Consider the following 144,179-nt stretch of genomic DNA (forward strand, 5'->3'; position numbering starts at 1 on the left):
GGCCGAGGCTTATTAGAAGTAACGAAATATGTGTGGAAATGTAACATTGGACTCTAAATGTTTATCAATTCAACACTGTAATTAATTATTTGAATATTGTTATTATTGGTATAAATACTGATTTTCTTATCAGTAATTCAAAACAACACTTAATACTATTGTTATATACATATGCACCTTAACGGTTCTACAATCTGTCGATATTTGTATTTTGGCATTGCGCAAGGTCATGTTTTTGTTTTACTGTTAATCAAGTCTTTACACTAAATCCATCAATTGGCTGTTTGAAAAGAGGAACGAATGATAACAAAGGGACAGTCAAACTCATAAATCTAAAACAAAGTGACAACGCCATGGCTAAAAATGAAAAAGACAAACAGACATACAATAGTACACATGACACAACATATACAACTAAAGAATAAACAATACGAACCCCACCAAAAACTCGGGGTGATCTCAGGTGCTCCGAAGGGTAAGCAGATCCTGCTCCACATGTGGCACCCGTCGTGTTGCTTATGTGATAACAAATCCGGTAAATAGTCTAATTCGGTAGGTCACACTCATTAATATTCATTAATAGTATTTAGGTCACATTCATGAAAGGGAAGGGGATTGTAGTTACGACGTAAGGAACATATCCGATATCATTTGTAAAACGGTTATTCCATAACGGTCAACCAACTCGTGATGGCGTCCGTAAAAGGACAAGGTTCACTTATGACACAAAATGGCCTAAAATATCAACTTTATCATAAAACACCACAATGGTCTCAATTTGGTTCGTTAATGGGTCTATTTCAAAAGTTTGAATGCTAAATATTTCAGTTCTTTTCATAAAGAGTATAAAATATTCTCCAAAGTAAGTCCATTTTGGACGTTTTGTTAAAATATGACGATTTTGTACATTTTTCAGACCTAAAAGCTTTAGAAACACCTTGGCCGCCACCTACGACCCAAAATGTGTTGTAACCAAAAAATTAGAATTTTGATATAGATTCCATCAATATAAAAACTTTTTAGATCGTAGATGGTTAATTATGCAAAAAACAATTTAAATTGTGGCAAAAAAAGTACCAAAATTGCCCTTTTAATACAAATTATGTTTGTTAAAGGGGTCATAGCTCCATAAATTGTAAAGGAAAGTGCCAGAAAAAATATTTTTGTCTATGTGAAATTTGTAATTATTTAGACCGATTTAAAAAACATAAAAAAAATCAGGGCCAAATTTAACCTTTCGTGATGGCGTCCGTAAAATTTACGAAGGAACGATTTCAACTTCACCATTTGGAACTCTTAGTTTAATAGCTTCCTTATGAGCAGCAACCCTCTATCAAGAAAATCATGATAGGAAATGCAAGCACGGGAATATCGTATCAATAGGGAGATATATACCCCGTACGCAGGTGCTGCTGGTATGTAGCTACTTAGAAATGGAAAGTTCATAATTGGAAAGCTGAAATCATCTCTTTTGTCGTAAAGTTTTGTTTTCAACCGACCCTCATTGTCAATTTCTAGATGTAAGTCAAGATATGAGGCCGACTTAACTGTATCTGTAGTATTTTTTTTAAACTTCATAAATATACAGCAAAAAATGATGTTTTTTTCTACATTCATGAACATTTGATAAATATGAGTTATTTCTGAATAGAAAAAAATATAATTTTTTAGGATACTTATAAAATACAGAAATTACAAATTATTTAATAAAAAAAACAGTTTGTGTTTACCTTTTAGAACAAAAAAGTTATGTCTTTCTTTCGAAAGGGAAAATACGGCCACAAATCGGAAATTGAGCAAATATTCAAAATTTTGACCTCATTTTACTCAAAAAGTAGCACATGAAGGTATATTTTTTATTAAATATTTGATTTAATCAAGTAAAAAATAATCTATATAGAAATTTTTTGATGTGTACTGATTGATATTTTAGTCTGTTATTCAGTGGTTGTAGCTTGTTGCTGTATATCATATTTGGTTTTTCTCTGTTAAGCTACATCAAATGGAAACACTATCGATATATCTCAGTCGGTGCTTTCTTTTCAATTAAATAAAGGAGATATTAATTTATGTTGTAAGAATATCAGTGAAACTATTAAACATATTCTTCCGCTGAAACAATATTTAGAACACTGCAAACTCCTTCATCCCATTTTCTGCCGCTTTGCTTACAACATTCATACAGTGCTTCAATAATAATCTGAACAGTTCTTGCGGAGGAAACAAATATGATCACTTGCTCTCTACTCTTAATCGTGTCGAGAATGAGAACTAAGTAGTGCAAAATTACAACCAACAAGTATTTTATATTTCTAATCATTAAGGATATATATAATGTTATGTTCACGAAACAAGATCTTTCTTCCCGGACACTACCGTGAATTTTCAATGATATTTGATAATTTTCCCTGTATTATTATATTTTTAGTTGACTAGTGTCAGTATACAATCGATATCTTTTCTAAACTTTCATTTTTAAATAACTTCTGTAAACTGGAGTAGTCTGTTCATTTATACTTTCTTTGAAAAAGTTGCAGTCTTTTAGGACTCACTAACCAATATATTTAACTTGCTTTTCCTTAAGGGCATACGATCCCGTATTTACATTTTGATAAAAATTTCTATATAGACTATTTTTTACCTGATTAAATAAAATATGTAAAAAAAATATACCTTCATGTGCTACATTTTGAGTAAAATGAGGTCAAAATTTTGTATATTTACTGAAATTCGGATTTGTGGCCGTATTTTCCCTTTCGAAAGAAAGACATAACTTTTTTGTTCTAAAAGGTAAACACAAATTGTTTTTTTTATTAAATAATTTGTAATTTATTTCTGTATTTTATAAGTATCCTAAAAATTTATATTTTTTTCTATTCAGAAATAACTCATATTTATCAAATGTTCATGAATGTAGAAAAAACATCATTTTTTGCTGTATATTTATGAAGTTTAAAAAAATGCACTATTTACGTTTTCATCAAAATTGGCACACATAATCTTTTCGCGTAATCAAACCAAATCGCATTTTTAAAAATAGGGGTCCATGAACTCGTTTAAAAGTTAAATAAGTTTGAATGATGAAAATGAGTCGAAAACAGAATGTGTTCCCGATAAGTCATAGTTTGACGTCGCGAAAATAACAATTTACGTTAGCAACGTCATAACCTCCCCTATAACTGTATCGTATGCCCTTAATTACTGTATTAACGAATGACCTTATATCATTTAAAAAAGAGCTAAAAAAAAAAAAAGGGGCGATACCAGAAGTAGATTCAAACTCATAAATCGAAAATAAACTGACAACGCCATGTCTGAAAAAGAAAATAGACAAACAGGCAAATAATAACTAACAATTGACTCTCATTCTATAACACGCACTTTTATAAAGATGAATTATATTAAAAAATATAACTATATTGATTTTTTTTATCCTAAAAGTATTAAATTGACATATCAGTATTATACTTCAATAGTGTAACTAACTTTTATTTTTTATTTCTTAATGAAGATTGCGTTGGTACTTTCCAAAACAAATAAAATAGTTTTTTTTGTTGTTCAAATTATAATTTAATGTTTTAGCGAGACACAGTTAATATCAATTACATGCTGAGACCAAATGCTACAGACATGATGAGGATACCTCCAAATTGGCCCCCATGTCAGTTTGTACGTAAATTGATATGACTCAATAATGGCAATTCAGACTTAATCAACTTTTCAAGTTCACATTTTAGATAAGTTAGATTCGAACATTTAACTAAACGGCCAATAAATAAAATGTAATCTATTGGATAAACAGAAAGTCACATCTTACTTTGTTAACTAAGCGTTGTCTTAGGGAATTTTTATCTACGGACAAGAGGATGAATGTTATTTAAACATTGATATACACTAATAAAATATGGATCTCATTTCAAAATAATTGATTTTGTCGAATTATTTGTAACAGATCATATATCATGTTATCGTTCATTCTTTAGATAACGTCACACGTTTCTTTTTTTTAAATTATCATTCTTTTAAATTAAATTGATAAAGTCATTTAGCTAACGGTTTACTAATTTTTGTTTTAGCAATTTACTATCGTTTAGTTTTGTCAAAATGATAGAACATGTATTACCATTTTCAGATTTTGCCTATTTTGTTTCAGGGTTGAAATATTTAATTTGCTCTGAAATGCATTTAATTTATACTAAAAAAAAAGGAAGCAACATTGAGAAACCTACATTTGTAAAAGTATGAAAGACGTGAAATCGTTCTATTAAGTAGCGAAATACCCAATAGTGTACTACATTTTATGTTGTATCGATAGTTAATTCAAACAAATATCAATCATAGATATTACAAAGGTGCACATCATCATAATCCATTATGAAATGATAAATTTAACTTGTTAAGTTGCAGTAATTGGCAGTGCTTTTATTAATATCTATATTCCAGGCCTATGTCACTTTCTTAAAAGCCATTTCTAAACGTCATAATGACCTAGGGATTAACTTTCACAGCTGTATTCAAACAGAAGAGATATACATAAAAACCCTTAAATAAATTGCGATATATATTAATTTTGGTGCAGAGTTATTAAGTTAAAAATTTAGGTTAAGTTGCCAAATAGGAAAAATTCGATTTTGGATTGTATTCTAATGTCGTTTGTAAACTACCAGGAGTTCTCCTTATTGTAAACTTTCATATCATTATAAGATAAGCTATTGATATTTTCTTTCGTGCTCTTTAATTTTTATTTTTTTCAAGTGAGTTTGGTATGGCAGTTTCACTATTAACTATTTTGTTTGTTTCAATGTCTCTGCTTACTGTTTCTGTAGCTGTAAATGAATGTGGATCGGGAGTTAATTTCTGTGATCTCGGAATGCATTTAATATGGACAAAATGCTCGCATCCTTGTAATGGAGTAAGAAAAAGGGAAACACTAATGTGCTGTCAACAAACCAAACAAATTGCTTTACATAGAAACGACTGTTTGAAAATGTGTAACAAGACATCAAAAGACATAACAGAAGAAAGACCTTGTGCACAAAGATGCGACCATGGTACTTATGACAGTAAGAAAATATGTCATTGTCAACAGGGATATGGTGGCCAATGCTGTGAAGCAGGTATACATTGTGAACCAATACATTCTCTATGTTATTTAGTAGAATGACTAATATAATATTAGGAATTGACCACAAACGTGCATATTCTTTGTATGAGATCATTACTATTATTTCACTTGAACTCCATTTGTGATGTGTAATTTCATATTTCAGAGAGAAAAACAATGTTAGACATTTGTTCATCCCCTCACTCAAAAAAAAGGGAAGTTGGATTTTTCTCTAATTTTAACTCAGTTTTGCGAAGTTATCAATCAAATATACGATAAACAGACTTAAAACTCTTATATATTCAAATTTAAAAAAAAACGAAACTTTAAACAGGAAGATGGTATAATGTCGTGTGCAGTACACAAATCTTAAGTTGTTTTTATAGTTTGTTTCGCCTGTGACAAAAGTCGTAGAAAGCGAGACATAGGGAATTCTTTTCCGGTGACGGCATTAACAATTATTAAGTTTTCAGCTTAAGCTAGTTTGATAGGAACTTCTTGTAAAATATAAATGATATTTGTATGAAGTGGTATTACTATCTGTATATATTAGTCTGTAGGACATGGTCAAGTGACCTCGAATAAATTAGACTTTTCCATTTTAAGTTTTCTGCTTATGTCAGTTTGATATGATCAACTTGGGATCGATCAATGGTATTTTTTTAAGTTTCATTATTATCAATTCATGTTAGTTTGGGTTCTGCAGCCGGTTGTACGAAAGTGTCATTAGCTTAATGATTCATTAAATCGTTAATAGGACATTAGTTAATGAGTCAATTAAAATGTGTTGCACGAAGCAATATGTTGATGCTCGTTAACTAATGAACATCTAATGACGGATACGTCATTAAACTATCATTGAATATTGGGTTTCCCCTAAATATTTCCCACAATTCTTCAAGATGTAAACATCCGTCGTCTGCTACCAGTAACAACGCCCCAACTATAGACATAGATGCTAAAAAGACACAAAGAAATCGATCCAAATATTTTGAATCGCGTCGGAAATAACATTGATCACGGAACTGGTGCAACAAAAAGATATAAATCCAGACCAAACAAGTCCAGATTTTTTTCTCTTGCTATTTTTAGAGCGTACCCGGACCAAGTTTCACCCCATTATCCCTGTGTTCTCTTTTAAATATAGATAAGTGGACCCTCTTAGATGCGTCACATACCGTTTTCCAAAAAAAATGTCTACGGTAATTTCTTCCTGAAATAAAAAACACAATTACGTGAAAAAAAATCAGTTGGTGAAAGTTGAGAGTTAATCAATGGAAATCTTTTTTTTTTCTTTTTTTTCTCTACAGAGAGAGCCTTGGTGGCTTGCTGCAGTTTGTCTCCAAGTAAATCACAAATGTACCGTATACTTTCTTTGTTAAACCTGTTACTTTTCCTAACTTCCTCATCGCGCATTTGATCTAAATGATCAAACCTTTCCCTATATACACGGTCATGTCGCTGGCGTCCGAGTTGGTCAAACAAAATATTGGCTGCTCCGACCCTCCCCATCTTTAATTGCTAATGAACGCTTAATGATGCCCCATGGGCATCATTAAATAACTTGATTTTTAATGACAGTTTAATGAACTTTTACTTCATTTGAATATTTGTACAACAGATTTAATGACGCATTAGTTAAGACGCGCTAATGACACTTTAATAAGCCGTTAAATTTATTGAAACGTTCGTACAACCGGCTGCTGGTCTCTAGGCCATGGTCTAGTGACTTGTGATATATCAATAGTATTTTGTATAACATGTATAACATTTTTTTACTCTCTGTACATATCAGTTTGACGATTTCTTTTTCTATATTTAAGACCAATGATAAAACGGAAGTAGTTGCGTTAACAAGGTCTCATTTTGAAAATTATTTTCAAAATTGGCCAAAGTTCTTAAGCTCGCGTAAAAAATGTCTAATCAAACTTGCACTATAGCACAGTCAAGAGAATGTGACGACAAATAATCCTATTAAATATGAAAGTTTTTCGCTGGACGGACGGACGAATTGGGTGCGTCGCCGTGAAAACAATATGTTCAATATAGTCTGTAAAAAATAAAGCATCCAAAATGTTTTTACAGATACTCTCAAATTAATATTTTTAAGATAACCCCAATCTTTTAGAAAAATCGAATTATTATAAAAGAATGTCCACCATGAAACGAATGGACAACAACTGTTATATTCCTGACTTGGTACAGGCATTTTCAAATGTAAAAAATGGTGGATTCAACCTGGTTTTATAGTGCCATACCTCTCACTTGTATGATAATCGCATTAAATTCCATTATATTTACAACGATGCATGAACATTACAGACATAATAGGTAAAATTAGCAAAACAGGGTACATCAGCCATCAACGTGTCAAAATCTCAATTAGAACAAAAATAAACAAATATTTAACAAAATAAGATGTTTTATAGGTATTTTACAGTTCTACAAGGCCAGTTAAGCAATATGTTTAGCAAGACTTGATATGACTTTTTTCTTTAAAAAATGTCCTGTACCAAGTCAGGAATATGGCCATAGTTATATTATAGTTCGTTTCTGTGTGTGTTACATTTTAACGTTGTGTCGTTTGTTTTCTCTTATATTTGAGTGTGAATTCACATTACTATAAGACGTGTCACGGTACTTTTCTATCCCAAATTCATGTATTTGGTTTTGATGTTATATTTGTTATTCTCATCGGATTTTGTCTAATGCTAAGTCCGTTTCTGTGTGTGTTACATTTTAATGTTGTGTCGTTCTTCTCCTCTTATATTTAATGCGTTTCCCTTAGTTTTAGTTTGTTACCCCGATTTTGTTTTTTGTCCATCGATTTACGAGTTTTTAACAGCGGTATACTACTGTTGCCTTTATTTAACCGGTATCCTTTTAAAAAAAATCTATCAAAGCATTACAAAATATATGATATTACTCAACCTAACATACAATACTTCAATATATTCGTGTATGACATCAGTACGATTGCATTTTCTTATGTTGATGTAAAAGCAGTGTAAGTATTGATTTGCGTGATAAGATGATGGTTACATTATATTTCTATAATAATCAAGTATATTCGCCACTGAAGAAACTGGATAGAACTTCCACAAAAAAAAGGAATACAACTGCAAATCAAATAAGACACATGATATTAATAAAAAATTATCCTAGAATCTTATAATTTTTTTGTTTGAAAATATGATATCCATCAATTACTTAAGACTTTAGAATGAAAATGAAGTTTAACTCTGTTACAACAATTTAAACTAATTCAGTACCGTTAAATTTCATATCATTTTAAAAATTGCTAAAAAATCTGACCGACTATACATTAGGTTCGACAGGACTTATAACTTCCCCGTAAAATATCTGTACTCTGTCAGTTGATTTATTGAGACGCTTAGTTATATAATTCTCATCTATTATATACTGCATTACAATAAATACCAATGTAAATGCTCATTTATCATAAGAATTGGAGAAACCCTTAAATTTAGATAAAATCGTGCTGTAGAAAGAATATAGAAACTGATAATAATAAACGATGATACCAATCGCTATGACAAATATAAGTGTGAAATTTAACACACAAAAAGCGAATTGTACGTTGGAAGAATAATGTCATTTTGAGGAATACGTATTAAGAGAGTGAGGTATGATGAGCATGCCTCTTCTTAATCAGCATTTATAGGATGTTTGGATTTTGTGTTCAGTAGCATAGGATTATATTTTGTAGATATCCTCATTGTTTTAAACTTTGTGAATAAATACAGTTTATTGAAATGTACAAATTGTTGGTGATTGCTCTGTGTGTTCCCTTTATTTGGTGTGTTAATGAATGTGGACCGGGAGTTAATTTCTGTGATCTCGGAATGCATTTGATATGGACAAAATGTTCGCTTCCTTGTAAGGGGATCAGACGCAGAGAAACACTAATGTGCTGTCAACAAACCAAACAAATTGCTTTACATAGAAACGATTGTTTGAAAATGTGTAACAAGACAACAAAAGACATAACAGAAGAAAGACCTTGTGCACAAAGATGCGACCATGGTACTTATGACAGTAAGAAAATATGTCATTGTCAACTGGGATATGGTGGCCAATGCTGTGAAGCAGGTATACATTGTGAACCAATACATTCTCTATGTTATTTAGTAGAATGACTAATATAATATTAGGAATTGACCACTAACGTGCATCCTCTGTGTTTGAGATCATTTCTATTTTTTCACTGGAACTCCATTTGTGATGTGTAATTTCAAATTTCAGAGAGAAAAACAATGTTCAACATTTTTCATCCCCTCATTAAAAAGAAACATTTCGGTTTCAGTGAAATAGTTTTTTTTAATTCTAACAAAGTTTTGCGAAGTCATAAAAAATAAATGAATACGAAAACAGACTTAAAACTCTTATATATTTCAAACGTTTAACATGAAGATGTAATACTGTCGTGTGCAATACACCAACATAGGGAATGCTTTTTCGACGACGGCAACAACAATTATTAAATTTTCAACTTAAGCTAGTTTGATAGGAAATTCTTGTGGTATATACTATGTGTATAAAGTCTAATTACTATATGTATATATCAGTCTGTAGGACGTGGTCAAGTGACCTTGAATAAATTAAATTTATTTTCCATTTTAAGTTTTTTGCATTTGTCAGTCTGATAGGACATACTTGGAATATATCAATGGTATTTTCAGTGTTCATATTAGTTTGACGACTTTTTTAAGGTTCTGATCCCTAGGTCATTGTCAAGAGACTTGTCAATGGTATTTTGGTATAACAAGTATAAAAAAAATTTTATCTATCAATACATATTAGCTTGACGATTTCTATATTTAAAGCCAATGGTAAAACGGAAGTAGTTGCGTTTACAGGGTCTCATTTTGAAAACTATTTTCCAAAATGACCAAAGTTCTTTAGCTCGCGTAAAAAATGTTTAATCAAACTTGCACTATAGCACAGTCAAGAGAATGTGACGACAAATAATCCTACCAAATATGAAAGTTCTTCGCTGGACGGACGGACGAATTGAGACCATTTCCATATTCCGGGTGCGTCGTCGTGACAACAATAACTTCAATATAGTTTGTAAAAAATAAAGCATCCAAAATGTTTTTACAAATACTCTCAAATTAATATTTCTGAAAATAATGGTACAACTACATATTAATCTGTGTTTTTTTCTGCTTAAGAAAGTAAAATCACAAAATACTGAACTCCGAGGAATATTCAAAACGGAAAGTCTTTATTTATATATGGATGTTATTTATTATGTAGTTGTGCGCACCTTTTTTCAAACGTAGTATTATACGTGCCAAGATCCGACGATTCAAGGAAACAGTTTTTATCGTCTTAACTGAACTTAATGAAGTACATGTATTCAAATTTGTACACGGTATTCAATTGACCATCAAATGCAAAATAGCTGTATTTACAGAGTTGTGTTTCTCATCAAACCCGTTAGATTTAGACCAGAATGAAACAATTACTTTGTTAAAAAAAGAAATTCATACAAAATTGTAGAAACCTATATTTGAAATAATTTTGAGGAATAAAAATTGACTGATTAACATTTTGAAATCCTTTGCAGATATACTAGTACTTAATTTTCATCTATATAATTGTATGTTGATTCTTGCTATTATTTTCTTCCAATGTATTTTACATCTTTGATCCTAAACACAATATTATCTTTTCCAATTTTTTTTTTAGACTTTCAGAAGTACATGCAAATGCTTTGCAGATGCTTTTTGTTCCTAGAAACAAATCCCTCTATACTTAATTTAAGAAATGATTTAGTACAAATTATTGTATTATTACATTTCTTTACTGGAAAATTTTGAACAAAATATGTGCGCTGCTAAATTTCATTATATAATATAAGTTTTAAAAATATATTATAGATATAGATGGTTTTTGATAAGTGTTTAAGGCGGAGCCTCATGAATGAATAGAGTGGTAAAACAACATAAGGATATTAAAGTCAAGATGAAAATAACTTACATACGTGTCAGAAATGTACTATTCAGTTAGAAAATATTATTTAATCAGCTGATGTTAAGTAAATGAAATTTTGCATGTATGTTTTTAAACTGCTAGTCTTTTCTTTCCAGGAATATTTTGAACAAGTACTATATTTTAAAAAAAAAAGATATCTGACGCATTCAGATGTGAGCAAAGAGTTTAAATCAAAAATGAATCTTTATGAGATCACTTTTTATTATAGTTGAAAAAATGCACGCAACAAAACGGTAAAAGGATGACAATTCTGAAAATTAAGTATATGCACCTTTCTCTAAAGAATTAAAATCTACACTGCATGCTAAATATATATACAGGTAGTTTTCAGAGATACAGAAATACATATAAGTTGCACTTTGTAAATACAGCTGCTTAACAAACCACGCCTCTTTTGGAGAGCTATATTATAATTATAAATAATTAATTTTGATTATGTACCGGTTCCCAGATATGATCTCTATGTTTCGTCTTGTAGAGATATAACTAGGGAATGTGACCAGTTTTTTATATGTTATGTACCTAGTCAGGAATATGTCAGTTGTTATCAAAAAATTTGTTGCTATATATGTTGACGTTTGTTTTTGTAGACGTTCAGTGTTTCTGTTTTTCCATTATTTGCCTCTTTGTTTTGATTTTTGATTAGGAATTGTTTCAGTTAAACCGATTCATGACTATTGAACAGCAGTATACTACTGGGGATCTTCTTTTAGACTAAAGCTCTGCTATACTATAACATTACTCTCTACTACATATATTTTTGAAAAAAGTAAAATACCAAAAATACTGAACTCCGAGGAAAATTCAATCGGAAAGTCCCTAATCACATGGCAAAATCAAATGACAAAACATTACGCATTATAGCCTTAAATAGCATAACCATTAACCTGGTAGAACTTATGATATATCATTGATATTTACCAACTCATGTTTTAAAGCCTAAGCATAAAATGCAAACAATTGTACAGTTCCGATAAAAAGTCTTATTTACCTGAAAATATTTTTGATTATCTGGATAATTTCATTTTTTCGTATGTCCGTAATGTTTTCCTTTTCTTTTCTTATTTTTGTTGTTGTTAGATTTTCAATTCCATTGATTCATCCAATCACAGAAAAACATTTGTGACATCATGCATACCGTTACAATAGTTTGAAGTGCACTTTTAAAAAAGGTCACAAACCGAAATGTTTACTGATTGTTTCAATCAAAATGTCTCTTTTTTTTTTAAATATCACTAGATCGGCAACGGTTTGATTAGAAAAAAGTGAAATCACAAAAATACTGAACTCAGAGGAGCATCCAATCGGAAAGTCCATAATCACATGGCAAAATCAAATGACAAAACACATCAAAAACGAATGGACAAGAACTGTCATACTCCTGACTTGGTACAGGCATTTTCAAATGTTAAAAAATGGTGGATTAAACCTGGTTTTAAAGCGCTAAACCTCTCACTTTGATGACAGTGTCATCAAATTTCGTTATATGTACAATGATACGTGAACTAAATAGACATAATGAATAAAATAGTCGAAATACGGATACAACAGTCATCATCGTGCAACAATTTTAAAAGGAACAATTTAACAGAACACAAAAAACATCTATCTACAAACACATTCATCGATTCGCGTGTCTGACGTCAATAATATTAGAATGTATATCTCCATATGTTCCATTTGTACAGTAACATGTAGTTCAGTATAAGCATGAGAATTGTCATATATATTTTTACTTGATTTTCAAGATTATAATAAGTCATTGTAGTGAAACTAAGACTGCTAAACCGACCTTATTTAGTTTTGGAATATCATGGAAATGATTACTTATGATTCGTGATAAAATGTACGTGCATACAAACAAAGTATAATCCCTCCACACACAAAAAGTGAAGAAGTAGTACTTGTACTGCTGTTCTTTATATAAATACCACAACGAAGCTCGCAACACATATAAAAGGGTAACATATACTTCGTGTTGAAGATTTCATAGCTATGGTTTGAGGAGTACTTACATAAATGTACTTACATTACTGTTCATTGAAAAATACTGAGGAGGGATCAACTAATAACTGATTAAAATGGGAATACAGTCGTAAATATATTCATAATTTATCCTATATTATTAGTATAAAGTACATAAACAATTGAAATATTCAGTTAAGTTCTCGGCATATGAAGTTATTTGTGAGAGAACCCTACATGATTTTTTAATGAAACTTAAAGTAAATCTATTCAATGTAACTGAATGAAATGGACACGAAGGTGGAAAAACTTGAAGAAGTACACTTGCTACCTCAACTAAAGATAATAACAGTATGCATCTCTAGAAGACAAAAACTTTTTAAGGCATCCATATTTATATGCAAGATAAGGAAAGAAAGTAATATCTTAGTATCTGAATTCATGACAGAAACTAATGTAATTGAAAGTAGATATTTTCGCATATAAACAGAGCTATCAAAATTAACGTTTCACGGGAGGAATGAATAACTCTAAATAACTCTCATCTGTCATTTTCATGAAACACTAAGCAATACTAATTCCATTTGTCTCGGTTGTAATCCTTTACATTTTGATAAAATATTAAATGCGAGTTTATCATTAGGATTTGAGAGACTCTCAATTTTTGAATTAAATTGTGCAGTAGAATGAAAAAAGTACTGATCATGATAGAAAAGAATATAAAGATATAAAATGTTACTAGTATATAATAAGAAGCAAAATTTTGAGTTAGAAGAAAAATTTAATTTTAATGAACAAATCATTAGGAGTGAATTAGAATAAGCATGCACAGAATCATGCAAGTAATCTTCTTTCATGTAATAATCTGTGTGGATTACATGTGTATGCTAATAGTATATGTTTAGACATCCTCAATTCTAAAACTTTGTGCATTTTTTATAAAACTGACTGAACACATATTCTTCTAATTTTGTTTATGAGAGATTAAGATTTAAAATCATGATTTCAATGGATTGTTATGGATCTTATATTTACAATCTGATATTACAATTTCAGGACTAAAAATATTTAAATCTTATTTTGTTTTCTTTAACCATTAGAAAACACATTGGTTATCTTAAACATAATAGATATTTATCTGAGTCGTCCAATACGGAAAAAGGAGAGATCACATTTACTGTTTACCAAATTGTTGTGAACCACAAAGGAAACGAACAGTCAAAAACACTGAACAGTTTAAGGTGATACCTAACACCTGAACTAAAATTAATTTGGCGCGTTTAATTTTCTTTAAATTTTGACAAGGTATTCAGTTTGACCCTTTGACAAAAATATAAAAATTTCAAAAACTTTGAACCAACGGTTTAATCAGAAAAATTACACTGGTTATATAGCAGTTTGACAAAAACTTATTTTGATCATTGAGAAGCTTAATATTCCCTTAACAACACAACGTCATTAAAACGTTCTGCTGATTTTACAGAGTTATCTCCCTGTAGTGTTAGGTACCACCTTAAGAAAAACATGAGTTCAAAAATATGAAAGTCCCCATCTTACTGATGCCATGTATTAACTATTCTTTCGATACCAAGTTTTAGTATTATATTATTTTCTTCCTTTTCATGTTTACGCTAAATCACCTAGACGTGTACAGATCACTAATTTAGTCTGAAAACATGACACTATCGTAAACCACCCAATTGTTTAACATTTGTCTTGTCAGGATCATAAAGTCTTAAATACGAATACAAATTTTAACATTTGGTCAATACATAGTCATTATGTTGTTGCTTTTTAAGTTGAGTATCAAATAAATGGAACGATGTCCATGAATTTTAAAAACATAAATTCAAAACGAATGCAATATAAGCAGAAAATATTAATATAATACAAATATAATATGTTACAAAGTCCAGCCAAGCAAATGCCTTCAAGAACTTTTTAGGAAATATTTGGCATGATTTGACATTAAGATAAAGCGTGATATTTCTGATTCATTTTTTTTTTAATTTTAATAATGAGCATTTGGATCATTTAGTTTTTATAATAAGTTCTACGACAGAGATTTAGAGTTTAAAAGGTTGTCTGCAATGGAAAACGGGTGTGTTGAATTAGAGCAGAAATGCAGACTCGGAACGGGCCATAAACGGAACGCTCAAACATTCTTGCTATAATTCTATAACGTCCAGAGTACATGCATTATTGAATTTAAGCTCCCCATTCCTATCGTAATTTGGATATTGAATTCAAACATCCCTCATAGCAGTGATTCTCCCTTCAGATTTGGTTCTACGGCCAGATGGGAATAGTTCCCCCCTTTTCTATCAAAATTCAAGCATTTTTGTTACTAAATTTCATATTTGCGACACATATATTCAGAACGGATACGATTTAAGCTTTTAAAAAAGTTATTGTAATGCAATGAAGTAGTTAGGTAATTTAAATTTCTAAAATTGTTTTCTCCGCTGCTTCACTATAAGGCATCTTTACTGTTTCTAGATATCGATGAATGCATGTCTTCTCCGTGTAAACATGGATCCTGCCAAGATCAGGTGAATGGTTATGCATGTGCTTGTCATGCCGGATTTACAGGAATCAATTGTGACATTGGTAATATATGCTATTTTCATAGTATAATATATATTATGAAATTTAAGAAATACATAAATCTTAAAACTGGAGAACATCCGAGGAGAATTTGTACCTTATTTTATGCACATTTGTCAATCGTTCAAGAACATACAACCTCTAAATTGCATTCCTTATAGTAAATATAACAGTAAATATTTGTGCAACTGAATCACGCATCTCATTTCCTCATATTCATGCACATTTCTGTTTTACCATGATGCTCAATTAATTTAAAAAATCATACAATACAAAGAATTGTCTCTCTGACTGAAAAAAACCTATCGCCGACAAAAAAACTCGTTTAAAAATACAGAGATCATAGATGTCTAAGTCAAATTATAAATATGTAACATTTCACGTTTTAGATATAAATGAATGTAGTTCATCTCCTTGCCACCAAGGTACTTGCCAGGATAAAATCAATGTTTATTCCTGCACATGTAACCCTGGATACACGGGCACTAACTGTGAGCTTGGTAAGTAATTAAAGTCGTAAACATTTCAATTAGACCCTTATCTAAGTTATATATGTGTTTGATTTACAGCAAAACTAAATGTTTCAAAAAGGACGGATTTCTGCATATTGGTACTATAAAATTTCAGCTACGAGACACAACATGAAACTTTTAGTGATTGCAGCAAACTGTTTACTAAAATAGTACTTCATGTATCGAGAGCAGCTACTGGTATTTTACAAGGAAAATGCGCCCACTGTCTTTTATTATAATAAAGTCCGCACCCCTTCAAACAACAGCAGGTTTTTTTATTGCCACATAAGAAGGACAATTTTAAGGGCTCAACTACAAATATATGTATGCAAAGTAGGAAATCCCAATAAGAGATAGTCATTGTTCGCTTAACGTATTAGGTTCATGAGAGCATTCATACCACATCTTGTATCTATTTGGCTAATGTTTATATGTCCTTTGAGGTTGGTACTCATCCTTGGCTTTCAAATATTAAGATATTGACCATTCCTGACCATGGTAAATCCATAAAAAAGGCTTCAGATGCAAGAAATTTATATCCTGTTGTTTTCATTTTTTTTAAACAATTGAATCCACTGCAAAAGAGAAAGGTGTTGCGTTTAAGTCTTGGGGTAACGTTTCTTAGCTGATATACAATAATTGAATACTGTATTTACAGGAAAGAATGTACGAAATAAAACAAAATATCTTTGTATGAATATATACTAATTTTTACACAAACATTGTTTACCTTTTCTAACTGATGGTATCCAGGGAAGCATTGACTGTGAAAATGCCAACAATAACGTTTGTTTCCAATCTTCTGTTTCTTAAAACAAATACGGTTTTGTTGAAATGCAATATTTCTACTTAACCTATAAATTCGATGTTGTATCTTGTTGGATGTGAAATTAATCCAATAATAAGAAGTATCTTACAAAATTCTATTAGGGATGTTTGATGTAAGGATATATATAGCTTCATTCATTGTGAGATATTCTAAAGTTGCTATCAGCAGTTCACACTCTATGCTCATACTAATTTTTATTTAGCATGACACGCAATAAATTGAAGAACTCATAAGTTTCAGAGAATTCTTTCTTACATTCAATCAAACTGTCATATAGATTCCACCACTGCATTTAGGGTGTAAAGGTATTTAACTCGAGACTGTTGAATTCTAATTTTTCGAAACGCGAGGTTTGCTGAGCTTTGTCAATATTCTTGATTCAACTGTTGAAAGTGAAGGAATATCGTTATACACGAGAGATAGTGAGGAAATCTGATTCTCTAATGATTTTAAGACGATTTCTAAACCAGTTTGTCTTTCCTTTTTAAAGAATTGTAACGATTGTTTTCTTTTCATGCGACGTCATCAGGCATGATCGCGCTTTTTTCATGACGTCACAATAGCAATTTCAGATGAAATCTATCTTAAAAATGATGCGTCATAATTAAAAATTTCCAATAATCATTTCCCGAGAACAGTTATTTCCTAAGAGAGGAGAACATTGTTTTTCACAATCATCCGTATGAAAATAGCAAAACATTTAGAGAAACAATGTTCTATCACTGCAATAGAAATAGCATACTAGTAAGTCAAAGATGTCTCAATCAAGTTTGAAATATTATTCATGTTTTAGATATAAATGAATGTAGTTCATCTCCTTGCCACCAAGGTACTTGCCAAGATAATATCAATGAATATGCCTGCAGTTGTAATCCTGGATTCACGGGCACTAACTGTGTGCTGGGTAAGTAATTGATGTCGTCAAATTTCATTTATACAATCATTTAAGTCAAATATGTCAACTTTAATTTCCTGTTGAACTTTGTATATCACTAAGTACGGATCTCGGCGTTTTGGTTCTGTAACATATCAGTTACGAGACACAACATGGAGCTTTAAGTGATGGCAGCGAACAATTTTTTACATTGTATCACAAAATTAAACAATTTCAATGATATGACAAAATTTCTATAAAATAAACCTTCTATGTATTCTATTTCATTTGTGTTTTCTACGAGACTCAACAAAACACTTAGATGATGAAACTTCTCATTTCAAAGTATTCCTTCTCAGTACTAACGTAAACGCATACTAGTTAAGGGGATACGTGTCTTAACTTGTATACTATAATTGCCTTCTGGTATTTTTAGGGAAGAATATAGAATATTCAAATCTCAAGAATGTTCTTGGACAAATGCACGTTCATTTTTATACGCCCGTCAAAATTTTGACGGGACGTTTTATGTTATACAAATGTCCGGTGTCCGTCCGTCTGTCCGTCTGTCCGGCGTCAACATGGCGCACCGTTACTTGAGAACGACTTATCCAAATTTCTTGAAACTTATTATAGTTGTTTCTTATGATGATCAATGATCTGTATACTTTTTGGTGAAAAAAAGATAAAAACTTTTTGAGTTACGGCTCTTTGTAACTAAAACAGGGGTGTGTTTTTTTCACATGTCGCACCGTATATCAAAAACTATTTCTGATTATTGCTTAAAACTTAAGAAACGTCTTAGTTATATTAATCTTAAGATCTGTATACTTTTTGGTGATGATTCAAAATTTCATTTTTGAGTTATTGAGTATTTTGTAAAAAAGGGGGAGAGGATTTTTACATGTCGCACCGTATCTCAAAAAGATTTATGATTATTGCTTAAAACTTTACACACTTCTTTGTTATATTAATCAAAAGATCTGTATACTTTTTGGTGATGATTCAAAATTTTATTTTTCAGTTATTTAGTCTTTTGTAAAAAAGGAGGAGGGTTTTTTTACATGTCGCGTCGTATCTCAAAAACAATTTATGATTATTGCTTAAAATTTCACACATTTCTTTGTTATATTAATCTTAAGATCTGTATACTTTTTTTGATTTTGATTCAAAATTTTATTTTAGTGATATTTAGTTGGTTTTTTTTAAAGAGGGTGGGGGTTTAATATGTCTCTTTGTATCTCAAAAACAATATATGGTTATTGCTTTCTCAGAAACTATTGATGATTATTGCATAAATCTTTCACATAACGACGGGCGTATCATGCGCTCATGGCGCAGCTGTTTATTAGGTTTTGGGTCTATTGTCACCTAAGAAAGAGAATGTGAACATATCAGCAATGTCGTCTGTCTCGTGTTTCTAAAAAAAAAAGAGACGGCTGATACCAAATGGACATTAGAACTTTTAAGTCGAATATAAACTGACACTGACTGCTAAGGAAACAAAAAATAAACCATGTAAACAAAACACAATATAAAAAAGACATAGCAACACGAACCTCAGAAAAACGGGGGGTAATCTCAGGTTCTTTTGATTTGAAGGGTAAGCAGATCCGGCTTCATATGAGGCAATCGTCGTGTTGCTCATTTAAGAACAAAATCAGTTACAAGTCTAATTCAGTAGGTCACATACGGGGACATGAAGCATGACTGTATATAGTTACAATTGTAACATATTCGTCGAAACAGATATTCCAAAACGGTCAACCAACTGGTGATGGCGTCCGTTAAATTTACGAATGGATTTCTACTGAACCTAAAAATACGGTATTATTATATCTTGTGGGATTATTTCAATAATAAAAAGTATCTCACAAAGTTCTGTTTGGGATGTTTGATGTAAAGATATATATAAGAACCTTCATTTTTTCCAAGATCTCCTATCATTGCTATAAGGATTTCAATCTCCATTACCATGCTCATATCTGTTTAAGCATCACACCCAATGAATTGAAGAGTAATTATGCAATACAGGAAATATTTTCTCATTCAATCAAACTGACACAATATTCTCTCACTGAAATAAAAAAATTAAAGATCCTGCATATCTAAATCAAATAAAAAAATCATTTCACGTTTTAGATATAAATGAATGCAATTCATCTCCTTGTCACCAAGGTACTTGCCAAGATAATATCAATGGATATTCCTGTACATGCAATCCTGGTTACACAGGTTCTGACTGTGAGCTGAGTAAGTAATTGGTGTCGTAGAATTTCGATTAAACCATTATCTGAGTGTAATGTGATGGTTTTGATGTTTAGCTCAACTGCATATATCATTCATACTGGTACTGTAAAATATCAGATTGGTTCTTTTTTTATAAAGTCATCATTGATAAAGTTTGTTTTGCCAATTGTTTGATAAAAAACAATTAAGAAAATACGCCTTAATCACTCCAAACTCGTCACTATTAATGATTGCGATAAAACATACATGTTTTAAAGCAACAACAAAACAAAGGAATGCCACAAGTATAAGTTATAGTTCAGAACTCAAACAGACTCGTTTATGTGAAGTACGGAACAACAAATGGCAAACATTTTCCTTTTAAACAATACTCATCGGTGACGCTCGAATAAAAAATTCAAAATGACAAGTCCAGTATAATCTGAAGAGCATTGAGGACCCAATATTCAAAAAGTTTAGAGGTAAAGATTTCAGAAAGACAATTATTACTCGTGATTTGTTTAAAAATGACATCGATAATGTAGAAGGATTATTTATTGGTAAATTCAAAATAGATTGATTGAAGACAGGCTACAAAAATCTAGATCATATATTTTTAATTTTAGACACTTTTAAAATATATTCGATATGGGTTTTATTGAATGCACTTGTATAGATGTGTAATAAAATGTAGATGTCGTTAAAAATAGTTCAAATGAGAGTTACAAGAGGTTGTATATGTTCGTCTAAAATTTATAGCTGTATATTGGTTAATTTATGTATATTTTCGTGACAAATTAACTGTTAGTTTTTAACTTGTTGGAAATGGTACAAGAGTAAGGTTGATTATTTTTAGATAATCAAACACATAAATCGTAATAAGGTGTTAAACGTTCACATAAATCGTAAATCGGTGTGAAATGGTCACATAAATTGTACTGTATCTGACGTCTTTTTTTGTGCGAAGATTTACATATAAATATTGTAAGGTATTTATTTTAACAAATCTACGACGTTCGAACAGTTGTTGGAATATACTAGGCCATTAATTTTAATAAAACGTCACAATACCCAAATTGCACCTAATATCCATATTGCACACAGTTAGCAAAATTGCAGGGAAAACCTTCCGAATTGATTTTCCTCTAAGTTCAGTATTTTTGTGATTTTACTTTTTACAAGTTTTCTTAGAGACTTAACAGTTTGAATGTGAATACTTTGACGTTATGCACGTCTTTCAGCATAGAAAAACATATTAAACTATACTTACGACGTTCACAGTATATGTAAGCAGCTGAAATATTAACTAGAAAAAGTAAAATCCACTAAAACATAACCATACTACGTCAATCAAAAGTAAAATCTTCAACATGAGCAATGAATAAAAGGTATAGGCATTCATTTCTTAAATAAAATTAATAAAAAAACATGAACTATTGTCAAATTGTTCTAAATATTTGGAAAAAATGATACCAAACATTGGTTATTTGATTTTTACGGATGTGAATTTAAGTATGGGTGCAATTCGGGTACTCCTCATGATATAATCATGAAGGGTTTGAAGGTCGGTTGAAACCGATTTCTATGATTAAACTTGAAATTAAAATTAAATTGGTGGATATATATTTATGTTTATGATACTAATATAACGAGTCCAATTTGTGAACCGACATTGGGTAAAAACAACGAATCAAAGAATTCAACTTTAGATATATAGTAATATAGACAATGGTGTTGAGTAAAAATTACAACATTCCGACCCTCTTGTTTTCCATATAATTAATATTACCAATAGTTATCAACGTCGAACCCAATACCGTTACCAATAGTAAGTGTAACCTATTACCTATTACATAATCCTTGCGTTCCGCATTTGTCAGACGCATCACCAACCAGTGTATTTGGGATTTGCTAAATTCACGGTTTATTGTCACACCCATACTTGACACTACTTAATTCATTCGTTTTCACATTTTTTTCTTATTGTAAAAATGAGAATGGAAATGGGGAATGTGCCAAAGAGACAACAACCCGACCATAGAAAAAAGCAACAGCAGAAGGTCACCAACAGGTCTTCAATGTAGCGAGAAATTCCCGCACCCGGAGGCGTCCTTCAACTGGCCCCTAAACAAATATATACTAGTTCAGTGATAATGAACGCCATACTAATTTCCAAATTGTACACAAGAAACTAAAATTAAAATAATACAAGACTAACAAAGGCCAGAGGCTTCTGACTTGGGACAGGCGCAAAAATGCGGCGGGGTTAAACATGTTTGTGAGATCTCAACCCTCCCCCTATACCTCTAGCCAATGTAGAAAAGTAAACGCATAACAATACGCACATTAAAATTCAGTTCAAGAGAAGTCTGAGTCTGATGTCAGAAGATGTAACCAAAGAAAATAAACAAAATGACAATAATATATAAATAACAACAGACTACTAGCAGTTAACTGACATGCCAGCTCCAGACGTGTAGTTATTAAATCAGTATGACCTTATAAGATGACAATAGAAATGCTATAAATCCAAACTTAAAATTGAGGTACAGATTCCAGTTTATAAGCCAACATGACGTCAAAACTACAAATAAAAGTATTCAACTTTATACATAACTTATACATGCCAATGGTGTTAATTACAGATAACACCATTCCAGGCTCTTTGGTTTTCCAAACAATTCATCCAGACACATATATATTTTAGGTACCTTCACTTCATATGGTTAAACAGACTATCATACAAAATTCGTATGTCTACAAGGTTTGGTTAGCAAAATACAGATGTTGTAAGACCTATTGAAATTTAATTTGGTACCTCTAAGTAAATTCCAATAGAAATGTACAGAGACGACTTAAAATCTCCTATTTGAAGACTGGGATGAAATGCCACACTGTGAATCTGATCCCTTTGATAATTTAACTTTGATGAAATTGAGACACATGGTTTTGTGTAAATATCCATGTTTGATTATATCGAATTATTTAGCATCTACAAGACATAAAACTAGGCTGGTACCTTCCGTTTTCCATTTTAAAACATGACTTTGTAGATGATATGCCCAATAATATTGTGTTTTGATCATCTCTATTCGCTTTAATACCACTTAAAATTAAATCAAATCGGCTGTTTATTTAGACATAAAATTGCTTAAGCCTAAAGAAAATATGGTGACAGACATTTCTGTAGTTTTGAAGTCTAAGTCCGGTGTTACTTCAAACATTACATATACTTTTATAATAGCCCAATATTTTTACAGGTATTGACGAGTGCAGTTCTAATCCGTGTGACCATGGGATATGCCAAGACCAAATAAACGGATATGTGTGTACTTGTACAAAAGGATACACAGGAAACAACTGTGAAACAGGTAAATGGTATGGCTTTAAAAATTAACAAGCTACCATTATTTACAGCTGTTTTCCCTTGTCTCCCTTTTTCAGTGACATTCCTTATAAATACTGGACATGCTCAGGACAGCCATCGTCAACTAATAGAATTAAAGGTTGTATGAATATTGACAAAACAGCCATGATTTTTTGGCTTATTTCTTTAACGTTGAACCAAATTGTTTGATTATATCAACAATATTTCCCGTATTATCCTATAGCTATTAGATGGTGACATTTTTTATTTTTATCGGGTTTTACATCCATAGCATGAGACGCTTATTTTGTCCAACAAAACAAACACAATAATAGCACGCAAAGGGCAAAACCCGATGTGTCGACAGGGCTCTTATGTTCTGATCACCCACTATGCAAATTTGTCTGTCAAAAAGTCAGGATATGACATAGAACACAATCAACAATATTGCAGATCAGACGACTATAATTGTATCATATCGGTCATCAAATTACTGATGTTGATAGTATGCAGTGTCGATTTCAGTCGTTTTACCTCATGTTGGAATAGTTTTGTGTACAGAACATAACCATGTTGCTGTTGTTAGAACATACACGTTTTAAATGTCATATGTATTCGTTAAACGATGAAGCAGAGGGTTTACTATACTGTTGTGCAAATTAATTATTGTTTTCTACATAGTTTTCCTTATTACGAAATGCCAAAAATAACAAGTGTTTTGTTGTCAAAATTAAAGTCAGTGGAATAAGTGGTAAATAAGATTCATTTCACTGGACTTTCTTCATTTCTTAACAACAACTTTTATTACCTAAAAGATAACGAATTTTACCTTTTTTATATTTCTTTATGTAATACATGCATACACTATTCCCAATATGTAGCTTTAAATCAAGTCGACTTATATTTTTTATAACAACTTGATCATATCGCAATAATACTAAAGTTTGACACCGTTTGAAAAAATGTCTCATATTTTGTTTATACATCCCATGACATTTAAACTTATATTTCGGTTTCTGGGGAAAAAAAACTTGAAATTTATTTGCTAGATGAGTAAAATTTCAAATTAATGACAACATTATAATCAAGGGACATATTCATAGTTTTATCTAGTACATATATTTTATGTCATTGATTCTGCTTGAATTTATTTATAGTATCTCCTTTTCATATCAGTAAATCAGCTGTAACTATAGAAAACAGATCTCAATACAAGTACTAAAAAAAGTACATACGCATTGGTCAATGAAATTAATTTAACTAATAGCTAATGAGTTGTACTGCACTAGATGCGCATTTCGATAGTAAATGTCTCTTCGGTGATGCTTGATTTCAAAATATTTGAAAATACATATTTAAAAAAAAATTGCAGCTCTGTAACACGTTTTCAAAAATGTGTATTGTGAAACGAAAAAACCTAATGAACATATCCGTAATTTCTTATAAAAAAATAGTTTTTGGAAGATTAATTGCATTTCAAACAAAAATACAGAACACGAACAGTAAATACATTGGCATTTATTTGGTAGGAAACTCAATTTTTAACATTAATTTTTCTCTTTGATACGCACGCAATATGAAAAAAAATTAAAACCATAACAGAAAACCTGTGAACATAAGCATTAAGACACAATGTGTTTCCGTCTATGATCTTGTTTTAAACATCACATTTTAGATATAAATGAATGCACACCATCTCCATGTCCGCATGGTACTTGTCTAGATCAAATTAATGGATATTCCTGTACGTGTGATCCTGGATATAGTGGAATCGACTGCACTGTTGGTAAGTTAATATATAGTTTCTATAATTTTTATTATTTATTACCTTTCTCTTATTTATTACATTTCTAAAGTCAAATTGTTAGGTATTATTTTCGGTTTTATTTTTTATATAAAGACACAGTGACTTTTTGTGTTTCTTTGGTACATATGACGTGGCTCTGTATTTCTTAAACATCCAGCCTTTATGTTATTGTTATATTATAATGCCATTACGTTATTGTTCTGTTATAATGCCATTATGATATTGTTATTATAATTTGAAAAATACTTTGAACGACAAAATTATTTTATATCTCTATTTTTGGGTCGATCTTAAATACATAAATATTATGCAATGAGCGTGGTTTTTTAAGGAGTAGGTCTAGTAAGACCCCTTTTTGGCCCAAAAGTATAGCAGTTTTACAAATTGTTAAAATGTAAACTTTGAGTGATATATTGTAAAGTAGAATGCTTTTGCTCCATAAATATGGGCTGCTTTTGACAATATAATGCACATATATCGGGTACCAGCACCATTAAGTCATGCTAAATTACTGAAATCTTCACAATTTTAGAATTTTAGTTCAATTTTTGACGGTTTCTGTCTTAAATGAAATTGGCTGCATATGTGTTTATTCATAATATTGAAATGTAAATTGTATTTGATGATAGAACATAACATATATAAAGGTTTAGGATGAACACGGATTCGACCACCTTCAATTTTGACAAAAACCATCTGAAAAGTGACATTTTTTGGCATAGTTGATAGATTTTTCATATTTCAGCTTGAATCGGAGCGTTTTACTGACAAAATCAGTTAAAGTATTTTATATCAACTAATTGAATCAACTGAAATAGACACTTAAGTGTTTAAAAAATGTTCAAAATCTGTCGGCAGATGAACCTGAAATTTGAGGCCAAAATCGGCCCTTACCGGACCTACTTCTTTGATATATGATTATTTGTGCTTCTTTGTTAAATATTGGTTTGTTTGTGTTCTGATTGAGATTGTGACACGGTGATGAATATTGTACCCCTATATGGACAATTTTACCTATTATAAAAAGCAGATGTGGTATGCTTGCCAATGCGGCAACTCTCCACAAGAGACCAAAATGACACAGATGTTAGCAACTATAGGTAACCGTACGGTCTTCAATAATGAGTAAAGTATTATGTCTGATTTTTGCACGCATCGCTGTAAATATAATTGAATTTGATGCAACTGTCATACAAGTGAGAAGTTTAGCGCTATAAACCAAGGTTCAATCTACCATTTTCTACATTTAAAAATTCTTGTACCAAGTCAAGGATATGATAGTTGTTGACTTTTCCTTTCATGTGTTTTGTCATTTGATTAGGTACTTTCCGTTTTGAATTTTTCCCGGAGTTCAGTATTTTGTAATATTACTTTTTATGTGTTTCCATTTAAGGTTATGTTTTACACATCTCATTTTAGATATAAATGAATGCACACAATCTCCATGTCAGCATGGTACTTGCCTAGATCAAATCAATGGGTATTCCTGCTCATGTGATCTCGGATATAGTGGGATCGACTGCGATGTTGGTAAGTTATATAGATTCTATAATATTCATTATGTATTACCGTTCTCTTATCGATAACCCTACCCTAGTCAAATTGGTAAGTTCTATTTTTTTACACTTAAGTCAAGAAGGTTTACTTTATTTAGCGGAAAAAGTTAATCCATTTTGGCATGATATCCTGGTAAAATTTTCCAAGCTAAAAAATAAGCTTCAAGCTGAAAACAATACTGAAATTTTGACCCAGTCCATATGGCTAAATCCAAACATCAAAATGGATGGCAAGATGATTTTGAGGTTCAAATATGTTGAAAAAAGTATATTCTTCATTAATGATCTGATGTCAGATAATAATACATTATTCTGATATGATGAATTTAAAAAAAAGTATGATATCAATACTAATTTTGTAGAATTTTATAGTATTTTAAGTGCGATTCCAAAGAGATGGAAAAGTATAATAGAAGGTAGTTCAAAACTGGAAATTATTGAAAATAAATTAATAGATAAAGTTAAAAAGGAACCATAATCTTGTAAATTTGTCTATTTATTATTTTTGGAGGACAATAAAGTATTATCTTTATCTTCCCGTGAAAAATGAGAAAGAGATTTAAATATGCAGATTGAGGATTGGAATGCTATTTATTCCATGCCCTTCATTATAACCAGAAACTCTTTTTTGCAAAACTTTCAATTTAAGATTGTTCATAGGATTCTACCATGTAATTCATTTTTATTGAAATGTAAATTAAAAGAAACTGAACTTTGTACTTTTTGTTCAGAATTTAAAGAAAATATTTTTCACATTTTTTGGGAATGTAATGTATCACAAAACTTCTGGCTATCCATTATAGATTGGATTAAAAATTATGGCATTCTCCTGCCTTTCAGTGCAAAAGAAGTCATGTTAGGTGTGTCTGAGGATTTTGTTAACAGTAAAACAGTTAACAATATTTTGTTGTTATTCAAATACTATATATATAAATGTAGATGTAAGAACATATCCCCCACAAAATATGGTGGGGTAGAATATTTAAAATATTGGATTAATATAGAAAAATACTCTGTATGTTTCTTAACCCCTGTACAAAAAGTAAAAATGGATCAGAAATTGCATATGTTAGAAGCAGCTTTTATCTAATTTATTTGATTAATTAACAAAAAATTTTTGTAATATTTATATATATATTTTATTATATCCATATGACTTAATTGATTTATCAAGTATTACTTTATTTTTAAAATGTGTATCGAATACTGTAGTATGTAATTTCACATGTTTCATCATCAAAAATAAAATAATTACAAAAAAAAATTCTATTTTTTTGTTTATTAATTTTGTCTCTTAATACTGCTGCAATCACTAATTTTGATTATTTAACACCATGCAATGTTTTATATTGATATTATTACAATTACTTAACCCATTAAAGATGATTAAACTATTCAGGGTACTGGTAAATTTTTTCAGGAAATGTGTTATAAGTACACAGACTTTCGGTGCTTCAAATTTAATATTCATGTTTTTAATAAATAATATAATTTCCTGTTTTTAGATTAAGAAACTAAGTCCCTTTGGGAATGTTACATTATTCTATTCTATTTAGGGTCTTCTTGGTCATATAATTCCAAACGTCTATGTGTTGCTCAGTATTTTGTTTTCTATTTTGTGTTTTGTATACTGTTATTGTCTTATGGTCTTTTCTTAATTTATTTCCTTTGCATTGTCAGTTATTTTCGACTTATGAGATTGAATTTCTTATAAAAATAAGAGCTTAAGGAAGACTTGTTGTACCTCTGTTATTTCAAATAAGAATAAAGCAGACGAACCTAAACACATTGGAAATGATAAGATAGGAAACACAATTTTGAACATGACATCCGGATAATACAACGATCGAGCAGCATGACATCCAGTAAACCTTTTTATACTATATTAGGGTATATCGTTTCTAATCAACTAGTGGTTTTTGCACTTCGTCCAATACAACTAATATCCGGAACATTGTATTCTGTATTGTCAAAATATAGTTCTATAAGATGTAATTTGGGCCCTCGAAAAATTCATGGACTTTTATAGATATTGTTTCATTTGTATGTATGATCTTTTAAAGTTGATATCAAGGTGTCTGAATCAAAACATATCGTATATCAGTGATGAATTTCTGAATTGATACAACTTATAAAATAACTAAAACAGTTCAGAACATATATATGCCTTATTCGCTATTTAAGACACACGCAATATGAAAAAAAAACGCGAAATTGAACCAAAACAGAAACATGTGAAAGTAAACATAAAGACACAATGCGCGTCCATCTCTGATCTTGTTTGAAACCTCACTTAGATATAAATGAATGCACACCATCTCCATGTCAGCATGGTACTTGCCTAGATCATGTCAATGGATATTCTTGTACTTGTGAACCTGGATATAGTGGAATTGACTGCGATTCTGGTAAGTTATAAAGCTTTTAAAATTTTCAATTTTTATTACCCTTCCTTTCCCAAGTCCAACTATTTAGTTCTCATATTTGGTTTATACATTTTGTGTACCAAAATACTGCTATCATCAACAATTTTGATTTTCTAACACCATGAAATTTTGTTCGTTCGACAGGAGTCCCCTACATAATAACATAATCAGCCATAAGGTTCAAAATTAGTGTAGAGGTGTTTACAAAAAACTCATTATAGGTTACAGGATTTTAAAAAAACATTTTCAAAAAACTAATCAGTGACTCTGGAATAAAACAAAAGTAAGAAAACGGCAAATAAAGTATAATGTTGAGCATTGAAGATCTAAAATTCCTAAATGATTTTTGCGGAATACAGCTTAGGTAATCTATTCCTGAGGTAGAAAAGCCTTTATATTTCAAAAATTCAAAGTTTTGTAAACAATTGGTTTATAATTAAGACCATATCAATGTGATTCATGTCATGTTATGTGGAATTCAATATAAAAAAAAACTTCATGCATTCATTTATTCTTTCTATTCTTGATTGATAAACTCTGGTGGATAGTTGTCTCATTGGCAATCAGATCAAATCTCCTTATTTGTGATATTGGTACAATAGCAATAACTCAAAATAATAAAGATGCTAAAATTATTCATTGTACTGATCCCTTTTCTAGAAATGTGCTTTGAGTACACAGACTATCAATGCTTCAATTCTTAATTTACGTTTTTTATGTATTTTCCTGTTCTTAAATTAAGAAAATATCAAGAAATACTTAGGAAATGTTAACCTTGGATACATAATACTATTTTGTAAAGGATTCTTTTAAGTCAAGTCTGGAATATGTTGGGTTTTTTTCGTTTTATATGTTTGAGCTTTTGTTGGGTTTTTGTCAATTTATGAAGACATATTCCGTTTAGAATTTCCCCGGAGTTCGTCGTTGTTGTTATTTTACTTTTAGATAAGCTTTTAAGACAGCTGCAGCCAGCTTTGGTATCCACCTTGGTTACTTTTTCTGTTCGTACCGTATTAGGTGTTGATTCACGTGACTTATTTATGATAGCGCAAGATTAAATAAAATCGTTTCAGTTGTTTGTAAAGGATTAAATATTTCAAATGTGATTCCAAAGTATCTGAACATACTTTTTATATATAACTAACATTGACGGTAATTTGTTAAAATGCTTTATATGTTGACTGTTATCCTCTTTATTCCTTATATTTTGTGTGATGATGAATGTGGATCAGGGGTTAATTTCTGCGACCTTGGGATGCATTTACTTTAGACAAAATGCGCTCGACCTTGTAAAGGAATTAGACAAAGAGAAACGTTAATGTGCTGTCAACAAAACAAAAAAACAGCTTTAAGGAGGAACGATTGTTTAAAAATGTGTAATAAGACAGTTAAAGATATAGTAGAAGAAATGCCTTGTGCACAAAGATGTGAGCATGGTACCTATGACAATAATACAATATGTCATTGTCAAAAGGGATACGATGGTCAATGCTGTGAAACAGGTATAAATATTCAGTAACTATGCTGCAACAATTATGTTCTTATTCAAGTTATACTATGTTTATTATAATTTGTGTGCAGTTCCTTCGGTGAACAAATACCTAATGATGTACCAATAATTTATCTGCAAGTTGGATGAAGTTAATAAAGATTGGAATTTGTATTTACGTTATAAAACTTCTTTTATATTACCATTGCAATGACCAAGCCTTAACTTAAGGCGACTAGAAAAATGAAATTTGATGGAAACAAGCACAAAATGAGTAGCTCGCATACATTGAAAAAGACCGAGACAGTGTGCTACGACAGGATAATGGTCTCATACGTTCATACAGCAACCCGCCATGCAAATTTATATTCAATATGTATGAACAATAAAGGTGTTTAATTGTTATGAATTCGAATGCAGAATAAAAGAAGAAAGAAAATTATTAACAAGATGAAAAGAAATACACTCTGAGTATTTTATCATGAATTTATGAATTCAATAAAGGTTGAATCCTATGTGTTTTTCAGGTGTAGATGAATGTATATCATCGCCATGCAAACATGGTTCCTGCCAAGATCATATAAATGGCTATAAATGCGCCTGTAATGCCGGATTTACTGGAAATAACTGTGAAAATGGTAAGGAGATTTTATTTTTCATCGCTTGATATCAGTTATTGTAATTAAATTTTGAACTCGGAACTGAGGATTTTTTGTATTGATAAACGGAATAGTTTGAATGAGGTATGGCAGTTTGGTCCCCTAAATTGCTAAATCAATTTTGTATAATATACCATTTGCATACCTTATTGTAAAACTTGATTTTTATTAAGCATGGGACATATATGGTAATGAGTTGCCATATGCAAGATCCAGAGTGGTAATTTTCTGTATATTCATCACAAACAATCAATATTGAGAAAATTGATATAGTAAGAAATTCTCTTTCCATTTACCATTACATATTTCTACATAACGAGCTATTACATGTCTGCTTTATGTAAAGCAATTGTTATTTGCAATAAGAAAATTCTAAAAATGTTACACACAAGAAAAAAAAAGGAATTAAAATGACTAGTTCGTGAGATAAAGGAATCACGAAAGTCACAAGGAGCACATGTCACCTTTTTTACAGGTAGATATCGTAGGGATTAAAAGAGTTAGAAAAATTAAAAAATCGTTTATTCAAATGGTGATATAGTTTCTTTTTTTTAATAATGTTGAGTAGGCCATTCTTTAAAGTTCTCAATAAATATTAATAGAAAGAGAATATAAATTGAAAGATAGATTTATGTTTCCTAAACACTTTAATATCGCTAGAAGTCACACTTGTTTATTCTATCAAAATGGACAATATATTATGTTTACCACACATATCCTTTTATTAAACATATCAACAAATAAGAGTACTGTATATCCTTGCAGATTAGATGCATATTCTATATATCCGATGTCTTCATTCATTAAAAAAGAAACGTGCGAAATGTCTACAATTTATAGCTTTAAGATACGTATTATGTGTAGGCTTATAAAGTCAATCTAAATGATAAACTTGTTTGAAAGGTATGTGTAATGTTTCATATATTCTGATAATCAAATCCATCAATCTTAAATAGTTATTCAAATTTCAGTTATATACACATAAATTGTACTGTAATCTGACGGATTGTACTACAATTTACATCTGTAAGGTGTTTTATTTAGAAAAGTCTGTGATCTTTCAAAAAGTCTGTAAAATATATGAACCAATTAATTTAGATATAAAAGGATTAAAACAAACAGTCTATCAAAAAATAAATTGTTTCTTTTTTTTTTGTCTGCACGTTTTTGGTGTGCAGAAAAGACAGATACATATAACGATTAAATGTTAACCAGGTTTTAGCATATCTCAATACATCTCAAATGTAGTCCAAAAATGTAAGATCTTGAAATTGTTGTTCTTCCCTCGGCGGGATCCGAACCCTTGTTGCTGTGACATCGTGGCAACAATGTCTGCACTGTGTCTACCGCCCTTTACACCTCGACCGTCTAGTCTACACAAAAATTATAGCTTTCGGTGGTCGATGTTATACATTTCTTCATCGGCTTTATCTAGGGATGTAAAGTTTCAAGTAGATGGTGTACTTTTCAGATCAGCTATTTTGTATGCTGTCAAAGATGATAATGTTAAAATCCATCATACCACCACACCAGATTTGTATTTTATTATACACATCTAAAAATGCGACAATTTTATCACAAACATTCGTCTATCGGTTGACACAAGATTATACAGGACTATATGCTAGTATATAAAGTGCCTAAAAAATAAGCCTAAATTTGTTATATTACATTTTATTCCTTTTATCCTCCCCGGCCGCGACTGGAACCTGTACTTTTTACTTCAAACTTCTTTATTTATATTTATATATAATTCTGTACATCGATTGAAAAGAAACTTTTTTTATATATACATCAACCCAGCAATGTTAGATCTGTAAATTTGATTTCGCAAATTTTTTGTTCTTCCCTCGCCGACATTCGAATTCATGCTACTGAGATATCGTGACACCGAATAGCGTGCACTGTAGCCGTCCCGCTAGACCACAAGACCACCTGGGCTTCACAAAAATAAAGCTTTCGGAGGCCGTGTGTTACCTTTCCTCGTCAGTTTAAATCTAGCGTCGTACTACAGTACATGTTATATAAGGCATGGTGATGTTATTGTTACAGATCAGTTTAATTATCTATAGTAAAGGATACTACAAATTAATGCAAGATACAGTCACAGAAAATAATTATATTTATAAGTACGTCTGAGTCAGTGACAACTCTACAACAGATTTATCCATCGGATCACCAGCAATGATGGTGATACATGGCTGTGTACATTAGTATATACAACTCATCTAAACATCAACCCAACAATGTTAGATCTGTAAATTTGCTTTCCTACTGTAGTACGACGCTAGATTAAAACTGACGAGGAAAGGTAACACACGGCCACCGAAAGTTTTATTTTTGTGAAGCCCATGTGGTCGTGTGGTCTAGCGGGACGGCTGCAGATTTTGTATGGAGATGAATATGGTATAGGGAAAAAAATAAAATTAAAATTTAAACCATTCAGGTATCCTCATTTCCAGTTTGAAGACAAGTAGAATAGCACTAAATGTTAGGTTGAAGTATAATATTTTGAATTTAAAACATTCCACTGGTACATTTTATAAGATACACCTGTATCCCCTGTTGCAAGAAGGAAGGTGTCAAAAAACTTTTAACTTGTACAAAAACCCTGTACAAATCATAATTTGTACAAACTTACATCTTGTACACAACATATATATATTTCGTCTCAAGTTTAGCTCAGTAAAGTTAGATCTTAAAAATTGCTTGAGCAACTTTTTATACATATATTATATACAGAGACCCCCGAAAGTCTCCAACTATCCCATTATCAAGGCTGTTATAAGTCGTAAAAGAAAATTTTAAAAATAAAATTAAACAATATTATTGTGTTTTGCACATCACTCATTTTGCTCAGTCTTTAGTTTTCTATGTTGTGTTTGTTCTCTTTTCTTCGTTTTCTTTGTTTGCCATGACATAGTCAGTTTGTTTTTTGATTTATGTGTTTGAATATCTCTTTGGTATCTTTCGCCTCTCTCTTACTTTGTACATGCTTGAATATTGAATCGAAAACGAAGCAAATAAAATATTTGTGCGCAAAATAAACCTACACCTAAACAAAAGTAACAAATTAAGACATTTCAGATTATATGAAGCATAACAAAAAATGATATCAGTTAAAGAAATTCCTATTTTACTTCCATCAATTTATATTCCTACACATATGTGTCATCACTGCTCTTTTACTCTCATTTGAAGATATTGATGAGTGCGGTTCATCTCCGTGTAACAATGGGATATGCCTGGACCAAATAAATGGATATATGTGTAACTGCACAAAAGGATACACAGGAGTCAACTGCGGGACAGGTACTCTTTGTGGTTCTTTAAAGTTGTGATGCTAATAATTCTTTATTTCTGTAAAAAGAAACTGAATCGGGAAAAAACATAATATGATATTAATGAAGTGTTTATGATGGAAATTGAAAAAACTATGCAATACATATCAGAAATCAATTATATACATATACATTGTTATTAATATTATAACGTCATTGCATTATTGATCTCTTTAAAAAAAAAGCAGCATTTTATTAAAATCGTAAAAACATAATTGTTTAACCATCTTGGCATTACTTGTATAATAGAGGAATCAAGTATATTTGCTGTCATTATTTCCCGATTTATTCCAAAAGCCAAAAAGATAAATAAATATTTAAAAAAAAAATTGTATAAGCTAAGTCTACCTACAAATTCTATAATTCTCTGGACTTTCATACTTGTTTGAAATCTAAATAACTATTCAATTAATGACAAGCATTATTTTGACATCTTTGCAGACATAAATGAGTGTTCTTCATCTCCTTGTCAACATGGACAGTGTAAGGATAAGATCAATGGATATTCTTGCAGTTGTATCACAGGATATGCTGGATTTCACTGTGAAAATGGTACATTGTATTAAATGATTGTCACCACGTGTGACAATTAATCTCTCTTTTCAAAGATCTATTAAATATATGTTTTTCTTTCACGAGTATTGGATGAGAGATAAAATTGTAAAAATCCAAGAAGAAAATTACCAATTAAATAGAAGAATTAAAACTGGTCATATATATATACTAAATTCATTAAGCGTTTATTGAATCAACATACTATGTAAAATATATACATTGAAAAATACTCTAATTGAGTCGGTGAACTTCTTATGCTTGTCTTGTGATTAATTATTGAATCTAAATCTTACTCATTTATTTCTTGTTCATTCTTCACTTCAACAGTAGTACAGACAACACAACCCTCAACAAGTACAACATTGCCTGCTACAACAAGAGCAACAACTACCATGGCAACCAAGGTATCATCTTCAGCTCAAAGTACATCGACTAAACGTCCTCCAACATCAACGACTCGCAAAATAATGGCCATAAATACAGCATCGTCAAATTCAACAAATAATGAAACTGGTAAAAACTACTTAAGAAATAATTGATTGTAGCTGTAGATTCGTTTTCATTTAACCATGGGTTGGGCATTTATATTTGATTATTTTTCCCTAAGCATTTGATTTTTTATACTAACATTTGAGTTTTTGTTTACGGAAACATATTTGTGACGTCACCTTGTTTCGTTACCATCCAAGTCAATAACATCATTTCGCGGAATTTTCCTTTTTATGATATTACCATGAAAAATAAATTGAAATTTGCAGATTTGTGTCGAAACTTGAAAATATTTGTAAGTATAAATAAGTTGGTCGTAACGCGGAACAGCCGTTTTTGTGTATTACTGCGTTTGCGCTACAGGTAGATATATTGTGATTATACTGGTTGACGATAATAGGTAATCATATTAGAATTTGGATTAACTCTGTCCACATATTTTAATGTTTTAAAGACGTTCTAGAATTATACTGTGTAATCATTTTCAAGGGAAATTGTATTTATAGACGTCTAATGTTCCTATTAATATTATAAATATATGACATTAGAACCTGCATGTTTACACTTTTGCTTTGCTTAATTTAGGTTCAAATGTTTTTTGATAAATTCATAATTATTGTGGTATCCTATTTTTTTTTTTTTTCTATCGTTATCGGGGAAGGTTATTCCCAAACCACACAACGTGATTTAAAAGTAATTATAAGCAAAATATTTTTTTCACAGTTAATGCGGTCGTCACTTTTCATGAAGGTTTTATGTTATTCAGTCAAGCCCTTGTAGATTTAAATAATAATTTAAATTCATACTAGAAATGCAAGTTATATAGCTTTTTTATGCTCAATTTGAAACAAATTCACCATTGGAAACTGAATCACCACATTAAATAGTTTAGTGTTGGTCATCCGTTTTCAGTTGTCAATTGAAATATGTAAACGGTTTACAAATGTTCGATCTCGTATGTTATTTTTGCATGTGCAAAACAAGTGAATGTAACTAAATGACTAAAATAAACTCCAAAATAAGCAAGATCGAATGCGTCGATTTAATTAAAATTCATTAAATGAAGTCGCCACTCTCTCTCACTTTAAGTTAACCTCGGATTGTATTAAGTTTGTTCTTACTGAGGTCATTCAGGTTTCATGTATGTGTGAACCTACATTACTTGGTCTGCCCAAACACTTCAATTCAAAAACATATCATAGTAGCATATATCGTGCACAATGAAGTATGTAATGGGCGTGAATGCTTCGTATATGTCATGTAGATTAAATATGTCAACCAATTCATTTCTTAACTAATCAGATTAAAGACAAAGAGTTTATATCATCATTTTTCATACTGTTTAATTGCAGTGTTGTATGAATGTATTGGTATGGATAACTACTGCGAGCATGGTCATTGCTACAACACATCAGAGAGTCAACTAATGTGTCATTGTCACAATGTATACACAGGAGAATATTGCGACAAAAGTGAGTTGAGCAGAATACGTTCACAGGATATAATAGCGGAGAAGTCATACATTCTTACAAAAATTATATATTATTTAATTTAACATTGCTAATAACTTCACCTGATGCCCATTTCGACAAGAAAAGTTTTTCAGTGATATGCGAACCAAACTATTCGTAATACAAAATCAAATACGAACTTTGGTGTTAAGCTGATAAAACCAGAAAGGTCCAACAGTAAACTCAAGCCTAAAATCGTTTCTGGTTAAACCCCTGAAAAGCATCTCCACAAGTGTTGGATGCTAACTGCTGAATATGGCTGCTTCTACGGTTATTTTCAAAATCAAATGTATCCTTCGCTATGTCGTATTTGGTTCAGTATTTCTTCAAGTATCTAATTTCACCCAAAAAAAATAGTTTCTTATAAAAGCAGAATCCATACGTAAAATGATAATAAGTAATTTCATATTTTTTGCTGACGAAAATAATTTCTGATATTACTTTATTACAAGAAAGGGACGGAATAGCTAAGAAGCTTTCAAAACCCATAAGTCGTAGATAAACTTACAGTGCCAATGTAAAATAAACGGGAGAAAAACACTTTAACGTGTTTTAAATACTACAATGAAAATTAGTATTGGTAAGCACCAATCTCACTAAAAACAAAAACAAATCTAATGAGCAGGTAAGCAGATTGTACTTTACATATGGCACCTGTACAAATTTTGAACATAGGTCTCATTCGTTTGTGTCTTTACCGAGGAACCGATGGAACGAAATTATTGTTACGACGAATGAACATATCCGCAGATGTATTTGAAACATACTTCATAAACTAACTTGTCATGGCGTAAATTTTTTGTAGATCCAACTTTAGTTTTACCATTGGAAGTTGTGGTTCAAAACCTTTCTGGTGGTTGTCACACTTCATCAATGAAATTAAGATACGAAACACTAGCTCTGGAATATCGTATTAATTGGAGAGATCTACTCAAAATACTGGCAACTCTCTTTGCTTCTTCGACGTAATTGAAAGTTTAGCATTGGACAATTAGAATAATCTCTTTTGTCGTAAAGATATATGTGTTTAACATAGGCATCTAAACATTTAACTATAAAGTGAGAGGGCATCATCTTTATAACGGAGTATGAAATCAATGATTAATTTTAGCTTTCTTTTCTTCCCGAGAACCTCCTGAACGATTTCTACCTCTTATAAAAAAAAATAACACGCGGGGCACAGGTCATTTACAACTGTTATTTAAAAATCACGTCCACAAAGCCTACCAAATATGTTGATAATCAAAAGGTCAGGCATCTTGATAATGTAACTTTTATGGAATTTTGTGTTGGATTCAGAATGTCTTTTACAATATATTATTCATCCCTTTCTAAAAAAAGATATATGTATCTACATTGAAAATTATTTTAATGAAACATGCGCAAAACAGTTCAAAGTACATTGATAATAAAATGTAGATAAATATATGTACAAGATTGAGGTTTTTTGTTTCATTTTCCTCTAGTGAAACCATGGATTGTTGTCATGATAACGCTGGTAGTTTTAGGTGTTTCAACTGTGGCAGTTATGCTTGTATGGATTCATTATCCAGTGTAAGATTTATGTAGTTATGATGAAAATAATACGCCTTGTTAAAAACTAATGAAGTCCAAAAGGGCAAAATAAGTGTTTACTCTGATGAATAAAACATAAGGCTGGGATAACTGGACAAGAAATAAATTGTAGAACTAAAAATATGCTTCTGTATTAGTGTACATGTATATATGAATATCTGCCTATACAAACCAAAGTTGTTTGTAGTTTTTTCGAAATGCTTACATCGAAGAGCACGAAACAACACCAGAACAAAATGACAGTTTATATACAAATGCCATACTCAAATTAAAAGAGGCAACTGTATTTTACCCATTTTTAAAAACTAATTTTTAAAACACAAGACATAAGGAAAAACCGGAGACATTCGCATAAATACCTTACGTTAATAGGGTGAGCGGCTCCTGCTATACATCCATCGTTCGCCTGATAAGTTTATATTATAAGAAAGAACAAAAGACACTTTATACAATCTACAAATTTTGAGAAGAAAACTAATGTTCTCTTTTACAGTTTGAAATTAAAGTTTATGAACAGATTTCGCCCTAAAGTCAAGGATTCGACACAATTGGAGGATTCGAGACAAGGCAATGCTGACCCGAAGAGAATTGCCTACTGCTGAAATTATGATTACCCTTTTAATTATCTTACAATAGTGGTTGTATTAAATGTTTTCTGTTCCGGTGACTTGTTTTACTCTTTCGTTGTTTTGCCTTAGTGTGTTAAGAATTAGGAAACTGAGAATCTCAACAGTATTAATTTCTTTTTATTATTTATTTATTTTTTCATAATGAAAATAAATTTGGTCATAACCAAGTAGACAGTATTTGTAGTGTTGTATTTATGTTTTTAGTTTTTCGAATTATTTAACAATATGTAAACAGTAGATTTAGAATAAACTTTTAGACAGCTATATAAACAACTATTTAAATTGACAATTACATGTAACTACAATATGATAAATAAAGGCAACAGTAGTATACCGCTGTTCAACACTCATAAATCCATGGACAAAAAACAAAATCGGGGTAACAAACTAAAACCGAGGGAAACGCATTAAATATAAGAGGAGAACAACGACACAACACTAAAATGTAACACACACAGAAACGGACCAAGCATCAGACAAAATCCCACGAGAATAACAAATATAACATCAAAACCATAAGTGCAGTATATGTAATATACGACTGATTGCTACGAAACATGTATTCTTAAGAGTTTTTTTTATCACATCGAAAGTTTGACGTAGTTCATCAGGATTTCATTCACCTTCGTTATAAATGTATATGATAACGGATATGTTTCATTTGTCATATCACAAGTCTCGTCTTCTTCCTCTTCCATGACAAAACTGAATGTTAACTATCACCTGATGTTAAACACAATGGATGTGATCAGTGGAGTTAAAACTAATAGCCTTTTTTGTGAACATTAATTGTTCGGTTATATTTTTTTCGGCGAAGGCAGTGTTTATCAGAAAATTGCGCTTCTCCTAAAATATCTTTTTTTTTCAACTTTTCACTCCTATAGGTTGCATTTCTGTAAATATTGACAATGCATTTTCCCATAGGAACTCCCTCTTCGGCTAAAACAGTACCACTTTTACTATGAAGTTTTCAAAGAAATCATATCCTAGAATGGAATGTTCATATGCACAACTAGTTTTTATGGTCAAAATATAGGGCTGTGCGGCATATTTTCAACGTTTATATGCCCCGAACTTCTAGGAGATTAAACTAACACTAAATTTCTTAACTATCCCTACCTCGACTGTAGGGTTACCATAGATTTCAATTTGCTGGTAACTTTCCCAAGTAATGTCTCTATGAGATGCAATCTACAGATCAGAACTAGGAACCAGGAACCAGTATATAAACTATTAATTTTTTATGAATAATTTTAATCTCTGTTACTTTGTTGGAAGAACAAATTTATTTCCGTTATTTTAATAGATATTTTTGTATCAATAAAGTTTTAACTCTGTTGGTTTTCTTGTAATAAATAGTATCTTACCTCCTATACTTCTCGAGGAATATGATTGGTTAAAAGCAACCGCATGAAGACCGTGTATATTCCCTGTTAGGTTAGTAGCTTATTTCAATACACGGTTTTAAGTGATATTACGTTCCTTTATTAAAACAAGACGGTGTTGTGGAAATATCTTAAAAGGTTTCAACAGACAATGCAATCAGATGATGAACGGTTGAAATAAATTAATAAAACATTTAAAGCTAAAAGTTGTTATTGCTGGCATTTGATTTTTTTTATAGACAAATGGAAGTAGGTTCTTAATACAAACGGTATTGAAGAGTTTATAACTTTTATAGGCCACTAGTCTAAATACTACATGTTAAGATAATCGGTAAGATAAATTCGTTACATAGTGTGCTAGTGACCTAATACGATATATATAAGGTCAGTAAATTCCATATTCATGTGACTTTGAATTTAACCACTTAGCTAGAGATGGGTTACGCAAGAAATCGTCTGTGTTAAGCTATTAAAAGAAAAAGAATGTCAACATTGAAAGTGAAACAAGGGTAAACCAATTGGTTGATTCCATCCATAAAAGCTCATACTTTTACAGGTAAAAACGAATTAACTTTATTGTATAGCCTTGCTGTATATTGTAAGGTTGGCAAGGTTTTATGGCCAATATTAATTTTGAATAGAATGACTTTGCCTAAGTTTTGACACAATTGTTTCACTGTGTGGATCAAACATGATATTGATGATACCGGTATACCAGTGTTTAACGCCAAGTGGTGAATAAATAACGTAATAGATCATGACTATATTTAAAAAAATGAAAATGTGGTATGATTGCCAATAAAACAACACTCTAAAAGGGACCAAAATGACATAGATTTTAACAGCTAATGGATACTGTATGGTCTTCAACAATGAGCAAAGCCTATATCGCATATTCAGCTATAAAAGCCCCCTAAATGGAAAAGGAAATAGAGAACCAACCAATTCGTGAAAAATATGATAAATGAAAATAATACTTAACACAGCAACATACGACAACCAATGCCTAACAGACTTCGTACATGATCGTACAGAATGTGGCGAGTTTAAAAATGAAGGTCGTACAGTAACCTATAGTTGTAAATGTCTGTGTCATTTTGGTCTCTTGTTGAGAGTTGTCTCATTGGAAATTATACCACATCTTCTTTTTTTATATTAGCTGACGCCCAACACTACCACAAACATTGGACAGTGGTGTAACCATACAACACAAGAACACACCATAAAAATCAGTTGAAAAATGATTAACTCATCAGATGGATACAAATAGAAATGCATCTAAAAATCACAGTATGGATATTGACATGTACGTATTTGAACATCACAACAACAAAAACACCAAGTACAGATATGAGAGTGTTGGCAGTTACTGAAAGCTAGTTCTAAACCAATAACAACTATCAAAAAATTCCTGAATCTAAGAAAACATTATCAATCAGTACACATCCAACATCCATTGGATTTAGTGTTCAGAATTCATCAACAGAATAAAATAAACATGATCTTGTGCAATGGCAAAATATATAGTTTTTTTTTATGAACGTTCATAACAATAAAGATATATTCAAAGATCTAAGGACATTATTGAATTGGTAACCTTAAAGTAAACGTTTATTTAAAGAATCGATAAGTTTACCCGGTTCCTTTTGAAATACATTCAATTTTATTATATCTACTTATTAAAAGCTAGGAAATTACTTATGTAAATTTGAATTTTCATGTTTCATGCATGTGAATAATTAATTATCAATATTTCTTAGCTCAATTTCACAATATTGAACCATACCACCTGCTAAATGCGAATTATTATTTCACTGTTTCACTTTCATTAATGATTGAACAAAAAAATCGTAACTAGTGCCCCTTTTAGACTAATGACGGCGCCATTAAGTCGAACGATAAAAGAAAGAATTTTAGGTTGACCAATGATATAAGTAAATTACAAAAAGCATGCATAGATTTAAACCGTTAATCCCCTTTTATACAATGAGCCGTTCTTTTAATCATACTCAGTATTCAAAAAACTTTACTTAAGACTGATTGATTGGTAAAACATTCTTTGTGTTTAGTTGTTGTATAGCTTTAGATTTGAAATATCATGAACTTCGTCTTATCGTTTGTTGTGGATTCAATGTTTAAAAGCAGATATATTATATAACTTTACAATAAAAGGCATAAACTTTTTTGTTGTATGTTCCATGCAATTCGTTAAACGTTCCTTATTCCAATTTGATAATTTATCTTTTTTGAATAGGCCACTGTTTTTCTTAATGTTTCATTTGGTGGTTCTTTTCCTTTTCGTTCCTTGCATTTGGTGTGATAATGAATGTGGAACGGGAGTTAATTTCTGTGATTTTGGAATGCATTTACTATGGACAAAATGCTCGCTTCCTTGTGAAGGGGCAAGAAAAAGAGAAATAATGATATGCTGTCAACAAAACAAACTAACTGCTTTAAGTACAAACGATTGTTTAAAAATATGTAATAAAACTTTGGCAGATATAATAGAGGAAAGGCCTTGTGCACAAAGATGCGACCATGGTACCTACGACAGTAAGAAAATTTGCCATTGTCAACCGGGATATGGTGGTCAATGCTGTGAAACAGGTATACATTATAAAACAAAATTATTGATTTCTGTGAATTGGCATTATAGACCGTTGGTCTCAGGCTTTCGGTTGATACACAACAATCTTTTGCTTTTATCATTCATTCCAATTGAACGCTGTTAATTTGTTGTGTATTTCTTTTAAACAATTAACGGAAATTAAACAAAATACCACCTGCGCTTTCCCTTTATATTTTTACAGTATGGTGTACTACTCTCGAGACAAATTGTATCAAAATAATGGTAAATTTCATCAGCTCTAGCTCAAATTGTGGACACCTTTATATTAAGGGGGTCTAGTAATTTGCCCAAATCTGCAAATTTTGAAACAGATTTGCAATTTATTGGTTATACTGTTTACACGCATTTACGATGTCCTCAATAAGAACCGATACCCTCACGCATTGAGTTAATTAAAATTTGTAGTGTTAAGATTTATTAAGACGTCTATCAAATTCGGATAGCATACACACCGCCCAAAACAAGACGCAAACCCATTGACCGAGACAAGATCTAAATATGAACATGTAGGTATGTTAATAGATAAAGGCAACAGTAGTATACCGCTGTTCAAAACTCATAAATCCATGGACAAAAAACAAAATCGGGGTAACAAACCAAAACCGAGCGAAACGCATTAAATATAAGAGGAGAACAACGACACAACATCGAAACGCAACACACACAGAAACAGACCAATCATCAGACAAAACACCACGAGAATAACAAATGTAACATGAAAACCAAATACATGAATTTGGGATAGACAAGTACCGTGCCACGTCTTATCTCAATATCTCAAAAATAAGAGAAAACACAAACGACTCAACGTTAAAATGCAACACAAAGAGAAACGAACAATATATAACAATGACCATCTTCCTGACTTGGTACAGGACACTTTTAAAGGGGAATAAAAGTGGTGGGTTGAACCTGGTTTTAAGGCATGCCAAACCTCGCACTTTAATGGCAAAGTTAAATATAACATTGAAATGACAACATAATATTACAGGACTACAATACAAATAAATAGGAGAACATATTAGACACAGAAAAACATGATTAATAGATAACAAAAAGCATCAGGTTTAAAATTCAATACGCCAAAAACGCGCCTTGCCCACACAAGACTCACCAGTGACGCCCAGATATAAAAGATCGAAAGTGAAAAAAGTACAAAGTTGTACAGCACTGAAGATCAAAAGTTGAAAAGGTTTCGCAAAATACGGCATTGTTTTTATGCCCGGGATAAGAACATTCTTATTATATAGAACAATTCATGCTATTGCAAACAGTAAATTTTATCAAATGAATATGAAAGAGATATACACAAAGAAACTAAAGTATTAACTAATTAGAACCATTTCATAACTTAAATGTCACTTTTTTCGGCAATATCTCTTGGGGCAACTGATTTTGTAGAAGTTTAACTCCATGTACAACAGTAAATGATACATGTATCTCTCTTTTAAGTATTCACAACAGCATAGCATTCTCTGATTTTCAATGTTTTGATCAGTTGAATTAGAGAATTGAGATTTAGAAATATACATACCTTTTGAAGCAATGACAAATACTCCACTTAAGCACAACCGTAAATTCCTCTCACTGTTTTCATTGTAGAACCAATTGTTCTGCGTGTGTAGATTACCAGCCGTGTTTGTATCAAATTGGTGGATAATGTCCTTTTCAACTGGTTTTTATAGTTTTCCTTATGTTTTACTATAGCACTACTGTCCTAGGTTAAGGAAGGGTTTGCGCCTTCAAAAACATGTTTAATCCCGCTACATTCTATATGTAACGGTCCCGAGGGTGGAGTCTGTATTTGAGGTTGTTGTTGCTTCAGGTCTGAAATAAACTTGTTTGTCATAAATTATGATGTGAGTTTTCTCAATTGAATAGTTTCATATATATATATATATATAAAGTTTTTTTATTATCTTTGAAGCTCATACAGTGGCCTATGATTGCTAAAATTTATTTAAAATTTTGTGGAAATGATTCTCATTGGCAATCATCCCACATCTTATTATTCGTATACTGATAACATTTTAAAATTAGAGCTCTGAAGAGCCTGCATCACGGATTCCAAAAAAAATATGCCATATATATTCATAAACGGATCTGTACATGCATGAGTAACGCGACGGATGCCACTCGTAGAGTAGCATCTTATTTCAGTTTCAGAGCATCTGACATAATCCCTGGCGCGTGTGTATTGTTTAATCTTGATTTGTCTTAGTGGTGTTTGTGTAATATTGCTTGTCCTTTTGTCGGATTTCGATTACCATGGCATTGTCAGTTTGTTGTCGATGTATGAGTACGAGTTCCCTTTCTCCTTTTAAATTTACTATACAAAAAGGATAACATACACATTTAAAATATTATAACCCCATACTCCCTCAATTGTTGAGAAATATCCTCTGATACACATTTTGGTAGAATAGGAAACAAGTAGGAGATAACATCATGGATATTTTTACAATGTCAAAAGTGTTTATCATTTTAAATTTAACATTTAATAGAAAACTCATTATCTTTTCTATTGTTTACAGATTTTGATGAATGCATGTCTACTCCTTGTCAACACGGTTCCTGCAAAGAATTCGTGAATGGTTATTCATGCGTTTGTGATGCCGGATTTACTGGAAATGATTGTGAAATCGGTACTTTAAAGCAACAGTATTCAATAATTACCTGTGTTTAAATCCCATTAATCGATAAAATAGAAAAAACTACAAACAAACAAAAAATGAGAAAATCAAATAATTACTAAAAGTTAGGATGTGTCAAACAGGTAAACGCCTCCTTCTATGCATGCATCACCGGTCATTGAACCAGTATTCAATCAAAATATGACAATCGTGAATAGGACACTATTCTGATACCTCTTTGTACAGACCTTAGACTACGAAAACACTGAGACAGAGACATCGATTCAATCAACAAATCAAACTTTTGTACTGTCGATTTTTTTTCTTCTTCCTCCTCATAACTCTGTTTGAGACATTTTTGTCAACTGAAAATAAAGTGTGTATTGTGAGAATATGCATGATCGTAAGATAGGGCATTTTGAACTTTCGAACGGTATAAATATAACTTTAAAAAAATCAAATTCGTTAATTTTAAAACTTGCCAAATAAGAACATGTTCGACCAGTTCAATTACTGCACAGTATTAGCCAGAAACTAACTTACAAGTTAAAACTGACTCTCGTAACAGCGTCTTTCGTGTTTATAATAGCGTGGTTGTCTAAAGTCTAAAATGTACTAGAATGAAATTCAAAACAGTGTAGCTGTGGCCATTGATTGACACATTAAATTCATCCATTGACTGGGACAATTTAGGTGAACGTTTGTATGTAACGACCACTGCTCACTATGTACATTTTAAAGACACTGAAACTATGGGGTCGCCAAAGGTTCTCAACACCTAAATAAAGTAATTCGAAAAATTAATCAGAAATAACACGATGTTTTGATTTATATAATTGATATAAATCAAAACATAAAGGTTATTCCTGATTATTTTTTTTATATTTAAAGGCGTTAAATAAAGGCAACAGTAGTATACCGATGTTCAAAATCAAAAATCCATGGACAAAAAACAAAATCGGGGTAACAAACTAAAAGTGAGGGAAACGCATTAAATATAAGAGGAGAACAACGACACAACACTACAATGTAACACACACAGAAACGGACCAAGCAACAGACAAAATCCCACAAGAATAACAAATATAACATCAAAACCAAATACATGAATTTGGGATAGACAAGTACCGTGACACGTCTTATCGCAATGTGAATTTACACTCAAAAATAAGAGATAACAAACGACGCAACGTTAAAATGTTACACATAAAGAAACGAACTATAATATAACAATGGCCATATTCCTGACTTGGTACATAAGAAACCTTTGGTGACCCCACAGTTTAAATGTCTATCGTAGGTACATTCTGTACGTCGTGAACAGTGGTCGTTTCAGACAAACGTTCACCTAAATTGTCCCAGTCAATGAATGAATTTAATGTGTCAATCAATGACCACAGCTACACTGTTTTGAATTTCATTCTATATCAAATTGAATAAGACAAATGAATACAATACCAAATAAAAAATTGCGGGATAAATTTCCAGAACAACATTTTCTGCAGTAAATGGGATATTTTATTTATCTTATTTGCTTGCCTTTTAAATAAACAATTGAAAAAAAAGTTACTCTTCATACACAGAATTTCTTTTCCTAAATAACTTTTGATCGTCCTTTTCATTCATTTACCAGTTTTGAGTCTCTTACTCTTATTACAACACTTCCAAACAATCTCATAAAACTAAAGTTTGCAATTTAATTAAATGGTCTTTTGATGAATTGTAATTACAAACTTATTTGCTGCAACCATGGGAAAATAAAAAGAATGTAGTATGATTTCAAAGGAGACAACTCACCACATGAGAGCAAATGACACAGACATTTACAACTGAAGGCTACTGTATGACCTTTTACAATGAACAATGAACAAAGCAAATACCGCCTAGTTAACTAAGAAAGGCCGCGAGATGACAAATGTTAAACTATTCAAATGACATTGATTTTCGTCTTTTCGTGTTTGAGCAAACCAAAATGAACTAAAAGCCAAAATAAGGTATACATTTATCTCGTCTTACTTTGATTTACTTTATTTTAAGTGGTAGAAAAACAAATTACTTACTGTTGTTTTTCAAGCATGGTAAATCTATGATTATGAGTAGCCACAGACATAACAGCATAAATTAGCACTAAATGCATTGGGAACCTATATATATATATATACAAGTCTGAAAATTACACCAAACAGTGTTAGAGTTAGATTTTCTACTGACAAATTTTTTGTCCGTCCCTCAGCGGGATTCGAACTCACACTTTTGATACACTACAGCACCAATCGCTTAGCCTCATGTCCAGCGCTCTAGACCACTCGACCTCATCCGCTTATATATATATATATATATTCTAGACATTTAAAATGTAGATCACTCATGTCACTAGAATTAACATGTGTTCATTCATCTTTAAATATGAGAAAACAAGTTTAAGACGAGGAATATTAACGTAAACACCATATCTCCTTATTTAAAATGAACGTGACAAGAAGTCTCAAATATCACAGAGAACATGTGTACTAAGTTTCAAGTTGATTGAACTTCATCAAAAACTACCTTGACCAAAAACTTTAACCTGGACGAACGAACGCACGGACGAACGAACGGACGCACAGACCAGAAAACATAATGCCCCTCTACTATCGTGGGGCATAAAAATGTTGTTATGTGTCGGTTTGTGACACTGCGAGTGATTTAAAAAAAATGTGATTGGATTAGTAAAAGTCTAAGGTTGCATATTTTCAGATAATCAAATACACAAATCTAACATAGCTGTTTATAGTTCAGTTGTAAGCACATAAATTGGACTATAGCCTGATAGTTTTGTGCTAAGTGTATCATATATACATTGTAAAGGGATTTTATATTAAAAAGCCTTTAGACATCTCGGATAGTTGGTTAAAAATGTTAAGCCAACAATTTAAATATAAATGGATTTAACTAATAGTCTGTCAACCAATATTTGATTAGTTTTAATGTGCAGAATTTTTGTGCCTAATATAAAGATACAAGGTGCAAATACAAATAGATTTGTCAAGGCATTTCTTGGTTATCTCAACTTATATATACATAAACCACCCTGACTGTCTTCTCTCTTATGAGTAGTTAAAAAAAGCAAGTACATGACTTTGTACATAAAAAACCAATAATGTTTGGTGTTTTATCATCCTTAAATGTTTATATACAGCCTGAAATCTTAGTAAATTATTTCGTCGTGCTCTCACGAAACTGCGTTAACTAAGTGAAATGAGGAGACTTTGATATTGCCATTGATACGAATAGATACAAGAATTTGTCTAAAACAAAAAGAGTAGTTATACCAACTCCCGATATTACCTCCATGATTATTCTTTCATATACATCAGAGCAATCTTTTTTTCTTTTTTCTCACATTTAAAGATATTGACGAGTGTGGTTCATCTCCGTGTGACCATGGGATATGTATGGACCAAATAAATGGATATGTGTGTACTTGTACAAAAGGATACACAGGATATAACTGTGAAACAGGTAATTTGTATGACTTTTAACAAATTTTTATGCTATCAACTTTGTCTTTAGTAGTAGTTATATTGTTAAGATTTGTTTTGATCGTGGAATAATAAAGTTCACTTGGAATCTCAACATATATCCCCACGACACGTACTAAAGATGAAATCCTGGATAATCGTTGTTCCTTTAGATTTCTACCAAAGAAGAAGAACTTGATCTCCATTCCTGTATTGAATACCTAAGCTACATAAGTTTCCTTACAAACAATGTTATTTGATGTGTCTTCCAAGTGCTCCACGAAACCACTTTCAAAATAATTAAACATTTGACTGACTTTTCTACCCAATACAAAAGTATTCCCTTTTCAAAACTTACAGATAAATTGCAAGAGCTGGTCCTACTATGTTTCATAAAAAAAAATGGCTTATGTAGATACAAGAATCTTGTCTTAGTGATGGATAAATCCTACTATGTAAATAATCACTCTGATTAAAACAAAAAATTGTCTGAAACTGAAATTAACAAGATACTTGATTTCTTGATTGACAACATATTTGTTATGTTTGGATGACGTGTGTTTCAAAATTTTCATTCCCATGAGAACAAACTGTGTCTTTCTTCTTGCTAACTTGTTCATGTATTCGTATGAGCCTGGCTTACAACAGGAAATACTTAGGAAGAAAGAACAGAAGTTAGCAGTATCCTTAAACTTTACTATCCGCAATATCTATCATTTTCTCTTACTGAATAGTTACAATTTGGTGAATGTTGAATGCATCTATCCCATCAGAGTAGAGATAAAGGATACAATATATACTGATAAGTCTGCCTTATATCTTGATAGGCATCTACAAATTAACAATGAGGGTTGGTGGAAAACAAAACTTTACGACAAAAGAGATGATTTCAGTTTTCAAATTATGAACAATTTCTATGTAGCAACATTCCAGCAGCGCCTGCATACGGAGAAAATATTTCCCGATTAATATTCCTATCATGATTGCCGTGATAGAGGGTTGCTGCTATCGAGGAAGCTATCAAACCAAGAGATACAAATGGTGAAGCTGTAATCATCCCTTCGTTAAGTTTACGGACGCCATCACGGTTTGGTCGACTGTAATGGAATATCACAAATGATATTGGAAATGTACATAATGTCGTAACTACAATCCCGTTGTCTTTTCACGAATGTCAACAACCTAAATATACTATTTATCAGGTGTGTACTAACATGGTATCGGGACCGTTCGCCCTAATAACATGTTCGCCCTAGGTCCGTTTGCTCTGAGTTCGTTCGCCCATAGAGTCCGTTCGCCCTACTATAAAAATATTAATATTCAAGGCATTGAAGTTGAATAAACTCATTCAGATATATCTATGGTATATATATCATGTATATTCTTGAAATTTGTGGAAACATTGAAATATTAAAAAGTTAGGGCTTGTTTAGGATCATTAATTGTTCAATGGCAAAATAATTCGGATCTTTTGATGGATTTATAATAATAAAAACGTTTTATTTTGATAAAATATTCAGCTTGGATTTAATAAAGACAATGATGTACGGACTGTAAATTATGAACCGGATTTACAAGTTCATTTATTTATACTCTAAGACTAGTCATACTGCTTACATTCGTGATTGACTGAATACATTATTTTGTTAACAAATATCAATAAAGATAAATACATTGTATTCCAGTATTCTTCTCTGCAAAACAAAGGGAAAATGCTAAATTGATTGCGGCAATATAAGTATTCTGTCAATTTTTCAACAAACTTTAACATATTTTGTTCAAATACTTAAAATAATGCGACTAGACAACAACTAGAAAAACAATAACATGAGCATCACGACAGGCGCCGTGTGTGGAGGAAGGTCTAATTATCCTTCCGGAGCACCTGAGATCACCCCAAAGTTCGTGTTGCTTAGTCCTTAGTTTTCCATGGTGTGTCCTGTGTACAATTGTATTTCTGTTTGTCTTTTACTCTTTTAACCATGGCGTTGTCTTTTTATATTCGATCTAGGAGTTTGAATGTCTCTTTGGTATCTTTCGTCCCTCTTTAATAAAAAGTGTACTTAATTTTGACATAACGTTTTAAATGAACTAATCATATTCATTTGGTGTTTTTTCTTTATTTAATTAGATATAGGAAGATGTGGTGTGAGTGCCAATGAGACAATTCTCCATCCATATAACAATTTATAAAAGTAAACCATTATAGGTCAATTTACGGCCTTCAACACGGATTGCATGTTTGTAACCATTGTCTACGTACTATTAAATTTGATCATGAGTTGAACATAGATTAAAACAAAAGATATAGAAATTTAATTAATATGGCACTAATTGTTCTTTAAGTGTTCTTAATTTTCTATGAATTTTAAATGGATACACCAGTTTTTACATATATTTTTAGATATAAATGAATGTTCTTCCTCTCCTTGTAAACATGGACAGTGCCAGGATCAGAGCAATGGATATTCTTGTAGTTGTATTACAGGATATGCTGGAATTCATTGTGAAAAAAAGTGAATTCCATTTAAATGAATTTGGTCACTTGTTACAATTAATTTTTCTTTCACAGAGCTATTTTGTGTTCTTTTACGACAAATATGCATTTGTTTTCAAGCAAAATATCAATTGAATATATACTTTCAAATTTAAATACATAAAGAATTCATTTAACATTCATCTAATTATAAAATTAAAATATGTTCATTGATAAATAATGTGCTCGATTTGGTGAATGTGTATATTTAGGGGACGACCATTTGATATTCTGGGGAGGAGGATTTTGAAAATAAATAACTCGGCCTTGTTATCCGCAAAAATAAATGGTTTATTCTGTGGTAGTTTGAAAATAAATTACCTGACTTGCAATGTATTGAAAATAAATAACTCAGCGGGTCTAATCGAAAGCATGAGATGGCACCAGATTCTTTGTAAATTCATCTTCCCCCCCCCCCCTAAAAAAAATCGGGAAACACTTCCCAAATTTTTTAATAATAAAAGTATGAATATTATCTAAATATACTTGAAACGTCTGACTACTGGTTTCATTTAACTTGAGGTATATTGTTTCAGGAATACTTACCTCACTTTTATTTTACACTACCTTGAGGCAAATGCCTCATGTCGGAAATTTCAAAACCAAATGCGTGTCTCCATATCAAATTGTGTTCACCGTGAGTGCCTTGCAAGAAGCAAGTTCTATTCTCCCTCACACGTAGCCCCTGATTTTTTGGGATTTATTTCTCTTTTGTTCATTTATTGCCCTTCTGTAGTCTGTTAATGTTGCATTCATTTTGTAATTTAGTGATTTTGTTATTAACTTGATCATGAGTTTAAAAAAAGACAGCAGCCACAGACTTAACACCTTGTATATGTGAATAACATATTTGCTATATCATGCAGACCCTTGTCTTAATGAAAATGAAAAATCTTGCTTCAATAGTGCAGAAAATAGATAATCTGCTTTCTTGATTAACAAAAATAAATAACCGATCCAAAACAAATCCTCCTGCCACCCCCCCCCCCCCCCCCCCCACCCCCAGAATATCAAATGGTCGTCCCCTTATCATGTGATTGTCACATGAAAAATAAATCTCAAAAACTGATTTTTAATTCTGTTTTCTCCAGTAGTAGTACAGACAACACAATCCTCAACAAGTACAACATCAACTGTGATTCCGACACGTACACAATCAACACCTACCATCATCACCAAGGTTTTATCTGCAGCTCAAATCACTTTGATCAAAATTCCTTTGATACCAACGACCAGTAAGATAAAGGCCATAAGTACAGAATCCTCAAATTCAACTTATCAGAAAACTGGTAGTAACATACTTTGAATTTACCCTGTCCACATATGTAATTTATGTTTTAAACACGTTCTTAAGTTATACCGTGCTTTTATTTTTAAATGAAATTTTATTTCTAAGTCTCTAACCTTTCCGTATATTGTAATAAACGTATGACATAAGAACCTCGACAGTATGTATATAAACTCATACTCCTACCTGATCAAAATAATTTGTTTTACCATTAAAGTCATAAGAAACGAGTGACCGGTGAAAAATAATGTTCTTTCAATTCTTAAACCAATGCATACAAACATCATAAACTTGGTCTTCTGTGCACGAATTTATCATTTTTTTCGCATAAATTTCGTAAAATCGTCAATTTTTTTTTTCAATCGGTCAGTGTTGTTGTGTTGTTGTGAAAATATGGCAGGTAATTAAAGTTCGTGTTTTGAAGCCGAAGTTTAACGATTGTCACCTGTTTGTCAACAATCAACAAAAAATCAAAAAAAAAAGCATGGAAATTGAGCACGTGTTTACATGAAAATTCAGATAATAGTTTATTTTAAGGACATCCTGGATTTTTACGAGATGGGTCACACTGAGGTCACTTTGCATACGGAAAATATGTCGGGGGAATTGCTTCATGGAAGGAAGCAATTAAAATAAAGTAAACTTCTTCTAAATATGAATATATTAAAGAATGTTCTTCAGAAAAAGTATGTATACATAAGCTTTATAATGAAAACTTTCCATTGAGTTATAAAAAAACATATGCATTATTTTTTTTAATTTGAGGTTTCTTATGACTTTAAACATTTTTTAACGATAACTGTCAGTTTTTAGAGCTTACAGATATTTTATATGCTACTGTGGATTTATTATAATTCGTTGGATACCAATATTCTTCGGTTTTGTTGGTTTTGCGTAATCACGAATTCAAAAGATCAACGAATTCTAATACATTTATATAGGCTTTGTACACAGAAAACAGGCAAAACCACTCAACCAAATATCCACGAAAATGCAAGTTTTCCGTAATCAACGAAAATTGATACCCACGAAAATAAATGAATCCACAGTATTGTAAATTTTACTGCAGAACCGAAATTCAAATTATTTCATGGACTTTTAAATGCTAGCCTATATATTTAAGGTAAATATGAACGATTTATGGCATTATAAAAATCTTTAATCGTAAATTTGCAATACACATATTTGTTTTTATGCCCCACCTACGATAGAAGAGAGGCATTATTTTTTCTGGTCTGCTTGTCCGTCCGTTCGTTCGTACGTTTATTCGTTCGTCCGTCTGTGCATCCATACGTGCGTTCGTCCGTCCGTCTGTCCCGCTTTCGATTAAAGTTTTTGGTCAAGGTAGTTTTTTATGAAGCTGAAGTCCAATCAACTTGAAACTTAGTACACTTGTTCCCTATGGTATGATCTTTCTAATTTCAAATTAGATTTTTTATCCAATTTCACGATCCATTGAACATGGAAAATGATAGTGCAAGTGGGACATCCGTGTGCTTTGGACACAATCTTGTTTACTATTAGAAGATTTTTGCAATTGTACTTTGTGTATTTGAGCTTTCAATGTTCTTAAATAGGTTATAATTATTCTTCTACATTTTATATTCTGATGAAGATTGTTTTCGACTACAAATATCGATTTAAAAGTAACGTCAAACAAAATGTAATTTTCACCTAGCATTGAAAACATAATTTATCATTAATCAGAGCAGGTATGCTAACAGTTAAATTTTAGATTTTAAAATGCCATCAAAACGATGATACAAGATATTGTACTATACAAATACAAAGTTCCAATGACAGAACAACTTTTCATTACAATAAGAAACAGTAATTGGATTTTTTAGGTTTTTTTGTGTTGACTGTATTCACAATTTTTGCATCAAGCGTAACATACAAAAAGTGCTTCTTCCGTGTTATATAAATATCATTACAAATTATATGAGGATTTATCAAGCTGATTTTAGACATTTAGACTGAATATCATCATTAGTTCATATGAAATTTGCTTTTATGTTTAACTGAAGTATTAAATAAATGCGCTTGTATGAATGCTTACTGTGAAAATTATCAACATCAGATGCTCAACTACTGTATCATTGTCACAATGTACACATAGGATATACCTGTAAAATTATACTAATGATATTGATGATATGAATGATAAGTGTAGAAAAATAATTTACCATTTAAAGTTTCATTTTTAATTGTTTACAGTGGAACCATGGATTGTTGTTATGATAACGCTGGTAGTTTTAGGTGTTTCAACTGTTATAGTTAGTCTTCTGTGGATTCATTATCCAGTGTAAGAATTTATAGTTATATCGAAAATTATTAAACAATCCTTTCTAAAACTAATAATGTTCTAAGAGCCCCAAAAACGATAGTTTTAAATATTGCTCGGGTAATTACGGACATGGATAACTGAAAAAAAAGTCTAAGAACTCTCAATTTGATTATCAGCTATTGTTTGTATGAATATTTGCAAATAAAAACCACAGTTTCGTTTTGCGTTCATTGTAGATTTTTTGTTTATGTTTTTTTTAGGAGAGGGTGTTTTGTTATATTTTTAAATGCTGACATCCCAGTTTATCGAACAAAAAAAACCGACTTGTTTATTACCAATCTCATTCTAAAAACTTGTTAATTTATTTTGAATGCACTAACCAAGAAAAATCCTAAGATAATCGATTGAATTTCAAACGTCACAGGGGTAAGCTACTTCCGCTATACAACCCTCGTCTGCTGTACAGTTTTTTTTTTAACATATATGTATATATTGTAGATGGATCAAATAACTTTTAAAAAATTTACCAAACCTATTAAATAAACTATTTGTTTCTTTTACAGGTTGAAATTAAAGTTTATGAACAGATTTCGCCCTAAGGTCAAGGATTCCACACAATTGGATTCGGGACAAGGCAATGCTGACTCGAAGATAGTTGAATACTGCTGAAACCATAGTTAATCTTAAACTGTCTTGCAACAGTGGTTGTATATTTTCTTTTCCGCTGATAATTTTTTTCCATCAGCGTTTTGCCTTGTTGTGATTTGAATTAGAAAATTAAAAATGTCAACTCGTAATAATTCAAAACCAAGTTCTGATAAACAATATGTTTATGTTGTAGATATATATTTAAAGGGGCTACCATGATATGCTTATTCTTCCCGTTGCTTTTGATATCTTTCGAATGTTTCACTTCTGTTTTATGAACGGAATTCTTTGTATAAATTCTGTTCAAAAATACGTATATGAAATCATTTTACTTCAGTTATTGATATTAGTATTGTATATCGACAACTTTAAACTAAAAACAAAATTGCATGGATCGGGATACATTTCTTTCATAAACTTGTCTTTACTAACAAAGCTTTGTGTCCATTTTGTTCAGTTGTCTTATATACCTATCTAGTGTCAATTCAAACCAACATTATGACATACAAATATATTTTGACGGATAACAACTTGAAAGAAGGATTTCTGTCAATATAATGGAATTTAATGGCACTGCCATACAAGTAAGAGGTTTAGCAAGCTATAAAACCAGGTTTGATGCAATATTTTTCTGCAGAAGGAAATACATGTACCAAGTGCGGAACTTCACAGTTATTTTTGATTTATTTAATGTATATAAGCTGTTGATTTTGCCATTTGAAGAGTGTTTTTCCGTTTTGAATTTCCCTTTGAGCTTGGTATTTTTGTTATTTGATTTTCACAATAGTTGAACTATTTTTTTACAGATGTGTTTAATATAAATAACGAAGACAAATGAAATATTTATGAATTTCGTGAATTTAAGAAAATCTTAATAATTTCGCACCAAAAACATAAATTTCTGTGTTTTAGGGAGAAAAAAAACTAACCTAAATCATTTAACGCCTGGGTCTTTTCTCATAATAGCACATTGGCGATACAATCTTCATGCTTGCGCGTTGCTGTTTAAGGAAAATACAGATTCTTTCGAATGCATTATATTCATAAAACGTTCTTTCCACTTTACAGCACTGGATCGATACCGATGCTTTCAGATTATCAATTCATGAGAGTAGCATTAGCTTAACAGTGAAATGTTTTTCTCACACTGATAAAAAAATGTGAAAATACACAGAAATTAGAGAAACCCTCATTTAAGTCAAATATGTCTCTTTTGTAGATAGAGATTCTAGGTACTGACGTTGTTTATCGTCGTAATTACGTGTTATAGTGTTCTTTGTGTTTGTCTTTCTGTTTGTTATCTTCCTTTTCCTTTGATTTTTTATTATTTAATTTCTTTTTAATTCCATGTTGATAAAAATCAGCCCATCCTGTCCATAGATGATATAACGTTTTTTGCATAATGATAGAATTAAATTCCTTAATGAGAAACATAGTATGCCTTAGCGAGCGATGTATGAAAATGCTGCATTTTTGTCGCACTGCCGTTATGCAACAATATAAAAGTACCGACAACCATAAAATTGATGCATCGGATTGTACTTGTGTGTTTTCCATTACAGTAAGAATAGCTTTCTTCGTTTAACAACAAAAGAAGAGGACTTTTAAAATATTTACGGGTTAATGTAAGAATAAGAAGACTTGGTAAATGAGCCGTAACTCCGCCAGATACCAAATGACGTAGCACCTAAATCATCAACTTGACTGAAATTTGCAGATTATAGTTATAAAGGCCAATTATATTTGACATTGCAAAACCATGATATGCATTGAAATGCAGAACTGAATAGCGCTTCATCTTTGAAATTAAATAGCATTTATACACCGAAATTCTGTGTAAATTTATTGTATAATAATTAAAGTATTAGTAACCATAAGGATTGTCCACCCTAGCCATACAACGCCTCAGCCAGATTTTGCAGAACGTTAATTCACTGTATAATATTTAAAGTATAAGTAACATTTTGGTCCTTCCGCCACAGGCATACAATGTCTAAGCTACAGTTTTCAAAAGTTTTGTTTTAAATTTGGGAGTAAGTTCTCTTCCAATTCGTTGTTGTTTTGACCACATATCTATCACGAGTCGATTGCATTTGATGGGTTTCGGTAGATAAATCAAACGTCTTGCATACTTAATTATTAGCGTTGTATCTATGAGAAAAAAGTAAAATCACAAAAATACTGAACTCTGAGGAAAATTTAATCGTAAAGTCCCTAAACAAATGGCAAAATCAAATGACAAAACACATCAAACGAATGGACAACAGGAGTTTTCATTACAATGTTAAAATACTAACGGCCATACGATATTTAAAGGTTAAGGACAACGTGACACACCTGTGTGTGTGTGTTGAAGAAAATAAATCAACATCAAGTTTTTTTGTCAGTTATTAAGATAAAACAGGCAGCGACCAGTCGTATATTCGTCGTACACACGTAGTCGAGTAGCATGATCGTTTCAGACAATCAGCACACTTGAAAACAACTTGAACTGAAAACAGAACAATTATATAGCACGTATATAGATAAACAGTCTCTTGAATCTAAGTAATGAATAAAACATGCTGTTTAACTATATAGATATAAATGAATGTAGTTCATCCCCATGTCTATATGACACTTGCTCAGACCATGTCAATCGATATTCCTCTACATGTGATCCTGGATACACAGGAACTTACTATGACCAGGATAAGTTAGTCTATATTTAATGATATTGTTTGTCTACCTTATTTATTAGAATTGTGGCTTTCTGACAACTACATTTTTTTTTACCTCAGATAGGTTTAACGCACATTATCATATGTACCATATCCTTCTAAAAAGTAAAGATAAACAGGTGTCACTACTATTCTTAAGTACCTGATTAATACCCCAGGTTTTTTTGGGTGAATTTGGTTCAATATATATATATTATGTGTAGTCTCTTGTAAACTGTGAGTCTGTCGTTTTTCTTTTATGTTGATCGAACTAGTCTTCTTCTTTATTTATAACATGTCTGCTAATATTAAATCTTAGCATGGTTATTCTCACATATGTTTCCATTTGTACATTTTCGTTATATATAAGTCCTCATGTCTGATACATGGTTCATCTTGGTAACTTGTGACGTTGTCTATTTTTGTTCCATCTTTCTCTCTAGTGTATAAATACATTTTAGATTGAATGGTTATCTTTGCTCTTTTTGATAAATTTACCAGTAGTATTTTTTTAACAAGTATGTAAACCCTTTATAAAACTGCAACATTGCATTTACCCAAACGGAATTATTGTTTAATATTAAATATGTTATAATAACTTCTTTTGAAACAGAATTTAAAAAGTGCATAAAAGTCTTCCCATGCTCGGTCCATTTACACAAATATAAAACGGATTTGATTTGGTTTGATCTATCACTCTTACAGGCAATATCAACTGAGTAGCCACAAAGATATTTCTTTCGATAGTTAATTTGCATTTCGAGAACCGTTATCATAAAATGTTCTAGTATAGGTTGTTAGTAATGATGAATTTCTTGTAATACACATACATATATATATATATATATATATATATATATATATATATATATATATATATATATATATATATATATATATATATATATATATATATATATATATATATATATATATATATATATATATATATATAAAGGATAAAAACACCTTATGATTTTTCTCAAAGTCTTTACATACAAACCTAACACAGAAACATTTTAGCGAAGGGAAAGGTAGTGCTGGGAACAAACAATTAATTAATTTATTTGTGTCGATCGAGAGTTTTCTACAGATCTTGCTTACCCGGTTGATCGGTTGGTTCTGGTAGGCCTATAAACTAATTTTCTCTTGTTTATAACTACAGCCGTGATCATTATTGGTGTCTATTTTTCGAATGTTTTACTATTACATAATTAGCATACATCACCTTGTTGAGTTTGAAGTACGCTTATTGTACTTTTTAAAGAGAATTAGTAAATCTAATTTTTAAATTGAACAAAACTGCTGACACAGTTATAAACCCTCCGCAATATATTCTAGAAAGACTAATGATTCTGATTATCGTTTTGAAGTTGTTTCTACTTGTAATACATAAATGCAATTACAGCTCAGCTATTTCATATAGTAATGCATAAACACAATTACACCAGCAATTTAGTTGAACAGGTTTAATCCACCATTTTCTACAAAAGAAAATGTCTGTAACAAGTGAGGAATAAGACAGTTGTTGTGCATTCCTTTAATGTCTTAGCGATATTGATTTTGCTATTTGATAAGGAACTTCCCGTTTTAAAATTTTCTTTGAGTTAGTTCGTTCTTTTGTAACTATTCTTTTTATTTAAGTTTAATATCAATAAATCCAACAATGTTGTTAAAGACGAAGTCAATATTCGAGTTCGTTCATGAAATTCATTAGGAAACTGAAAATATATTTGAAAAATTATAATTTAAACTCATTTCCTTGTATTAAGCTATTTTGAGTTCGATACGCAACATTTTCATTAGTTCAAATACCGTGTGAAACATTACATGTTTAATCATGCTCTCTTTTCAAACTTCATCTGTTTAGACATAAATAATCCATTGTACATCGACATTGTTTAGATATGTATTTAAAACAAAGCAACAACACGTTGAGCGCAAGGTTATTACTTTATTGTGTTATTGTGTTGTTATTTTTCTGCGCCCTTATCAGGACCTTTAAAAAATTAAATAATGATTTGATAATTTCAAGACACCACAACGGCATATCCTGGTTAATTTACCTGTGTGTACCACCAGAAATTGAAGGTTCACTTGACTAACAAATGGAGGCTAAGATTAAAAACCACGTGTTTGATACTTTGGATAAGATAAAAAAAATCTATCATTTGATTCCATAATTTCAGTACTTATATAGTTAGATTTACATAGAAAGTCACAAATTTCAATTTTTGATTGACTTTATGAACAGATTTTAATCTTGAAAATTCTTACAAACGACATAAGCTTCAGAGTGTTGAAATGTTTTATTTGTTATTTGTTGTCCTCTTCGTTCCTTATATTTGGTGTGTGAATGAATGTGGATCAGGAGTTAATTTCTGCGATCTTGGGATGCATTTAATTTGGACAAAATGCTCGCTTCCTTGTAATGGAGTAAGAAAAAGAGAAACGTTAATGTGTTGTCAACAAACCAAGCAAACAGCCTTAAGTAAAAATGATTGTCTTAAAATGTGTAATAAGACATTAAAAGATATAATAGAGGAAAGGCCTTGTGCACAAAGATGCGACCATGGTACCTACGACAGTAAGAAAATATGCCACTGTCAACAGGGATACGGTGGTCAATGCTGTCAAACAGGTAAAAAAATGTATTTATACATTGTTGTAACGCTTTGTATCGTATTTACGTTAATATATGCTTATTTTAAGTATTTTGCATCTTCTTCGGTGAATAAATACCTAATGATATATCTGAAATATTTCAGTATGTAAATGAAGCATATGTAAAAGAAGCTTTGTGTGATGAAGGAGATGTATCAATTTTATCAGACCACTTTTAAATTGCCATTACAATGACCAAGCCTGGAGTTACGGCGATCAAAATGATACAAATCCAGATAACAAGCAAACACTGAGTAAATCGAATGAACTGATAAGGAAACGAGACATGATGCTTCGACATAGTAGCTTTTCCTACATATATGCAGCAATCCGCCATGCAAATGTCAATCAGTCAATATACGTGCACAAACTGTTTGCAATTTAAATGCAGAAAAATACAAGAAAGAGAATCATTTAAAAGATTAAAGATAGACACTCTGAGCACTTTTATCATGCATTTACAAATGTTATAAAGGTTGAATCCTGATTTTTCAGAATTGGACGAATGCATGTCCTCGCCTTGCAAACATGGTTTCTGCCGAGATTACGTAAATAGCTATACATGCACCTGTAATGCCGGATTTACTGGAAATAACTGTGAATATGGTAAGAAGATTTTGTTTTTCTTAGATATGGACTTGTACAAAGACAGATATATGAACTTAAGTCTTCAGTGATGTTTCATAAAAACGCATACTAGATAGTAGAATTAAAATTGTGTACGTCAGACGCCGGTTTAGTCTACTTAAGATTCATCATTGACCCTCGCATTATAAAAGGTAAAAAGGCAAAATGAAACACGAAGATGAAGAGTATTGATGATCCCAATTCCGAAAGATTTTGCCAAATTCAGCTAATGTTAGACTGTAAAGGTATCTCCTTGCAACGGTCATTGAATCGACATGGTCAACAAATTGTCTGCTCATTTCTCATTTTGAATCAGGTCATAACATGGACGACTGTGAGAAAACGTTGATTAAAGAATAATAAGTTGTTCAACTATTGAGAATGTGTTATTGCTTGAAATCAACTCTCGTTATTTAAATTAAAAAGTAGTACTAAACTTGCAGAGTACTCTTTTATGACTATATTGAAATTAAAAAGGTCGAGTAGATATCCAGTGATATCGAAGTCTCACTCGTTATGAAACCTTTAATTAACTGAAAATATGGACTAGTACAGATGAATGCAAAAATATCCTCTTAATTGAACTAAAGAACTGAAAGCTTTATAAAAATTAACACATTGCTTACGAGCATGTTTAGTTCGTTTCTGTGTTTGTTGCGTGTTAATGTTGTGTCGTTGTTCTCCTCTTATATTTGATGCGTTTCCCTCAGTTTTAGTTTGTAGCCCGGATTTATTTTTTTCTATCGATTTTTGAACAGCGGTATACTACTGTTGCCTTTATTTATTTTTCGATAGAGTTTAATTTTGCCCTGATGAATACAATCCTAAGTAAATCAAATAGGTTTCAATCAATTGCTTGTTCTAGCTATATAAAAAGTCATAGATTTTGTCTTCAAACTAAAAGAAATTAAATCTTTGTGAAGCATTATTTCTCAACTGGCTATTATTACCCGCATTTTTTTGATAATTTTGTTTTTGGAAAGCGGAGAGGGGGAATTGGAACATCATATAAAAAAAAGTAAATTTCAAATGTCTGTTATATTGAAATTAATTTTCAGAACGTTTGTTATAAAAAAAAATTTTTTTTAGGTAAAGGTTTTTGATTACAGCACTTTGTCAGTTGAACTTTCAGTATACATATATTTCTGACTAAAAATGAAAGGGTATACAGTTTTGGCTGTTAAGGATAAATGAAAAATGAATTTACCTACTAATTTTTTTTCATAATTTGCGTCCGTGTTGTCAAATATTGGTAGTTAGTAAAATCAAGGGATTATTATATATTAGGAAGTTCTTTGCATATCAAGATCTTAAGTGGAGTTAAATAAATAGGCTAACTCGGCTATTTCAAAATACAAATTTCGGTAGTTTTGTGACACTTTTCTTATCGGTGTAATCTACATTTGTAACACAGAACATGGTGCTTAACAGTTTGAAGATGATATATTAGCGCAGTTCATTTGCTACCAACAAAAAATGTGACAATTTCACTCGCCATTTGCATTGTTAATTCAATGATTTGTTTTAATGAAAAATCTGCCAAATAGTATACTTCATATATTCGTAAGACTTATATTTATCAGCATTTATCAGTATTTGTATTTAAAAATTTTGTCTTACATATTTGCATTAGGGCTTCAAAATACTTGCATTCGTACAAAACAGCTTAAATTGCCAAATTAAGTCCTTTGTATTTAGACAATTACACAATATTTCATACGTATTATAAGATATGAATCAAAGATTATAAATTTGGCTTACTTTTTTACACTACGGTTTCCAACCTCTTGTATTTGTACAAAACAGCTAAAATTGCCAAATAAAAAGGAAAATCACAAACATACTGAAATCCGAGGAATATTCAAATCATTTTTTTTATATTTAGATATGAACCAAGGTTTTCCAAAAAATAAGATGTATTTTACAAATATACAAATTTCCTTTTGGGTAAGACGTCAAAAAGTGTCAAGATTATATCTGATGTTTAGTTTTCACTAGAATTAAACTAAAAGAATTTTTCTTCTGTAAATCAAGTAAACAAATAGTTTCACATGTCATACTTCTGCCTTTATCCAATTTTTGTATGCGTTCATTCTTATAACTATTTTATTCAAAACCTTTAATGAATAGATCAAAAAGCAAGCTTATTGTTGAAGGCCATACGCAATTGTTCATTTCTTCTTCACTTTTGTTGACAGCTGTTCTCATTAACAATTATACCACTTTTTCTTATTATTATATTTACTTGACAGTTTGATTGGTTGATCACCAGTTCCTTTATTAGGAATATGGTCACTGCTGATTATGTTAAATAGTACTGATTTCATGAATATAATCCATCAACACCGAACACATAAGGTAAACGAGAGACGAAAACAACAAAAGATAGATAAAAAAGTAAAAAAAAGAAACTGAGAAAGTAATGGCAAAAACAAAATAAAAAGTGATGAATTGGTAAGCAGTACACAAAACACATAACAGAACATATATCTATATTGACATTTTTTTCCTGTAAAAGCAATCAACAAACTGCCACTTTAAAAAACCAAGTATGAACAGTTTTTCTTCTTTTTTTAAAGGATAATGCACCGTTAACCTTATGATACGGAAGTGTATTAGGGCCATTCTTTTTTTTCAAATGTTCCACTTTAATCATGAAATTGTCAACTTTAATCTTGGAATTATCAACTTAAGTCTTGGAATTTCAACTTTAATCTTGGAATTATCAACAATAAACTTGGAAATTCCAACTTAAATCATGGAATTATTTACTTTAGTCTTGAAAATGACTGACATTTTACTCTAAAGTCTTGTATATCTTCACGCAGCCTTATATATTCAATGAAAAGGGGAATAACTTCGTAATAATGGGTAAACGTCGATATGCCAAAAGTATGGGTCATAGTTTTGCAAAATAATATACATATATATGACACTAGTTTTAATGACGTCAACCCCGACCCCATTGCTAATGTTCAAATTTCAATATCAATTTTTAATAATGTATGCAGTACATAGAGAATAATACACGGCAAAATCCGTATCATACGCCGTATCTTCCCGATATACCAATATCAGCCAGAGGGCCTTTAGGCCCGAGGGATGATATTGGTCGAGGGAGATACGGCATGTGATACGGATTTTGCCATGTTTTATACGCTTTATCATATATTTCAACAGGAGAGTTGAAATATATGCTTGCTGATCCCGTGCACCTGGGTTACCTTCAGTTCTACTTTTGTCTTGTTTTTAAAGCTTTTAAAGAACTGCAAAATTACTCATCCGAAGCACCTGGGCTAACTTACAAGTTGCGTGCTGTTGTTTTAAAAATATTTTGTTTATTGTATTTTTTGTGTGTTTTGTATGGTATTTCATTGAGTTTTTTTTATAGGTGCATTTCGTTTGTCAGAAATATAAAATCTCGACGTTTGTGACGTCACATGCCATACAATGACGTCATTCAATAAATTGCGTCACGCCCGATTGACCATTCATTTGGACAAATTTTGAGGAAAAATATTTCTGAAGAAGCTTGCATAAATTAAAACGGAGTTTATGTAAAAATGACAAAAAAATTAGTTGGGATGTGATAAAGGGTGCGATAAAAGGGAAGGGGGTGATAAAGGACCATGCATTGTCTCGAAATATCAATGTTATTTGTACTCGGCTCGAAACAGGTAGACACGCTCGGTACAGCCTCGCTTTCTACCTGTTTCTAAGCCTTGAACAAATAACATTGATATTTCGAGACAATGTATGGTTATTCTATATTTATTATTCTATATGCTGAAAAGGCGGATGTGCATCGATGTTTATAATAGCAATCAATATCAAAGTAAAGCACATCAAACTGAATCGCACTGTTTGGTCTAGGTGAGAGAGTAGTGAGCCTTAAAAGGGGCAAAAGGTGCATCGATGTTTATAATAGCAATCAATATCAAAGTAAAGCACATCAAACTGAATCGCACTGTTTGGTCTAGGTGAGAGAGTAGTGAGCCTTAAAAGGGGCAAAAGATACCAGACGGACAGTCAAACTCTTAGATCGAAAATAAACTGACAACTCCATGGCTAAAAAATAAAAAAGGCAAAAGAGACAAATAATAGTACACAAAACACAACATAGTAAACCAACTCAAAACTGGGGGTGATCTCAGGTGCTCCGGAATGATAAGAAGATCCTTCTCCACAATCATGTTTGATCCGTCGTGTTGCTAATGTTATTACACATCTGGTAAATAATCAAAATTCACGATGTTCTCATTCAGAGAAAGTCGGGAAAATGGGTCTTAAACTAATAAGGACGGAAGATTAAAGTTGAAATTTCCTACTTAAAAATTGATAATTCCAAGGTTATTGCTGATATTTTCAATATTACAGTTGGAAATTCAAAGATCACAGTTGGTAGTTCCTAGTTCACTAAATCATAATAAATATTACCAATATCATAATGGGCAAATTGTTTAGACGAATCATCTTTAGTTTTCTATGTTGTGTCCTGTGTACTGTTATTTGTCTTTTTGTCTTTTATTTTTTTGCCATGACGTTGTCAGTTTATTTTCGATATATGTGTTTGACTGTCCCTCTTGTATCTTTCGCCCCACTATAACAGTGTTCAAGATCACTTCTTGCACTTTTTAGAAACTAACAAACTTAATAAAGTTGAGTCCTGATTTTCCAAATATGGATGAATGTGTATCTTCGCCATGCCAACATGGTTCCTGTCAAGATCACGGGAATGGTTATGTATGCACCTGTAGTTCAGGTTTTACTGAAAAGAACTGTCAAATTGGTAAGAAGATTTCGTGTTTTCAAATGTATGATTTCGTGTTTTTCCAAGTGAGCTTATGCCATCACTTGGCGTCCGTCGTCGTCCGTCGTCTGTCGTCGTCTGTCGTCGTAAACTATTTCAAGAATCTTCTCCTCTGAAACTACTAGGCCAAATACTTCCAAAATTTAACTGAATGTTCCTTAGGGTATATAGTTTATAAATTGTATCCGAAGTTTTGATCTATCAACAAACATGGTCGCAATTGCTAGAAATAGAATATAGGGGTCAAATGCAGTTTTTGGCTTATAACTCAAAAACCAAAGCATTTAGAGCAAATCTGACAGGGGGTTAAATTGTTTATCAGGTCAAGATCTATCTGCCCTGAAATTTTCAGATGAGTTTCTTAAGGAAAGTTCAGGACGTTTGAATATTCCTTGAGACTGGTCATCAAAGTTAGGTGGTTCATAAATCTTCCATCTAATTCTCATTTTAGATCTAGAGGACACAACATGGACAATTATTGGCAACCATCATAGATTAAGACGTAAATGTGTTCAAGCACCGAAGGGGTTGCATTAAAGTCAGCTAAATGGATATACGGCAACTGAGAGATGAAAATAACATGATATTTTCACATCCTTGACATTCAAATTTTGTGGTTTGAGCTTCGGACATGCCAAATTCATTTAGTCTCCTCTCATTGTTTTATTTTATTTAATTTTGAAATGCAAATAATGCATGTTGATTTATTTCAAGAATGATAAATTTATGGTACATTTATCGCTAACGGTTACCCTATTGAGACACTACGAATTGCTCTATTCAATTGCTATTGAAAATTTCTTCATATTGAATCATTAATTTTTGCTTAATGTACCGTCAATGTTCTTTGCAATAAGAGGTGGAGGGAATCCTAAATGTTTAACCCGAGGTATTACGCAGTAAAACAGGGAATTAAATATACTAGTTTGTGATTAGAAGCATATTTTAAGTATTCATTGTGTTCATTAAGTCAAAATGAATGTATAAAAGGTCTCAAAACTATAGCTTTAAACTATACAGTAGGTTTGTTACAAAGTCACTGTAAGTGATTAACTTGTTTGGTAAGTAATTGTAAGGTTTCATATTTTCCGATATTCAAATCCATAAATATGTAATGGTTGCCTAAAGGTCAGTTGTATGCACATAAATTGTAATGTAATCTGACGGTTTTGTGCTTCATTTTACATATAAACATTGTAAGGTGTTTTATTTTGACAAGTCTGCGACGTTTTGCACTGTTGGTGAAATTTATGAAGTATAAACGAATCAAAAGAAACAGACTGTCAAAAGAGAACCGTCTACCAGTATGTGGTTTTGCAGAAAATAAAAATACAGAATACGATTAATTGTTAACCAGTTAGTCCTTGGTGTATCTCAATACATATATACAGTCCCCTTGAAAATATCAAACATACCATGAAAAACTATAATAGATACTGTTTGGACCACACAGTAAATCAAAAACAAAGTCAAGTATGCGTATCAGATCAGTTCTTTAATTACGTTGTATACGATACGATTCTCTGCAAATACATAAATTATAAATCATAAATAACAGTGAAACTAAATTCCGTTAATCATAAAAATAATATACAGTGCATCAATTACTTCTCAATCATATAATAAAATATTAAGAAACATGTTTTCTGATAAAAGTACAAAGAATGCACAAATGATTAAATCAATATATTTCATTTACGGAACATTGTTTCAATTCTTGCTAAAGAAATGAATGAAAAAGTCGGATTAAATATATGCTTACCGATTATGCTCTCTTATAAAAATCATCTTGTGTGTCCAAATAAAATCCAAATAATAAACTGCCATAAACAAATTGAAATAACAATCATAGGAAAGCATAACGTCATAAAGACGGACGGCAAATACGGCAAATATATTTAGCGACGTAAACGTCAATAATTACATAAAAAAAATAGCTTTTACAAAAAGCTTACCTATAAATTAAATAGACTAGTGGCAGCCAAGTGACAAAGTATACACTATTAGTGCTTATATATAAATGTATCTTCTACCAACTATTCAAAATAAGAATAAGAATAATTATATAATTCTTACAGATACTAAAACAAAATAGTGATACAAAACAGTAATATTGTCTTTTATACATCTGATTTCATCGTTTATATATGCTTTAATCCTGCTTTGAAAACGAACAAATCACCAATATGTTCACAAAACATGCTTCAAACTAAATAAACCATATTATATGAAGTATAAAAACATTTGTTACACTCCGATTTTATTTGCACTTATTTATTTTCCTATACATTAGTGCATTCATTACTTGGGTTTTTCTCTCATTTAAAGGTATTGATGAGTGTGTTTCATCTCCGTGTGACCATGGGATATGTCAGGACCAAAAAAATGGATATATGATTAATTTTGTTTACGTACTGGTTCCCAGTAAATCTCTATGTCTCTATATTGCATATCATAGAGACATAACTTGGGAATGTTACCAGTTAATATACATATGCTTATTGTTTATATTGAAATCTGTGGTTATCTTACTGCCAAGGTATGGGTAGTTAAGAAATTCAGTGTTAGTTTAAACTCTTAGAAATTCAGGGCATATACACGTTAAAAATATGCTGCACAGCCCTATATTTTGACTTTTGAAATAAAAGTAGTGCATATGAACTTTCGATTCTAGGATATAATATTTTTCAAAGCTTCATAGTTAATTGGTACAGTTTAAGCCGTAAAAGGAGTTGCTATTGGAAATTGCATTATCGATATTTACAGAAATGCAACCTTGACCAACTATGCTAAATTAAATATAGAAAATATACGATACAGCTGAAATACATTTAGTCGGGTATCGATATATTCCTTTACCAAATCTTTAAGATACTTCGTACTTTATTAGGTTTTTGTTTACTTTTTTATTCGAGCGTAACTGATGAGTCGTTTGTAGACGAAACGCGCGTCTGGCGTAGGTGCAAAATTTCAACCCTGGTTTCATAATAAGTTTACTTGCATTTTTTTTAAATTCTAGAAACATTTGTTTTTTTATTAAGGTAATGGCTTCAACTAGTAAGTTGTTTGCAATTGAAAATATTTTTTTTAGTTTTTGTTTAACAGATGATATCTAACTTTTTCTTAAGACTTAACAATACAAAAATGATTTTATTTTTGTACTACAATCAGCTCATTTCAATTTCATATACTTGAATGTAGACATACATTATTGGCATTTATAATCAGATCTACCAAAATAAGGTTTCGACGGGGTCAATACTAGCCCTCTGAGTATGAGACACTTAGTAATGCTAATTCCATTTTGGCTTGACTCTATTCTACATTATGATAAAATACCAACAAAAATGCAAATTTATCATAAGATTTGGAGATACCTTAAATCTAAATCGTGCTGTAGAAAGAAAACATGGAACTGATAATAAAAGACAGAGGTGATAATCGATAGAATAAATAAAAGTAAAAAAATGTTATAAAGTAGAAGGAAAATGTGAAATTGAAGGAAAGTGTCATTTTAATTAACATAGCATTAGGAGTGTATTATTATAAGCATGCACAGAATTATGCGAGTAATCTCGTTCAACTTAATAATCTGTTTGGATTTCGTGTGTATTCGTATTATGGTCGATTTTTTTTAGACATGCTCACTGCTAGATATTTTTTAGCTATTATTTAATTGACTGCACACATATAACACGAATAAAACAAACTGTCATTAAGCATAAGACTACTGAACCGGTTTTCAAAAAAATCACACAATATATGAAAAACATTCCAGTCTTCCTGAAAAAATTGATAAACTATCCCTTCGATACCCATTAAATAATGTTTTTTCACTGACTATTCACGAAGTCTTTAAATTGAAGTCCTTAGCAGTGAACTGATGACAGAAACCTGTTGGTCAGTGGTTGTCGTTTGGTGGTGTGGTTCATATTTTTCCTTTATAGTTTGCTGTTTGGTTTGAGCCGAGGCTACGGGTTAAAGAGGTACTTTGACATGTTTCTGTTAACTTTTTATACATTGCTTCTTGCATGTCTCATTGGAACTCATATCACATCGTTTTATTTATGTAGAACCAAAAACAAAAGAGAGAAGAGTACATGATATGAGGGATATACACATACGCAGCCAAGTACGGTCGAAAGTTGACTTTAAATCAGATGACGGATAGTTCACGCTATCTAAAAGTTAAAGAATTATTGCAAGGAACTATTTTAGTAAATCCCGGTCATTCTTAGTATAAATACATTCCTGTCTGGCGTACTAAATTATAATCCTGGTACCTTTGATAACTATTTACACCACTGGGTCGATGCCATTGCTGGTGGACGTTTCGTCCCCGAAGGTATCACCAGCCCAGTAGTCAACATTTCGGTGTTGACATGAATATCAATAATGTGGTCTTTTTTGTAAATTTCCTGTTTACAAAACATTGAATTTTACGAAAAACTAAGGATTTTCTTATCCCAGGCATAGATTACCTTAGCCGTATTTGGCACAACTTTTTGGAATTTTGGATCCTCAATGCTCTTCAACTTTGTACTTGTTCGGCTTTATAGATATTTTGATATGAGCGTCACTGATGAGTCTTATGTAGACGAAACGCGCGTCTGGCATACTAAATTATAATCCTGGTACCTTTGATAACTAATTACCATAATTCGTTCTTGTTCTTTATATGTCTTACATTTTACAACAGCACGTTAAGAAAACAACCATTATTATTCAATCCCCATATTGCAGGTATTTTTGCCGTACTGACAATATTAAATCTATATATTTTTAATATTAGATGTCAGTGTTTTTATATTTACATAAATTAGAATACAATTTGCATTTATGCAGAATTTAGGGAATCTTTACTATTTACAGACTTGGATGAATGCATGTCTACTCCATGTAAACACGGTTCCTGTAAAGATCAGGTGAATGGTTATACGTGCACTTGTTTTGCCGGATTTACTGGATTAAATTGTGAAATTGGTAAGATATGGTATTTTACTTTGGAAAAGTATATAAAAAAATCATTATATAAGAATTACTTAAACCTCAAAATTTTCAATTCATTGAGAGGATTTAAAGCGTGATATATTGACGCTTATCAACTATTGAAGAACTTATGATTAAGTTAAAATTTAAAATATGTTTTAAATATATAGAGCATACATGTCTAAATCAAGTGAGAAATATACATCATTTCACGTTTTAGATATAAATGAATGCAGTTCATCTCCTTGTCACCAAGGTACTTGCCAGGATAATATTAATGGGTATTCCTGCATATGTAATCCTGGATACACGGGCACTGACTGTGAGCTCGGTAAGTAATTGCTGGCGTAGAATTTCATATTGACCTTTATCTAAGTTATATATGTCAACATCAATTTACAACTAAACTACATACTTCAACAAGTACGGATTTCTGGATATTGGTACTGATAAATAACATCCTCCAGACGTTAATTGTAAGGATATATAGAAAGCTTCATTCTTTCCGATATCTTCTATAGTTGCTTACAGGAGTTCAATTTCCATTCTCATACTCATTTCTGTTTAAGCAAAACACACAACAAATTGAAGAACAGTTGTCTCCGAGTTGCCAACTCATACAATAAAGGAAATTCTTTCTTTTACAACAAAACTGCCTTAATTTTCTATAAATGAAATGAAAATAACATTTAACAAATACAAAGGTTATAGATATCTAAATCAAGTTAGAAATATATAACATTTCACGTTTTAGATATAAATGAATGCAGTTCATCTCCTTGTCACCAGGGTACTTGCCAGGATAATATTAATGGCTATTCCTGCACATGTAATCCTGGATACACGGGCACTGACTGTGATCTCGGTAAGTAATTGATTTCGTAGAATTGAAGAACTTATACAATAAAGGAAGTTCTTTCTTTTATAATCAAACTACGATAATTTTCTATCATTGAAATAAAAATAACGTTGAACAAATACAAAGATCATTGATGTCTAAATCAGGTTAAAAATATATAACATTTCACGTTTTAGATATAAATGAATGCAGTTCATCTCCTTGTCACCAGGGTACTTGCCAGGATAGTATCAATGGATATTACTGCACATGTAATCCTGGATACACGGGCACTGACTGTCAGCACGGTAAGTTATTGCTCTTCTAGAATTTTAATTAGACCTTCATCTAAGTTATATGTGTCAATTTTTATTTCCAGCTAAACGACTTAATATATAAAATGCAGATTTCTGCATATTGGTTTTGTAAAATATCAGCTTCGAAGCAAAAAATGAAGTTTTTAGTGATCGCAGTGAACAAATTTACTAATTGTGTCAAACGGCTAGTATCAAACAATGTCAATGATATGACCATTTGTATTTTTTTTACAAAGGAATGGTAGGATCATTATATTGAAGGAAAAAAATCAACTCAAAGTTGAAAATTCCGTGTCATTATTGATAAGGCCGGGACATTTGAAGTGAAAAAGCCGTGGTATGCCATTAAACGAAGAGCTGTATATAGTAGTTAGCGCTACTGTGCTGGTATTAAATAAAAGTACATCAGTTTCTGTAAATTAATTATTAATGAGATGTTAGAATTATTTCAAGATCTCTCTACCCATGCCATATATAGTTTTAGTCACATTGACATTAGAAATTTTTGTTTTTAAAGCTTTTCAACTTCGTTATTTATTTGCCCTTCCAAATGTTTTGATTCATTTGATTTCATCATTGTGTGTGTGTGTAACCTGATTTTTTTTTTTTTTGATCTTCTAACTGAACTATTGGATTGGAACATCGGTATACTACTGTTGCCTTGATGTATTCAAGGTTTGTTGCAGGTCTGTTATTCTCCATAATGGTAAAAATAGCAGGGATTAGGTCATCATAGATGGTGTCTCTTTTGATGACTTTTTTTTACAAAAACTAGAATTTCAGATCAAAGGGAAATACGCCTCAAATTCTTCATTATTAGTGATTGAGATGAAGTCCACACTTTTTAAAGCGATAACAAAAAATATATATTGGGTGCAATGTAGGGGACCACACTGAGTGACATAAATTCAACACGTAGCGTCTATAAAAGATTCATTCGTGACGCACGGATAAAAGGTCAAAAAGCCAAATACAGTTCGACACTAGGAGCATCGAGGACCCAATATTCCAAAAATTTAGAGGATTTGATTTTATAAAAACAATTAAAACACTACAATATGATTTGTTAGACAAAGACATCAATAAATATATTAGGACAATAAATTGAACAGACATGAAAATCTTAATAGGTATCCCTTTTGATAATATTGACCTAACTTTTCTTTCTTAATCAACTCAAAAAAGATTGATCAAAGACAGAGAATACAAAAGATCAGAATGTACATTTTTTGACTTTTTATCACTTCAAAAATATATTCGATATTAGATTTAAAGAATGCACTTGTTTGAATGTTTAATTAAAAATGTCGATGTCGTTATAATTAATCCAAAAAAAATGACGAAAGGTCTGTATATGTTCGTCTAAAATTTATAGCTGTAAAATGGTTTATTTATGTACAATTTCGTGACAAATTAACTGTTCGTTTTTAACTTGTTGGAAATAGTACAAGTGTAAGGTTGATTATGTTTCGATAATCAAACACATAAATCGTAATAAGGTGTTAAACGTTCACAAAAATCGTAAATGGGTGTGAAATGGTCACATAAATTGTACAATAGCTGACGGTTTTTTTGTGCAAAGATTTACATATTAACATTGTAAGGTACTTTATTTCGACAAATCTACGACGTTCGAACAGTTGTTAAAATACACAAGACCATTAATGTTAATATAACATCACAGTACACAAATTGCACATGATATCTAAATTGCACACATTTAGCAAAAAAACGCAGCGAAAACCTAATAAGTTTTCTTAGAGACTGAAAAATTTTAATGTGAATAATTTGACGTTATGCACGTCCTTCGTCATACCAATATTAATAATAAATATCACCTGTTACCTATTACCTAATCTTTGCGTTCCGCATCTGTCAGACGCATCACCAAACAGTGTTTTGGGGATTTTCTAAATTTACAGTTCATAACCACACATAAGCTTGACACTACTTAATTCAACCATTGTCACACTGTTTCCTATTGTAGTATTTAAATCAACAAGACTTTATAATATGACAATAAGAATACTAAAATTCCAGACCTAAAATGAGTCGTAGGTACAGATTCCAGTTTGTTAGCCGGCATGACGTAAACACGCAAATAAAAGTATTCAAATTTATGTATAACTAATATATGACAATGATGTTGATTAAAATTACACATTTCCAGGCTCTTATGTTTTCCAATTAATTATACAGAGACATATATATCTCTGATTACTATTACCAGGTTCAAACAGAAAAAAATTGAAATCAGAGAAAAACGTGCATCTTATAAACAGCATGACTTTATCAGAAGACAATACCAATACTAAAAATCTAGGCTCAAAATAAAATTGAGTTATACATAATTAAACACTAAAATCAGTCACGGATCCGAGGGTGTGTTCTAGTAGTAATTAGTGATATATCTTCATATTAAAACAGAATGGAAACTTGTTTTTGAATCATTTATAAACTTGGATGAAAAAGCTGTCAACCATCACTTAAGATTAACAGACTGTCATACATAATTCGTACGTCTACAAGGTTTGGGTAGCAGAATAAAGATGTTTTAAGAGCTATTGAAATTTAATTTGGTACCTCCTAGTATATTCCAATATATATGTGCAGAGACGACTTAAAATCTCTTATTTGTAGACTCGAATGAAATGCCAAACTGTGAGTTTCTTCCCTTTAATGATTTAACTTTGGTGAAAATGGGACTCATGTTTTGTGTCAATATCTAACTTTGATTCCATCCCATTGGTGAGCATCTGCAAGACATACAACTAGTCTGGTACCTTTCGTTCCACATTTTAAAACATTACTTTGTAGATGATATACACAATGATATTGTGTTTTGGTCATCTCTATTCGCTTTAATGCCACTTGGAATTAAATCAAATCTGCTGTTTATTTAGACGTAAAATTGCATAAGCCTAAAGAAAATGTTTTGACAGACATTTCCATAGTTATGAAGTCTTAGTTATTTAATAAGTTATACCAACTCTGAAGTTCTGTAAACATTTCAATAATTATATAAAAGCCCAAAATAATTTTTACAGATATTGATGAGTGCAGTTCTAATCCGTGTGACCATGGGATATGTCAGGACCAAATAAATGGATATAGGTGTACTTGTACGAAAGGATACACGGGAGACAACTGTGAAACAGGTAATTGGTATAGCTTAAAAAGTTAAGGTGCCAACAATAATTACAACTGTTTATCCTTAATTCCCTTTTTCTGGACATGCTTAGCACGGACATCTTCAACTGAGGGTAAAATAAAAGGTTGTATGAATACTGACCTAAATGGGCTTCAATTATTGTCTAGCTAGATGAAATAAAAAATAGCGATGATTACGGGCTTATTTTTTAAAACGTTGAACCAAATTGTCTGCTAATAGAGATATTGACGAGTGTGGTTTTAATCCGTGTGACCATGGGATATGTCAGAACCAAATAAATGGATATAGCTGTACTTGTTCAACTGTCAGACAGGTATTTTGTCTGTCTTTTTACAAAGTGTGATGCTTATAATATTTTTAAATAGAAAGTTAGTCGTAAAACGAACGTATGATATTTCCAAAATTTTTAATCGCAGAAATTTAAACATTTTGCTTCAAACTAAACAAACCAAGACAAAAATTAGAAAATATTAAGTATAAAAAAAACATATAAGTTAAAGCAACTCTGATTTTGTTTGTACCGATTTATTTTCCTATACACGATTTTTTTTCTCGCATGCGGTTCATCTCCGTGTGACCATGGGATATGTCTGGACCAAACAAATGGATATAGATGTGTACTTGCTCAAAAGGATACACAGGAGACTTTGAGAAAGGTATTGTTTATGGCTCTTCACAAAGAATTATTTACCAACGTCGTCGCATTGTTAATCTCTAAAAACAAAACAAGATGATTAATAAAATCTTCTTTTACATATTTGTTTAACCATATTTGCATCATTTTTATGATAAAGGATTCCAAAAAAAATATTCACAGGGGAATTCATGTTGTAATATGTCTTTTTAAAAGCTGTACAGACAACGCCAACCTCAACAAAAACATCTTTGACTGTAACTACAACTCGAGCAGTAAATACTATGGCAAGCCAACTTTCCTCTGCAGCTCAAACAACTTTCAGCAAAAACACTCATTCATCAACGACTCTTAAAATAATGCAAACAAGTATAGTATCGTTATATTCAACAAATTACGAAAATGGTAAGTACCGGTATATTTTCATACAATGGTTTGATTGAATCTGTCCCCATATTTGTTTTGTTGAAACGTTTATATTGTTATTCATGTGATCCTTTTTATCTCACACTATCCAATTTTGATAATGCCGTTGAAGACATGTGTCACCATTGTTCTTATATGTCAATGTTGTAAGGACGCTATTGTTCTAATATGTATATCTAAAATGTTTTATTGGTCATCATATAAGTTCATTCATTTCCATTGTTGTTTCATCATATTCATAATGACGTTTGACTGAGACTAACGACAGTTCAAATACATGGCACTGCACAATATAAAACACGGCATTGTACAATATAAAATGCTAGTCACTGCTCAATATCAAATACACGGCATTGTACAATATCAAATGCACGTCACTGCGTCACTGCTCAATATCAAATACACGGTAGTACAATATATAAAAAAAACAAGGCCCTATACAATATCAAAAAATGTTATTGCACACAAACACACGGCACTGCACGAAAGCTTCACCTAATATGTAGTTATAATTTACCGCAAGCTGGAAATATATACCCTAAGAACATGTACTTGTATTTTATTTACTGCATGCTTAAATGACTTAGAATGAAATTCAAAACAGTGTGGCTGTGGCCATTGATTGACACATTAAATTCATCCATTGACTGGGACAATTTACATGAACGTTTGTCTGTAACGACCACTGTTCACGACGTACCTACGATAGACATTTAAACTATGGGGTCACCAAAGGTTTCTTAGCGCTATTAATTATAAAATAAGTCAAAAAATTAATCAGGAATAACCTTTATGTTTTGATTTATATAATTGATATAAATCAAAACATCGTGTTATTTCTGATTAGTTTTTCGAATTACTTTATTAAGGTGTTGAGAACCTTTGGCGACCCCATAGTTTAAGTGTCTTTAAAAAGTACATAGTGAGCAGTGGTCGTTACATACAAACGTTCACCTAAATTGTCCCAGTCAATGAATGAATTTAATGTGTCAATCAATGGCCACAGCCACACTGTTTTGAATTTCATTCTATTTCACATACGCTTTGAAGCTGTTACAATATTTGCAGGTAAGTTAATTTCATTATTTCTAGAAGTCATATTTACATTTTTCTTAATGAATTTCATTCAGTTCAATTTATGTGGATCAATATATTTGATAGTTTTTAATCCTTAAAATTTATGATACAGTTTGATATGACATTTTCATACTTTATCGTATTCGCTAGAAAGAGTGAGGAGGGTATTTGATCGTAATCCTTGGCTAGCAAAGATGGTACGTTAAACATAATTCTCTATCAAAATCAAATGAATTACAGTAATGGCACAAATTCACAATCGGCTAGTTGCCAATAAGTTAAAATTGGTTTAAACTACTTTTAAAATTAACATGCCTCAAATGTGGTTATACAATAATGTATTAATTGCAACGAATAATTCAAAACTAAATCGGCTTTTTAAATAATTTTTGAATCTTTTCAATTTCGATTTACCAGAAACTAAACATAGAATATATGCCGAAGTCCTAACTTCTGCCTAATGGTGTTGCTTCTGTGTGCATTTCAAAATAAGAAGTATCCTTCGTGCTGTCTCCTTCACGGGTGTCATTCGGTTTAACGAGAGAAATGGTCGTGAAAGAATATCTAACTGCGGTCAAGTATTGAGAGACGATCGTGAAAGTTCTGGTAACGGATCGTGAAAGACTTTTAATGTAAATTCTAGTTCAGAATCTTTGAAAAAAATCGTTAAATTTTTAAAACGCGGAACAAATCCGAACAAAAAAATATGTCTGTCAAAATGGTTTAACTTCCTCAACATAACTGTGAAATAAGATAAAGAAAATTTGCAGTACTTTATGAAAAAACACAAAAGGCGCAATGCATGTCTAAGAAATTAATTTCAAATAACACGCTTTTTGTACCTATAATGGTCATATTTCAGTTTATCATGATATATTTGAAATTTAATCTTTGGTGTATCTGATTGTACAGTAAAATTAAAGTATGTTCTTTCCTTATAAGCATTAACTTGTATATGAAAACTTTGAATTTGTTGAATTTCCATCAAACTTGATCGTGAAAGATCAGGCAACGCATTATTTTTATCGTGAAAGATAATGCGTGACCAGACATAATACTAATAAACAGAAATCAGTATTTATTTTACCATTTGATAAACCTGCAACTGCTTGAAGCCTGTAACTTTTTTGATAAGGATGAACATTAAAGCTATTGGTTTTTTTAATTCCACACTTTACCTCGAAATTTTATTAAAACAACAGCTAAAAACATGTCTAAATAAGTGTGGAAGATTCAGCTCTGAGAATCGGTCTAGTGCAATTCAGAAAGACCGACACTATTTAGCCAATAATATGGATATGCAACGTTTAAACCAAAATGATATCCATCAAACAAAAAATTACAGCAAAACAGCATCTTTCATGAGTAATTTGAGATTGAATGATAACCAACATACTTTCTTAAGTTCTTTTTACACAACGCAGATGTGGATTGATTTAACTATATACTACAGACTATAGAATACCAGATCGCAAATGCTGTAATGTCTCGTTTTCTTTTCATATGATAGTATTGTAAGGCATTGGAAGTACTTGTTATGATATTATAAATTCAGAAAAAGGAAATATTATTCTTTTAAACATAACGGTTGTGTTCTTACGCATAGTAACTTGGCTCGCACGAGCAAGTAAAACATTTTTTTAATCAAAGATATGGCATTAATTTACTATTTTTATGTATGGATTTCACAGGCCAAAGTTTCATTTTTTTACTAAATATAAAGGGGGGAAGCATTTCATCAGCTATGATATGAATTTCTAGTTCATGTTTGTATATAGGTTCAAGATGATGTTGACAATTATCAAGGATAACAAATTTTTAATGTGTAAAACACTGGAAGTGAAATGAATTTTTCATTTGTTTACATTTTTTGTTGTACAAGTGTTACGGCAGGGAATGTATGTAATTACTCATGGCTTACCTTCTACATGCTATATATCATGTAATTCCCGTATTAAGGATCATTTCTTGTAACCAAATATTCATATTTAAATGTCTAATATGCCTGATATACATAGGAAAATACTTCAATCGAATTGTTTATTTACGGAGACTTTGTCGTCTGCCATTTTGTGGGGACCGAAACATGTGTTTTGATATCTTTAAATACCAATTCGTCCCCTGGACATTTGATCTAATATTGTATTTTTAATACCACAGATAAGATTTTTAATAAGTATACCCTGCCGGACACAAATATATTGTAAATATTTAGATGGTTGAAATGAACTATGTTGTATGTTATTTACGTATTATGTAATTACGCAGATCGTCTGCTAAATCAATGCGCGCGCAGTGGTGTCCGATTGTTTATTTCAAGCTTCTTTGTCGATATTTCAGATGCTATAGCTTTGTTTTGATATTTTATGTATAAGGACAATGTTCGGACAACTTAAGATGATATGTATATCATGTTTTTCATTATCTGAAATTTTTATAGTTCCGGCTTCCCGGAAAAGACAAGTTTCCATTGGATTAGTATGTCACGTGACAATTACAATTTAGTATATAAACGCGCGAGCACTCAGCAATGGCAGATAGCCCAAAGTTTTGCTGGCGGCAAGTTCAAACCTTGAAAAACAAATAAAGCAACAATAACCTTTAGGTGAGAATAAGGATAACATAATGAAGTTTAATGATATGTAATTAGCCGTCTTTTGTACAGTAAGCTATCTCCCACCACGTCGGACACCACAAATATGTATTTAAGGATTTATGATTCAGTACACTTGAACGCAACTGTTTATTTATATAGTTTTACGATGTTATAATGTTACATACTTTTAACAGTGAAGAAATAAAAACTGTTAACATTGGAAAGATAACTTTATTTTATTGAACTTGGACACATACAAAAAGCACATGAATTTACACTGATGAAAACAATAGATGTTGGAGGACTCTCGTTCAAACATAAAAACTATGGAAAGCCGTTAGGAACAAAATTAGCTCAGTAACACTCGAATACAAGGGATTGCTCAATACATACATATTAAACATTCCGAAGACCATACCTGACAAGTAATTTGGGAAGTTTAATACAAATGTAGAGTTGCTACATGAGTCACACACTGTATTTAAGTGTTATTAAAGTAAACTACCGAGTATAGGACAGGATGCTCTCGGGTGGCTTACAGTATATTTGTTGAACGTCTATAATATCAAGGGTTTTCCTTCAAGTGTCAAATGCGCTTAAGATTGTCAATGGTTCATAAAAAGAGTTCAAGGTTAGATGCCATACAGATCTCTACAAATATCCCGTACACCAAATAAATGTGTTCTGATCCTTACAGTGCCTTAAAAACTAACAAATGTAAAAGTTATGCTTGGCCAATTAATTCGGAACATAAGGTCAAAAGTATATGAACCCTGACCGACAGCCAGACATAGACATCTTACTATCATTCAATATATCAAATACAATTGACGTCATCATGGTCATATATGAAACATGCAGACAGACATATACACCATACACGAATTACCTTGGCGCTATAGCATACAGGTATTTATCTAAAAGACTAAACAACATAAAACAAACATTGCCGAATGATGCATGATAATGAGTTCGATGTTATTTAAAACCTTGCAGAAGTCGAAAATCTACACCTTACAATCATAACAACAGACAGTGATCCTTTTTGAATTTTCCTCGGAGTTCAGTATTTTTGTGATTTTACTTATCCTAAAGCTTAACGAATCCGCGATACGGACTTGACCACAACAATGAATCTTCATCCATGAAATGAGGCAAATTCGGGGTCAGCTGAATCCTGTCTGACGGACATGTAGTTTATAGGATACAATATACAAAATGTGGGTATCCTTTAACTCGTGATTAGTGAGTACTTCACATGACAATAAAAAGCTTCATTCTACAACCATCATCATTTTCTGAAAATATCAATACTTTGAAATGCTTAAACCTATTGAGGATGTTGACCTATCTAGCTTTTCTCAATACCAATAACAAATATTAATTATGATATAATTGAAGAATAATTTGAACGTTTTCGTAGCATCAGATCTTTCACGATCCTTTTCACGATCTTCAAAAATGCGGTACGTGATCTTTCACGATCCAAAAAATCAATTTTTGTGTAAATAGTTCTTTATTTACCAAGTTTCAGATTATGTTTACAAAATAACTATGAGAACTATTTGATTAATTCAAATAGAATGCCCTTATTCGGATAAAAGTAGTTTTTCTAGTCGAACTTGTGAAAAAAAATCATGTTTGTTTACATTTTGTATATCACTGAAATGTCGAGAAGCAATCTGCCTTTTGTTGTTTTGTAATAACTATGTACTTTTAAAACTGGATATTCTCACATACTGATCATAAAATTGAATCATTTTGACAGACAGTTTTATTTTGTCGTTAATTTGTCTGTGTAATTAATTAAATTAGAAAATTTATTGACCTTTCATATGTCTTCTCGATTTTATGTCTTTCACGATCCGTTACCAGAACCATAGCCAGAACTTTCACGATCGTCTCTCAATACTTGACCGCCGTTAGATATTCCTTCACGATCATTTCTCTCGTTAAACCGAATGACACCAGTGTTCTTTGGTTCGGTATTTCGGTAAGTGTCCTATTTGATCAATTTTTATTTTCCTCGGGGTTTTTTCCCAAAGTAAAATCTGCACGTAAAGACATAACAAATTTAAAGTTTTGTTGGCGACAACAATAGGTCAATACTCGGAATACCTAAGTAGTATTCAAAACTTATAAATCGAAGTGAAAATGAAAAAGTCATGCCAAAACACGAAAAATGAAGAAAAGATATGTGTCACTCGTACAAAATCATTGACAAGTCTCATTCGGTCAGCATGATCAATGAAGTCAACTGTTTTGCAATAAACTTGTTTTGTTTCGATCCTATCCTTATCATTCATAACAATATTTAAGTCAGCCTATGATGTACATGTATGAGTGTTGCCTTAGCTGTATTTTGAAAAACTTAAGGCAATGTTTGGTCTCTATTACTTTTCAACTTAGTACTTTATTTGGCTTTTAAATATTCATTTTTTTTATCGTCACCGATTAGCCTTTGACGTACAAAATTTCAATTCTGCTATCTATGATGAGTTTAAAAGCCTTTATTTCAAGTTCAATGGGATATTTATGTTCAACATAGTCAACAAAACTTTGATATTTTTGACATATATATATAGCTTTTCAACGGTTTCGGTACTTATACATCTTCGGATTTTGAATATTTGGTTTTGAGCGTTCCTGATGAAGGTAAATCCAGACTGAAAGCGCTTTGGACGCAAGAAATTACTAAATGTGTTGTTTTAAATTTTTTTAATTATTTTAAAAGTTGATGGACGTTTTCTATATAGAGGAACGTGAAGTTAAAGGACAATTCTTGCTTCGTTTCATTCTTTCCTCGAAGTTAATTTATGAATTCTACCTTATATGAATGAAAGAAAAAGTCCACAAGAAGATTGTTTGATATATGTTTGCTTTACTGTGCATCAGCGCAAAACGACTATATAGTTGGGGTTCGTGTTGTTTATTCTTTAGTGTTCTATGTTGTGTCATGTGTACTATTGTTTGTCTGTTTGTCTTTTTCATTTTAAAAGTCAGTTTATTTTCGATATATGAGTTTGATTGTCCCTCTGGTATCTTTCGTCCCTCTTCGATTGGAAAGAAAATGAGCACGGTTGTTTCCCGAAGGAATTTGAGTTTGTTGTTGAAACATATGTCTACTCAAACGTAAAAAAAAAACGTAAGAAATATGGTAGCAATCAAAACGTCAAGAACTTTGATAATGTCAGTGTCTGTGGATTTTTTTTAACAATGTATGACTAATCTTTTCCTAAAACAAGATTTTTGTACCTATATTAGACATTCTTTTTATGAAACAAGTGTAGAACCGTACTGATTTTATTTCTAGTATAAGTCAATAAGTATAGACAAATGTATAAACACATTTAGTTTTTCTCTTTCAATTTACTCATGCGAAATCACTCTCTAATGTAAGTATGTATATTTTTTAGTTATAACGACTAGAAATTTGTAAATATCTGTGATACTTGAAAAAAGTACATAAAAGTACAGAACTGGAGAAGTGCTTGTTAACTATTGTATGTTTGTTTGAATATTCCAAAGCAAACTCACTAAGAGAGGTTAAGCTACCTCTAAAACCAGGTTTAGTCCACCATTTTCTACATAAGAAAATGTCTGTTCCAAGTCAGGAATATGACAGTTGTAAACCATTCGTTTGGTGTGTTTGAGCTTTTGTATTTACCATTTGATGAGAGACTATCTGTTTCGAATTTTACTCGGAGTTTAGTATTTAAAAAAGTTGTGATTTTACTTTTAAGATATTTCATCCTTGGAATAATAGTATGTCCCAGATTTAATCTTAAAACGACATGAAAACAAAAAACTTTGTGTAAAACATGTTACATATGCTATGTTCAAATTGTCTCAAAACAACCCTTTTATTTCCACTTTTTCAATTTGTGCTTATAAAATCAGACACAACCTTCATATGTCCTGTCTGGTTTAATTTACATGTACTAATACATCATCCTGTTACCGATAGAAAGCGTTGACTTGGCTTGTACTGTATTGATAATTAAAGAAATATAAGTTTTTAAAAATGTGAATATTTCAGGAATACATCAATACAACCATACAACAACAATTACTTACCAAACAAGGTATCCATTGAGGGGCATATTAGTTTCAATGCATTTATTCATTATATGATTAATAAACAGACCAATAAACAGTAATAAGAAAGAAACGGGTCGTTAGAATGATTGTAATGGTTGTACAACAAACTGTTAATTATGAAGTTGTACAAAGAGAGACAACTCAATCATCTTCGTTTATTATTTTGATGTACACAAAAAAAAAACTCAAAACCAAATTCTCAAACTATATATATAAAAGCACACTATATTTGAATAAAGAAACAGAATCATCACTAAAGTTTATAATATTTCAAAACATGACTGGCAGCGAATATTAGTACACGAACCGTCAAGTGGTTTAACACTCAGTTGCGACGTGGTGTATTTTGAAGAGAATCCTTCATGGGAACTCTCTACAGTTGGAGGTAGGAATCCAAGGTAAACAACAACAGTGTCGAAAAAGAAATAGTTTTGTTGCTGTTCAGTCTATCTAAGTTATTGATAAATGAATGAACGTAAGAGTTTATATCTTATGCCAATTACACATTTTATAATCAAATAATCGAAGATATGATTAAAATGATCCAGTAATATTTAATTTATAGATAGTTTACTTCATTCAACTTTTCCAATACATGCACCTATAAAAAACATTATGTAAATACCAATTTTGTTTTATGAGCTACTTCACCTGCTTTCTTGATTATACATGTTGTGACAGATTTGTATCTTAAAATAAGAATTTCAAAAGCTATTTTACTACAATTATCTTCAAACCTTTCTTAAATATTTCGAGATGTACAAAAATGTAATCTGCAAAGAAAAAAATGATTGCTTTTATATGTCTTTGATAAGAAGTACAAACATTGTTTCAGTTCCATTTACAAATGTATATCATGTTTCTTTCTACATATAATTCCATCAGAATTTGATAGATTAGAATCATTTTATTTTTTATAATTTTTGACTGAAATATCTATCTAATATCTTGTTAAATTGTTAGGTAAATGTATATGAATGATTAACAGTGGACACATGTACAAAAGGCTTTTAAAAAAAACTGGTATAAATAAAATTTTCAGCATTTTTTTAAAATACCATATAACTCTACATAGTCACATCTTTACTCTTGCATCATAAAATGTATTATAAATGGCAGTGTCTGCGCGTACCCACATGCGGGTATGAATAGTAAAATTGCCGTTCGTAGGCTACGCATACCCACATCCGGTTTTATAATAAAATGCCATGCTAGTCTATGGATTCCCTATATACAATGTAAGCAATCAAATTTTTTCAAAAAAAGGGGGCCCGGGCCCCCTGCCCCCCCTAAATCTGCCTCTGACAAAGGATATGCCTACCGGTACTTTCAGTACATTTAAAATTTGACTATTCGTACTCGCATGTGTGTACGCGCAGACACTGCCATTATAAATTGCTACAGTACACATTATAAAATTGTGCATTTAATGTTCATAGATATAGGAAGATGTAGTATGAGTGCTAAACAGACAACTCTCCATCCAAGTAACAATTTATAAAAGTAAACCATTATAGCCTTACAGGTCAAGGTTTGGCCTTCAACACAGAGCTTTGGCTCACACCAAACAGCAAGCTATAAAGGGCCCCTAAAAATTACTAGTGTAAAACCATTCAAACAGGAAAACCAATGGTATAATCTTCATGCCATTCTGTTGATTTTCTATTGGAATAACAAGCTCTTTCAAGACATTAGTAACTTTTTTAGCAGGTTATACTGCCTGGTACATACTGTATCATGAATGTGTGTATACAGCTAAAAGAAATATTGGAGTGTATCAGTTTTTGACTGCTAAATGCCTTGGTTTGTAACATTGTTGATGACTGCCTCTATAAAAAATGAATACCAGGGCTTTCACATCTCTATTCTTACATTTTATATTCTCCTGTTTTATTTAGATATAGATGACATTTATTTCCCCTGTTTTATGTTGGATTTTGTTTTCTCAACCACCTTCAGCTTCTTTATTTTTTGAACTTTTTTAGGATAATAAAAGTAAAGATGAATGTGGAAGTAATTGGTCGCATTAGGCCACCTATCAGAGCCGAAGGACCTGAAAACCTTGTTATTGAAGGCCACAGGGTAGCCGCACAAAGTAAAGGACCATTTATAAAGTGAGTTTTTTCATTCAAAGATATTATTTTAACCGTTTTATAAAGTTAAAAAATCAAGAGGACTCTTTATTCAAAGATATTAATCTCACACTTACAAATGTAACTCTGTTATGGGTATTTGATTTGCATTTATATTTAACTGTAAATTATCATAGTTTGAAGGAACATTTCTTAACTTTGAAATCAGAACCAACTGGCTATAGCTAGTCCTTTGGATTGGGAATTAGCTGTATGACTCTTTTACAGTTTTACAAAAAGAATGGTTTACTGTACATTTTTTGAAGTACTGTTTATGATTTGTACTGAAAATTATAGCATTCTTTTTAATTAATAAAATACTTCCAAATAGCACCATAAGATCAATATTAAAATGTCCTTTTTCAGTTTTGCTACACTTCATAGAAAGGACACAGATAATTATGGTATATTTAAGAATACTATTGAAGACTCATTACTTCACATGCATATGTCAAGATTTAATGTTTGTCTGCTGGTGATAGGAGAGACAGAATCAGGGAAATCCTACACTTTAACAGGAGAAGGATCATCAAAGACTGGCATTGTACCTATGGTCTTGGACTACCTCTTCTCCAAACTTCAGGATGGTAAGTCAAGGTCACACTTAGATATAGATCACCTCTTCTCCAAACTATAGACCCATCTACAGAGTAACAATGAAGACAAACATGGCAGGTGTGACGTGTCAGGTACAAAAATAATAATGATCATCTTTACATTGTAAATGGAAAGTGTACTAGTCATTCATCCCCCTCACCTGATACTGACGTAATCAAAGGACAACAGTGTCTAGGTATATTCAGTAATTTCTTATTACAAAAAGGAAGAAAAGTTTATATTTTTCAGTCTAATGGTTGAATTAAAACAGTTTATGTCCAATTACTATATCCAAATGGAAATTGGTTCATTTAGGTTTTTTTTCAGACAATAACTTATCACAGTTTTGTTTTAGAATTATGAATCAAGTTCATAGGGGAATTACAATATACATATTGATTTGTTTTTCATTTTCTCTTATTTTACAAAGTTCTGCATATAGGTATTGATTTACTCCTGTTTGCTTAATGTCCAGTGGAAAGTATTTCATTCATATGCAGGAGCTTGTGTACAACTGTATGTATGTTTTTTAGATCAGTATATGATGGACACCAGAGTGAGACGACAGAATCCTACAGTCACCCTACAGATGTATGAGGTCTATAATGAACTTGTAAAGGATTTATTACAAGTTCCAGGTGGAGGTGCTTCTTATTGTGATCTGGCAGAATCAGCAAACAGAGGAGTTTATGTCAAGGTAGATAACTCTAATTTGTTAATGCATTCCTTTACTACTTTGGATTTAAATGAAAACAATATTTTTAAAACAATTTTTCTGTTTGTCTTATTTCAATGTTCCAAGCATGTTTAAGTTTAATCTATGCTGAAAAACTGACAAAAAGAATTTGATGTATATGTAGTTATTTATATTCTTAATAAAAATTTGTATTAAAATATTAAAACCATGTTTTAAAAATTATTGTTTAAAAAAAGATAACTATATAAATTGTTGCTGTTACAGAATGGAAGTGAGGTGCCACTAAGAGATTCCAATGATGGCAATGCTAAGTACCGTCAGGGTATGTCTCGTAGGACTCAGGAAATGAATGACTTTGGACCTGCATCAGCTAATTCTGCTACCATTATTTACATAGACCTCTCTATGGTAAGTGTTATGTCATTTAGAATTCAAGGTATTGAGGAAATAAGGTTTTTTTACTGCTGTCACTTTAATCTATATACTGTGGATTCATTAACATTTGTTTGATACCATTTTTCATGGACTTCATGGGTACAGGGGAACCACAAATTTAAATATTCAAGGATATAATATATAAAATGAACATTATTAGTTGTGTAAGATAATGTTCTTATGTTTTGTGTAATTGTTGTGTATTAAAAACCATAGCCCAATATTTGACCAAAAGATCATGTAGTTTTTGTCTCACTTTCATGACAGATGCTGCAAGATCAATAATGTATAACTTTGTGACTAAGTCAAATTTAGATGAATTACTATTGGTAAGTCAATGATATTTGGTATGCAGTTGTATAAGCATTTGCACACCACATTTCCATGGAAGTAATCTGATCCAACCAATTTGGTTTCATGATTCATACAAGTCAGCTATACTATTCTTTGTTCTTTGACTTTGAAACATTTGCATAGTTTAATACATGCTAAAGTTTGTAATAAGGTCTGTTTAAAGGGAATTATAAGTAATAAAAAGTCAGTGTTATTTAGAAAAATTGGTATGAGGCTCCCACAGGGTACCCTCTCAGGTCTCAAGGTCGCTTTTGAATTCGTCACAAGGTCGTTTTTTAGGGAAATGTACAATATTTTACCTCTGTCTGTCAGTCCGTCCGACCCATGAATATTTTTGGTCCCATTTTTCTCCCGAACTACAATACAAGGATTTCTGAAATTTGGTTTCAGGGTTTATATAAGTCTGCAATACTGTGTGATACCTTTTCAGATTCATCACTCGACAACTTCCTGTTTACCAAACACTTGTATGATTTTACACATGGTAGCCAAGTTGAAAATTTTCCTCACATTTTTCTCAGGAACGACAATACAAGGATTTCTGAAATTTGGTTTCAGGATTTATACAAGTCAGCTATACTGTGACCGTATGATGTGTTTTCTGATTCATCACTCGACAACTTCCTGTTTACCGAACACTTGTATGATTTTACACATGGTAGCCAAGTTGAAAATTTTCCTCACATTTTTCTCAGGAACTACAATACAAGGATTTCTGAAATTTGGTTTCAGGATTTATTCAAGTCAGCTATACTGTGACCGTGTGATGCGTTTTCAGATTCATCACTCGACAACTTCCTGTTTACCGAACACTAGTATGATTTTACACATGGTAGCCAAGTTGAAAATTTTCGTCACATTTTTCTCAGGAACTACAATACAAGTATTTCTGAAATTTGGTTTCATGATTCATACAAGTCAGCTATACTGTGTGATGCGTTTTCAGATTCATCACTCAACAACTTCCTGTTTACCGAACACTTGCATATTGGGTTTCGGTTGTTCTTGTTTTATTTAGGCATACATGTTGAAAGGGAGCTAATCAAGTTTATTTTCTTCACTAAACTTATATTAATTGTAATGTGTCCTTTTGTGAGATCACTCACATCCAAATTTCTTACAGTAGTTTAATTCTTCTAATCAGAAAAGTCTTTATTTGAAATAATGTGATACGAAATGTAAAACATCCTTGTATAAATAGGAATGAATCTAAAGGTGGGGTGGTCGTTCGAGTGGGGGTTTTGATTTTTGGGTTAATTCTTAATATCTTTTATTTAGGTCAGTATTTTTTAGCTTATTATAAATTTGTTTTAATCAATTTAAAAATAGGGGGTATTTGTTTATCCTTTTATAAATGTGTTCTTATCAATTAAAAAATTTCTGAATATTAAAAATCAAAACAAAGTTGAAATGTCAAACCAGTCAGTGTACTAGATTTAGATAACATTCAATATCTAAATATTTGTTACTTATCTCCTTTAGAAACTTTGTGTTTGTATTTCTATATACATGCAGCATGAAAAATCAATAAAATTTATTTAGTATATATTTCTATTGGTATTGACTAGTGATATTGAATGCTTTTACACATCATTGGTTTTCACTTAGAAATGTATGTTATTTAAACATGCATGCTTATTCAAATGTAGAGAAAGTATCTATATAGAATGAATACAACTAAAAGAAACCCTTTGAAATCTCTTTGTTATTCATCATCATTTATTTTTCTCTTTATCAAAGAAATTCTTTTAATAAAAGTCCACCTTGTTCACCTAAGTTACATAAATATTCTATAGGTAAATATTACACCTTATCTTATACATTGATACTGTCTGTCCAAAATCAAACTTTGTTTACAATCTATCATAGTCTTTTGGTGATTTTTACCTGTCAAATAAAAGGTAATGATAATATTTTAGTCCTTAAATTGAAAATTTTGACCTTTTGTGATAGTACAATGTAGTTTTTAATTGTGTTTTTCATGATAGACAGAATCATTCAATAAAGGTTTTGGTTTAATTTCAATAGATAAAAAGTTTGACGTAAATATTTCAATACACTGGATAATTTAATATGAATTTTTCATAAACACTTTTCAATGTGTTTATGTTAGGATATTAATACAGAAGTTGATCATGATTTAGAGGTAATTTTAGTTTATATTCTGTTTGTTAATGTTTATAGTTTTTTTATTTTACTTTTGTTGAAATGTTAGTTACATGTACATCATACTTTTCAACACATATGTATTAATTTACAAAAATTAAATCAATTACGTAAAGATACTAGAAGACAAGGAAAATATTTCATATGGTGATGATCACAGAACATATCACATCTTTCATATACTATTTTCTTGGTGTTTGAAAGTGAGAATAATACACATGTTTATCGTTGTTTCATTCTCCTTAAAACATTTGAACCCTTTCTTAATGAAAACATAAAAAAAAAAAAATACCGGTAGTTTTCTCTTTTACATTTTACTTATGATTTAATAAATAGATCTTCAGAAATATGTGATCACTGAAAAATTCACAGGCTCACAGCATGGTTATCATTCCAAAAATCCAAATTTTATACCTCATTAGAATAAAAAGTTTCTTCTTAAAAAAATCTTTATAAAAATAATCATTAGATATTTAATGATTTTTTAATTCTTTTGTTTTCTTTAGCAAGATTTCCATATAAATTTGTGAATAAATTACTTTTCAGCTGTTTACTTGAAACAGTAACAAATTGCAGGATTTAAATAAAAATTGAATAGAATTAAAAATTAAGTAATAACTTATTAAAATAAATGTGTTATATGTTGTAGGAAGTTGGAAATGATAGGAACAGCAGCAAGTCTCGGTTTACTATAGTAGAAATCCCTGGGTTAGAGAAGTTATCTGATAATCCATCATACCTTAGACAGAGAGAGACTTCCACTTTAAGTAAAGGACTTATAGCATTCAATTCTGTCATAACCTCCTTAGCCAGCAACCCATTTCCTGATAGAGTCATCAGTTATAGGTAAGTTTGGGTTGTATAATAACAGTTAATTCATTCTATGATAATCACAGGTTTATGAAGTGAGAACATCTAAGAGCTTTCCAAATTCCAAGGTGCTTGATTTTCTCTCTGCTTTGAAGACCCATTTGTGGTCTTTGGCTGTTGTCTGCTCTTTGGATGGGGTTTTGTCTCCTTGACATACTCCCCATTTCCATTCTCTGGGTTTTGAGCAAGATTCACATTTCGCTACATGGATATGTGACAGTCTCACAGGGCATGGTGTCCTACATACACATATTTTTGTTATCTCTTATAAACAGCATCCCTAAATAGAGTTCCATAATAATGGTTAAATGGGATGAGCATGAGAATAAATGAAAATGGTAAATATACATCAATAAGTCAAAAGGCTTGAATAAAGATTCCATTCTAATTTTTTTATGAACATCTGCTGGATGAAATGTCAGATAGTGAAACCAAAAATGCTTTGATAGAGCTCTGGTACTTTAGTTCTGAAATAAAGTCACCCCAAGCATTCTAAGCTTTATTACCAGAGCAAATTTTAAATTGGCAGGATCTGATTGCATGAAGTATGATTAGCCCTGTACTAGTTACTATACTATATTATCTGAGAAAAATATAAGTTGGGCTGTGGGAAATTGTATGCAGAATCAAAAATGTGCACAGAGTGAAATTAACTTAGACTATATAATAGGTACACATATTGTCATCAACTAAAATTCCTCTAATAATTTACACAAGATAAATTGCTTCATATGGGAAATTGATTGCAGGGTAGGAACCAAGATCCAAAGCATTGCACCTAAAACAAATACCACCTTTGTAATAAATCAATATTGAAAAGAAAAAACATGATGAAAAGAACTTAAACACAGTGATATGAATACTTTATAAAATTGGTAAAATATTTGTCTTATGAAAAGCCAAATAGTACTTAAATTTTGTTCACCTTATATTTCCAGAGATTCCAAGTTGACTCATTTGCTGAAGGAAGAATTAGGTGGAAATTGTAAAACTACAGCTTTGTTGTGTCTGAAACCTCAATCAGATCCAAATACTTTGTCTCCAATACTCACATTTGCAACTAGAGTTGGACAAGTTAAGAACTTTCCAATTGTAAATGATTTATATGCACAGGTAAATTTTAGGTTGAATTTGAAGTATACATTGTGTTTAATTTGATAATTTGTGTGAAGGTGTAATACCACCAATGATTTCCCCCTGTCTTTGTTAAATTTGCACTTTTCAAAAAAATGTGCAGAATTTATCTTTGTTTCAAGTAAAGAAATACTTGGCATGAGTAAAGTTTTATCCTGTCCAGTACTATAGAAAAAAATTCACATAACATTTTATTGCATATAAGAAAATAACCATCACTGGAAGTTAACCAATCAAATTTCTCCCCTTATTGAACCTGTGTACAAGATTTAGTAACCATGTAATCTCAAGTTTCCAAAATATTCTATAGAAACCCCAGATAAAAAAAATAGGGGTGCTCTGAAATACCCAAGCCATATGTTTATGACACAGAAAATGTTTTACTGCAATAAAATGTAGAATTAATTACCTACAACTGTCAAATTCATGGAATTTTTTTTTTTACCTTCATGTATTTTCGTATACAACTGGATGTGACATACCATGATTTGGTGGTATTACATCTGAAGTTACTGATTTGTCATGTTTATATGAATAAATTAAGCAGTATTTTTTTTTATATGTCTGTCCAAATGTTGTTCTTGAAAGTTTTTGAGATAGATTAATGATATTATATGAGTACAGTCATAATGGTGGAACTACACACTACACCAAAAACATTTGGCAAACTCCAGGGCCATCGGTAATAAAACTTTAATCTGTACTCAGTTTACAAAATTGGTGCTTGATACACCAAATCCAATAATTTGATTGGTTGAGTTCTGGATCTGAGTATGATTATTCTGCTCAAAATTTTTATGACTGCAAGGCCAATACTTTGGAAGGGTAAGCATTAACTTCTCTTTTAGTTACAACTGCCATGTTAATCTTGTTGAAATAGAGATCAGTCAAATATGGCCTAAAGTAAATTGACATTTGATTATATCTTCTTCTAGAAGACTTTGAATAATGTAAATTCAGAAATTATTGCGATGTTTTAATTATTGCTAAATATGCGACAGAGTTGTAATCGCAATAATTTAAATTGCATTTTGAATAATTTGTATGAATTAAACAGGACTTTTCTCAAAATCGTAAAATTAAAATCGCATTTAAGTCTAAAATGACAAAATCGCAATAATAAATGCACGCAATAATTTCTGAATTTACAGAATATAGATGTTTGCTTTAATTTAACCTTAATAAATAAAAAAAAAAGTTAAGCTGACCTTTGGAAATTTGTCTTTGCAGAACTTGATAACCCAGTACAGGGCCAGGATATTAGAGTTACAACAACAAAGTGGAGTAGGACCTTCAACAATGGACACCAAAGTCTCCAATCTAAATGACATAAAGGAGACCATCAGGCAGCTAGAAACAGAAAATGTAGGAAACTTTATGAAGTCACTTATATAACATGTTTGGTGTATCTTTCAACACTTTATCATGAGGCTCCAGTTTTATTTGAATCATTCTTGTGTCTGCAGGACACTCTTTCACCTTTTAACATTTGAAAGACTTACAGCATAAAATAAAATATGTTAACCAATTTACTTAAGCTTGCTACTCACTACTCAGGGTTCCTCCACCAATAAAGCTGAACTCCACAAAATAGCCCATTAGTGTTGAAAGTGGTGTTAATCACAAAATAATCAACCAATCCTTGCCATATCAAATTGCCTCCTTTCTAGGAAAGTGAACACACTAGTGGTTTATCTTGTAATTTACAAACTCACTAAGAGATGAGGTCTTTTTATTTTAGTATAGACATGTACATGATAGTAACAAATACATAAAATAGAAAACGGATAGGTGCTTGCAATTGTAGATCCACAATTTCATTCCAACTACAATTAGTTTAAACATATTTATTTAAAGTGGATTGGGAAACAAGTGGGAAAAAAAATCATTCATTTATGAGGACCTGTCATTCTCTCCAGAAAACAATAATATCAACTAGATATTTGTTTAGAAGGAGCCTTGTTATTTATCTTCTGCTTTGCCTTTTCAGGGCTTGTTTGCATTACATTTGTGGCTTTTAAAGATTTGCTTTGCTTTTTTTCTTTCAATTTTACATCTGTATGATCATTTCAACTCAGACAAATGAGTCTTTCACAAAAGTATCCCGAAGTTTTTGCTTCATAGACAAATTGAAACAATTGACCAAGAATCAAATTAACATGAAACTGGCCTCCAGGTGGCTTAATGGTTTTAGTAGTTATTCTACAGCAATAACTAGCCTGTCAACATTGATTTTGTAAGTTAAAACCCAGCGGTGGTATTTAAAAAAATGTCTTTTGAACTCAGTGACCTTTGATTGGTACATCTTTTTACTAGCTGTGATTTCAGTGTTTACTATGTTTCGGAAAGATTTATGTTCTTCAGATTTATCCCCAAACTTTTACTTGAGTGTTTGAAATGAGTGCAACAGTGGTAATTATTCATTTGTTATACCCCTGCTTTAAAAAAAAAAGGGGGGGAGATATACTGTTTTACCTCTGTCTGTCCATCCTTCTGTCAGTCCGTCCGTTTCATGAATATTTTTCGTCCCATTTTTCTCAGGAACTACAATACAAGGATTTCTGAAATTTGATAGCAGGGTTTATATAAGTCAGCTATACCGTGTGATGGGTTTTCAGATTCATTACTCAACAACTTCCTGTTTACCAAACACTTGTATGATTTTTCACATGATAGCCAAGTTGAAAATTTTCATCACATTTTTCTCAGGAACAAAAATACAAGGATATCTTAAATTTGGTTTCAGGGTTTATATAGGTCAGCTATACCGTGTGATGCATTTTCAGATTCAATACTCAAAAACTTCCTGTTTACCGAACACTTGTAGGATTTTTCACATGATAGCCAAGTTGAAAATTTTCGTCACATTTTTCTCAGGAACAAAAATACAAGGATATCTTAAATTTGGTTTCAGAGTTTATATAAGTCAGCTATACCGTGTGATGTGTTTTCAGATTCATCATTTGACAACTTCCTGTTAATCGAACACTTGTATGATTTTACACATGATAGCCAAGTTGAAAATTTAGTCACATTTTTCTCAGGAACAAAAATACAAGGATTTCTGAAATTTAGTATCAGGGTTTATATAAGTCAGCTATACCATGTGATGTGTTTTCAAATTCATCATTTGACAACTTCCTGTTTACCGAACACTTGTATGATTTTACACATGATAGCCAAGTTGAAAATTTAGTCACATTTTTCTCAGGAACAAAAATACAAGGATTTCTGAAATTTGGTATCAGGGTTTATATAAGTCAGCTATACCGTGTGATGTGTTTTCAAATTCATCATTTGACAACTTCCTGTTTACCGAACACTTGTATGATTTTACACATGATAGCCAAGTTGAAAATTTTCGTCACATTTTTCTCAGGAACAAAAATACAAGGATATCTTAAATTTGGTTTCAGGGTTTATATAAGTCAGCTATACCGTGTGATGCATTTTCAAATTCAATTCTCAACAACTTTCTGTTGACCTCACACTTGCATATTTTTACACTATTAATATTATCCACTTGCAGCGGGGGTATCATCAGTGAGCAGTAGCTCACAGTTTCACTTGTTTTATCTGTTTTTAAATGCTTAGCCTTATGATTGATGTTTGAATGTTTGTCTGTGTACTGTGCAATAAACTTCGTTTGAACTCACTTGAAAAAAGTACATTGTACTTGTTTTATTTTCTATCTTCAGATAGTTATATAGATTAGTAGTACATGTACTTTCCACCTTGTTACTATTTTATTAAAATACCTGTTTCAGATTCCAATAAATTCTCCACAGGTGGTATGTTAAGTCTTATCAAGACTATCTTTAGAAATCAAGCTAGTGCAGTATATCTATAGTACATGTGAATGTGTAGTTTTGTCACAAACAAGCTACAATTTATAATAGTTATAATGCCAGACTTTTAAGATAAAAAAATATTTTTTGTTTAAAAACTTAAGCAAGCTCATAGTAAAGTAGTAAAGGTGAAAAAATGTTGTTCCATAAATAGCATGGATGAAGATAAATTAGATGTTGTTACTTGAATGGTATACAGTGGACTTGATAAATTTATTCAAAAGTGTTTGATTGGCAGATTATGCAATAAATTACTGTGAAGTTTATACAATGATACAAAAATATGAATAACAGGATATTTAGGGTATACATCAGTGAAACAGAAAACTCAACAACTCAAAAATTCAAAAGTTTTCTAAAGGTTAAAATTTAGTCTGCCCATCTTCAACAAGATGTGACCAAATACCAGAAAAAATAATTCATAATGTTTGGATATCGGATAAGTGTTACTATGTGGTTGTCAAATAAAAATTCAAACATGTGAACTAATTTGTACAATCTGCTTTTGTATACAGCTCTGATAAAGTCTTCAAATGTTACATTTACAATGGTTTGGACCTACTTTGATACAAAATAAATTACTACCTGTCATAAGTACCATTGGTTAAAGAAAAAACTTACTCTTTATTTGCATATATTTCCTAATTTACCTTTGGGTGTTTACTGCATAGATTTGAGATTTATTCATTTCATTTGTTTGCATATAAATGTTTGATTTTTTTTTTTTAATTTTAGTTAAAACTAAAGGATGATAATGAAAGACTGAGAAGTAAAGTAGACCAGTTACAATCTAGGTTTGGTAATATGGCCAGTACCAAGACAGATCTCTCTCAACAACTTCTTATGACTGAAGAGGAAAAGTTGAAGGTAATTGATTCATTTCATGTTTTTATTATATTACTTTTATTTTTATATTCCATTTAGAAAAAATAAAGTTAATAAATGGTGTAGCTGAGTTACTCTAAATATCAATGCATAAAATATAAAAACAAACATTGGAATTGGTTCACATATTTCAAATACCCAAGTTATGACCAAACAATTTTGATCTGTTAACTTATGTGGCTGGAACATGGTCAAATCAGACCTGTGACTTGTAACCTGTAAAAATGTGCAATCTTAAGACTTGCATATTTTTTTTTAAAGTAACCTGGTAACCTAAGGCAATTTTAAGAAATGACCTTGCAATCTTCTGGAAGCACAACTTATGGTTTTAACAATGGATTTGATCAGGTTTTAATCTGAAGTGCCAAGTTAAACAATCATAGACCAAATTTGAAAACAAATTTTTTAATCATCAATTACAATATGTATGAAATTTTAACTACTGTGTCATTTGGTTTCTGGTGGAGAGTTGTCTCATTCACAATTATACCACATCTTCTTCTTTTATGGTTTTAATGTTATTGTTTTCCTTGTATTTTATACTTAATTTGTATTGCAGGTATCCCAGTCATTGGTAGAAATGCAGATAGAAAATAACAAGATCAGAGAGGAAGCTGAGGCTACCAAATTTGAACTTACAAACAAGGTCAGTTAATAACCCTCTTTAGACAAATTTGATGCTCTAACATACAAAGTTGACCTTAAATGGATTGGGCTATTTTTCTAGGTTCTTTTTGTTTAGACCACTCTTCAACTGTATAAGTTCTTATACATCCTTGGCTATCAAATATTCGGTTTTAAGCATTCCTGATAAAGGTAAATCCAGAGAAGTTTATCAAACACATGAAATTTACAATACGTTGTTTTCATTTCATACAAGCAAAAATTCAAGCTTCATATAAGTAGTAAATGGCCAAGGCATCAATTTTTTATTAGTCCTTTTGTTTCAATGTTGCAAGTTAGTTTTTACCATCAGATCCTTGGGGTCAACTCAAAATTTTGGGTTTGTAAAAATTCTACAGAAATTCTAGATTAAAAATGTGGTCAAATACTTGTATGTTTATGTTGACAGATATTGATGTTAGAGAACAGTTTGATGGAAGCTGAAGCAGAAAGAGATAAATTTACTAGGTCAGCTAGAAATGCCAAAGAGAGGCTCAGTGAAATGGAAAAGGATAGAAAAGATCTGGCTGATGAATATGTTGTCCTAAAAACAAACTATCTGGCTCTTGTTAGAGAAAGTGAGAAAGAGGTAAAAAACTAAAAGCTAAAATTTCAACCCAACTCTTGATAAACACAGATAAATTGTCCACATTTTGAAGTTGTAGTTTTAGCTAAATTAACAAATGAAAGTACCTATTGTGTATTTTAGCAAAATTGACAATTGAAAATACCTATTGTGTGTAATCCACTACTCCTAGTCGAGTATTCAACCCAGATCCTTCAAACTTCACAGATTGATTGTGAAAATATTGAAATAGTGAACCTGCCATTTAGAAAATGCATAGTTGGAAACTATATCATATTTTGTGCAAAACAAACAAAAATTGTGCGAAGTTTTCTGAAATGTTCAACCTATATCCCTAAAACATCACAGAATATTTGCCGACCTATCAAGGTGTACACCTTCTACAATGACGTTGTTGAAAGATTCACCCCTAAGATTTAAATTTTAAATTTCAACATATTAAAAAAAAACATATGTCTCTCTTTATAATTATAGATTATAAAAATGTTATCATTTTAATTTCAGTCAAAACGGAATGAGGAATTAAGTATAGAGTTATTGAACTTGGTAAATGCTAAAGCAACATTAATGAAACAAGTACAAGCTTTATCAGATAGTGACCATGGTTTGGGTGATCCTGATGCTGAAATAAGTAGAGTCAAAGCTATAGTCATCAAGAACTCTTCTGGAAGGATAAAAGTAATTATAGTGTGATAATTATATTTCTTTTCTTTTTGTTGGTGTCAATTTTATATGATTTTCAAACTTGAGATTATATTTTTTGTATATCTTATTGTAAGGTCCTGTATAGGGACACATTATGTAGAACTGCCTTAAAATTGTTTAAATGTCAAATTATGCACAGGGATTTCCTTTGCCAATATCACAATTATAATTAGGATCAGAATCAGGAAGTGAGGTTAGAAATGGCTAGTTTGCATATAGTTATATTTCATCTTAAAAGAATTAGAACATAAGTTTCTTTATTTTTAGGCTGATGAAATATTAGGATCACAAGAAAACAGAAAGGATGTAGAAAATACTGTAAGTTTATTTAAAATTGTATGTATTTTGATTTTATAGCACAATCAATTTTTTTATAACAGCTTTGTATTTTAGTTTACATTTAGAAAATTGTAAAAGCAGAATTTTTTGTTGGTTTTTTAATTCAATTACATTATCCAAGAAAAATTAAACCCCATTGAAAATAAAACATAAAAAAATAATATTTTTACAGTATATAGATAATAGATTGAGATTTTATTTTTGGAAGATATCTTGAAATGAGTAACAGTAAATTTGAGACTGTTAATGGGGAATGTGACAAACAAAGAGACAACAATCCAACCAAAGAGCAGAAAAAAGCAGAAGGCCACCAATAGGTCTTCAACACAATGAGAAAATTCTGCACCCTGAGGCGGGCTTCAGCTGGCACCTAAACTAAATGTGTACAGTGTTTGCTTTGAAGTTATATGCCACAATTAAACCATTACTTTGGTATTTTTATAGATATGCTTGTTTGTTCTGACTGGTTTGTAATTTTTTTACACAGTTATTGAATTGCATTTGACTATATACTTTATTTTATTACTCCAGTTGTTTACAAATAGAAAAAGATATGAGAAAGATATGGATAAACTTAAAAGAGAATATGGTGACGAACAACAGAGGCTGGAGGGTAGAGTGTAAGTTAACGAAAATTAGCTTGTCAAATTAGTCAGGCAGATAATATCCTGCTGGCATAGTTTTCTCAAAAAAACATTTTGAAATTCAGAATTATCAAAAAACTAAGAAAATTATACTGCACATTACAAAACTTTTTGAAATACTAAGGGTTTTTTTACCTCAGGAATAGATTACCCTAGCTGTATTTGGCAAAACTTTTGGTCCTCAATGCTCTTCAACTTCGTGCTTAATTTGGCTTTTTTTTTAACTTTTTGGGATTTGAGCATCACTGATGAGTCTTATGTAGACAAAACATGTGTCTGGCGTGAATACAAAATTTAATCCTGGAATCTTATGATGAGTTTATTTATCATTAAAACTTTTTTTTAGAAAATCTTTGTTATAGAAAATTAAAAAAAAGTAAAAACATAGTTCTTAATTATATGACATATGATATGTAACACCACTTTGGACTAAATGATGTCTGCTTACAATACTTTTGTTGATAGTCTGAGTCATTAGAATCCATAAATCTCAATTGCAAAGTTAACCTTAGCTGAGAAGCTTTTGGCTGTATAAAGGTCATACAAATATTCATGTATTAATACATTTTTGGCTATCAAATTTGTAGTTTGACTGTTCCTGGTGAAGGTCAATCAAATCCACCAAATTTTTTAAGTACATATAATTTTTATTTATCTTATTAGTAAGTGAAAGGCATAAAACACAACAAAACCTCTTGTTCGTGGTAAACAAATTTAGTTGCCACAAACAAAATCCAATGTGAACAAAGTACATTCTCAGATTTCAGCTCTGCATACACAACTTCACCTATATAACACAATTGTGATTAGTGTCAAAGTAAACTTCATGCTGTATTTTGTTACAGAACATTGATGCAAAAGGAAATACAGGAATCCAGAAACTTGGCCAGAGATCGACAAAGAAGAATTGCAGAATTAAATGCTGTAAGATATTTGTGGGCATTTTGAAAAAAAATTGTCAACTGACATCATTGATATAATAGTATCTCAGAATGTTAAGTTTTAGTGGATTATATCATCAAAAATTGTGCATCATTTGAAGCTTGAAAGCAAGACATTACATAACGTAGTGGCACTTACTACTTAGTTGATAGTTAAAATGAATATAATTTTATACAAGTAAACCTCAGGGGGCAGGATTTTCTTGCCGTTTTGAAGACAAATTGGAGGCCTTGGGCTGTTTTCTGCTCATCGGTCAGTTTGTTTTCTCTTTGGCACATTCCCCATTTCCATTCTCAATTCTATGCTTACAGTTGAGTTCAATATAGTGTAGTGAGAAAAAATCAGGCAAAATCAGATAATTACTTTTTAGCTCACCTAAAAGGCCAAGTGAGCTTTTTCTCATCACTTGGCATCCGTTGTCGTTGTTAACTTTTACAAAAATCTTCTACTCTGAAACTACAAGTCCAAATTTAACCAAATTTGACCACAATCATCACTAGGGTATCTAGTTTAAAAAATGTTTCTGATGACCCCGCCTGTCAACCATAGAACATAGGGGTAAAATGCAGTTTTTGGCTTATATCTCTGAAACTAAAGCATTTAGAGCAAATTTTACATGGTGTTAAATTGTTCATTAGATTAAAATCTATCTGCCCTCAAATTTTCCGACAAATTCCGACAACCCATTGTTGGGTTGCTGCCCCTGAATTGATAATTTTAAAGAATTTTTGCAGTTTTTGGTTGTTATTTTGAATATCATTATAGATAGAGATAAACTGTAAACAACAATAATGTGCTGCAAAGTAAGATCTACAAAAAAGTCAACATGACCAAAACTGTCAGTCGACCTCTTTAAGGAGTTATTGCCCTTTATAGTAAATTTTTAACAATTTTTCATAAATTTTGTAATCTTTTACAAAAATCTTCTTCTCTGAAACTACTAAACCAAATTCAACCAAACTTGGCCATAATCATCACTAGGGTATCTAGTTTTAAAAATGTGTCTGATAACCCTGCTTGTCAACTGAGATGGCCGACATGGCTAAAAATAGAACATAGGGTAAAATGCAGTTTTGGGCTTATATCTCTGAACCTAAAGCATTTAGAGCAAATCTGATACGCTATTTAAATGTTCATCAGATTAAGATCTATCAGCCCACTAATTTTCAGACAAATTGGACAATCCGTTGTTGGGTTGTTACCCCTGAATTGGTAATTTTAAAGAAATTTTGCAGTTTTTGGTTATTATATTGAATGTTATTATAGATAGAGATTAACTAAAAACAACAATAATGTTCAACAAAGTGAGGTCTACAAATAAGTCAACATGACCAAAATTGTCAGTTGACCGTTTAAGGAGTTACTGTCCTTTTTAGTAAATTTTTAACAATTTTTCGTAAATTTTGTTATTTTTTACACAAATCTTCTCCTCTGAACTACTGGACCAAATTTAACCAAATTTGGCCACAATCATCACTAGGGTATCTAGTTTTAAAAATGTGTCAGATGACCTGCCTGTCAACCAAGATGGCCAACATGGCTAAACATAGAACATAGGGGTAAAATGCAGTTTTTGGCTTATATCTCTGAAACTAACGCATTTAGAGCAAATCTGACAGGTGTTTAATTGTTCATCAGATAAACATCTATCTGCCCACAAATTTTCAGACAAATTGGACAACACATTGTTGAGTTGCTGTCCCTGAATTGGTTATTTTAAGGAAATTTTTCAGTTTTTATGCCCTACCTACGATAGTAGAGGGGCATTATGTTTTCTGGTCTATGCGTCTGTCCATCCGTCAGTCCGTCCGTTCTTTCGTCTGTCCCGCTTCAGGTTAAAGTTTTTGGTCAAGGTAGTTTTTGATGAAGCTGAAGTCCAACCAATTGAAACTTAGTACACATGTTGCTTATGACATCATCTTTCTAATTTTAATGCCACATTAGATAATTTGCCCAATTTCACGGTCCATTGAACATGGAAAATGATAGTGCGAGTGGGGCATCCATGTACTTTGGACACATTCTTGTTGGTTATTATCTTAGAAATCATTATATTATCTGATAATATCTAATATCTAATACTATTAATTTTGTTTTAACCCAGTTTCACATGATTTGCAAAGCATCAGTAAATACAGGTGAGCGACACAGGCTCTTGAGAGCCTCTAGTTATTTTAATGTGACTTATAAGAATTTACACCGTGTTTATTGAAGAATAATTACATTAGATGTATGTTTCATTATAATACGTTATTCTGATTGGCTAACTAGCAATCTCGTGATATTCCTCAATCAATTGCATTACACAATGCAACTTTTCATTCATGATGACACGAGGTCCCACAATAAAGTGCACAGGTAAATGAAATAAAAACTTGATAAAAGGCGTGTTTTCATGATCCTTTAGCATGTTTAGGTAAAAATGTAATTATAAGTATTGAATGCCTTTTTTTGTAACTTTATAGGGTTGTAAAAGCGGTGACCGTGCGCACATTTTTAGTAATACAAAATGTACTTCGGTCAACGCTTTTACACCCCAATAAATTTACAAAAAAGAGCATTCAATTCTTAAAGAAAGAATTCAATGAAAGTGAATTGTTTGGATTTTAGTCTCATTTTCAGACTTCTGTGATAAATGCTTGCATTAAAATTCAACAAATAACAGATGCTTAGAGGTGTAAGATCATCTGTGGAAATACAATTATAAAGTATATCTATTCATTAAAATAAGACAATAGGACAACATATTTTGTGACTTCACATATTTGATATATTCAGATTTTAATATAACTGTAGGCCCTGATAATTGCAAGAGGTGAGAAGGAACAACTAGAAGTGTCCAACAACAGAATGCATCACAAAGTAAAAGACATAGGAGAAGATTACAGAGCAAGGCTCATCAAATATGTAGAGGATATTGCTGTGAGTATTGGTACATAAGTATTTTGTGCATATGATGCATGCCATTTATGATTTTTGAAATGTCCTTAGCCTTGATATTGGCTTGTTATAAGGTGTAACACCACTAATTCGGGCCCGGCCAGAAAGCACATACCAGAAAGTAGTACATATTTAACACAAAATAGTTCCTACGCATGAGTGTAACTTTCAAAATATGTGGAATATTTAAGTATTTTTGGCATCAAATGAAAGCTGAAGGACTGGCGATCATTGTAGAATACTTTTGGACTTTTTAATTTTAATTATTAAAAAAACTGTATCAAATTTTAAAAAGAGGGTACATTTTGTCTGTTTGTCAGATCTGAAGTACCTGTTTTGGTACATCCGAAGTTCTGGGAACCAGTTCTTTCTTATATGCCATTTAAGGTATGTTGATTTTTTCAGTACAAGACACCATTAAGTGTTGCTTTGACATGTAATGATTGCCACTTTATTTGAACTTAAAATAAAAGAGGTGTGCCTACTTGAAATGAAGGAATTTAACATAGAAAGCAATGGGACCATGAATTAGTGGTGTACTTCCATAAGGGTATTCAGGAAACATTTCTATTGATTTTATTGCAATCAATATATTACGGTAAATAAAATGGTATATTTAGACTGAAGTTGAAGTCATTTGTACTATATTAATCATTTATAACTAAATATAATGTCTTTCAATACCCACACCATAAGTCAATCTATTCAGGAAGTTGAAGAAAAAAACTTTAAATACTATCATTTGCCTGAGAAATATTAACTTTAGTTTACATATCTGTAAATAGAATATAATATTAGTTTATTCTTACATGTTCATAAATTTTTAGTTTTGTCAAAATTTAGTTCAATAAATTTTTATTTAGTGACCATGTCAAAATTACAATATTTAGGAATATGTAGACAAAGGATCAGGACCAGATCCTCGACAGTCTGTACATATGAGGGAATATGTAGATAATATGCTGAAAGATATATCTAAATCTCACAAAGAAAGAGAAGAACAACTTAGTATGGCAGCTCAGCAGTACAGAGAAAACAAGAAAGCTTTGTTACACAAATATGAGGAATTATTAATACACTACAGGTACTTAATAAAGATTTCAAATATTTGTTGATTATCAAGCAGCTGTTTTCCAAAATGCATAGATATAAAGTGGTAGACCTCTAGCAACCATTTGTTTACCTTTTCTTTCATCACAATTTTTACACTGCTTTGAGATTAATTGCTGAATTACTTTTGAGAGGTCTAGTGGTTAAGGTGCATACAGAAGATGTATTAACAAATTAGAGTACTGGAAGATTTCTGAATATATTGATAAGATAAAGAATTTGTCTTTTAAAAGAAAGTCCATGTTCCCATGTTTTATAATAAAACTTAGGCATTTAAGTATATAAAACATATTCAACTGTTTTATTTAGAATTGAATTTTCATGTTACTTAAATATATACAGTTCATACTGTCATACATTATTTCTACTTTATAACATATTTTGCATATATTTATAACAGGAATTTACGACTTCAGAGTGAACAGAGAGGAATAGATGATATAGACATGGGACCAGATGAAACAGAACTTAAACTTAATGAATCAGAAATAGATTCTGCCAATCTAAGGGAGATAACTCGACTGAAAACAACTAACAATGAACTTAGGAAAACACTTGATAATATGAAAATGAGAGTAAGTATTTCTTTATTGTAATTATGAACCAAGGCTATTGTACCAAGCCATTCTTTTGCCCCTAGATTGAAAAAAAGGTATAATCTATCCATCAAATGATAGTGTTCCATGTGGCAACTCTCATATTTACCAATCTTGACAAATTTTTACATGAATTAAGTTAATTATTCTAATCTCAGTCTTTGAGAACTATGAAGATAAGCCATTTTGTTTCCAGATCAATAGCCTGTTATTCAAAGAAACCATCCAGTAGCTATTCTAAGGGACCTGTCAGGTAATAAAACTTGCATTATGGGAATAGCCTGCAATATGCAGGGTCCTCGATCCTTCTTAACAGTGTTATTATTTAGGGTTATCTTATCCTGCCTTTTTCTAATTTGTTTTTTCTGCCAAATAAAAATATGGTCTTTTGAAGATCTGTTTTGCAGTCCTGCAGTCCTAAATTTTATTAACTAATTGAAATGTTTTATTAATAAAAATGAATTACTGTGGATTAATTATTATTCCTTGGATACCAATTTTAGTTGATTTCATGGTAATCCTGGAATCGTGAATTCTCATGTACAATGAATTACCACTTTTCTATAAATATGTATGCAGATTTTGGCCAAACCACAAAATGAAATATCCACTCAAATGCCAGTTTTCCTGAATCCAAAAAATTGGTACCCACAAATATAAGTTATTCCACAGTATCTTATTTTTTAAAACATTTATTTGTTACAATGTCATGTGATGATATTTTACACTTAAGTGACCTTATTTTATATCATCTCATCTATAAAATTAGGTTAACAAGATTCTAAAAGAATGGCTTTTTTTCCTTCTGCGCAGAAAAAAATAGCCATTTACATACTTTTTCCTCTCCTTTTTCAATATCTTGTGTTTTTCTTATAAACTTATTTCTCCGAGATTTGTGTGAGTAATATTATTCTCATAACTGAAATCAAGTTATAAAACAATGAGTTGTAATGATTACAGATATTTATATATACAGAATATTGATAAAGATTATTTTTGTTTCAGTATGGTGTAAAGGGGGACACTGATGACTACAAAATTAGGTAATGATATATAATTAGAGTTTTAAGGATGTTCGCTGCTCAGTTTCAAAATAAATAACTTTTCATAAAACTAGTATGTATTGATAGGGAATAAATTGAGGAATCCAAAAAGCAAAAAAAATATAGGGGTCAATGTGCTTGTTTTCGAGATATTAGCCATTGTAATTTTGGCGGGAAAATATTCTCTCTTGATTTTTCATAGCTTTATCATTGACCAGTTAAAGTTCTCAAATACTATTAAAAAATAAATAAAATTTTATAAGACTTTTACAAATGACTTATAATTATACACGTAAAAGATTTATAAAAAGAAAAATGGGGGTTCATGGGCAAAATTTTTTAAGGCATTCAAATGGTTAAAACCAGAGTATTCTGAAAATCCGACAAAAAATCCAAAACATGACAAGCAGACATCCTTAAATCTATCAAATAAAGAACAATATAGGTGATGTTCTGCATGTTAAAAATTCTGTAATACATGTACATGTAGTATTAACAATGAGATAAACATTTATATCATACAAAATAAAATCAAAATCGTATGTTGGTGATATAGCTGATAACAAAAAATACTTGTACACAATTTATTAATCAAATCAAATATTTTATTATTCTAATCATGGTCCCAAAGGGGACATTTTCATGGATTATGATATAAATTTGATACCACTTTTGGTTATAAAGCTCTATAGATAAAACTCTGTTACAAAGCTTATGGATATACTGTTGGAATAGCTGCAACAGCAATATTCCTCCTGTCAAAAGCAGATTAAAGAAAATCATTTAACAAAATCAATTTTTTTTTTTACATTCTTACATTATTTAATCTGGCTTTATTCTTTGTCATCTGTTCAATTAGAATGTCTTATCTGTCAAAATTACATGAATTAGTCAAGAAAAGAAAAGGTGAAATACATTTGTGTAGACTCTGGAGGTTAGTCTTTCGTGATGGAATTCAACTCTTAATGACATGAATTGATTCTGTTATTTCAGTACCATTTCCTTGTCAGAGAAAATATGTCTGTTTCAAATACCAGTATGGTCATGATTTCTAAGAAATTACCAATATGGGAATAATTATACTACTTACAACCTTTTCATTATTTATTAAAGGTTATCAATCAAATTTATAATCATTTGAAACTTCATTAAAAATTGATGAAATATTTTAATAGGCCTGGAGAGAAACCAGCTGAGACGTGGGCAGCTTTACGTAAACAATTACGGGAGTATACACTGAATACTCAACAACAGCTGGAGGATGAAAGAGCCAAACTTCTCAGTGAGAATTCTATGTTGAAGGAGCAGCTGAAAGAAAGCCAAGAATATATAGATCATCATCTTATTAGGTATATACTCACCTGAATAACTTGTAAGGTATTATTTACCTTTTTAGTGTGGCTTTCAGTTTGAAGCAGATATCCAATAGCATAGTTTATTGGATTAATGTTATACATTGCTCATTTTAGCAGTCAAAGAAAACCTCCAAACAAAAAATCTACAAAGTATTTTAAACACTGTCCAAAGTGGGTTTTTATGCCCCATTTATGGGCATTATGTTTTCTGGTCTGTGTGTCCGTCTGTTCGTTTGTCCATCGGTGGGTCTGTACTGCTTCAGGTTAAAGTTTTTGGTCAAGGTAGTTTTTGATGAAGTTGAAGTCCAATCAACTTTAAACTTATTACACGTGTTCCCTATATGGTATGATCTTTCTAATTTTAATGCCAAATTAGAGATTTTCCCCCATTTTCACGGTCCACTGAACATAGAAAATGATAGTGCGGAGTGGGTATCCATGTACTGGGGACACATCCTTGTTTTTCTATATATTTGGTAATTTTTACTTTGCTGTTGACAGTTATGTTATAAAGTGATTAAAAACATGTCAGTTTGAAAGATTTTCTGATTAAATTTCATTGATTATCATAATGATAGTAATAATGATAATAATTATACTTTATTTCCGTAAGCATATACAGCTTATTGATTTACATAATATAAATATCTAATAGATAATATATTGCATAATATAACATTTATTCACAAATTATACAAACCAATTACAGTAAGACATGTTATGATTTGATCATCCAAAGTGAAAGTAGTGTGAAATAAAATGTATGACCTTCGGGTATTGTGACAATTCCAATTAATTTTGAACTATGACACTTCAACCAGTAGGGGCTACATGTAATTGTTTAGTTAACTTTACTGTAAGTAAAATAATGATTTAGCCAAGTATAAATCTGTATGAAAAACTTAGTATATTTAAATCCACTTCATTAAACATATATTTATTTGGGGAAAATTACAGCTCTTTCACACGGAAAATTAAAAGTAATTTTTATTTTTCTTAATATTTAACAGTTTCAAAACAAATAGTAGAGCATGTAGTCCTGAATACATGCTCTCTTAACATTAAATTTCAACACTGTTTCAATGTAAAGTTTCTTAATGAGGGTGTTTATGATAAGCCATGGTTATTTATGATTTATTTTTATAACAAACATTTGGTATTTCGTATGCCAACAAAAACAATTTGTTGTGTAATGGATTGAAATAATTATTATGAGAATTTCAAGAAAGACAAAACATTCTATTCTTCATACCATTTAAACCTTCTTTTTTTTAGATATAAACAGGAAATTGTAAAATTAAGAAGACTATTGGGATATGAAGATGACAGTGGAATAGTACACACAGATCGTAGCTTTCGAAAAGGAAGAAGAAAATGATCTCAAGGGGAGACAATCTCTCAGTCATGTGCCACAAATAACAATTCCAGTGCTATTTGACATATATTTTACTGTGATATTGTATAAATGTTATATTTATTTAAAACAAAAACAACATTTGTATGTATTTTGTCAGATTGTATAGAAGAAGATGTTTTATATGTATTATATGTATTCCGTCCATATTATCTGTGATAAAAATAAAAACTTGTTTATGCTATGTTTAATGGAATAAATATTAGGAGCATCAAATAGATTTAAACCATATACATAGTCAAATGCGTTTTGTTAAAATATACTTTTTCACTTTTTTGGTCTTTTGGTAAATGTTGTTTGTGCTGTATTTAGACCCCTCTACAACAAAATTTGTTTTACACTCACTTATATTAAAATTGCGGTTTTATCCATTGCAATCATAGGTTTGAACGTGGTTTTCAATTTAGACTTGTTCATATATATATATATATATACATTCAGGGTCAGGCTTGTTTGAAAACGTCTAAACCTTCAAATGACTTTCACTTTGTTATGTTATTTATAATGAAAAGCCGTCTGAATGACATTCTCATTCTTATAGACTTTTCAGTTTTCCAAGTATACCAAGTATATAATTGTAAAGAGGTACATAAACAGGTGGTTATGCATAATATGATCTTATGATTTTTAACTGCAACTTTAAGAACATTTAGAACTACAAAAATATTTTTATTATTATTTGAAAATATATTTTATTACAAAGTTTTTTATAATACAGGTTATTATTTGATTTCTAATTATTATTTTATGAAAATTTTTATTTCAAGATTTAAAAAAAAAAGTGATATATTTTTGCTATAGACTTTCTTTCACCTTCTCAGATTGTTCAGTGTTATAATTCAGTTTGCCTTTTAACTATTTGTGTGTCATTCATTTCAAAAGAGTAAACTGTATTATTTTGTACAGTTACTTAATTATAAATGTCAAAGATAAGATCTTTATTTTAGGTGCAATATGAATTAGAATTTCTCATTAAATCATATAAATAAATCCATTTATTCCTTCTATCAATACTCAAGTCAATGTTTTGCATTCATCAATATTTCTTTGAACAATTTGTTTAAGATTATAAAAACATTATTTATGTAACAAGATGTTGACTTTATAATCTTTGTTTCTTTTTTACTGTAATCCTTTTCAATCATATATCACACAATTTTTTCTATCTTGAAACTTTCCATTAATTTGCTGTCATATATCTGTTAAAAGAATTATATAATGAAAAGGATGTATTGTGTCTGATCTTATGACAATATCTTAAAACTTATTAAAAGATTGCAACAGATTTTATAGCATTTGACAATATTAAATGTTCTCATTTTGAAAGCTTTAGAAAAAAGTAAGTATTTCTTCCATAAAATGAACTGTTATTTTCATAATATTATACATTTAACATTATAGTAGTACTTGCGGATATTAAAATTTTTCTACACAAGGCTATTGTTACTCAATATTGAAGGCTGTACAGTGACCTATAGCTGTTTATTTCTGTGTCATTTGGTCTCCTGTGGAAAGTTATCTCATTGGCAATCATACCACATCTTCTTTTTTATATATACATTTGGACATTAGTTTTTTTCTTTTTATAAACTGATACATGTATTTTCTATATTCTACAATGACGTTTTAGAAAGAAAAATAAAGTTTGTTTATACCTGTAAATGTTGTTTCTAGTATGGTAAGAGATGTGTTAGAGGAGCTTATCAAACTGGTATGTCAATAGGAGAACAGAACAAACCTTCAAATCAAAAGTTGCAGACATAAAGTTTTTCAACTTTTGTTGCTGAAGTGAGAAACTGTTAGTTGTTTCCGTAGCCTCAACAATTGTTAAAGAAAGGTCAGTTTAAAGGAGACCACTTATGATCAGTTAATTTAATTTTTTTTATACCCTACCTAGGGGAATTATGTTTTCCTGACTGTGAGTCTGTGTGTTTGTCTGTTTGATCATTCATTCATTTGTTTGTTCGTCTATTGTTAAAATTTTTGGTCAAGGTATTTTTTTATTAGAGTATTGACCCCAATTTCACACTCCATTGAAAATAGAAAATGATAGTGCACACTTCAGGTTTAAGTTATTGGTCATGTCTTTTGATAAAGTTGAAGTCCAATCAACTTGAAACTTGTTCCCTATGATTTGATCTTTCTAATTTAAATGCAAAATTAGAGTTTTTGCCCCAATTTCACGGTCCACTGAACATGTAAATGAAAGTGCAAGTGGGGCATCACTGTTCTATGGACACATTCTTGTTTGATACGCAACTTTATTAGCATTGGCACATCTCTTTCTCTGGGAGATATTTAGCCTGCCCACAGTCATGGTCCCTTGCCTTTGAAATATATTCATAGTTTGTATGCAAAGTTTGTGATAAGGTCAGTTTAAGGAGAATCACTAATGGTTGGTATGCAGTTGTAGAAGCATTAGTATGTCTGATTTCCATGGAGATTATTTGTCCCTCAAATTCAATGCAACTCAAAAGCAGCATTTAAACAAAGGTGTGACTAAGTCAGTTTAAGGTGTACTTCAAAAAACGAGCAACTGCAAACCCTATCTGTGTGATAACTTGAGAACCCCTATACCAATCCATTTCAAATTTTGATATTTTTCTCATCACAAAACAGATTAAAGACCTGTTTTGACAATTTTTGCATTGCAGTTCATTACAAATGATCCTTAAAAGATTGGAAAAAAGGAGTTTTCTTTAAACTCTATATGTTGTTTTTGATGAAAAAATTGAAGGTTAAGTATAATTTTGACTCTTTCTACTCGTGCTGTTTAAAAAATTATGACCCCTGATTGCTTTTATATAGGTTAAGAATTGTAAGGAGAAATTTGATGTCATTTTGAGAGTCTCTTGTATAATTTAAGTAGATATTAATTACAACTTGGAAAAGGTTAAAGGTTCAATAAAATGTGTGTTGTTATGCAGAAATTTATATATATTATATATAATATATTTCGAGTTATCCACTTTCGTGAACAAATTATTAATACATTGTAGTGGTCAAGTATTGTGGTATGATCGTGAAAGACATTGTAGTGGTCAAGTATTGTGGTATGATCGTAAAAGACATTGTAGTAGTCAAGTATTGTGGTATGATCGTGAAAGATCTAGGTCTTGTAAATAAACTCATCATAGATTCTAGGATTGAAATTTTATATTTACGCCAGACGCGCGTTTCGTCTACAAAAGACTTATCAGTGACGCTCGAATAAAAAAATGTTAAGAGCCAAAATAAAGTACGCAGTTGAAGAGCATAGAGGACCAAAAATTACTAAAAGTTTTGCCAAATATAGCTAAAGTAACCTATTCCTGAGGTAGAAAAACCTGTAATAGACCGAACATTGAACTTGATCGGGAGGACACATGCAAGGTCAGTATCCAATCCAATTTATTCTAATATGACGTGCTTCTTTAGCTTTGTAAACAACACTGTGATAAAATTCTCGATAAAATATACTTAGCGCAGACTCAGAGATATACATAATAATGGCTGTTACAATATATACTTCCCACGTAAATCTACATGTATTGGAACCTATTTGCAGACCCTTTGTCGATTTTATTGTTTTAAAATATGCAATTCAGGTGATTTTTTAGCAGTCTTCAATAGCGCAGAGAATATTGTTAACATGTCCTCTGAAATCCCTATTAACATTACAAAGGTACTAGTGGATACATTTCTCCATCAACAATTTCATATAGATTCTGGAACATATAAATTGACTGTTAGATATACTGTTCGCAGATAGAGGGTAGAATGTAAATGAGTTAATACCTTTTTAAATTGCATGCATTATTTATTTATTTATTTATTTATTTATTTTTTTATTTATTTATTTAAAAACTTTTTTATTTTCATAAATCAGAGATATAATATTGGTTTTATATTAAAAGTGTTTTTATCTGATGACTTTTTTTTATATACTTTTGTAAAATTAATATTTTATACCTTTATAACATTAATATTTTATACTTTTCTAAATTTAATATCTTATATACTTTTATAAAATTAATATTTCATACTTTTATGAAATTAATATTTTGTACTTTTATAAAATTGATATTTTATACTTTTATAAAGTTAATATTTCATACTTTTATGAAATTAATACTGATTTTATACTTTTATAAAATTAATATTTTATACTTTTATAAAATTAATATTTTATGTGCAATAATTAATTCTTGTTTATTTTGCAAAACAAACAACAGTTATCTTGTTTATCTGAGAACATTTTACTTCATAAAATAATGTGGGACAATCAGAACTTTTCATGTGGGAAAATCAGAACTCTAAAATTTTAAAAAGTGGGACAATCGGGAATGGTGTCATCCTGGTTTGCCCACTTTTAATTACATGTATATGTAAACAGAGAGGGAATTGTTGTTTTAACAATTATAGTTTATTTCTGAATTATAGTCATATTTTTTGGTTTACTCCTTGTTTGCCCACTTTTAATTCTACCAATTATTTATTAGTTAAGAAAATAAAAAAGACAAAAGGTTTAATGAGCATACAATTGTATAGTCTGTTCCAACTTAGGTATATAGTTTGTAAGTGTTTTTCTAGATATTCAGGTTGTTTTTTTGTATAGAAAAATAATAAAAAAAATCAAATATTTTTTCTCAGAAATTTAATATCAATTCAATCAATTAATTCAACATACATATACAGCAAATAACTAAAAAATGATATTCAGTTATAAAATTGTCTTTATGTTCATTAGTTTCTGAATGATTTTCATGATAAAAATATATTTATACACTGAGTTCTCTTTTCTTGCAAACTTTATTTAATAAATTAATTAATTTTATAAATGCATTGCATAAGGAAATCAATTAAGCACAAAAAAGTGATAAAGGCACTATATGTAAAATGATGAGAAATACAATCTTTTATATATACATCAAAAGTAACAAAACATTTGATATATTTACAAAGTCACAATTAACAATAATTCACTTCATTGTTCAGTTCAAATGGAGAAGATGGGATGTTCATTATAATAGGACTGTAGTCCATATTTCTGTGCCTTTCGCCATATACACTGGGTGAAGTGGAAGAAGCAGCCTTTCACGGTTACCCCTGGACATACTGTCTCACTGTGTTGCGTTGTTGGTGGCTGTCTCTTAGTCAATAGATAGTGTTTCTGGTTGAAGTTGTAACTGGTGATGTTGATCAATGACTACTGAACAGTTGCATTTATATTCTAGTTGTTAAATTTAATTAGATAATTTTATATTTTACTAAATCTTGAAACAGCGTATTGCATTGAACATAAAAAAAAAATAAGTTGAATAAATTAAAAGATATTCAAATGAGATTTATTCTATTAAATCTTTAGTTTCATTATTTTACTTTTCACCTTTTTTAGCTCACCTGGCCCAAAGGGCCAAGTGAGCTTTTCTCATCACTTTGCGTCCGGCGTCCGGCGTCCGGCGTCGTCCGGCGTTAGCTTTTACAAAAATCTTCTCCTCTGAAACTACTGGGCCAAATCAAACCAAACTTGGCCACAATCATCATTGGGGTATCTAGTTTAAAAAATGTGTGGCGTGACCCGGTCAACCAACCAAGATGGCCGCCACGGCTAAAAATAGAACATAGGGGTAAAATGCAGTTTTTGGCTTATAACTCAAAAACCAAAGCATTTAGAGCAAATCTGACATGGGGTAAAAATGTTTATCAGGTCAAGATCTATCTGCCCTGAAATTTTCAGATGAATCTGTCAATCGGTTGTTGGGTTGCTGCCCCTGAATTGGTAATTTTGAAGAAATTTTGCTGTTTTTGGTTATTATCTTGAATATTATTATAGATAGAGATAAACTGTAAATAGCAATAATGTTCAGCAAAGTAAGATCTACAAATAAGTCAACATGACCAAAATGGTCAGTTGACCCGTTTAGGAGTTATTGCCCTTTATAGTCAATTTTTAACCATTTTTCGTTAATTAAAGTAATCTTTTACAAAAATCTTCTCCTCTGAAACTACTTGGCCAAATTAATCCAAACTTGGTCACAATCATCTTTGGGGTATCTAGTTTAAAAAATGTGTGGCGTGACCTGGTCAAACAACCAAGATGGCCGCCACGGCTAAAAATAGAACAAAGGGGTAAAATGCAGTTTTTGGCTTATAACTCAAAAACCAAAGCATTTTGAGGAAATCTGACATGGGGGTAAAAATGTTTATCAGGTCAAGATCTATCTGCCCTGAAATTTTCAGATGAATTGTTCAATCGGTTGTTGGGTTGCTGCCCCTGAATTGGTAATTTTGAGGAAATTTTGCTGTTTTTGGTTATTATCTTGAATATTATTATAGATAGAGATAAACTGTAAACAGCAATTATGTTCAGCAAAGTAAGATCTACAAATAAGTCAACATGACCAAAATGGTCAGTTAACCCGTTTAGGAGTTATTGCCCTTTATAGTCAATTTTAACCATTTTTCGTAAATTAAAGTAATCTTTTACAAAAATCTTTTTCTCTGAAACTACTGTGCCAAATTAATCCAAACTTGGCCACAATCATCTTTGGGGTATCTAGTTTAAAAAATGTGTGGCGTGACCTGGTCAACCAACCAAGATGGCCGCCACCGCTAAAAATAGAACATAGGGGTAAAATGCAGTTTTTGGCTTATAACTCAAAAACCAAAGCATTTTGAGGAAATCTGACATGGGATAAAAATGTTTATCAGGTCAAGATCTATCTGCCCTGAAATTTTCAGATGAATCGGTCAATCGGTTGTTTGGTTGCTGCCCCTGAATTGGTAATTTTGAGGAAATTTTGCTGTTTTTATGCCCCACCTACGATAGTAGAGGGGCATTATGTTTTCTGGTCTGTGCGTCCGTCCGTCCGTTCGTTCGTTCGTCCGTTCGTCCGTCTGTCCCGCTTCAGGTTAAAGTTTTTGATGATGTTGAAGTCCAATCGACACATGTTCCCTATGATATGATCTTTCTAATTTTAATGCCAAATTAGAGATTTTACCCCAATTTCACGGTCCTCTGAACATAGAAAATGATAGTGCGAGTGGGGCATTCGTGTACTGAGGACACATTCTTGTTGGTTATTATCTTGAATATTATTATAGATAGAGATAAATTGTAAACAGCAATAATGTTCAGCAAAGTAAGATCTACAAATAAGTCAACATGACCAAAATGGTCAGTTGACCCCTTTAGGAGTTATTGCCCTTTATAGTCAATCTTTAACCATTTTTCATAAATCTAAGTAATCTTTTACAAAATCTCCACTGAAACTACTAGGCCACAATCATCTTTGGGGTATCTAGTTTGAAAAATGTGTCTGATGACCTGGCCATTCAACCAAGATGGCCGCCACGGCTAAAAATAGAACATAGGGGTAAAATGCAGTTTTTGGCTTATAACTATGAAACCAAAGCATCTAGAGCAAATCTGACAAGAAGTTAAATTGTTAATCAAGTCAATATCTATCTGCCCTGAATTTTTCAGATGAATTGGACAACTGGTTGTTGGGTTGCTGCCCTCCAATTGGTAATTTTTAAAGAAATTTTGCCGTTTTTGGTTATCTTGAATACTATTATAGATAGCGATAAACTGTAAACAGCAATAATGTTCAGCAAAGTAAGATCTACAAATAAGTCAACATGACCTAAATGGTCAATTGTCCCCTTAAGGAGTTATTGCCCTATATAGTCAATTTTTAACAATTTTCATTAATTTGGTAAATTTATGTAAATTTTTACCAAATATAGTTCTCTGTTACTAATGGGCAAAGTTCATGATAGATATAATTGTAAGAAGCAAAATCGTTCAGTAAAGTAAGAACTTCAAACACATCACCATCACCAAAATACAATTTTGTCATGAATCCATTTGTGTCCTTTGTTTAATATGCACATAGACCAAGGTGAGCGACACAGGCTCTTTAGAGCCTCTAGTTCCAATACCAATAATTAAAAATATTTGTTGATAAATTGAAATATTTATTCATTTTAGTACACTTTTTTTTTAATAAAATACATTATCCTGCCAAATATATATAAAATATAGAAAATTTTTGCACATTTTCTTTGATTTAATAGCAGAATAAAATATTCTTTTTTAATTTTACAGGTATAATAAAAGGTAAAAAATATGGTGTCATCCTGGTTTGCCCACTTTTAATTACATGTATATGTAAACATAGAGGGAATTGTTGTTTTAACAATTATAGTTTATTTCTGAATTATAGTCATATTTTTTACCTTTTATTATACCTGTAAAATTAAAAAAGAATATTTTATTCTGCTATTAAATCAAAGAAAACCCCCACCCTCGCTTCAGTTTTTTTAATGACCGTATTTGTCCTAGATTAGAATCGAAATAATTCATGGAAGCCATAGATTGTTGGAAGTTTACACATGGCCTGGGTCGTGTGTAAATTTTATAAAAATCCTTGATAATGCAATAGAACAAATATTGGAAAAACAAAAATATTCTGTCATAATAGCTCAACTTTATGATCAGTATAAGAAAGAAATTAAAAGTAAACAGTCCCCGTTTTTAGAAAACTACATATTACAGATTGCTCTTCAACATTTCAATCACACGTTAAGGTCAAGGATCAGTAAATAAACTAGTCCATAGATTTTCTTAAAATTTAGAACTCTATTAGATATTGAAAATATACATCAGAAAATGTAAAAAAAAGTATATGTCACCGACTTCGTTTTCAAGAAAAATCCAGTTTTAAAATGGTCCCAGAGGATACTAAATTACATTGAATATATAGGGTAAATCTATATTTTCCTTCTACAATTTTCGGTTTCTGGTATAAATAACGAGAACCGCTCCATAGAATTTTTTTTTAAATCAATACTTTTTTCTTCTTTGTCTTACGAATTAGATGACATTAAAAAAAAAATATGGTCACCGACTTCGTTTTCCCTGTAGAAGCGACGCAAACACAACATTTTGGCAAAAAAAAAACCATCAAAATTCGTGACGTCGTAATTTTTATTACATAACGTCAAGTTATCATGCTTATAATTTCCAACGTTCTTCGTGTTGATTATGCACGATGATTATGTGTTTCGTATTGATAGATTCTTTTATCATAAGAGTCTGGATAATTATCATAAATTTTTATTTAGTATTACCAATATTCTTTATTCTTTATATTTTAGCACCCCATTATACACTTTTTCTTTTTTTTTCTTTTTTGCATTTTATTCTGCAATTTTTGCCCATTATTCTGTATTCCGTAAACTCCTCTTTTATGGAACATGTTAAAAAGAAATTATACGTTGTAAAAAATGTGGTACATGTAGGTTCATTATTAATATACATACCTAAAACAATTACTAATTCAGACAAAAATACGTTGCAAGTACATGAACGCAAAAATGGTAAAAACTTAAAAATAGAAATCATCAGGGTTACTGTCAACAAGTTGACGCAATAAAAGATGTAATTGAAGCTATATTTTTTATGCCCCCTTCAACTACCCCTGTACATCTGTCCGTCCGTCATTCCGTCTGACCGCTCGTCCTTCCATCCGTCCGCCCCCTTTATAGTTTATAGTTATTCCGCAAAACATCTACAGTTTGAAATCATGGAACGTACTTTGCTGTCTGTTTTCATGTGGTCAAGGTTTTGATCTTTTTTAATATTTGCTCTAATGAGAGACAGTTGAACTTTGTCATTTTTGGGTAACGAATTCATAAATCACTTAGACTATCTTGTAAGTCATCTGTTTACACTTTTTATCCGTTCCGATAATGATTTGGCCACTTTTGAATTAAAAACCGGAATTTTTTAGCAGCGGAACATGTAATAGCTTGTGTTTTGGTACTATATCAGTACAGAACGTGTTCTGTCCATATACTGCTGCTTAATATCGCATATATAAACACACATTTTATCAATGATTCTACAAATTCTTGAAAGAGTGTCGTGTAGTTATTAATACGTCTTCAAGTTAACAAGTAAAACACGCAGACAAACTGCCATCTTTGTTATTATCTTTTTGTTCTGTATCAAATTTATTGTATACAAGTCTACAAAAACGTTTTAAAAAGTTTACTAAATGGTTATTGTTCCATAAGTGTACATATGTATGCTCGAAGTATATATAGAATCAGTACATGATACGCAACATGCGACAAATAAAGTGGGGTAGTAGTGACAGGAAACTAAATTAAACTAAGGCTTTGATGGATGTAAACATTAATAAAACTAGAAGTTACATAAGGGGAGCAGGAAAATAAGAATATATTGCATCACTTACAAGTGTGGACACAGATGAGTGTGGATAGTATGTATGGATGTTTGACAGTGTCTTATGACAAAATGAGTTCTATGTTTTTTCTATATGGTGTTATTAACTATGTTGCACGATGACAACCAAATCTGAGCATTATGAGTGTTATTTATTAAATTTTTTATGCCCCCACCTACAATAGTAGATAGGCATTATGTTTTCTGGTCTGTGGGTCCGTTCGTTCGTTTGTCCCGCTTTAGGTTAAAAGTTTTTGGTCAAGGTAGTTTTTGATGAAGCTGAAGTCCAATCAACTCGAAACTTAGTACACATGTTCATTATGATATGATCTTTCTAATTTTAAAGCCAAATTAGACTTTTGACCCCAATTTCACGGTCCATTGAACATAGAAAATGGAAGTGGGAGTTTCAGGTTAAAGTTTTTGGTCAAAGTAGTTTTTGATGAAGCTGAATTCCAATCAACTTGAAACTTACTACACTTGTTGCATATGATATGATCTTTCTAATTTCAAAACTCATAACTGCTCCAAAAGTAATCTGATAGAATTTCAAGCATTTTAAGCCAATATTATCAACATCTACTAATGAGTCTTAATATGTCTACATATCTAAAAAGTCATAGTATTCAAAAGGTAATGCAAAATTATTCCTTTTCATTTTTTTTGTTATATGGATACACATTTGAGTGATACATGTACCAATACAATATTTGTTGTGGTATGAAAGTGCAGTAATTAGCATTTACTGTAACTATGTTAATTCACACAAATTGAAAAATAAACAAATGAATGGACCAGATGCTCCGCAGAGCCCAGCTTTATACGACTGCAGAGGTCGAAGCCTGAACAGTTGGGGCTAGTATTGACACAACATTCAAGCTGGAAACAGCTCTGAGTTTGAATTGTGATTAAATAGATGACACAGCTTAGGTTTCTGACACAGAATGAATGTGGTCTAATGAACTTAAATATTTGTTTTGCTTTTGTGTTAGGAGCAATTCACTATGCTGCTGAATATTAATCCTTTCAAACAAAAATATCTAAAGAAATTTTCTTTTTAATTTCTGAAATGAGAAACATTTAGAGGAGACAAACTTCAGTTAAGAGATCAGAAACTAAAAAAATGTATAATTTTTCCATTTGTAAAAGGGCATACCCTAGAAAGTGCTTGCAATCACTGAATGGTTATTAATGACTGCTTTAATTTATCAGTTGGTAATAAAGTGAATATTGCATTGTATATTGTATAATTGATTTAAGTTGACTGAACAAAGAAAGATAACTCCAATTTTCAAAGAAGATTTCATAAAGCATTGGTATTAGGTAATTCAAGAACCATTCTGGACAAACTCCAATTAAGGGTCTTGAATTTACAAAAATGTTTGTTTTTGGTCCGTAATTATTAGACTGTTTGTCCCATAACCCACACAATATATCCGAACCTTCTACTTATGGTATTAAACATTGTGGTACAATTTCAGAACAATTGAAATACTTATACACAACTTTTTAAACCGACACTAGATTAAAGCTTGTTTTGGGCACCTTTGTACCCCTTATTCCTAAACCTTAGGGACCATAACCCCCAAAATCAATCCCAAGCTTCCTTTTGTGGTTATAAACGTTGTGTTATAATTTTGTTGATTTCTGTTGACTTATAATAAAGTTATTATCCAGAAACCATCTTTCGGACAGGATACCAATTTACGACCCCAAATTTTTTGTGGTTGTATAAAAATGTTGAACATGTGCAATGAAGTATAGTTTTAGAAATCGATTAGGGAGCTACCATTTGATTTTTATAGGGGGGGGGGGGGGGGTAGGATGAAAAATTTTGTCCTGCCTTTTTTTTTAGTTGTAATCTCTGTCTTGCCTTTTTATTTTTCAGTCTATTCGGTCCTGCCTCTTTTTTTCTTAGCTTATCCTGACTTTTTTACAACAATTGTCATCCTGCCTTTTTTTTTTTGCCAAGTTACTCATCCTGCCTTTTTTTTTTACTCAAAATCCTGTCCTGCCTTTTTTTTCAAATTTCATCCTAGCTCCCCCCATAATAATCAAATGGTAGCTCCCTTAGACTGGATAGGCCTTATAATTTTTTTCCCTCCTAATTGAAGGACCGTTTACACTCGGGGCCGAGTCATCAGCAGGCAATACAGATGTATTAAAACAACCTAGCATCATATTGCTAGTAGTGGGAGTAGCATTGTCCGGTAAATTTGTTCCCACTTTTTTTTATAAAATGTATGGTTCAAATCAAAATAGAATGCTTTTATCTCCTGAATACTTACATTGTACATAGAGATGATACTACTTTGACAAATCCTTGTCCATTAGAGTTGTCTGTCAAAACTTAATTTCACAAAGAATGAATTGCATAACAATGAACTGAGCTCAAAGCAAAGTACTTTAATAATACACTTAGACAAAGAGCTAAATCCAGTGATATACTTTGTACTACAGGTCCTTCATGACCATCCATCCACCCAAACCATATCTCAATAACATTCCATACTACATGATTGGATTCAGAAGTCCTGAAAAAGACATGACTTTTTTTATCTTGTTTTAAGTATATATGCACAGGTTAAACCTTTATTGTGGATATAATCATTCAGTATCTAGCAACTATCAATTTGCTTCATGCACATATTGATATAGGTTGATTGCTCCTCTGTTGGAAATTAGAACACACCTCCATCTAATTTTAGTCAACTGACGAAGAAAAATTCAAAACTATATAAAATGTTATCTAAGACTTGTCAGTGTCTATTTCCTTTGCCACTAAATAAGATTCCATATTTACAACCAATGAAAATCAAATATCCCTCTAATAGACTTAGCATTGAAATCGTTTTCTAAAATGGTAGTTATGTGGAACCTAGAACTAAAAAAATTGAAACAATATATCTTAAATATTTCAAATGCATGTACATTTAATAATTCTCCAAAATTCACTTTATTTTTCCTTTTTTGGTTTTCTGTTGGAGACTGTATATTGACCTCTATGTAGCCTTTTCAACTTATAAAAGGGGGGATACATTTCCATAGAATTAAACTTTTCTGAAAGAATTGATTCCATTTATTTTCAATAAACAATAAATATTGAAGTCTATAACAGGCATCTAGGAACAGGCTCAACATTATTTCTAAACATGTATTAATATATACCAAAATGTGGACAAACCTACATTAAATATTCTACTTCAACGACTTTAATTAGTGGAGTAGATCAAATTAAAAAGTCACAATGGTTAAAAACTCCAATGGCAGTCTTTCCTGCTAAAATCTTGATGTGTAGAATGTGATATACCATTTTTGGGTCTATATACTGTCCTTTAAATTTAGGTCATTTTGACACGGCAAAATATGAAAAAAAATGTAAACTATGGTCTGGAAAGCACACAGTTTGTGATATTTTAAGGTATCTTTACTAAGAAAACCTGCAAATCTCAGTGGCAGATCCAGAACTTTTCAAAAAGGTGTGGGGGCTCTGATGGACCAGAGGGTTGCCCACTCCCATCAAGCTTCAATGATTTCTTACATATATGTCATAAGCTAAATTTCCCCCACCCCCTTGGTCTGTCTATGCATCTGTTTATCGTTCTGCGAAATAGTACTAATACTAATTTTTCCCCTCCCTTACCTGGCCCTAGACAGTTGCTTACCTTTGTAAACATTTTATAATTATAGTCAGGTATATATTGATTGAGAGTAACTTACAAAGTAGTTAATGGGACTCTTTTTCACACGGTTCTGTGAAATATAATACGGCAAATATATACCCGTACATACTATCCGCATAACACAGAAATCTGATAGATTTTCACTCCTCTGGGAAAAATCAACCTGTGAAATGAAATACCATGCCTGGAAAAAAATTACCGGGACAAATTATCCTCAGGATAAAATATCACAGAGGACGAAATAAACCGTTACATTACATGAGAAGCCGGTTTGGTTACAAATAATTATGTCACGTGAAGGCGCACTGACGTCACAATTTGCATTAATTTTGCAATACACTACAGTTCACTCATACAGAACCCATTATCATGCAAACATGCAACGTGAATGTGATTGGTTATCAAATAATACAGAATTTATGCACGTACAGTTAATATAGAAGAAATTAGTTCATCAAATGTGAGTTCGTGATCTTGTGGTTAAGACCGATGGCTACAGTGCTGAAAGTCCTGAGTTAGATTCTCACTTGGGGTGCTAAAAATATCAGTACATCAGAAGGGTAATTTTCACCCTCTCACACACATCTTTGTTAATGTTTCGGGATTGTTGAAAACTTGCATATTCATCAATATTTGATTTTGTGGTTTTAACAATCCAGACAGACAAATAGCAATAAGGTGTTTAGGAAAACATGACCTAAAACCTCCTTCATATATGACAAAAATACATGGGAACTCATATTGAATGGTCAAATGTGTTCAATATGAAAATTGAAATTAAGATGGTAAAATCAAATATTAGCCGTTACTGTAAATGGACTTAAAGTATGACTTTTCAGCAAATTTAAAGGGAAATGACACGGAAGGGGCCAAATAGTGTTCAAGGGGAGCAAATGCTATTTAAATTAGTATGCAGGTTTTAAATATAGAGGGAAGTTGAGTCATCTTTTTGGGTGAAGTTAAATACTGACTAGTGTGTGGTTCTCATTGGGTCTAAGCGTGACCAATATTGACAATTTTTCGCAAGCGTGAAACGTGAAAGTCAAATTATTGTGTCATGAAAACGGGAAATGAGGTCTGTCGTGAAAACGGGAAATGGGGTTCTGCAGGACCCCGGAAATGACAAAAAAATGAAAATTGCTCATGTACATAGTGTAAGCGGGATATGGGAATCTGACAAAACAGTAAGTGGGATCTGGGATCAGAACACCCCCCCCCCCCCCCCCAATGAGACCCCCTTATGTAGATTTACCTTCTAATTCTATATAAAAAAAAACACAACTAAGAACTACGTTTAATTCACTTTGACTACTGATATGCAAACCTAGAAATATTTCATAAAATAGTGATTGAAAGATTCATAACACTTTGAAAGGATAATTCAGACACGTGTTACGCGGGGAGCATGTTTTAAATTTGTTTACAAATAATAATGTCACGTGATCGCGCACTGACCTCAAGTTGCATCGCCCTTACAATTCACTAATACATGACCATTTTCATGCAAACATGCAACGTGAATGTGATTGGTTATCATATAATACAGAAATAATGCATGCACAGTTTAAGAAGAAATTAGTTCAATAAATCGATGCGATTTTCACTTTTGACACGAATAGGTCGGGTTGACATTACTGTCATCGGAGATAATATTGAGATAAATGGGATAAAACGGACCGTCAAAAAGGTCTAGAGGAGCACATCAGTAGAACCTTAACATTAATAAGTAATACTTACCAAAATTTCTCTAATTAAAGAACTATATAACTGAAATTTCACAAAGATAACGGTAAACATTTTGTTGATGGTGATGATGCTATTATCGATCCGTTGAATTCAGGGTCAACGGAATTTTTTGCGTTGCGTTTTAAATCATTGAGGCCATCTATTTTTATTGCGGGTTCCACATATATAAATCGGAATTAAAGAAAAAATGGAATGTTGTTAGCAGAATCAAAACAGAAATGATGAACATTGCAACATTTTCAGCAAAATATAAATAGGATGGAGGATCTGTGTATTCACATTATTTGTAAAACTCTCCTTATTCATGTGAAGCGTGTGCTTTACATCGAGGCTTGCTATGCTTATCATTGACGCCACAGTACTTCAACCAATCAGACAATGTTTATTTTGGGCATTTGACTTTTTTTAACTCAGATTTTGGAATATTTTAATCGAAATTATAGAAAAATGGAATGTTGTTAGTACATATAAAATAGAAAATGATGAATACTTTTAGCTAAAGATAATTTGGATGGGGGTTCTGTGTATTCACATTATTTGCACAACTCTCCTTACTGATGCCATATTTTGGAATTTCCGTGACCTAAATGGTTCGCGAAAATTAATATTTTTATATATAGTATAGTAACAACAACCTTTAAATTGACCAGTGATTTTTTATTCATTACTGACCAGTAACACCGAGATAATCCAACGATTTTTAAGGGTCCATATGAAGTGTGTATATATACCTAAATGTTCTTTATCTTTTAATAATTATTTTATTTTCCGTTGTTATTCTTTATAATTTTGCAAACTTTTTTGTTCAATTTTTGACATTCGCCAGTATCCGTTATTCTGCAACTCCCTTTGAGATCTAATTATATGTGACAATAAATTAATGTGCTTCTCTCTCTGAATTTCGCTTTCTCTCAAGACATTGCACGGTCTTTGTAGTACAGTGTATTTTCCAGAAAATACATCGTGTAAAAACAAATATACGGAGGTTGAGATATGACCTAAAAACAGATGTACATATTTATGTTTAATATGCCTACAAAAATATCCCCCCCCCCCCCAACCGAAAAAAATAACAAGAAAAAAATAATCGCACACAGGCTGAGACATGACTGGTAATATTGTGTGTTGTTATTTAGTCAATCTACACAAATGAGGGGGGACCTTAAACGGGACCTTAAACGGGACTCCGGGATCGGGTGTTTTTAAGCACGGGATTACAGGATTGATCCTTTCAGGATCCGGCTATTCTTTTTTTCGAATTTCGGGATGGCGGGATTGAAATTTCTATAAATTCGGAACCTCGGGATTTCATGTTTTAAAGTCCGAGATTTCGGGATCATGAAACCCTCCCCCTCAGACAAATGCATATCATACGATGTCTTTTCCTTTTTAATTTTCTTTTGGTCTTGTGTTGTTGTCTGGTTGCTGTCTTATTGAAGTACTGACTACTTACGGGATTTACATTGAACTTTAGGTACTGAAAGTCTGTGACACTGTGCATATTTTTCAGTCGGTATATATAGTAGTACTATGAGGTGATCGATATAATCTCGTTCTCAACCTTCAAGTTTTATGAGTGAAATAGAATTGACAACAGTTCTATAGTATATTTGAGATGCTACTTTCAGCTAGGGTACATTTTTTTTATTCGGTTAATTTTTACCCAAATATATATATATAACAATTCCTTTGAGAAGACAACCATACGAATCAATACTGTTAGGATACTAAGCCATGAATGGGCATGTATAAATCTTCAAACCATATACTAGTTATACATGTATCTATTTAAAGATTTGTGTTCTATTTTTAACATCGAAATTGCGGACGTGAAAGAAAACACCATTACAAAAAAAAAAACACCAAAAAACAACGTTAGAATACAAAATGTAGCGATGGATTAATGATCGTGAAACATCGTTTTTGTTTATTTTTAATTTGTTGTAGTCTAAAAACTGTGTATGAATATTAAACTATTGTTCCAGCCGTGAACAAGTTTAATTAATTTAAGTGTATTATAGTTTAGTGCCATCTAATGATCTATGACTGACTGACAGCAGCGGCGAATTTATGACCAGTATTAGTTTATGTGGTTCATTTCCTTTTCTCTAATTTGAAAATATTTTTACTTGTTCCGACTGGTGTGATAATTTTCAAAATATGGGATAAATAGTCTTACCGTACAATACTAAGTTTTTGAATCTTTAGTATTAATGTCCCAAACTTGCACCCCTTCTGCTTATTTTCTGCTATCGATGTCTTTTCCCAGTGAATATAGGGTTTTTGAAAGGACAGTTTTGACATACAACATATAGAATACTTCCGAGACCACACTGTTTTTTCTCATCACAATTATGTAGAAATAGTAGTGAGCAACAGTTTTCACACATGTTTTAACATGTTTAACTGGTTGGCAGATATACAAACTCTACCACCCTACGTCCTGATTTTCATTTTGAAGACCGTCTTCAGGACTGTTTTCATATTCATTTTCAATTTTTAATTTTAGAAAAACAAGTTCATTCTTATAGAAGTTACATACTTTCCGTCAAAATCGTTGACGTGTCCCATCGAAAAGTCGCCGGGTGCAATTTTTACATTGCAAAATCTGGTCAAAGGGACGTAAATCGTACAAAACGTCGCAATATTTCGCGGAATCCGCTAGACGGCGTTCATTTACTGTTATTTGACCTTAAGTACAAACAAACATGGATTTTTTTTTCTCGCAAAATGAATGACAGAATTGCTTTTCTCTGATTGATGACGTCGTTCTATGTCACTATTTGCATCAACTCATAAAGCTCCTAAAATTGTTATTCGATAGCGTATTCTCATACTTTTTGCAATTTTCTTTTTTTACTGAAAGTGTTTTATTTATAAAAAGTAGATATTTTTGGCGTGAAAGATTAGGTACTGTCAAACCTCTATTACTAGACTAGTCTAGTTTTTGGAATTCTAGTGCTGCTTATAAAGATCAGGAAACGTGTAGTTGTTTTTGAAAACATTTTTAAAACTGCGATAGTTTTCGATGGTTAATTTGATATCCTGAATTCGAATTACGGAGGTCGTGAAATTTCAATAATTTTGACTTAATCAGCGCCTCATTATATTGACTACTTATTTCTAGTTAAACTGGAATTAGCATCTTATAAAACCCTAAAAATGTAGCATAATAATACTGAAACAACAACTATTTTTAAAGACCCTAGAAAGACCCAATCCTTAACAGGGACATTTAGTTTTAGTTTTATGAGCAGTTGTTGTCTCGTTGTTGAATGCGAGACCAATGAATTACATTCCGGCGGCGGCGTAACCTATTTGTTTAAAGCTTTATATTTCAGAAGCTGGAAGTCCCAGATGCTGCGTACTTCGTATGCATCCTTATAGTACCAAGTTTCCGTCTGTCATATATGTCCATTGTTTTTGGCCTAGTTAACATGGTTCAGTAAATGCTGACAAAATGTACAGTTTGCTCACTTATTACGAGGAGGATAACTATATTTGGTAAATGGGTTCCTTGCAAGGTCTGCATGTCTGTTAGGTAGGGTTCACCTGACCTCACCATGAATCCGGCAGTGATCAAGGTTAAAGTTGCATTGACAAGTCCATATCCAAGATACTACACGCACTAGGTTTAGTGCATACATTTATTGTAATGTATACTTGTCCAACTGGCAAGTTTTATTTGAACTAATTTTTATAGTTCATTTGACAATGTTTTGTTTGGGGTTTGATCTATTTCTCACATGCTATAGGCAATTATAGTTTAAGTATATATTTTAATGTATGGAATCAGTGTGAGGTTTCCATGTCTGTCTAGTAAAATTGATAATGGAAATGGGGAATGTGCTAAAGAGACAACAACCTGACCATAGAGCAGACTACAGCAGAAGGTCGCCAACAGGTCTTCAATGCAACGAGAAATTCCCGCGACCGAAGGCGTCCCTCAGCTGACCCCCAAACAAGTATATACTAGTTCAGTGATAATGAACGCCTTACTAAACTCCAAATTGTACACAAGAAACTAAAAGCTAAAATAATACAAGAATAACAAAGGCAAGAGGCTCCTGACTTGGGACAGACGCAAAAATGCGGCGGGGTTAAACATGTTTGTGAGATTTCAACCCTCCCCCTATACCTCTAGCCAATGCAGAAAAGTAAAGTAAGTTTTATATGACCTTGACAACTTCATTATAATGGTCAATAATAAGTTATTGTGGTTGTGTAAGTTTATCAGTTACTTTGAGTATGAGGTCAACTATATTTGGTGTCTGAAATGGTTCATCTGATCTTGACTTCATTTTCAGGGATCATTGATAAAGTTAGTGTGATACTTGTATTAATACGTGCTTGTTCGGCTTTAATGTATACATCAACTCTCGGTGATTTGGTCAACCTAATTTGAAGATACAACCAAAAGACCCCAAAAAATTACTTGATGAAATCGCATAATTACCAATTGACATAGCATGCGTCGACGTCACGGGGTAAGCATCTCCTGCTAGCATCCATCACGTCACGTGACCTTCGAATTTGTAGTAAAACTTGAAGGAGTGTGAATAGAACCTTATCGGAGAGTTTACATACCAACTCGTGGATTAAATCAACAATCTACCCCTCATTTGGGAACTATCTCAAAACTTCTGCACCAAGTTGGAACCTTTCACGATTAATTATGGTTAAAAAAAACCAAAACCTTACTTTTCCTAAGAAAAATAATTATATTTAAACCTTCTTCGAGGAAAATAAACCTATACACTTAATTTTACTAACTGACGCATCAAAGATTTGGTTTCAAATGCAACATGATATATCAGAATGTAACGATACGCTGGGCTTGATTCCAAAATGCAGAGGCGGATTTAGGGGGGGGGGGCCAGGGGGCCCGGGCCCCCCCCTTTTTGGGAAAAAATTTGGTTGCTTATATAGGGAATCACTGAAGCGTGACTGGAGCGGGCCCCCTCTTAGGTCAGTCAGTGGGCCCCCACTTATGAAAATTTCTGGATCCGCCACTGAAATGTGCCTTTTTTTCAAAATTCGTAGAAAATTATGTTTCGTCTTTAAATAGTGTTTTCTTCAAATTAATTGATTTGTTTTACCTTCGGTCAAAATATTATGGAGAAATAATGAGTAGATAGACAAATATGTCATTTCTGATTTGTTCCGCCTTTTCATAATTCAACTGTTTTTTTTCACGGATATCAAGGTTGATTTGTTTATAATTGCATTTTCGATCCGATACCTAATATTTTATTGTCAGATCAAAAACTTGACAACCGTTACTTATTGTTTTACAATGATATTTCGTGGTAAACTATGACAGTGTTGATATGGGAATGTACTTTCAAAATTAATACTTGGCTAAAAACAATGACAGTGGTATATTTATAATTGGAGTGCTAAATTAAAAAGAATATGTGAAATATAAAAAAGAAGATGTGGTATGATTGCCAATGAGACAACTGGCCACAAGAGACCAAAATGACACAGACATTAACAACTATAGGTCACCGTACGGCCTTCAACAATGAGCAGAGCCCATACCGCATAGTCAGCTATAAAAGGCCCCGATATGACAATGTAAAACAATTCAAACGAGAAAACTAACCGCCTTATTTGTATAAAAAAATGAACGAAAAACAAATTTTTAACACATAAACAAAAGACAACCACTGAACTACAGGCTCCTGACTTGGGACAGACAAATACATGAAAAATGTGGCGGGGTTAAACATGTTAGCGGGATCCCAACCCTCCCCATAACCTGGGACAGTGGTATAACAGTACAACATAAGAACGAACTATAAAAATCAGTTGAAAAAGGCTTAACTCATCAGATGGACAAAAATACAAGTGGACGTGGCCGGGAACTTGTACATCCCGACAACAAAAAGACACTAGGAACATACCTGATGCCTCGTTCACACGTACATTTAATTCGAATTGAATTCGAATCGAATGCGAATCGAATTCGCTAATCGCGTTAATAATAATGATAATAATAATATCTTTATTTAGAGAGAGTAACTCATTTGGATTACACCAATTTTCAATAAGGCTCTCTTAATACAATAATAATTACATAACAAATAAACAATGCATCAATAATAATGGTAAATAAAGATTATGTACAATTTAAAATACAATAAACAATTATGATATGACATTACAGTAAAAATATGATGGTAATGTTAAAAGTACATAGATTTGTATTTATGTTTAAATTCGGATACTGTATTTGATTTTTTTATTGAATTAGGAAGAGCATTCCACACTTTTGGTCCATTGTACGAGAAACTAGACTTATACAACTCTGTATTTGGTTTTGGAATAATAAAATTATCTGAGGATGAAAATCTCGTATTATATTTTTGGTTTGCAGAGGCTGATACAATAAGACTGGACATATATTCTGGAGCTAAGCCATGTTTTGCCTTATACATTAGTAATGATTTGTGATAAAGTATTCTTTGTGTGATTGGCACAATGTTACATTCGTGAAATAATTCTCTTGAAGGTTTGGTGTAATCATGTTCGTCTAAAATTATTCTTGCTGCCCTTTTTTGCAGTTTTAGTAAACTATCTAATAGAAAGTTATTACAGTTTCCCCATATTGAATAACAATAATCTAAGTGAGGTAAAACGTAAGCGTTATAGTACATTTGTCTAGCTTTATGATTTAAATATTTCTTTATCCGTTTTAGTAAAGCTAAAGAAGAGTTTTTTTTTTTATTATATAATCGATATGAGAAGACCAAGATAGAGATGCATCAATAAAAACACCTAGAACTTTTTCACATGAACTTTCTATAATTTGTTGTCCATTTAAAGCAAGATTAATGTTTTCATTTGATGTAACGGAAAGCTTTTGTTTAGATCCAATGCATATAGCTTTCGTTTTAGATACATTTACAGCCATTTTATTGTCATCACACCAGCGAAAAATATCTTGTAAAACCGTATTAAGTTTTTGACTGATGCAACTTTTGTTTTGTCCAATGACTGATATGGTGCTATCATCAGCAAATAAATCGGTGTTATGATTATGATTAGACAAAGAAAGATCATAAAAATTAAAAACAACACCGGTCCTAATACGGATCCTTGAGGTACACCCGTTTTTTGTTTTTGTACGTCTGATAATGTATTTGAAATAGATACTTTCTGATATCTGTCAGCCAAATATGATGTAAACCAACGTAATGAAGTATAAGCTAATTTGTATTTGTTTAATTTTTGAATAAGCAGTTCATGATTGAGAAGATCAAAGGCTTTTGCTAGATCTAGAAATACGTACTGCTCCAACAAGATCGCCATCATCAATGGCTTTAAGCCATTTATCTATTAAAGCTGTTAAAGCAGTTTGACAAGAACGGTTTGCACGAAAACCTGACTGCATTCTGTACAATAACTTGTATTTATTAAGATATTTTACTAAGTGTGTTTTCACATGTTTTTCAAGGATTTTAGAAATGAGTGGTAAAATTGCAATTGGTCTATAATTAAAAACATCCTGTTTTGAGCCTTTATTCTTATAAACTGGTATGACTTTTGCCAGTTTAAATGAGGATGGAAAAATACATTTTTTGATACTCAGATTAAAAATATGACAAAGTGGTATTGAAATAGCATGAGAAGACATCTTTAAAAATTTTGCACTTATGGTATCAAGGCACACACACTCTTCTTTTTTAACTTCGAATTGATTCGAATTGACGAATTCGAATTAACCAATTCGCATTAGAAACACGTTTTTGTAAATACGAATTAAAAGTTAACCACGTTAGGACAGTAAAGCGAATTTGACGCGCGTTGTAATTCGAATTAGAATTGACGTTAGGACGTAAAACGTTTCGAATGCGAATTAAACTAATTCGAATTAGTTAATGCGATTCGAATTCGAATTACATGTGAACTCAGCATGAGAGTATTGCAGTTATCTGAAAGCTAGTTCAAAGCCACTGACAACTTATTAAAAGATCATGCATCTGATGCCTCGTTCACACGGACATTTAATTCGAATTGATTGTCTGCGAATCGAAATCGGTAATCGCGTTCACACACTCTTCTTTTTCAATTCGAATTGATTCGAATTGGTTAATTCGAATTATCTAATTCGCATTAGAAATACGCTTTTGTGAATACGAATTAAAAGTTAACGTCGTTTGGACAGTAAAGCGAATTCGAAGCGCATTGTAATTCGAATTAGAATTGACGTTAGGACGTAAAACGTTTCGAATGCGAATTAAACTAATTCAAATTAGTTACTGCGAATCGAATTCGAATTACGTGTGAACTCAGCATAAGACTAAACTACCAAACCGTACACATCCAACATCCAATGGATTTAGTATAAAGACGTCATAAACAGTGAGAGAAAAACATTACCTTGTGAAAGATTTGTTACTTAATCTGTTAATCTATCGTTCAAAATCGCTATAATAATTCTCTTGCGCCAATTATAAGTTTGTTCAAATAAATTTTCTAGATAGCATAAATTAAACCCGCAAAAAATAAAGCAATTCATTTGCACCAATAAACGATATATTTCCATGTTAAAAAAAAAACATTTCCCCCACCTCATCTGGTCTTTGGAAAGGAAACAATTTTCTTCGTGTTTCTCTGTGCATAGAAGTTTTAACACACGCAATGTTTCCATTTTAAAAAAACATTATCATCTGTTTTAACTAGCTTTGACGCTATTATCTTCGATGACCTTTTTTCGTTTCTTTGCTAGAAGTCCTTGTAATTTGTTGCTGAAGTTTTATGAACGAATGTGAAACTTTCATCCAGGATTGTAGCATAATATGAATGTCAGTTTTGGTGCACACACTTTCACTGTGCAGTGCCAACCTGTTTCGCCGCTTTTCTTTTAAATGGTTGCCTAAAGTGACAATTTTATACCACAACAATAAATTTCCCTTTGTTTGATTTAGGTAATTAATAACTGAGTCAATCTTGATCTCTTCAGCGTTCCTTGTGTAATTATTTGAAATTTACAGAAATATTTCTCTATATATACATTACATTAGGTATGACAGTTAACTGGCATCTAATTTTGCGCTGTGGTCGATTGCACCACGTCTCCTGTAAGACTTATTCATATCACAATATAGCAACTAATTACATAATCATTAATTATGTAATAATTATGTCATAATGAAATTATCACAATTTGAAAGATTAATCTTTCTTCTCTCTTTTGGTACCTCATTTATAAAATATAAAGAAGGATTCAATGAATTACATCAGTTTAAAGTTGTCTGATTGGTAGTGAAAAAATCTTTGTTTGTGCTACCTTAAACCTCACATTTTTCTATAAACTTCATCATTTACCAGATTATGGAAAGCGATCGATTTTAAAGCATGAAAACCAGAAGAGCCTAAACAGAATAGCCACTTAAAATTAAGTCTATATAAAGAGTAGCTTAAATTATCAAAGACACTGAATCTCTGAAAAAAAACTGCACACATTGTTGACATACAATTTTTTGTTCATATAAACACAGTAGGACAAAGTCACATATAAGTGTTAGCCATGCCACTTAGAACCGTAAAACAGTTGTCAGTATATCAGTATTTAGCATAAAATGTAATCCTATCAAAAGAAAAAGTTAAAAACAACAAATTAAAAACTTAAGTGTGTTAGCTACTATGTTTGTATTCTCATTTTACACTACTACTCTGTGTTCTCTTGCTCTCTTTCTTTCATCACAGCTGTTTGAATAGATTTTTATTAAAATATAAAGAATACGTGTATATAAAACAATTTATTAGGCCGGACATTGATCAAATGAAGAGTTTTTCTCTGATAGACTGAGCAGAGGAGGTGGTGTGATAGGCGAGACTGGAATATCACTAGTCTGCGCTACTGTCACCATTTTTTCTGTTGTCATAGTTCTCTCAATATACTTAAACGAAGAGTTATTTTTCTTCTTTTTGAATGTTTTGGGACAAAAATGTTTTTGAATTATTGAAATCCCACGCACAACCAGTTCTCTTCTAAACAGAAGATATACCCATGGATCTAGGATTTGATTGAATGAAGCAAGTCTTATAACAGTAAGATCAAACAAATTGTTTCTCTCTGTTAATCCTGTCTGTATTATCAGAATACGAATCTGAAATGAAAAAAAAACAATTCTATACTGAACATTATTAGATGAATTTTCTGTCAGATGTAACTTGTAAATAGATGCTTGAGTATAAGATGGATAAGCTTTCAAATGAGAAATGTTTTTCAATTGTCAAAGTCTAATATGGTGATATACACGTAGTCAACTTAATCATGATGACTTGAAATGTTTTTCAATTGTCAAAGTCTAATATGTTGATATACACGTAGTCAACTTAATTATGATGACTTGAAATGCTTTTTAAAAATATATTTACTAGGAAGGCGTCAGAGTAAAAAAAATATAGACGAAACTATTTGGTCTAATATACACGGTATAATTTAGATACAAATGACAGATACCAAATAAAGCCAGGAAATCAAATAAAAGTATCTATATAAATATATGTAATATATTTATATAATTAATTTCGTTTATTTTCTTTCTTTTTTTGTTTCTGTTACTGTTATTGGGTTAAAGCAAATTCCGTTATTGAATTATATTGAACGTTTTATACCCCTTGTTATTGCTCTTATCAAGATTTAAGCCTTTTTTAGTGTGTAAATATCGTTTTAGTGTGCCTGTCCAAGGTCAAGAACATTGCAAGCAGTTGTCTTTTCAGTATGTTCTTTTTCCACTTGGGAAATTTGAGGTCATATCTATACACAACTTTTCTTTAACACTGGCCGATTTAGACAAGACATACTATATAGATCTATATAGCGTAGTAGGTCATTATATATTGATCTTACATAAATCTTTTTGTTCTTTGTGTCGCTGACTTACATATAGCTGTATGTGCAAATATACAATCAAACGCGATTTCAAAGAATTAAATAATGGTACAATTATTTATTTATAAACATCCGTAAAAAAATATTTTATTATCAAACGAATTAACTGATGTTCATTAAAAATAACAGACACGATGACCAAACTAACACAGTATGCTTTAACTTTGCGTGTGAATAAAAGAAGATGTGAAGTATACACAAATGAGACAGTAAACAAACGATATAAAAATGGGAAATGCAGTTTCAAAAACAACCAGTGCCATTTCCCCCTCTAATTAACCATGTATAAAGATTGTATCTGTCACAAATGGTTCTCAAATAAGAAATTCTTTTCATATTGCAGTATAGCACTGAACAAAGAGGTCTTATGTTTTTAATGGTACTTTCCATACAGAAAATTCAAATTACTTGTTTGAAAGTACACATTTTTTTTTTAATTTTGACACGTAAAAATGTATTTCATCTAATAAGATACATCATAGATGTATTACATCTATGGGTACATCGACAATTTTCAAATATCTTGTGATGAAAAGAACACTACCCCCTCCCCTAAAACAAGAAAAAGATAGTATAGCAGTCAATTTCTCGGTATCAAAATTCACACAATCACTCACCATTAAAGGGGCATAACATACGCTGAACACCATCATGACACCCACGAGGAATATGGCCATTTGGACTTCACATTGTATAATGTTTCTGGCGTTTAGACTGCGTGGAGCTTTCTGTCTCATGTTACAAAGAGTTGATATTAAAATAATGTTTAAAACGGCAATGGTAAATATGATTGATATTCCTAAAATTGAAAACAAAATTGCGAATGCCTTTTCACTGGTAGTGTCACCATACATTTCGAAGAAACACCATGATCCAGGAAACTGTTTGACATTCTTCCCAAGACCAATCTTTGGTAATAAAGCAATCATTATAGCAACAAGCCATAACGTTAAAACTATATATGTAGCCTGCTTGTATTTAATTTTTGCATGGTATATGTATGGATGTTTTAGGGCCATGAAACGGTCCAGGGCCATGGCACCTAATGTAAACACGGTTGCAAGTCCAGCAAATATCAACATAATGGAAAAATAATCACACAATGGTTGTCCTCCGAGCCATTTCAAATTATTATTGTAAACCAGTAATGTCACAGGCGATGTCGTCAACGTTCCAAAAAGGTCAGTGAAAGCAAGTGCTGCCACCAAACGGTAAAAGACTGATCGTCTCTGTTCCTTGGGTGATCTACTTAATACAAACAACGCAAGTAAATTTCCGAACACACCAGCAGCAAACATTATGGACGGCACTAGTGATGATACCATTGGTCGCTGTTCCTCGTCTACCGTTCCATTGTTAAACTGATTTCCGGGATCCAAAAAGGAATAGTTTTCCATATTGAGCTGTCAAATCAGCAAAAATCTTTCAATTTACGTACACAGTCAGTAAATCCTTAATATAATCCATTTCCGACTTTGTTTCCTGCAAAATCATTATCTGTACATCAAGTATTGTACGCTGTGTACTTTGTGATTAAATTTCGATAGTTTAAACATAATTTTACACAAATTTCATTGATTTTAATCAAGATTTATAGATAAAACAATCACATGCAATTTTGTAACCTCCAAGCATAAATACTCTCAATTAGGTGAATAAATCTAGGAGCTATACAATTAGCTTTTCAACACATATATTGCATATAATGTGTCATTAAAAATCAATGATTGAAATATGAAATAATATATATAAAAAAAGACACATATTCAATGATATTGACTGATCAAAACATGGTAAGAGAAATTGTGCTTATTGTATAATACTATATTCGCCTATTCTGTTATTTTGTATAATGTCATGCAATATATATATAATTTAAATTTTTTCCAAATGATAAAAATCACAGGGCAGATCAAGAAAATTATAATTGAATGGATTGCCAGCGTTGTAGGTTCTAGCCTTGTTTGACCGATTTTGAACCAAATAAAAACCCGTAAAAGCCTTCTCCATCCGCTTGAATACATCAAGTCACAAAGACGAATTAGGAGTTTTCCTTTAAGTAAAAGAACTCAAACAAAAATAAATGCCTACCATGTTTTCATTGTGTGAATGTCATTAATCTTTAAGTAAATGATCCGACTAGTTTACATAATGAATTGTCTTTTAAATGATATAATCATTTGTGTTATGCATAAATGAAAGTTAATTCATACTTGTGGTTCTTAAATGTGCAAGGTCAGTTTGTGTTATTCCTTTCGCAAGATATTATATAACTTTCACCAGAGACGTATACTATGCCTATGCTTTCACCAAAAGTTGTAATTGTTTTTTTACAAATAATCGAAAATAATTTAAAGAATGGAAGCATACGAATACTTACATTTCATTGATTTCGGTAAGAGATGAATTCCGTCCATTTGGGTCCATGTTGTCTTTTTAATACCAATGGTCATTCTAAAGGTAAATGGATTAAAATTAATGTTAAACAAGTTAAAATACGTATCCCATGTTTAAAGCTTTTAACACCTGCAATCACAGAGAAACTGTAAGGTTATGAAATATTTTGGGGGGATTTTATATGTTGACGTCTAAGCTAAGCTGCTAATGACACAATAGAACAAATTAACCTCTTTTAATTCTTTTCGTTATAACATAAACATTTACAGTTGTCGTAATTAACACTCTTATTCTTATTCCTCATTTGATATGTCTAAATACTTATAACCTTTTTTTGTAAAAAGGTTAAAAGTTTAAAAAAAAAAAATAAACAAATTAAACATAAATGTATTTCCTATATTTTTTCACTATTTACATCCCACCATGGATATTCACTATGGATGTTCCTACAAACAATATATTATGTAGATCTCGCATACGCATTGGTCGTCGTTGTTGGATATTAAAAGTAAATATGATTAATACGAGCCTACCAATTTTAAAGAAGGTTAGGAATACCTACATGTTGTTATGTTTGTTTGTGTTCATGAAGTTAATATCGTCTGATCCTTTTTTTATCACGATGTACAAATATAATTTTACTTCATTAAAAATCGATGAGCAATTGCAGAAACATGGGACAGTTTTTGATACGTTTGTTTTTAATTTTCAGGAACCAAATTTTCATACCTTTGGGAAATTTAAGAGACAATTCAGCTGCAATGTAAACTCATCAGTTGTATGCACACAAACTGATGACGATTATCGCAATTGGGATTAACATTAACGGCAAGATAAATTATTCCTCAGAATACCGATGAAATTCGGAGAATACAATTAAGAAAGTGTAATGGAAGTTAAACGAAGGCATACAACCAGAGACATATAATACAATTCATTTATCGTTACTTAGATTCTACTAGAGTTGTGAATCTCTTGTATTATATGTCTACGATACAACCATTCAAAACTGCATATTTTCGTCGTATACAACATTAGGGTGTTATCAGCCAAATAAATATCCTTGCTGGTTGACTGCATATTTTTTCAAGAGGGTGTTTAGGTAATAAGTCCCAAAACATCACTCTGTTTTTTGTGTATCGTATTCTAAATAATTACCTTGAGTAATATTATAGACCTATAGAATTTATGTACACATTATTATAAAAGTAAATGTTATTTTAAAGTATTAGAACATGTTCTTTAAATTAAAAGATTTTCATTTTATGTAAAAATCGATTTCTTAATACAATATGGCAGCCGGCCTGTGAAATTGACCGTCCTTAATAAACTGTCATGTTAATTATAGGACAATTTTCATCCATGTAGGTGTCATGCTAATGTTAACATTGGGTCAAACAACTTTCACCAAATCATACTTAATTTGCAGCAATTACTTTTCGAAATTGTCTTACAATGATGGCATAATGAGACAAAATCTAGCACAATTAGTTCTACAGTTAAATTTTAACATCTCATTGATGAAGTCAACATACAAATGCATATATAAGTACATTAGTCAGTTTGTACTTTTACCAGAGCTATAAAACCAAATAATACTTACGACTTCACCAGTCATTCGTTGTTGATACATTTAAACAGTTTTCAAACTAAATTGTAAAGATTTGAGATACACTGTTATATAAAGGAAGACTGCTGTGGTATTTGAAAGTAAACCAGCCAAGCATGAATATGTTTTTTTTAAAACACGACACTTGAACTAAACGGTTTTGTTTAGGTCTTTACAGTCACTGGACATAATTATTCAACATTAACCTATTAACTTTTTGTTCATTTTATTAGAAAAACGAAAGTTTAGCATTTCGACCCGAAGACGACAAATCCTGTTTATAATATTTGAGGTGTAAAAATTAGAATAATTGAAAATTAACATCCGTTTGACATTACATGGAATTGAGATCATAATTAATTAATATCTTTGATTTGTGAAGCAAAAAAGTATGAGCACTACATATTTTTTTCTGCGAATTTCATTTAAAACCAGTCGTGCAAAGTATACCCCATACATGATTAATTAGAAATGCAGGACAAATTCCATATCAGTGGGTATTATACTATATATAAATTCAAAGTATTAAACACACCAGAATTCCCAAAATGTAAGAAAGAGATATATATATCTACATAAACGCATTCTTATCAATTCAACATTAATAGTGAATCTGTTGTCTTTTATTACCTAGATAGAATTTTTCATGATAATCTTCATTTCTAAATTTATGACATCCTTTCGTTCATATAGTTTTCTCCCATACCTTTGGGTCCTTTTTATGGAATGGAGACATTTCTAAATTAGAAGGACATGCACGTGTTGATTTCTGATCGTCATTCCCTACGCATTTACCACTCTGCTTAGGCGTCCGTAATTATCATAAGATGGCTTGTAGACGTGAGCAGAACAAGATGCTAACGGAAAAAGAAGTAAAATTAACAAAAATATCGAACTCCGAGTAAAACTCTAAATGGGAAGTCCCTACAAATGGCAAAATCATATTAAGTGCAGTCTTGTAGAGCATGTATGGAAAGGATATGAACTCTGTGCCGGAGATTGAATAGCACGTTGAAATAAAAATATCGAGGTTTTTGCGTATGAATATCGTAAAACCGGCAGAACGACATACCATCTAGCACTCTTTGAGGCTAGTTATAATATGATGGATTGATATCCAACTGAATCGACATTTTTATGTTCCAATTCAAAACACAGCTTTCATTCCGAAATTTATTTCAATGCGGATAAAAGGAGTAAGTTTATAATTTATAATGCTACAGAGATTGACAACGAAAACATATGACTATTCCATATTGAGTTATATACATTACGTAATGTTAACACTACATTACGTAAAGACAAAATATCATCAAGTAATAATAAAACAACATAATGTGATATCAGAGTACCACAAACGACAGAACCCTAACTTCATCTTTCCAGTTTATCAAACACTTTGGGGTTTTATTCATCCAAATACGTATTTTATTTCATTGAAAATAAACCCATCATAGATACCAGGATTAAATTTTGTATTTACGCCAGACGTGCGTCTCATCTTCAAAAGAAATCATAGTCGTATACAATTATTGCAAATTTGTTTCAGAGTACCATATACGACAGCTGTGGCGTCCATAGTATACCATGTTTACAAGCTAAGGACATTTATGTAGAACCCTAACTTAATCTTACTAGTACATCAAATACTTCGGGATTGTATTTTATTGAAATTCTAGTCCTATACAGTTATTGCAAATCTTTTCAAATTTGGAAATGCATCTTTTCTTGTCCGGGATTTATAGTTATATCAGCTCTTCAAACTTTGTATATTCGGTTTTGTATTTTCAGATATGTATAGGAATCGAGTAACAGGGACATTATCTATCGGAATGCGTGCAATAAAATTGGTCTAGAGAAATCAAATTATTCGCTTTTTACTTTACCCTTAAAACAATTTTCCATACCTTTGCTAATAATAACATCAAATAGTTTATTTTATTATATAAACATTTGACTCCCCTATTCTTACATGTCGTGAGTACAAACTAAAATTGAGAATGGAAATGGGGAATGTGCCAAAGAGACAATAACCCGACCATAGAACAGACAACAGCAGAAGGTCACCAACAGGTCTTCAATGCAACGAGAAATTCTCGCACCCGGAGGCGTCCTTCAGCTGGCCCCTAAACAAATATATACTGGTTCAGTGATAATGAACCCCATACTAAACTCCAAATTGTACACAAGAAACTAAAAGTTAAAATAATACAAGACTAACAAAGGCCAGAGGCTCCTGACTTGGGACAGGCGCAAAAAAGCGGCGGGGTTAAACATGTTTGTGAGATCTTTAAACAATTGTTTAAAGAAGCTTATATATAGATATAAGAAGATGTGGTATGAGAACAACTCTCCATCCAAGTCACAATTTATAAAAGTAAACCATAATAGCACGGTCTTCAACATGGATCCTTGGCTAACACCGAACAGCAAGCTATGACCCCAAAAAATGACAATGTTTAATTAAGGTGTTGTCATGTTTAAGATTGTACATCGACTTAATGTCGTTGATGTATTATTCACCAATTCTGCAACGTTTTACTTTAATGAAAAAACAGATGTCTTCACAGATATAAAAATAATTGTCCTGTCTGAGCGAAATTAACAAATTGACCATCATTATTCAGAATCGAGTAACAATGACATGAGAACAATATAAACGTTACTGCAATGACATACTTTGTATCGGAAGATGTCGTGATAGATATACTCAATTGTGTCCGAACGAAGACAAGGGTT

The 144,179-nt window shown here is 31.4% G+C and overlaps 4 protein-coding genes across 7 annotated transcripts; 3 read left to right on the forward strand and 1 right to left on the reverse strand.

Annotated features, from left to right (window-relative positions):
- The first annotated feature begins 4,987 nt into the window (after positions 1-4,987).
- Positions 4,988-39,723, forward strand: LOC143062510 (uncharacterized). The gene is made up of 16 exons (XM_076234208.1): positions 4,988-5,117; positions 15,593-15,703; positions 16,090-16,200; positions 17,835-17,945; positions 20,058-20,168; positions 23,405-23,515; positions 25,187-25,297; positions 26,738-26,848; positions 29,172-29,282; positions 31,317-31,427; positions 34,650-34,760; positions 35,231-35,341; positions 35,672-35,857; positions 37,186-37,305; positions 38,811-38,898; positions 39,413-39,723. The coding sequence occupies exons 1-16, from the start codon at positions 4,988-4,990 to the stop codon at positions 39,519-39,521; spliced, it is 1,854 nt and encodes a 617-aa protein (XP_076090323.1). The 3' UTR covers positions 39,522-39,723.
- A 5,384-nt stretch (positions 39,724-45,107) lies between these two features.
- On the forward strand, positions 45,108-76,913 carry LOC143062612 (uncharacterized). Its single transcript, XM_076234315.1, has 11 exons — positions 45,108-45,135; positions 46,097-46,207; positions 49,586-49,696; positions 52,100-52,201; positions 61,408-61,794; positions 72,127-72,237; positions 72,464-72,574; positions 72,998-73,108; positions 73,279-73,389; positions 76,446-76,556; positions 76,792-76,913. Exons 1-11 carry the CDS (start codon positions 45,108-45,110, stop codon positions 76,911-76,913), a joined length of 1,416 nt encoding a protein of 471 aa, XP_076090430.1.
- Positions 76,914-85,163: 8,250 nt separating this feature from the next.
- On the forward strand, positions 85,164-110,922 carry LOC143044348 (coiled-coil domain-containing protein 78-like). Of its 3 annotated transcripts, none has more exons than XM_076216303.1 (22): positions 85,164-85,879; positions 87,390-87,518; positions 87,903-88,123; positions 88,667-88,830; positions 89,095-89,238; positions 92,435-92,631; positions 93,594-93,768; positions 95,020-95,154; positions 97,557-97,580; positions 98,373-98,504; positions 99,082-99,168; positions 99,595-99,774; positions 100,276-100,449; positions 100,744-100,794; positions 101,347-101,435; positions 102,305-102,383; positions 105,198-105,323; positions 106,232-106,425; positions 106,852-107,026; positions 108,053-108,090; positions 109,266-109,439; positions 110,721-110,922. In XM_076216303.1, exons 2-22 carry the CDS (start codon positions 87,406-87,408, stop codon positions 110,821-110,823), a joined length of 2,775 nt encoding a protein of 924 aa, XP_076072418.1. In that variant the 5' UTR covers positions 85,164-85,879; positions 87,390-87,405; the 3' UTR covers positions 110,824-110,922. The 3 variants fall into 3 exon arrangements, with proteins under 3 accessions (XP_076072418.1, XP_076072433.1, XP_076072425.1); XM_076216310.1 differs by having other exon boundaries at positions 85,670-85,802; XM_076216318.1 differs by lacking the exon at positions 97,557-97,580.
- A 25,358-nt stretch (positions 110,923-136,280) lies between these two features.
- On the reverse strand, positions 136,281-141,498 carry LOC143044364 (prostaglandin E2 receptor EP4 subtype-like). Of its 2 annotated transcripts, XM_076216334.1 has the most exons (4): positions 141,435-141,498; positions 139,815-139,888; positions 138,052-138,916; positions 136,281-136,646 (listed from the first exon to the last, which is right to left on the reverse strand). In XM_076216334.1, exons 3-4 carry the CDS (start codon positions 138,829-138,831, stop codon positions 136,299-136,301), a joined length of 1,128 nt encoding a protein of 375 aa, XP_076072449.1. In that variant the 5' UTR covers positions 138,832-138,916; positions 139,815-139,888; positions 141,435-141,498; the 3' UTR covers positions 136,281-136,298. The 2 variants fall into 2 exon arrangements, with proteins under 2 accessions (XP_076072449.1, XP_076072438.1); XM_076216323.1 differs by lacking the exon at positions 141,435-141,498 and having other exon boundaries at positions 139,815-140,109.
- Between the last annotated feature and the right edge of the window lie 2,681 nt (positions 141,499-144,179).

Source organism: Mytilus galloprovincialis, chromosome 1, assembly GCF_965363235.1.
Source record: "Mytilus galloprovincialis chromosome 1, xbMytGall1.hap1.1, whole genome shotgun sequence".
Taxonomy (NCBI): Eukaryota; Metazoa; Mollusca; class Bivalvia; order Mytilida; family Mytilidae; genus Mytilus; species Mytilus galloprovincialis.

Coding starts and splice junctions, on each gene's coding strand:
- LOC143062510 (XM_076234208.1), top strand. CDS start 4,988: ATGTGTAACAAGACATCAAAAGACATAACAGAAGAAAGACCTTGTGCA. Junction 16,201..17,834: donor GGGCACTAACTGTGAGCTTG/GTAAGTAATTAA, acceptor TTCATGTTTTAG/ATATAAATGAATGTAGTTCA. Junction 25,298..26,737: donor TGGAATCGACTGCACTGTTG/GTAAGTTAATAT, acceptor ATCTCATTTTAG/ATATAAATGAATGCACACAA.
- LOC143062612 (XM_076234315.1), top strand. CDS start 45,108: ATGACAAATACTCCACTTAAGCACAACC. Junction 45,136..46,096: donor TACTCCACTTAAGCACAACC/GTAAATTCCTCT, acceptor TATTGTTTACAG/ATTTTGATGAATGCATGTCT. Junction 52,202..61,407: donor AGGATATGCTGGAATTCATT/GTGAAAAAAAGT, acceptor CTTTATGAACAG/ATTTTAATCTTGAAAATTCT.
- LOC143044348 (XM_076216303.1), top strand. CDS start 87,406: ATGAATGTGGAAGTAATTGGTCGCATTAGGCCACCTATCAGAGCCGAA. Junction 87,519..87,902: donor AGTAAAGGACCATTTATAAA/GTGAGTTTTTTC, acceptor GTCCTTTTTCAG/TTTTGCTACACTTCATAGAA. Junction 98,505..99,081: donor CTGAAGAGGAAAAGTTGAAG/GTAATTGATTCA, acceptor TTTGTATTGCAG/GTATCCCAGTCATTGGTAGA.
- LOC143044364 (XM_076216334.1), bottom strand. CDS start 138,831: ATGGAAAACTATTCCTTTTTGGATCCCGGAAATCAGTTTAACAATGGA. Junction 136,647..138,051: donor TATGTTATGCCCCTTTAATG/GTGAGTGATTGT, acceptor TTTTCATTTCAG/ATTCGTATTCTGATAATACA.